The sequence below is a fragment of the Setaria italica genome, chromosome IV (genome assembly GCF_000263155.2).
Source record: "Setaria italica strain Yugu1 chromosome IV, Setaria_italica_v2.0, whole genome shotgun sequence".
Taxonomy (NCBI): Eukaryota; Viridiplantae; Streptophyta; class Magnoliopsida; order Poales; family Poaceae; genus Setaria; species Setaria italica.
The window spans coordinates 33793324-33923276 of NC_028453.1; the positions used below are offsets into that span (position 1 = coordinate 33793324).

General features: G+C 46.1%; 14 protein-coding genes and 1 pseudogene across 18 annotated transcripts in view; 6 read left to right on the forward strand and 9 right to left on the reverse strand.

Annotated features, from left to right (window-relative positions):
- Positions 1–170: 170 nt before the first annotated feature.
- LOC101779342 (SWI/SNF complex subunit SWI3D) lies at positions 171–8436 on the reverse strand. Of its 2 annotated transcripts, none has more exons than XM_004965840.3 (7): positions 7991–8436; positions 4514–5052; positions 2503–3213; positions 2252–2418; positions 1631–2172; positions 848–1017; positions 171–673 (listed from the first exon to the last, which is right to left on the reverse strand). In XM_004965840.3, the coding sequence occupies exons 1-7, from the start codon at positions 8376–8378 to the stop codon at positions 449–451; spliced, it is 2742 nt and encodes a 913-aa protein (XP_004965897.1). In that variant the 5' UTR covers positions 8379–8436; the 3' UTR covers positions 171–448. The 2 variants fall into 2 exon arrangements, with proteins under 2 accessions (XP_004965897.1, XP_022681573.1); XM_022825838.1 differs by having other exon boundaries at positions 4514–5035; positions 7991–8103.
- A 2660-nt stretch (positions 8437–11096) lies between these two features.
- LOC101778935 (30S ribosomal protein S31, chloroplastic) lies at positions 11097–13474 on the reverse strand. Of its 2 annotated transcripts, XM_012845619.3 has the most exons (4): positions 13218–13474; positions 12179–12243; positions 11969–12100; positions 11097–11391 (listed from the first exon to the last, which is right to left on the reverse strand). In XM_012845619.3, the coding sequence occupies exons 1-3, from the start codon at positions 13411–13413 to the stop codon at positions 11969–11971; spliced, it is 393 nt and encodes a 130-aa protein (XP_012701073.1). In that variant the 5' UTR covers positions 13414–13474; the 3' UTR covers positions 11097–11391. The 2 variants fall into 2 exon arrangements, with proteins under 2 accessions (XP_012701073.1, XP_004965896.1); XM_004965839.4 differs by lacking the exon at positions 11097–11391 and having other exon boundaries at positions 11865–12100.
- A 2130-nt stretch (positions 13475–15604) lies between these two features.
- LOC101779732 (exopolygalacturonase) lies at positions 15605–17191 on the reverse strand. The gene has a single exon (XM_004965841.3). The coding sequence runs from the start codon at positions 17189–17191 to the stop codon at positions 15938–15940; it is 1254 nt and encodes a 417-aa protein (XP_004965898.1). The 3' UTR covers positions 15605–15937.
- Positions 17192–20453: 3262 nt separating this feature from the next.
- LOC101754484 (exopolygalacturonase) lies at positions 20454–25414 on the forward strand. Its single transcript, XM_004967131.1, has 2 exons — positions 20454–20511; positions 24921–25414. The coding sequence occupies exons 1-2, from the start codon at positions 20454–20456 to the stop codon at positions 25412–25414; spliced, it is 552 nt and encodes a 183-aa protein (XP_004967188.1).
- A 2296-nt stretch (positions 25415–27710) lies between these two features.
- On the forward strand, positions 27711–28648 carry LOC101754881 (annotated as a pseudogene).
- A 7597-nt stretch (positions 28649–36245) lies between these two features.
- LOC101755286 (pentatricopeptide repeat-containing protein At1g03540) lies at positions 36246–38120 on the forward strand. The gene is made up of 2 exons (XM_022826139.1): positions 36246–36333; positions 36508–38120. Exons 1-2 carry the CDS (start codon positions 36246–36248, stop codon positions 38118–38120), a joined length of 1701 nt encoding a protein of 566 aa, XP_022681874.1.
- Positions 38121–41204: 3084 nt separating this feature from the next.
- LOC101780531 lies at positions 41205–43516 on the forward strand. The gene is made up of 6 exons (XM_004965843.4): positions 41205–41446; positions 41804–42118; positions 42212–42430; positions 42537–42650; positions 42757–43146; positions 43259–43516. The coding sequence occupies exons 1-6, from the start codon at positions 41366–41368 to the stop codon at positions 43355–43357; spliced, it is 1218 nt and encodes a 405-aa protein (XP_004965900.1). The 5' UTR covers positions 41205–41365; the 3' UTR covers positions 43358–43516.
- A 148-nt stretch (positions 43517–43664) lies between these two features.
- On the reverse strand, positions 43665–48862 carry LOC101780136 (65-kDa microtubule-associated protein 1). The gene is made up of 10 exons (XM_004965842.3): positions 48621–48862; positions 47203–47288; positions 46792–46995; positions 46216–46473; positions 45610–45825; positions 45347–45502; positions 44945–45256; positions 44602–44689; positions 44271–44419; positions 43665–44173 (listed from the first exon to the last, which is right to left on the reverse strand). The coding sequence occupies exons 2-10, from the start codon at positions 47272–47274 to the stop codon at positions 43868–43870; spliced, it is 1761 nt and encodes a 586-aa protein (XP_004965899.1). The 5' UTR covers positions 47275–47288; positions 48621–48862; the 3' UTR covers positions 43665–43867.
- Positions 48863–53955: 5093 nt separating this feature from the next.
- LOC101781341 lies at positions 53956–56103 on the reverse strand. The gene is made up of 8 exons (XM_004965845.4): positions 55963–56103; positions 55498–55655; positions 55228–55374; positions 54927–55097; positions 54776–54836; positions 54606–54691; positions 54410–54499; positions 53956–54283 (listed from the first exon to the last, which is right to left on the reverse strand). Exons 2-8 carry the CDS (start codon positions 55624–55626, stop codon positions 54221–54223), a joined length of 747 nt encoding a protein of 248 aa, XP_004965902.1. The 5' UTR covers positions 55627–55655; positions 55963–56103; the 3' UTR covers positions 53956–54220.
- On the reverse strand, positions 55978–58723 carry LOC101780935 (aspartyl protease family protein At5g10770). The gene is made up of 2 exons (XM_004965844.3): positions 58495–58723; positions 55978–57488 (listed from the first exon to the last, which is right to left on the reverse strand). Exons 1-2 carry the CDS (start codon positions 58655–58657, stop codon positions 56152–56154), a joined length of 1500 nt encoding a protein of 499 aa, XP_004965901.1. The 5' UTR covers positions 58658–58723; the 3' UTR covers positions 55978–56151.
- A 10065-nt stretch (positions 58724–68788) lies between these two features.
- Positions 68789–75848, forward strand: LOC101781741 (MLO-like protein 13). The gene is made up of 14 exons (XM_004965846.3): positions 68789–69200; positions 70002–70059; positions 70632–70789; positions 71253–71369; positions 71446–71500; positions 72569–72699; positions 73327–73401; positions 73504–73592; positions 73667–73716; positions 74021–74061; positions 74216–74428; positions 74509–74576; positions 74927–74987; positions 75121–75848. The coding sequence occupies exons 1-14, from the start codon at positions 69087–69089 to the stop codon at positions 75391–75393; spliced, it is 1503 nt and encodes a 500-aa protein (XP_004965903.1). The 5' UTR covers positions 68789–69086; the 3' UTR covers positions 75394–75848.
- Positions 75849–99711: 23863 nt separating this feature from the next.
- Positions 99712–105427, reverse strand: LOC101782142 (protein MONOCULM 1). Of its 3 annotated transcripts, XM_012845405.2 has the most exons (3): positions 105160–105426; positions 104414–104644; positions 99712–101463 (listed from the first exon to the last, which is right to left on the reverse strand). In XM_012845405.2, the coding sequence occupies exon 3, from the start codon at positions 101363–101365 to the stop codon at positions 99941–99943; it is 1425 nt and encodes a 474-aa protein (XP_012700859.1). In that variant the 5' UTR covers positions 101366–101463; positions 104414–104644; positions 105160–105426; the 3' UTR covers positions 99712–99940. The 3 variants fall into 3 exon arrangements, 2 of the variants coding, with proteins under 2 accessions (XP_012700859.1, XP_004965904.2); XM_004965847.3 differs by lacking the exon at positions 104414–104644 and having other exon boundaries at positions 105160–105427; XR_002677295.1 differs by lacking the exons at positions 99712–101463; positions 104414–104644 and adding an exon at positions 104651–104968 and having other exon boundaries at positions 105160–105427.
- Positions 105428–114474: 9047 nt separating this feature from the next.
- On the forward strand, positions 114475–116059 carry LOC101782548 (alpha carbonic anhydrase 7). Its single transcript, XM_004965848.2, has 4 exons — positions 114475–114653; positions 114827–115434; positions 115534–115587; positions 115702–116059. Exons 1-4 carry the CDS (start codon positions 114518–114520, stop codon positions 115801–115803), a joined length of 900 nt encoding a protein of 299 aa, XP_004965905.1. The 5' UTR covers positions 114475–114517; the 3' UTR covers positions 115804–116059.
- A 9197-nt stretch (positions 116060–125256) lies between these two features.
- Positions 125257–126538, reverse strand: LOC101782960 (chlorophyll a-b binding protein 8, chloroplastic). The gene is made up of 3 exons (XM_004965849.4): positions 126315–126538; positions 126160–126221; positions 125257–126071 (listed from the first exon to the last, which is right to left on the reverse strand). Exons 1-3 carry the CDS (start codon positions 126435–126437, stop codon positions 125456–125458), a joined length of 801 nt encoding a protein of 266 aa, XP_004965906.1. The 5' UTR covers positions 126438–126538; the 3' UTR covers positions 125257–125455.
- A 1006-nt stretch (positions 126539–127544) lies between these two features.
- LOC101783368 (serine/arginine repetitive matrix protein 2) overlaps positions 127545–129953 on the reverse strand; it is a 5977-nt gene continuing 3568 nt past the window's right edge. The window contains exons 5-8 of the mRNA XM_004965850.4: positions 128896–129000; positions 128662–128802; positions 128301–128588; positions 127545–128117 (exon numbers count right to left, since the gene is read on the reverse strand). Of these exons, the coding sequence (XP_004965907.1) occupies positions 127827–128117; positions 128301–128588; positions 128662–128802; positions 128896–129000 (825 nt within the window). The 3' untranslated portion in view covers positions 127545–127826. The remainder of the gene's footprint in view (positions 128118–128300; positions 128589–128661; positions 128803–128895; positions 129001–129953) is intronic.

Consider the following 129953-nt stretch of genomic DNA (forward strand, 5'->3'; position numbering starts at 1 on the left):
CATTAGGCTTAATAGATTCGTCTCGTGATTTAGCCTAGGGATTGTGTAATTAGTTTTGTAATTAGTTTAGGTTTAATACTCCTAATTAGTGTCCAAACATTCGATGTGACGGGGGCTAAAATTTAGCCCCCTCCTCCCAAACACCCCCGAAAGAGCACGCATGGGAAACCGAAAAGAAGAGGGTGCAGTCCACACGAGCATCAAAGCCTACATCCTAAACCAGTGTGATACTGATACACATTACGGGTGAGATTACATTCCTACATAAATTCAGTTAAGACATAGCATGGCAGCAAGCTGAGTACCCTAGCTTGACCCTGAAAGTTACCCTAGGCCCTAGGCGCAGTAACACTGGATTTTTACTAGGCGGAGGATTAGCACGACTACAAAGGCCAGACCTACATCATTTATATACTTGGATCAGTGGATCTGCCACAGCGTCTAGGCTTCAAGGGCGCCTCAGCTGCTGAACCAGGGCTACTGGCAGTGGCAGTCTAGTCCCAGGAGCCCCATGCTGGTTTGTTCTGGATGCCGCGGCAGCCATTCGAGAGGTGATTATCGCGCTCCGCTCCAGCATAAGCTTCTTCCGCATTTTCTCCGTCAATTCTCTCGATCGTAAGACCAGATTGTCAACTTCAGAGAGAAATGACATCTTAGCTTCCATCTTCTGAAACTGCATGAGAAAGTATGCCAGTGAACCAAAGCACTCAATGTTAAGAAAACAAAGAACAGGTATAAATATTTTCTGAAATTTTCTAGACAAACGCCTAATCGAAAAAAGGTGACATTGGAATCTGAAACTTTGTTGGAAACGTAAACAGCATAGAATCATTGCCACATGAGTTACCTGCTTTTCGATCACAAGTGCAGCTAGTTGCCGAATATGAACTTCCTCCTGCTCCGCGAGGAACTTAGCCTTCACTGCAGCTGCTGAAACGGCGGTACCTGCCGCTCTCTGTAGCCTTATTACGGGATCAGCAGCAGCAGCAGCAATGATGTTTTCGTTGCTGTTAGGTTCTGTGATCATATGTGAGCCAAATTATTCCTACGTCACATAAACTATTTTGCAAACAGTGAACCCTGGGGAAATGATATGAAAGCTAAGCTGCATTTAGCGATCACTTTCCATATAATATTTAATAACTGAAATGCCAATGACTCCCTATGCTACATGATATAGGCCCATCATGCAATACGAGAATTAAACTTCTTTAAGTAATAAGTATGGATGATCAGTCATCAGTTATGCAACTTTGATATGTTGATTTTTTTCACACGTACATAAGATACCATTACATCTGCGATTTAAATCAGTTACTTCCATATGACAATAAATTATAGTCACTAGTAATCTATCACAAAGTCATGAATAGTCAAAGTTTAATTTCTGGAGACTAGGAGCAAAAATTTAATCTTATTTTGGAATTATTGATTTTTCGTCCTACATTTTGGATAAACATAGCTTTCCATGAAACAATTGAAGCTGGCCAGTTTCTTAATCCTTGTTGGGGCCAGGAAATCTGATGACTGGTCCATAGCCCCACTTGCAGGAGTTCGAAACCCTGGGATTGAGGCACATTCCTCAATGGTGTGCAATGAAAACAATAATGTATAAGGTCGAATAAAGTACCTTTTGTGTTGCCATTTCCAGTTTGGTTGGACTCGTGTTGTTGCATGCTAGATGAGGCCACAGGTGCAAGTTCAATCTCTTCTGGATCTACCTTTCCATGTGAAGGTGAGCCATCATCTGGTAATTCCATAGAACTTGGTTTGTCCCCTTCTACTCGTTCAGGGTTGGTTGTCCCCTTTGTACTTGCTGCACTGGCTTCTTGGGAAGCTATGGAACTAGGTTCATTTGTATTAGTTGAAGTAGCAGAACATGGAATAGTATTACAACCATATCTCATCTTATCAGATGCAACACTACTCTCCATTATAGCAGTTCGATTATCAGAATCCTTTGTGCTGTTGGATATGACTTCCGCTTGGGGACCTTCAACAAACGATTCCTTTGTGTTAGATAATTCCATGTGCTCTTTCTGTGAGGTGAATGTAGCTTTCTCTTTTTCCAGAGCTAAAGCACTTTCTTCCCTTTCACTGCTATCTTTATCAGTAGCATTCACATTTTGAGTACCACCAACGCCTCCTTGGCACTCACCACCTGTGCAAGGGCTACACGTTTCAATTTTATCAGTAAATTTGGCAATTGCAGGTCCATACCAAACATGAGTCCTAGGACAAGCTACTCTACCTGAAATTGGAAGTAGGATCTTCGAGGTTACTCGGTGGATCCGGAAGTATAAAACAGTGCCCAGTTGCCAGTTGGAGAGCAGGAGATATTTCAGATATAGCTCTCAGTGAATTACAACATGAAGTAACAGCATCCTCACGTTCCACAACAGAAGCAAAAAATGCAGCCTGCAGGTTATTTTACCAAACATCAAAGAGCTCTCTTATTATGTAAGTAATAAAAGATTGATAAAAGCAGAAGTGTCTACTCACTAGTGCCATCACAGGGTTTCCTGCTTCAGCAAATGAACCCAAGTCTTCTTTATCCAAAAAGTGACCAATTACTTCAAAAGTAGATCTCAGGACATCAATAACAAAGTTGGATGCATGTTCCCCAGAAACATCAACATCAGCTAAATTTTTCTTATTTGCAGGATCCATCAATGAAGATTTGTTTGATTCATCAACAATGGAAGACGCGACTAGAACATTATCACCTGGATTCATGGTATCCTCTTTAGCAGAAACGCTTTGGTCAGCTAATTTTGTTCCTGTTTCTGAAGAATTAGCATCTGCTTTCTTGAAAGTTTTTTCATCAGTGCTCTCTTTTCCTTCTGCATTGTCATCTACATCCATTTCCTCAGGTACATCAAAAGTGCCAGTTTCTGCCAAATCCTGTGTAATCTTCTGAGGTGTTTCACTGAATTCTTTACCATCTAGAAAGTAATCGAAAATTGGCATTTGGAGGAAGTATAGCATGCACTGTTCTTTTGTTTTTGTAGCAACATGCTCAGCAATCTCATCCCATTCTTTTCCTTTAAAAATTTCTAACGCTTCCAAAAGAAGCAACGTCTCCTGGTCAGTCCAGTTAGAACCACCTGAGCCTGGAACCTCTGCATATTCCATAAGGATGAAATCAGCATTTGACATGCCTTCATCAAACTTTCCTACATTGTAGCAATCAGAACACAGATCAAAGTCTACCTGGAAAGGATTAAGATGAGATTATTCAGCATTAGACCCCAAATGAATAAGAAATTATCAGAGTTCAGGAATGATGATTAAATGATATTTTGTGACAGGGTAAAGGCACCACAGTAAGATGGGGATACCACTTAGCATGGCCAGAGCAATAAAAAATATGCATGGGTTGAAGCAAATAGGTGAACATACTGTGCAGTAATAATTGGAATGATCACACTACATATGAGGTTAAGCTGCCTCATGCAAAGCTAAGGTTGCCCCTTTTGGGTACAAAAGTAAAACGCACATAATGCACAAGGTAAGTATGATTGCCAGTTGCATAGAATTTATGTGAGACTATGAACACATCATTTTTAACCAAAACAATAAGTTGTTGAACTAAGGGCATGTTTGGTACCCTTGCTGGGTACTGTTTTGCCTAGCTTAGCAAGAACAGGTGCTGTGAAGCGTTGTTTGGTTAGCTAGCTAGCTGCCTCGGGGTTTGAGCTTTCAAGCTTTTTGCACATCAAGCTGAGCGAGCCAAAATCACTCTCCTGCACCGGCAAGCTTTGCCTTGCCGAGCTAGGCGAGGCGAGCTGGAGAGGCAAAGCTACCAAGCACGCCCTAACTGTCAGAAGTTACCCAGCTGCAGCTTTGCATAAGCATGACTGCTCAATAAAACATAATGGAATTAGAATCGCCCAATTATATACGCCGCATAAAATGATCGGAAAACCACCAGGTGTTAAACAGGCAATGGGGGTGGAACCTAGCTCTTAAACACCAGTTCGGCGTGCCAGGTGGCCATTAGGTAGAGTGTTGTTGTGGGTGTGAAGCGGGGCCCAGGGACAGCACAGCCCTCCCTCACTTGTAACGCAGGATATAGGATTAGTTAGTTAGCACGTGGCATCCAAGCCTGTTAGATAAGATAAGAGTTATTGCTAATTTGTTAGGCCTATTGTTAGGAAGAAGGTGGCTTTGTAAATATGAAACTGGCAGTCTGGCACCCAAATTCAACTCAAAAGCTCAATTTTTTTTAGAGTTAGGGACTCCTGAATATATATACACATGACGAGGTTATCGTCTATGAGGAAGCAAGAAACAAAAGTATGTATATCCCATTCAGCCCTAAATCCTGAGCTGCATTTCTCCCTGTTGTCCTGCACCCTCAAATATATAGTTCTCCTTTCTCCAAAGATCATAACATTGTAAACTAACATTTAATTTCTCAACAAAACAAATTCTGAAACATTTGTAGATAAAAGATAAAAAGAACAACACATAGTGATGCAAGTTCTTCTGTTGGAGCAGTGAAACTGACCTGAGTCCTACAATGATAGCGCTTTCTAGAACAATCAACTGAGCAGGAGTTGCAATGATACTCAACGGAAGACTCAGCTGTGGTTATCGCATCTTCAGCTAGGGTAGGCTCAGCAAGCAAACTAGTGAACTGAACTGGAGATATGACATCAGCTTTCTTCGGAACAGGTACCAGATACGAATGAACAGTTTTAAACTGAAATAGCTTCTCAACCAGAGAAATTTCCTCCGCTGTATCAGCACCAGTTTTGCTCTCAACTAGCTCGCATTTCTGCGTAACTGGTGGAAAAGGGTGGAAATTAACCAAGCCCCAGTGAGACAAGAACTCCAAAATTTCAAGACGAGCATCCATCTTCCCAATTGACAACTCAGACAAATCTTTGGCCTCCAAATGCACTTCAGGGTTAAAGTGAAACTTGCTCATGATTAAATTTCTAATTCCCAAGTATATCTTGGGTGTCCTCATCTCTGATTTCCCATCAAAAAATGTAGCCAACATTTGCTTCTCAATTGGGTGAATTCCCTTCCATGAAAACCATCCTTTAGGAAATAGCAACAAGTAAAGAGGACAAACAATAATACAGTACAGTATGCAAAATGCATGTACAATTTTATGTAGCTCCAGCATGCAAGGACATCAGCTGCATTTTAATGCTAAAAAGGGCTTGCATTTTATGCATTGTACCTACAGAACATTTCAGACACCATCGAATTATCACAGTTTAGCATAGATAGTAAGCTCAAACCCTCAGATTAAGGATCATATACTGCAATTAACAACAGACATTGCTCCATTGTCATGGCAACAACAGAACTATTACTTCTTTTAAGTTATAGAAATAACTCCTCCCATGAATTTGCATGGTAAACAACTAAAAGAATATATAACTGATACTGGCAACTCTGCTAGATTTTTAATAAAAATCCTTCAAAATGAACATTACATGCCTATTGTTGTTTTAGGCTTATAAAATGGAAAGATGGTTGTAGAAAATGGTGGGTGACAAATAACTTTCATTGACATTGTATTTCTATTGTGGAATTGTGGATATTATCTAGAATAGATATGGACGGTGCAATAAATATGTAGGCCCAAATAAACTTCGCTAGTGTTTGAATAGTAAAATTAAACAGAGGCAAATCTTGGCTTAACAGAAAGTGTTACCACTTTGCTACTGTTACTGGGCCCAAAAAGAAAACAAGAAAAACAAAGAACAAAATTCTTTTAGCTGACATGATCCTTGCAGGAAAAGAAACAGGCTTTCTTTCCTCAATGTACGCAACACAGCAACAGAACATGAATTACACTCTTAAGCAGTTTCTTAAGTCTTGAAATACGTTTCTGGCTAAAAAACATGTTTCCCCAAGGATAGTAGTTTAATAAACTTGATTGCAACTATTACAGGTTACTAAAATTTCAAAGCTAGAATACCAAATCATGGTTGGTAGCAGATGCAACTGAATTTTTGTAAATAAGAGCTGTGGTCGCTAACTAGGAGCCTACCCCAACTTGCTTGGGGCTCAAAGGCTTTGATGTTGTTGGTCACTAACTAGGCTACTACCTAATATGCCAATAATAGGGCTAGCACTGGTTTATGCTACTATAAACAAATATCTCACTAGGGAAAAACTGCAAAAGATGCCTTGTTTTCATTCTTTTTCTTTTGATGATTAATTTCATCAAGTCGGAAAGGTAGCTTGGGTAAGTCACTTAAACAATAAAACTAACTGCAAGCTAAAGGAAAAGGATGTGAAACCACTCTTGTTGTAAGCCGCCATAAAGACCCGATCTGTAAGGAGTTGGTGTGAGGATGTTTGGTGCAGGAGTTAATTCTTAACGACTTGAAATTGATAGCAGTGGCCAAGAAAGATAGGAAATTTCTCTACTTGTTGTAGTATCTGACAGTACTAGGAAAGGTAGTCATGAAGAGGTGATGTGCTTTCATATTATCCTATTTTCTAGGAAATCTATGATATAATATTTTTGATCTGACAGAGAATTGAATGCACCATTCATAGGGATAAAATGCTTAACAATTCCCATTGGCCTTTCCTAGGAGCACCAGGTAGGCAACAAAAAGATAAAAAAGAAGGGGGAAAAATTGTTGCAAAGTAATATGCAGCAAATAATTCAGGCTAAAAATGACAGTATGCAATTAATTCCAAAATAAATAATTTGAACATGACAATGCATTGGTGCATTACCACACAAACAGTATTCGCAGAACAGGTTTCAAAAGTTAAGTATGAACTACAATACATGTCTTTTAGTGTTTTTTTCTATATTGTACTTTCTGTAGGCTGGCAGTATGATGAAACACCTTGATCTACTGATAGTGCCGTCCATATGCAATATCATGTAAAAAATGTTTATTTGATATTAAATTTCAAAAGATCGATTTAGCCTAATTCAAATTATGGAAAAAGAGAATAAGCATTCAGAGAAAGGAGTGAATAAAAAATTGAATAATATGCTTGTTGATTATTGCATCTATACGCAAACTGCCATGGGGGTGTAGCTCCTATCACATTGACTACTATTTCCGAGGCAAGGCTTACCGGCAAAGGTGAGGATGATGTGTGCAAGGACCGAACTAATTTGGTAAACTTGATTGCAACTGATACATGTTAAAATTTAAAAGCTGGTGCTGGCTAATCATGGGTCAAGGCTCGGATTTGAAGCAACTGTATTCCTGTATATAAGTACTGTGATAGACAGCTAATTCATGTAATTAAAAGGATCACTAGACAATCAACAAGAACAAGAACAACTAAAAAAAAAAAGGAAAAAAGGCATAGATGTTGCAAAGTAATAAGCAGCAGATTTATTAGGCTAAAATTGCAATATGTTCCAAATAAAAATTTCAACATGGCATAGTATTGGTGCAGAAAAACCAGTATATTAGTAGGTATAGCACCACACAGATAGCCTATGGAAGTGGCAATATTCAAAAAACAGCTGTCAAAAGATAAGTATGACCTGCAGGATGTCTTGCAGTTAATACTTATCTTTTGGGAGCTGTTTTCATGAAGATGATGATTTCCGTAGGCTAGCTGTATGATGAAATACATGAATGTACTGATGGTGCTGGGCATATGCAATGTCATGTGAAAATCATTTTTTTGACATTAGATTGCGGAAGATTGATTTTTAGCCTAATTTAAATTTTTTAAAAAAAGGTATAAGTGAGAGTTCTGAGAAACCACAGCATGGTGACAAATTGAGATATAACCATATGCTTGTTGATTATTGCATCTATACGCAAACTAGCACGGAACGTAGCTGCTAGTAGTTGAATCCAAACTAAATGCTAGAACAGAGAGTGACTCCTTGCAAGCATTTAAACAAACAGGTCACCTTATAGTCGGGGCAAAAGCCCTAACTCAAATTGCTTACCAACAGACTCAAATTGACGAAACAGAGAAATAAAGGTATCCGTATCCTATTTCTAAGTAGTGTTGGGATGCGGGGGCTTACCGGCGAAGGTGGGGACGACGTGGACGCCGGCGCCGCGGGAAAGGACGGCCTCGATCTCCTGCTCCAACGACGGCCGTGGCGGCGGGGGAGGGGGCGGCACCTCCTCCTCCTTCTCCTCCTGCTCGCGAGGAGGATTCACGGAGCGGCGCGACGCTTTCTTCCGTGCGGGCTTCCGCCGCGACTTGCGGGCGGGCGGGCGGTTGCGCGGTGCAGGCGGCGGCGGCGGCGGCGGGAGGGGTGGCGGGTCGACGGGGGCGCGCTCCTTGGCCTGGCGCTTTGGCGGCGGGGACGTGGAGAGCGCCGCGGATGCGGCCCTCTCCTTGCGCTTGGTCGCTGCCCCCCGGCGGCGCGGTTTGGCCGCGGGCGGCGGCGAGGGTTTGGGCTCCATGTCGAATCGAAGAAGCTGGAGTGTGGAGACAGTGGAGCGGAGACTGGAGTGTGGCGTGAGCGTGCGCTATTGTTGACTGTTGAGTGTTGACCGGAGAGGTGCGCCGTTTGATGGGCACTTTTGGGGTAAGCGTGTTTGAGTTCCTTTAGCAGGCCAATGCCGTCTCTCTGAATAGTGGGGCCTGTGCTACAGTTCGCCTCATATTTTGATGGGCCACGAAAATCATGGATTTTTTTTTAAAAAAAATAGAAACACATGAACTGAGCAGCTTCAATGTATACACTAGAACATTGCGCGGCATTGCCGCGCTAAATGGCCTCCTACCAGATGGGCATCCAATTTTGTAAACAGTAATTGCAATTTGCAACAGTGAGGCGCATTGCCATTTTATTTCTAGATCTGATATTTCTTTATCAATATTGACTATACCAAAATAGTTTTCCACAATGGCAGTATATATTGTAGGGGAAAAAACCAAATCAACTTCATAAAAAGATACCAATATTGAGGTGTGTCAATAGTAAAGTTGAACCTAGCACTGCAATCCCCTTTTGGTGATATGATGATCAACTAAAAATATGTTTGCAGCTTAACATGTTAGGATTTTTGTAGCAAAAAATTAACTACTCCATATAAAGCCTGCTATGTTTATCTAAATGAACCGGCCTCTTAAACTTTGGATGTACACATATAATTATATATGATTGCAGGTTAAGTTACCCAAGCATTTCCATGATCAAGCTATAATCAAAATTAAAATACTTATTGTATCAAACTACATAATACAATCTTGTTAAAATCTTAGTGTGGAGCTGCCCCTACGCCTGTACCTGTAATTCCAACATTTGGTTACGCTTGACAGCTGGGCAGCTGGCTATGGACCTTATCAGTTGAAGTGAAGGTAACATGTGGTAGCCATTAAGAAATATTATGAGTGTGTTTGGTTGCAAGCACCACAAGATGTATGTATGGATGATGCTGGATGGTGGTGTTCAACCAATTTAGTTGTACCATAAGATTCACTCCTATTAGTAGGATAATATATTAAGTGGGATGGCTTCATTCTGAATGGATTGGTACAGTTCAACCAACATTATTATTTCGAACCATTTCATACATGAACCAAAGGATACAACCAATCAAACACACCCAAGAAAACAGATGCACAATTAGTAATCCCAACATTTTGTTCCTTTTGAGACAGTATAGGGCTGTCTATGGGCCTTTTCAGTTGAACTGATGGTAAAACAGTGGTAGCCATCACGAAAGGTATATAAGAAACACTATGGAAACAAACGCACAATTTTCTTTAGCTAGAATAATTTTAATTTATATTCTAGGAATCTACGTGTGGACTGATATCATATATTCTAAAGAAAACAAGCAAATTTTCGAAAATAATAAAAACATGCCACATAAAAAGAATGTTGGCGAATAGCTGCAAAATGGCTGAGAGTACATTGTTTAGATGGGGGCTCCAAATATATATAGCTGCAAAATGCTTTCGTGTTTTTTTTACATTAATTTGATTTGCAGATGAACAGCTTTCTGCCATGGGGCTCTTCCCTGATTTGGGTCACCAGCAATCACATGGGGTGCCATGAAATTGGATTGGATGCTGGCTAATTGTGGCTACGACCCAAAAATCTCCTGTAATCCAGGGGATTGGATGCTGCTCCGCCAGTAGCAACTTCCCCAGTTGATGGACGCCCACACGTTTGCATTTCTTAAAATTGCTAGAGTCCATGACTGATCAAACCTTAAAAAAAGAAGGTATTTGCGCTTAAAGCTTTATCTCGCGTGTAAGAGTCTAGATGATGCGGTACACTTTTGAGGCAATAAGCTTCCTTGATTGTACACTCATTTATCAACAAACAAATAGGAATATATTTTATGCTGCTATTACCTCCTGAGAATCCATGTCACAACTACCAGAATGGACCACATATACATAATACAGCATGGACTAGAATTGGCTGCAACCTTTGTATTTCCTGTCTTTATTTCTGTCCTAAGTAGTACAAAAAGGATGTTTTTTTGGGTACATTGAACACACTTAGGAAACAATGTCCAATCATTGGTACCTTCAGATGTTTTCTTCTGAAGTCGATGATTCTGCATTGTCATATAGGCTCTCTCAGAGTCTCAGGTACCACTTGAATGATATGCTTTTAGTCTCGAACAAAATGGGCCATAGCGGATTCCTCAGAACATTGTATGTAAAGGATTCTATGTTAATATAAGTATCTCAGAATGAAAGAACTTTCATTGTAAAACCTTGCCTTCTAATATGTGATCATGGAAATACTCATTTATTCCGCACAGCACATCTGGTCTTAAAAAATGAATGGAAACAGAAGCCAACACAGTATATGTAATCCTGCAAATGCAAAATCACAACTATGATGCGATCCTTGAAAACCTATAAAAAGTTCGGTCCAACATCTCAAGGGATCCATCTAATATGCAAACACTGCAGTATGTCCTATACATGTAGCCATGGTATACTGATGCCGTCGTATACTGGTATGGATGGTTAAACCGTCTTACAACAAATCTTAGTTGATATGAATTTTGAGAATAATGCTGGAAGTGCCTTGAAGAACACAATGTAATTCTCGCCACATTGTGTAGTTCAGTGAGGAACAAGACCAAGTTTCATTTTTATTAGTATTTTTTGTCCTTTTGCTCCAAATATTAATCAGGAACTCAGGATCATATTTTGAGGTCCAAATTCAACTAGTCAGGATCATATTTAGCTGTCTGATACAGTCCATAACTCTTGAGAGTACTGAGACATAGTGTAGAAATTAGGGCAACAGCAATGGATACAGAAGAGATAGAAGCAGTAGGCACCAGTGCTAAGCAATACACTGGTTATTTCATGAAAACTGCAATGCTATTGCTTATTTTCTTGGAGCGCGGCATTTAATGTATGGTTGAAAACAAATCTTGGACCAGTTACTCACTAGATGCTGATAGCACTGAATCTGCCAAGGCTGAGGGCGGTTTACTGCACAGCAACAACATACAGTCACCCACTACATCATGGCAAAACTTGCTCACAGAGTCAGACTAATTGGTTTGTTTTTTTCTTTATTTTTACTAAGGCAAGACTTGCCTGGATACATCAGCTGATTCAAGCATACAGCAAATCATGGCTGTTATTGTTACAACCTAATCCTTGAACTGAAAGACATACAGCAACAGTAACAGCAGCAGCTTATATATCTGCTATTTTTCAGGCATGCTTTCCCAGTTATCATAAACAATTTCCAAGCATGTTGATAAGGTGGCTAAAGCGGAGCTAAAACAAGTGGTTAAATCTAATCTCCCAGTTCTGATAGCTCAACTAACCAAAGTTTGATGGCCCTTTGTGTTGTGTGCACCCAGGGTTCCACCATGCACTGCAGCTGGTAGCGTGCGAGGAAGAACTCTATGCAGTATATTCATTACTACCCAAAGGAAAATGTGGAGGCAATTGCATTATGTAGGAGAGAGAAAATAATTACTTCAAAGAAATTGTATTTCATACAGGCTAGGCAAGTTAAGCTTAGGACAGTGAAAACACAAAGCAAAATTCAGACAACCTATTCCAGGATGTCTTCGTCTATCTCAATTGGAATGATCTCCCCATCATCAAACTGGTCCTTCCTAGGAGGCGCTGGAGGGGCAAAAAGGCGTGGTGGGCCAGTTCCCTTCTTCTTGTTGCGAGGCCTCGCCTGAAATGATCAGACAGATAAATAAGTAAGGATTGCAGCATAAAAACGAGAGAGGTTATGCTGGACTGGAGCACTCACATTGCCATATGAATGGTTGAACCTTTTGCCCCGTTTTGTCTTCTTGTCCCCTCTCCCACAGTAGACTAAGCAAGGGCAAAGAAAGTTTAAAAATCTTCAGTCCACAGGGCCATCAATATTGACCTACTCAGAAGCCAAAAAAGTTTGCACAACGGATGGCCTTTTGCAGTCACATAGATAACTTTGACACCATAATTTCAGAACTCAAATTAAATTTCCGATTTATTCTAGTATTTTCTTTGAAGTACATGCATCTTTGTATGACATCATAAAGAGTTTTTACACAGGTCCAAGGCAAGTGGCATCACCGCAGCAGACAGATTACTAAAACTTTAAAAGACGGAGATAAAAGAAAGTAAGCTAAATCTAACTGACTTGTTTACCACCCATTCCTTACACCACATCAAGAATTTTGTATCTATCAGTTAATAGGTACTGCATTTCTTTTTCTAAAGTGCACACACATTTCAAGATTCAACCATTGTAACCTTTGGCATGAACCTTGTAAAGTTCGGCCAACCAATAGTCTAATAACATGTAAATTTTGTAATGCAAATTTGATATAATTAGATTAGCATTTGAAAGTTGTTTCTTATGACTATGATTTTGTTGCTAACTTGCTATGAACAATATGATATGAGAGAAGCCAGCAGTCCAAGAGTTTAGCATCACGGACCCCATTGGGTCAGACCACGATTATATGTTGAAATGGAGGGAGTGAAATGTTTAGTTAACAGTACTGCTAGTAGTTTTATTTCATACAGATACTCCACACTCCACAGTCCCTTAAATTTCTCTTGTTGAACAATTATTAACCCAGCTGTACCGACGGTATCACAAATCCTACCTCCGCTGCGGAGCCCATTCCAACTGAACTTCCTACTTGACCAACTAAGAGTTTAAAGGAAATCTTCATCCCCAATTGAACTTGAGAATTTCCCAAATGTCATACAATAATACCACCCATTGCTCTTGAAATGTGCACACAGGAAACTACCTCAAACTAATAAGCAGTGAGGGGGATAGCTGCTTGATTTACCATCAAGAACTGGAGTGACGGTGGCCGACGTGAGGGCGCCGACGGCGAGGGTAGCGCGGGCGCGGGGGAAGGCGGCGGCGGTTGTGAGCGCGTAGGAGGAGGTGGAGACAAAGGAGGAGACTGCGCCGTGGTGGTGGGATGGGAGGGCGGTGGTCGCGGTGGACATGGCCATGCCCTGGATGGCGAGCAGCGCCATGGCACGAGAGGGAGCGAGCGCACAGGGAAGACGAGCGTGTTGGAATGGTGGGTGGGAGGATCAGGTTGGATAAAGATAAAAGAGAGGGCAGTGTTTGGGCTGGGCTGCCAGCTCGGCTCGGCTCGCCCCAGCCAGCTTCGTTCCTTTAGATTAACTGCTGCGTACGCGGCGAGCAAGACGATGACGTCGGCCTGGTTAAGATATCTCTTGCTCTCGGGCCTTGGGAGTCTTGGCCTGCTTGCACACGCTTGCACGTTGGGCTTGGCTTGCTGGGCTGCTGACACAGTGACATCACGGGTCCTTCGGCTCACGAGCAGGTCGAGCAAGCTCATTAAGTAAAGCGAGCTAAAATTCTTGTTTGGCTCGCTAATAAAAGGCAACGGGCTGAGCCGAGCGAGCTAACGAGTCACGAGCTCTTTGCCCAGCTCTAGAAACGGGAACCACAACGCCCATCTAGGATGGGCTGGGTTAGGCCCCACAAGTGATCGTATGAGCCATCACATGAAGTTTCTACTGCAACAATCTTTTTCGTCCGTGAAATTATTGCCGCGTTTTCAGTGTTCCTGGCTATCACTCGAGTAAAATTTGTTTTCTACTATCAATCGATTTTTTGTGTGGGCTCCTGCTTCCTGTTGAACCATGCTTTTTTTTTAAGGGTGCGTGGGCTGTTGTTTGCGACCCATTAGCAATGCTGACTTGCTATAGTTTTGCGCGTGGGTCGGGCCACGCGACTTGCAGGTTGGCCTGGTTGGCACAAAAGCGATCTGGCCGGGTTAGCCTGCTAGGCCTGCCTGCTGGTGAAGTTGGACTGGGTCAAGAAGGAGAGGTTGATCAGGCTGCAAGTTGGGCCTCGGCCTAATGATAGTAAAAACGGCCAGGCTGGGCTTACTTCATGGCTTCGACCAAGTAAGTAGTCAGGATGTAATGGCTCTATTCGCTTCAGCTAGCTGCACTTGCATTGTAGCTACTGCTAATTGGGACACTGGCTGTTGGTCAGCTGCTACTGCAGCGCAGCTGCAGCTAATGTGCCGAACACGCTGAATATGTATTAACAAACGGTGCAGTTGCGATTGTTGTTCCACTCCCTCTGGCAGCTGATGAGGCATGGGGAAGATGTAGAAGATCACCCGTATCCCTTCTCAATAGCACCTGAGATTAGCACGTAGGAGATAATATAGATGAAACTTGTTCTCTTTTGATCTATGATAAGTACTCTTTACTTTATATAGCCTCGACCTTCTAGGGTGTATTTGGCATGAGCCACCACAATAATCCCTTAGGTTTAGGGATTTCCCAACAATATATTTGTCTGTTTCATTTTTGTATTTGAAATATTGTTTTTTAAGTATTCTTTATCAATATTCTATGTTAAGTGTAATATCTTTTCATTTGTTGTATTTTTTTTAGGATGTATTAATTTTTGCTCAGATCAAATAAATTGAAGAAGTTGTATTGTTTTGTAAGTCCAATGTATGTGTGAGGTGAAGTTTAGTGGCAACATCTTATTGTTCTTGTTTTGTTTGTACTAGTAAAAGTGCCCGTGCGTTGCTATGTGCGAAAATCTCAAGGATGTATTTATCATATGCTATTACTATTACAGAACATCCCATGTACTTTTGTATAAAAAAATCCATCCTAATTAAAAGATGTAGATGTGTTGCTCCATTGAAACATGTAATAGTTGCATTATTTGGGCAACTAATATTATTAGTGCATAGCATTAATTTCATCCTCCACGTGCTACTTGATAGGTTTATCAACTTTTCAATGTTTGCTAATAGCTTACGTAAAAATATGATGAGATTCCTCGTGGTATTTTCTTTGAAAATCATATAGCCAGGCCGGTTTTGTCAAGGAGCCCGAGGGAGAACCATATTTGGAGTTTTTGTTTCACATATTTGTAATTTTTCATTTTATGCCATTTTTGTAATTTTTCATTTCCCGTTATATTTGTAATTTATGTTTCCCACAAGATTTTAAATAAACATTGCGCGCCAAATTTGAAATATATATTATCTTCATTATTATCAAAGTGTCATTTAAAAAAGGAATAGTAAACATAGATCACACTTCAAGTTTGAAATATATATTATCTTTTATTTTTTTTCAACATGTGCAAAAATATTCCAAGGAATATTTCTCAAGAGAACATGGAAATCATAGGCCAAAAACTTCTTGTAGAATGTGGCCGCAATTTCATCCATTCATTGATGACTCACAAGCAGTAGTTTTACATAGCATTATGTCTAGCCTACCAAAAAGAAAATAAAACGAAAAACACAGAAAAGAAAAGATCGGCATGACTGGATCATCAGTGCTTTACACATTGTTAGTGTGGCAAACATTGTTATTCCATGTCTCCTGACTCTTGCCTGAGGGAGGAATCAAGCAAGAAATAAAGCAGAAGAATATCTAGGCCGGATTTGCTCGATCTGCTATTTATAGTTTACTAGTTACCATGCATCCAGGGAATTGAATTGATTGAAATGGATGGCAATGGAGGATGGAGGGATCATATCGCTCATCATGCGCATGCAAGCTCCTTGAGGGATGCGGTGGTGGTGACCTTGGCGTTCTTGCAGACGGCCATGGTCTTGTTGTTGGTGCCGCTGTACTCGACCTTGACGTTGTCCATGGTGACGCCGCTGCAGGGGATCTTGTCGGAGCAGAGCAGGCTGACGGCCTCGGGGGTGGAGGAGGTGCCGGTGATGTTCTTGAAGGAGACATCCTTGACGGTGACCTTGGAGGCGCCGCTGCTGGTGCAGATCTTGTTGGGGCAGTACTTCATGTCGATGATGATGGGGTTCCCGGCGTCCTCCATCTTGATGTTCTCGTAGTGGATCTTGGAGGCGGTGAGCACGGACGCGGCGTCCTCGTACGCCTTGATCCGGAGGCCGTTGCTGGACTTCTTGAGCGTGCAGTCCTTGACGGTGATGTCCGTTACGTCCTTCTCGTCCTTGTACCGCCCCAGGCTGCCGATGCTGATGCCGTGCCCCGGGCCGCAGGTGACGCCGGTGATGTTGACCTTGGTGCTCCCCGGGCCGATGGAGATGCAGTCGTCGCCGACGCCGATGACCGTGTTGACGATGCTGATCCCGGATGAGTCGCCCATGTGGATGCCGTCCGTGTTGGGGCTGTCACCCGGCGCCGTCACCGTCACGTCCTTGATCACTAGGTCCTTGCACTGGTACACGTTCATGTGGAAGAACTTGGAGTTGAGCAGCGTGATGCCGGACACCTCGCCGTTGTTCACGTAGTCCAGCACCAGCGAGTTGGGCAGGATCTTGCAGTCATACTTCTTGGCGCAGGAGTTCTTGCTCCACACGGCGGAGCCCTGCCCGTCGAGCTTGCCCTTGCCGGTGATCACCAGGTTGTCCACACGCAGGATCTCGATCCAGTTCTTCTTGTACAGGCTCAGGTCCGTGGACGCCAACAGGTTGCCGTCCACCTGGATGGTCACGTCACCCTTGCACGGGCCCTTGAAGTTGAGCGGGCCAACCAGGTAGTCGCCCTTGGGGATCAGGATCGTGTTCTTCCCGGTGCCGCCGCACGCCGACGCCCATGCCTCCTCCAGCGCCTTGGTGCTGTCCGTCTTGCCATTGCCGGACGCGCCCAGCTTGGTGATGTCGCACGACCCGCTGGGACACGACCCTCCTCCCTTCGCCGCGCCATCATCCGCCGCCTTAGCGTCCTTCGACGCCGCCTTTCCGGCTTGCACAGCGCACACCAGCGCTAGGAGGAAGAGGGCTCTCATGGCATTTTTGGTGGTGAAGGCCATTTTGAATACCTTTAGTTTGTGTGTGTCTTGCTCGCTCATGGCTCCGCTTGCATATATATATACCTGTTGCTAACTGGCGTCTCGCAGCTATGTTTGTGGCATGGTCACCTGGCCGTTGCTATTTTTAGACTAGGCTTCGCCCTCGTCCTCAGGTTTTCGTTCCATTATTGCCTCGCTCTAAAAATGTAGAAGCCCCTAAGACCAAATTTTTCCAAACCAGACTAAAAAAGGTTTAGTCCCTGTGTTAACAAATAAATGGAGAGCTCACATCGAGTGTTATTTTTGTTCCAGTTCGCACTCGTTTTTACTCTTTATTTTCTATACATCCAAATCCAATGGTGCCTATTCTACAAGTCGACAACCTTTAGGACCATGCTTAGTGATGGCCTTGCAACGCCATGACTGCCTCTGTAGTCGTAGTACGAGGTGATATATAGGTGAAGCAACACTTGGTCTTCACCAGATTAGGATCCGGATGATCCTTCCTGATGAAAGACTTGAAGTAGATGAACTGCCTCAGAAGTGTAGTCGTACTTGTAACCCCTGCAATATTCTAATTGATTGGAGTTTAGGCTAACGATGAGATTAAAGTTTAGATTGCATGGAGCATCCCTTCAACTCATATATATATATATATATATATATATATATATATATATATATATATATACACACACACACACACACACATATATATACATATATACATATATATATATATACATATACATATATATATCCTTAGGGTGCCTTCCGATCACAACGATGCGAATAACTAACTCATCACTTATATTCGCTTTAAACTAATATTCACACTCAGAATAATAGTAAGACCGATATGTCATCAGTGGTCATTAATCACTACTTGAACGCCATTTACCACATTCACTGCAATTAATACCTTGATAGAACACTTATTAACTTATTTAGGAGTTACTCATACCACCGATATTCTCAGATTGAGACTAAAGTAGACCATCCACAAACCCATGCTAATTTCACGAAAATAGTGTAAATAGATAAACTTCAGCAAGTTGTTTTGCTAGTATTTTACTTAGTGCTCCTCAAGCATAATGACTTAATCCTGGGATTTTCTTTCACAATATAATATTTAATCATTAATTGTCTTGACACCATCAATTGCTATGTTGCTGCTTGCAAAAATACTGAAATTAAATCATATCATAGTAGTATTAAATTTGTTGTCTTCAATTATTCATACCGGAATGTAATTCTAAAAAACTCGACCTGTGGGGTAAGACAACCCTAGAGTTTTTCTAAGAGAAGGATCTTCTCATGCAGGTTGAGAAAAAACCCAAACCTCAGCCCCACCCTTATACAGGGCTCGTAACCCATTGTGAGACTACCACTGGGCTGGTGACCATTGCAACTACTCCAAGTAGGAGGGCTCAAACCAACCACAGCTGCAACATAGGCTAAGCATTGACCTGTGTTTTGGTGTGGTGACAGACGAGGGGATTTTTTAACCCCAGTTTAAAATTCGCTCCCATAGGGAGTCGAACCCAAGACCTAAATAGTACTATTATGACCATCTAACTAACTCAGCCGTCATTCACATATCAGAATATAATTCGTAAGCAACACGACGTGCCTAGTGAAAAACATGCCACGCACAAACTTAGCCTTTCATTACCCTAACTTTGTTTAGAGCTTTTCTATAAAACTTTTCTAGGAGGGTGTTTGCACTCATTACTGACACACTTTTACCCCTATTTATCTTCAATATTGAAATACAAATGACATCATTAACATTGATTATACCTAATAATCGAGTTATTTTCGTATATGCCTTGCATTTTAGAGGATGTTCTGTTTTCGCAGGAAATAGGACTATATTGGACCATAATTGGATGAGGCCCAGAACCAACAACAAGCCACATAAAGACAGAGAGGCCAGAGGCCTATGGAGCCCAAGCCGATCGGCCTAGGGTACTACGGCGCCCATTCATGCTCATCTTCAGCGAGCATTCCTACAGGAAGACTTAAGGGCTAAGTTTCAGAAGATAATTAAGGCAAGTTGATCTCGTGATCAAGATGAAGCAAACAACACTTTGGAAGGTTATCAAGATCCATTCTTATCCTGAGGTTATCATCAAGCCAGACCCACATGCAAGCGAAAATAAGATCTTAGAACATCAGAGAAGACTTGGAGACAAAGGAGGATGCAAGAGGACAAAAGGAAGGGCCAAGCTGATCGGCCTGGACGGCTGGACCCACCCAACCTGATCGGCTTGGGTCATTCCTTCGCCCATTCGACTTCCCATTTGGACTACGGCCTCTCCAAGGTATAAATACCATCGGCACCCCACGAATACATTTGTAGCAGAAGCCGAGAAACTTGAGGGAAAACCATCTGCAGAGAGCTGAGGGCCGTGCAGTTGTCCGGAGGCTAACTTAGGGTAGGCTTTGATCGGCGTGATCACCTTCGAGGAAGATCACGCTAGTATTCTAGAGGTAGGATTCACAAGTATGACCTCGGTGGAGATCTTGTGATGAACAATCATTCATGGTGAAGTAATAGATGAGTTCCGATTCAATAGCGATCCATATGCCTCCTTTTATGATTTCTACTGCTATGAGTTTGCTTATTCCAATCTATTAACATAGTAGATTGCATAGGGTGTTCTTGTAGTCATGGTGACTAGAATTGCATGCCTAATCTACATAACAGCTAGACATATGCTTTATGTTCATGCCCTTAGACTGCCTACGTTGATAGGTAGGATCATGACAGGGTCTGACACCGTGTAAGGTGGGGGTTTCCGGGAGTCAGACTGGAGGTGGTTGTTTAAAGATGCTTTGAATGAGAACCATGTTTTGCTTGCCATCTAGCTAGAACTACAACATATGCATAGTCTAGGCTTTGTTGTAGACGAGTTACCTCTTGTTCATATCTACTAATGCTTCTTGTCTATTCACAATCACGTTGCAACATGAATCATGTTTTCCAATGCATAGTTAATTTAGAGCTTGTGACCTTGTTTCCACGGATTGATAAACCTTGGGGAATACTCTGAGGGAAAAGTTACAACTGATCCGTGTGCTTGCGGTTCAAACTGGTGCTAATTGCCTCCAATAGAAGGTGAAGGATATAATCTATTTGTGCACTTTTACATCTACACACTTCCACAAAATCACCTGAATAATCCATAATAAATAAGCATGTTATTTTGGTGCCTTTAATTTCTTAGCACCTTTCCAGTGGATCTTTCCTGGATTAAACTAATACAAGCCTGCTCCAATGACCCTTTACATCAACTCCAACAACCTTGCCATCTTCCTCTCTAAGCTAAAATTTGGTAAGTCTGCTGGAAAATCACGATCCAACATAGTTGCTATCTTGATGGCCATCCTATCTAACTTGCCAAATACTTCCCCACACTTTCCAAACTTGGCAAGTGAGTTTAGCTTGCCAAATGTGCAAAATGGAGAGGCTATTGGAGTGAATGGAGAGTGTAGATTTTTAGAGCGGAAACTAGCTATTGGGATTTGGAGAGTGGGAAATGGATAGTTTGTTGGAATGAGCAACTCAGTAAGGAGAGGAATCTTTTTGCCAATTTGGATAGAGAGTCAAATGGAGCGTCAATAGTGGATATTCTATTGGAGTTGCTCTTAGGGCAAGTACATTGCTACACCTCAGCAGTCTTATAGGTCGTCTCATGCAATGCCACATAGGATTTTTGCTGATGTGGAGGAGAGAGGGTGAGGAGAGAGAAACATGTCATTGTTTCATGAAACATCCGCTTCATACGCTAGATTTTAGGACTATAAGATAATTACTCCACCATTGTACCAGGTCAGTTTGAAGATGGCACCGTTTGAAGCCTTATATGGCCGGAGATGTCGGACACCTCTGAATTGGTCACGAACTGGAGAAAGACAGATCTATGGTCCTAACTTAGTGGTAGAAGCCGAAGAGCAAGTAAGGGTATTTCAAGCAAATCTCAAGGCTGCCCAATCTCGACAGAAGAGTTATTCCGACAGGCGAAGAAGGCCCCTGCAGTTTGATATTGGTGATCATGTGTATCTTCGAGTCTCCCCGACCAAAGGAGTGCAACGGTTTGGAGTGAAAGGAAAGTTGGCTCCCCGCTACATTGGCCCTTATGAAATTGTGGAGATCTGTGGACCCGTTGCTTACCGGATGCAACTCCCAGAACAGCTGTCGGCCATACACAACGTCTTCCACGTGTCTCAACTGAAGAAATGTGTCCAATTCCCAACAGAGATCTTAGAGCAAGAGCAGCTTCAGATAGAACCAGACCTAACCTACGCCGAGTACCCAGACAGAGTTCTTGACCAAAAAGAGAGGCATACCCGGCGCCAAATGGTCAGAATGTACAAGATCCTCTGGAGGAACCACACGGAGGATGAAGCAACGTGAGAAACATAAGAGTATTTGAACAAGCACTTCCCAGGTTTTCTGTCTCGTCAGGGAGGTAAGGACTGTACACCCTACTCTTACACTTGAATCTCGGGACGAGATTCTTTTTAAGAGGGGTAGGCTGTGACGACCGACCCCCAAATCTCTCGAGTTCATCTTAATCCGAGCCCCTGATCACCTGTCTTAGCTTTCCAAGCCTAAGTGATCAACCTCCCGACCGGTCCCGACCCCTGAGACCCGACCCCTCTCCGCTGGCATCCAGTTCCAACCCCGTCGACCCCAACTCACCCGCCGGATCTTTCTGAATCATCCCCCAACACCTCCCTTCAGTCTGACTGGTGGACCCACGAGATCTTTTCCCTCAGATCTTCGGCGACAGGCGCACTCGAGTTGCATGCTCGCTTCAGAGTTCCCCCGCCGCGTGGCTCAACTTCTCCGACGTCCGCCGCTCCGCCTCGTCTTTGGCCCACGACCAAATGGATTCTCGCGCCCTCCTCCCCTATAGCAGCCGAAGCCCCTCTACAACCTTTCTGCAGCACCTCGCTGCCCGCGCCCATCATCACATCACCAGATCCCGGCCGTAGAGCCCGATGTCGCCCGTCTTTTCCGTCACCTCGCCACAGTCGCGCCGCCTGGTCTTCGCTACCCGATGATTCCTCCTTCGCCAACCCCGACCACGGCAGCGACAGCTCCTTTTCCCACCCTGTCAGAAGCCACCCGACAATCTGTTGCTCCGCGCTCGCCCGTGCGCCCGCGGTTGCCTGTCTTCTCACCTGTGCGCCCTCGTTCCTAGTGCCGTTATCCCGGTCACTTCCATCAGCTCCATCGCACGACGACGCCCACCTCCGCCAAATCTCAACCACCGGCAAACTCGCGCCTGCGCCGCCCTGACGCTAGAGCCCAATGACCGCTGGCGTCATCCCCGAAGTCCTGCTCCACCGCCCTCGTCGCTTAATCGCCGCCCGGGCAGAGCACTCCATTGCTTCTTCCCCGGCCTTCGCGCCGCTCCCCTTCTCACTTCCACGCCGCTATAAAAGGGAATGTGCGAGCCCCGCCGGAGTCCCCTTCACCAGCGCTGCCCTCCCGCCATTTCTCTTGCTCCCTGTTCGAGCTCCCAGCGCCACCACACTAAGTCCTTGAGGAACTTTCCTCTCCGCTCCACACCGTTTTCCCCAATCCACCCAGCCGCTTGCTCCTCCATGCTGCGTAAGAGCTTACTTGTGATCCACAAGAAGCCCCGCCGCAGCCGGAGCATTGCCGGACCTCACCGTTGTTCAACGCCTTAGTCCCTCCGCCTAAGTCCGCTTCTTCCCGACCCCAAGCTTTCCTTGTGAGACGAAGGTAAGCGGCCGACCCCTTGTCCGCCTCGTCCGACCCTTCTGACGTCCGACCTTTGTCCGTCTCACCTGACCCTTGTCCGCTTCGCCCGACCCCTCTTATCCGCCCGAACCCGGTTCCGTCTCGCCCGACCCTGTCTGTTCCGCCGACCCTTTACCGCCTCGCCCGAGGACTCGGCTGTATTTTTTTTCTTTGAACCGAGGGTGTATGTGTAAAACTTGGGGACCTTTCAGCGTTGAGTCTGAGGACCCCTAGCACACCAAATCCTCTAGTTTAAGGGTCAGATCATAAGTTCCTTTCCTCCGACCCTCACCTCTTGATCTCCATCAAGTCCATTGAACTTCCCACGCTCCTGTATCTTGTCGCAAGTTTCTGGGCTCATACTTGCAAGTGTTGCTGTTGAAATAACCGTCTATGCTAACTCTTGCATTGTATTCGTGTAGAGCTGCGTCTTGCCGACGGCTACTACGAGTTGCACCCGGCGCCAGAAGACGACGGTGTAGCTGCGCTCCTGCCCCCAGAAGCTGAAGCTGCCCCAGAAGTCGAGCAGTTCCCTTCCTCTTTGCTTGAAGGCAAGCCCCGGTTGCATGAAATCCCTATGTTTGCCAAACTTGCGCATGCCTTCTGCATCTTGCTTGTGCATTTACGTATAGGAGTTGCTTGGAACCCTAGATGCATAACTTAGCTCCCCTGATCTGAGCACTAGTTGTTGGACCGAGTAGCTGCTTTGCTTCAATAGGAAGCGGTAAAAGTTGAGTGATTTCCTGTCACTCGCGAGTTGTAGGAGTTGGTTGTCTTCCTCCTATCACAACTGTAAGGACGATGGACGGGGCAGGGTTTTGGGTGACTCTTTGGTGGTCGGTTGATCGCCCCGTCTGTCTACGAAACTTGCTAAGGCCCGACAGTGGTGGTGTTCGTGACCAAGTGTTTGAAAGTACTAACCTCATACTTAGTATGGGATGTGGAAGCCTAGTACTGGATTGAACCTAGACGTGAGTGGTCGCCCCATTGTTCTTGGAACGGAGTTTCCCCTGCTAGTTGTCGCACGTGGTGGCAAGCGTGGTCACAGAACGGCAGAGGCCGGGTCTGTGGAACCTTGCACCAAAGGAAATGGGCCCGACACAGGTTAGGGGATTGATGGGGAAGGCCGACACAGGAAGCGACCTCTGGGTGCGCGGATATCGTGAGGTTAGGTTCACCATGCATGGTCAAAGAACTCGAATCGATTCGTCTGCCTCTCACAGTTTGAGACTGCTTGATCGCTATGCTACCCTAAGTAAGAAAGAAACATGATGATGACATGGTCTTGATGATGTTCTATATATATACCTTTGGTTGGTTCTATGATTGCTTAGAATAGGTTGCAAAACTTAGACCGGATAATAAACTTAGAACCGGAGCTAAAACTTGAAAATAGGGTTTTACATAGTGCTTCTTGGCAAACAAACCCCTCAGCTAAAGAGCCTTGCATGTCTAGAAAAGGTGGAGTAGCTTTACTCCTGTCGGTTAAGTCTTGTTGAGCTTAGTAGCTCAGCCTTGTTGTGGCTTTCCTTTTTCAGGTGAAGTTGCTGCTCCCGAGCTTTCTTTCGTTGGCACTTGGCCACCCCAGCTCCCTCCGGGTTGGACGGTCGAGTGGGATCCCTCCTCGGACGGCGAGGAGAGGGATCAGTGATGTCTCGGTTGGCCTCACCAGGGATGTCCGACCCTGACGTTTTGCTTCCGCTAGTGGTTTACCCTCTGTTGTTTTTCTTTTGAAACCTTGTAAAACTCTGATGATTTGCTTTTCTGGGCGAACTAAATGGTTAAGTTGTTCAACTCGGTGGACTTGTTGTATTCTCTGGAACCACTCACCTTCGTGTGAGTTTGCTAACTCGATCCTGTTCATGTGGTTAATCGGATGAAATCCGACGGCACTTCGTGTTAACTTGGCTTAGGCACGGGTGTCGCATGTTAGGCGACTTAACCCTGTTTAATCAAGTCAATCCGAAGTGGATCCGCCACACTGCGGCCCGGGGCACGGCATCAGCATCGGCAGCCTGGGGCGGTACAAGGATCAGAAGGACGTGACGGACATCACCGTCAAGGATTGCACGCTCAAGAAGTCCAGCAACGGCCTCCGGATCAAGGCGTACGAGGACGCCGCGTCCGCGCTCACCGCCTCCAAGATCCACTACGAGAACATCAAGATGGAGGACGTCGGGAACCCCATCATCATCGACATGAAGTACTGCCCCAACAAGATCTGCACCAGCAGCGGCGCCTCCAAGGTCACCGTCAAGGATGTCTCCTTCAAGAACATCACCGGCACCTCCTCCACCCCCGAGGCCGTCAGCCTGCTCTGCTCCGACAAGATCCCCTGCAGCGGCGTCACCATGGACAACCTCAAGGTCGAGTACAGCGGCACCAACAACAAGACCATGGCCGTCTGCAAGAACGCCAAGGTCACCGCCACCGTATCCCTCAAGGAGCTTGCATGCGCATGATGAGCGATATGATCCCTCCATCCTCCATTGCCATTCATTTCAATCAATTCAATTCCCTGGATGCATGGTAACTAGTAAACTATAAATAGCAGATCGAGCAAATCCGGCCTAGATATTCTTCTGCTTTATTTCTTGCTTGATTCCTCCCTCAGGCAAGAGTCAGGAGACATGGAATAACAATGTTTGCCACACTAACAATGTGTAAAGCACTGATGATCCAGTCATGCCGATCTTTTCTTTTCTGTGTTTTTCGTTTTATTTTCTTTTTGGTAGGCTAGACATAACGCTATGTAAAACTACTGCTTGTGAGTCATCAATGAATGGATGAAATTGCGGCCACATTCTACAAGAAGTTTTTGGCCTATGATTTCCATGTTCTCTTGAGAAATATTCCTTGGAATATTTTTGCTCATGTTGAAAAAAAATCGAAGATAATATATATTTCAAACTTGAAGTGTGATCTATGTTTACTATTCCTTTTTTAAATGACACTTTGATAATAATGAAGATAATATATATTTCAAATTTGGGAAACGTAAATTACAAATATAACGGGAAATGAAAAATTACAAAAATGGCGTAAAATGAAAAATTACAAATATGTGAAACGAAAACTCCAAATATGGTTCTCCCTCGGGCTCCTTGACAAAACCGGCCTGGCTATATGATTTTCAGAGAAAATACCACGAGGAATCACATCATATTTTTACATAAGCCGTTAGCAAACATTGAAAAGTTGATAAACCTATCAAGTAGCACGTGGAGGATGAAATTAATGCTATGCACTAATAATATTAGTTGCCCAAATAATGCAACTATTACATGTTTCAATGGAGCAACACATCTACATCTTTTAATTAGGATGGACTTTTTATACAAAAGTACATGGGATGTTCTGTAATAGTAATAGCATATGATAAATACATCCTTGAGATTTTCGCACGTAGCAACGCACGGGCACTTTTACTAGTACAAACAAAACAAGAACAATAAGATCTTGCCAGTAAATTTCACCTCACACATACATTGGACTTACAAAACAATACAACTTCTTCAATTTATTTGATCTGAGCAAAAATTAATACATCCTAAAAAAAATACAACAAATGAAAAGATATTACACTTAACATAGAATATTGATAAAGAACACTTAAAAAAACAATATTTCAAATACAAAAATGAAACAGACAAATATATTGTTGGGAAATCCCTAAACCTAAGGGATTGTTGTGGTGGCTCATGCCAAATACCCTAAAAGGTCGAGGCTATATAAAGTAACGAGTACTTATCATAGATCAAAAGAGAACAAGTTTCATCTACATTATCTCCTATGTGCTAATCTCGGGTGCTATTGAGAAGGGATACGGGTGATCTTCTACGTCTTCCCCATGCCTCATCAGCTGCCAGAGGGAGTGGAACAACAATCACAACGGCACCGTTTGTTAATACATATTCAGCGTGTTCGGCACAGTTAGCTGCAGCTGCGTAGCTGTAGCAGCTGACCAACAGCCAGTGTCCCAATTAGCAGCAGCTACAATGCAAGTGCAGCCAGCTGAAGCGAATAGAGCCATTACATCTTGACTACTTACTTGGTCGAAAAAAAATCGAGTGTTATATATTGAGTTTTAAAGTTACACAGAAATGGTGATTGTAAAAGTTATATTTGTAAACAAACTATAATTCCAATATAAAAATGCATGTGCCAAGTGGATTTAAAACACATGATTTCTTTTACCTGCCTCACATTCTTATCATCATCCCTAGTGTTCCTCTCAAAAAGTTCCTCTAGAAAAAATAAACTATTAAAAAGTTATCTATGACTAATAGCTAATGATATTAATTTTAATATTACAAATAATGTAGTTATTGAACTATTCAAAAGTATTATAACTAATGACCAACAATAATAGTATTAATATTACAATGAAATTATTTAATGTACATTAATTTATTTATTTCGTGATAAATATTTATATATTTATTGAAATATTATTCATCTATAGTCTCTAATGATTTTTTAAATATATTTAATTATTGATGAGATATTTGTTCTAAATATGTTTTGAAGAGCTGTCTTTTTTATCTATGTTTTTATACCCTCATACTTTAATCCCTGCTTGTATAATGATTTAATGCTACCTTCCAAATGTATTTTATATTTGATAAACAAATGGTCATGCTATGTCTAAAATAAAGTAAATATCTTAATAAGAAAATGAATTCGAGCTATTCGTTTTGTATTCATATTAAAAAATGTTCATATTCGTATTCGAATTCAAGTTAAAATGTGGTAAAAATGGCTATCATAGACCTATTCCATGTGATTTCGTCCCTAGTTCCGGGGAAGCAAACTCTGTTTATGGAAATATGCACCAACCGAAGATTTGGAATTTGCTTTCACGAGGCCTGGATAAAGCCTGATAGGAACTACAGTGTTGGGGATCACGGAGACCGTTCATCACTTTTGAATGTCGTTGATGGGCGAGCCAAGAGGAGCGGATATCTAGCTAGACCGAAGCTCCAGTTCCTGGTGAGGCAGCAAAATAATCCTGGTAGTAATTACCTTCGGGTGGGTTGACAGCGGTGCTAGGACGTAAAAAATGCATATGAGTAGCTTAAAGAGTTTTCTAAAAAATTCTCCTCCAAAACTATGTGCTGGAATTATTCTAAAATTATTTTCCCTCAAAATCATATAATCCCACAACAGTTCCCTAATACTATCCTCCTCAATAGTTCAAAACAAACCACATCAGCAATGATGAGCCCATCATTTGGGCCGGCCTCCTTTCCCCCTCACGTTAACTCCCTCATCCTCACAGTGTCCTCCGGTTGCCCTCCAACACTATGAATATGAGTTGGGTCAAGAATTAGACTAGTTGCTGGGGTTCACGCTCGTTCCACTCGAGGTCATCGCCACCGGCCAGGGAGTTCCCGCTCACCATCAGTGACCTCTTCCCTCTTCCAGACGCCCTCGGGGTTCCTGCAGCTCGAGCTCTCCTGCATCGAAGTCATGCCGGAGGTCGTGCCCATCTCGCCGATGCCAAAGCTGACGCTGGCCGACCCGGAGGAGGAACTGGAGAATAACGCCGGCGCCGGCACCGGGAACGAGAAGAAGTACGAGAAGATCGAGTTCCTGACATGAATCTCGTCGAGGAGAACCAGATCACGGTGTCCGAGTACACCGGGTTGCCGTGTGTGGCCGTGCAGGTGCAGAGCTTCGAGAGCCTGCTGTAACATCAAAGTTTGAAAGTTGTACTATTTTTGACTTAACTGATGAAACTGAATAAGGAGCTTTTGGAACATTGACTGGCCTACCTTGGTTCAAGATTTAGAACATGTTTACATGTGGATGTTGGACAAGATCATGCAAAATGGGATGTATGATCTATGGTTAACAAATTCCAGTAGCTCTTGTACAAGGAAAAATAGGTTTAGATAATTAATTTGGAACTCAAAGATGGAAGTTTGTACTGCTTCAATGTTGGTTGTTTAACTAATGAAGGGATTCAAAAGTTTTAGTATAAGTTCGATTTTTGTCCAATGTTCAGAGACTTCTATCTCCAAATCTGTTGATTTTTGCAATAATAGCCCTATCTATGGTTTGTAGCTGATTGTACCAGCTTCACCTTTGTTTAAAGGCTAAAGATCATTTGGTATTTGGATTGGGAAGAAATCATCAAAGAACAGACCCCACTTGTCGGCCGAGCACAAGAGAAGGCGACGCCCAAGGCCCCGGCGCGGAGGTCGGCTCGTCCCGCACAGGAGAGCCCCACAGCGAACTCGCCCGGCACCATGTTGGAGGCCGCGGTGGACAAGCCTGATCAGCGCCAACATCGAGCAGGAGGTGAAGGTCTATGGGATCATGGGAACTAGATCATGGACATGTACATGAAGAGCATGCAGTAGTTCACCGACTCGTTGGCCAAAATGAAGCTCCCCGCCTTGGATTTGGACAACGACAGCAGCAAGAAGAGCTGCCATGCCACTGCTGCCGCTGCTGCCGCCAAGATGAAGCTCCCACGAACTAGCGCGCGCCAGAAAAATTGCGCGGGAAAGGATGCTCGGGGGCCAATTGGGGGAGGAGGCGACTGACGAAAATATTCGGGGCGTTGGGGTCTGGATTCGTGTCACCCAATCTGTAGGGAAGATTTAGGGAAGTTGCTGGAGTTCTTTTTTCCCCGTTTTGTCCCTAAAGAAGGTATTAGGGGTAAGATACATGTGCTTTTGGAGTTGCTCTGACCAAACAGCTCAGTGAGTTTATCGGAGATTATATGCAAGGATAACTACTGGAGGGGAGGACTTTACGGAGAAGGAGCTACGAACCCCTCCGCATCACCTCCCTTGAGGCAACGGGAGGAGCCTCCACACCAGCCACCAAACTACCTCCCACCCGTGCAAATCGACGGCCACTACCACCGGCCGGTGACATTCGCCCTCTCCCTCCCATCCGTTTCCTTTTGGCACAGCCGTGCCGGATGCTGTCCGGCAGCACTCATCCTCGGGTGGCTAGATCCGGGGTTCCGGTGTTTGGATCTGCTCGGTGGTAGCGTGGCTGGGCTGGTTTGTGCCGTGGCCGGCTGTGCAACCCCTTCTTCCTCCTCAGTCAAATCTGTGTGCCCATCCATGGAATTAGTGTCTGCTCAGCTCTATCTTGCTGTTGACAGCTATTACATGCCAAGTTGTAAATCGCAAGCACACAGATTAGTTGTAGCTCTTCCGACAGAGTATTCCCCCAAGGTTTACCAATCAGTGGAACTTATAGCATAGGATCTATTTTAACTAGCATTGTTAGTATGTACTTAATGTTGATGGCGATTCAGATCCAATCTACTAAGCATGTACAGGCAGATAACAGATAGAGTAGAGATAACCAATCTGTAGCAACCTAGACTATGCATATGTTGTAGTTCAAAGCATAGATAGCAAAGTAACACAGATATGATCCTTGTAAAAGCATCTTTAAATCTACACCTCCAGTTCGGATCCCGAAACCCCCCACCTTACACAAGAAAGATCCTATCACGACCACCTCTATCAGTGCAAGCAGCTTAAGGGCACGATCAAGAGAACATGTCATACTCATCGGTAGATCAGGCATGATAATCCGGTCACCATGACCGCAAGAATATCCTAAGCAATCTATCATTGATTCATAAATTTAAAAGCAAACAAACCCGATAAAGCATAAAACCATCAAAGGAGATATTTAGATCGCTAAGAAATGAACACATCTATTACCTCACCATGAATTATTGTATATTACAAGATTACTATCAGGATCCTACCTTGATCTTGATGACCCCTAGCTCCAGAACTCCAGCGTGATCTCCCTCGCAGGGGATCACGCCTGCAAAGGTTCGCCTATGCTAACCCTCAAAAACTGCACAGCCCTCGGCTCTCCAGAGAGGTGTCCCTCAAGCTCCTTCTGCTTCTCTACTGCTTCACATCGAGTACATCATCTTGGATATGGGGCTCAGTGGTTTTTAGGCTATTTATAGTCTAGAGAGCGCGTGGCAAAAATTAGAAGGCGAGGGGGCGAAGGCAATCCCCAGGCCGATCGGCCTGGGAGGTTCCAGGCTGATTGGTCTGGGCCTTCCTTTTAGCCCCTCATGTCCTGCTTCATCTCCAAGTCTTCTTAAATGCTCATGAGTCTTATTTTCACTTGCATGTAGGCCTGGCACGTCGGTAGCTTCGAGGTAAGATTGATCTTCAATAACTTTCCAAATCTCCGCTTGATTTTCTTTGATTCCTCCTTGATCCCGAAGACATCATTACCATATCTTCACAAACTTAGCCCTTAAGTCATCTCAGAGGATTGCTCGCCAAAGATGGGCGTCAGGGGGCACCAGAAGACCCTAGGCCGATCGGACTGGGCTCCTCTAGGTCGACCGTCCTAAGCCCTTCCTTGGCCCGTTGGCCTTCGTCTTCGTCTAGTTCGATGCTTGTTCAATGCTTTATCCAAAACATACGCTTTTAGGTCCAATTCCCTGCAAAAACAGAACATCCTCCAAAATACGTTGCATATGTGAAAATGACTGGTTTATTAGGTGTAATCAATAGTTTAGGTATTACATTCATGTCATTATTGAAGATAAACAAGGGTAAAAGTGTATCAATAACGAGTGTCAATAATCCCCTCATGCTTAAACCTTGCTCGTCCTCGAGTAAGTCTTCAATAGAAATCAGCATTGCCTTTCGGTGTTCAATCCTGCACTTGATCACACACAAGAAAACATAATGCTCTCGTAAGATTTTTCAATTAATATTCAAGTTGTAACCAGCCTTTTCTAATATGGAGGGTAGATATATCTTTTAAGCACATCCCACAATAAATTTATTCTTATGCTCTCAATTTTAAACAAACCTCAAAAGATTTTCAATAAAACTTTTTCAAAAAGAAACTGAACCGAGATCAACAATTTAAACTTCATTGCAATTGTTCATGTTCTCTTAGCTCATCAAGTCTATCAAGCCTATGCTAGAAAATCTGCAACCTATCATCACTCAAAAATATGTGTAAGGATTTATCTGGATATTTGGGAAAGTTAGTCCTAGCAAAAATATTATAATCAGGATATTATCAAAACAAGAAAGACTTCTGATGGATCTTACTGAGACTTGCCAAAAAGATCATGGAAAATAATTGCTTATGGAGAGGGAGAGAATGAACACACACATTTAGATAGTGGATATGTGCAAGGCAAAGAGTGATCGTGAGGCACAAATGAAATCCTCGTAATCGGATTGCACATGGTTGGCATAATGAGTATGGAATAATCTTTAATCTTGAAAGCACTTGAAATTTCTATGAAGCTCAAAGAATTGAGGAGTACTTTATTTCTCTTTTTCCTTTTCTCATTTTTTTCTTCTTTCTTTTTCCTTTTTCTTTCATTCTTTCTTTCTTTTTCCACAATATACTTTTTTCTTTTTCTCCTCAGAACTTTTTGCAACATATTACTTACTCAGTAGTAGTCAGAGATAATGTGATGACTCTCCAGCCATGCTTAGACGATGCTCGTCCTCGAGCATGAAAAGGAAGAAAGAAAACTGCTAATGTAAGTACCAAAATCTTTGTTATTTTATTCCTTTGGAGGGGCGCCCACGCCAAATTTCAAGGGCAATAGAGGGGGAAACACCCCAGGCCGATCGGCCTGGCCCCTTTTCACCCATGTTTCCTCCATTTTTTATTCCACACACGGGTGGGCAACGGATATGCTGGAGCAGGACCTTCGCATAAGTTCCAGGTCCGGTTGGCACAGGCTGACTGTGAGACGGTCAGAGACCCTGGGCAAAGGCCCTGTTTATTTGCTTTGTGCACACTTTCCCAAGATGATATCCGCATAGCGGATGATAATAACCCCTGTCTAGACCTCAGTGTATCCGTGGATGGACCTAAGGGATACTGTCTAGAGATAAACACTGGCGAGTACGAGTCTTGTAGGTCAGTACCGCCTAAAGCTAAGGTATGGGCTGATCGAACGTATGGGTAAAGTGTACAAACTCTGCAAAGTCATTAATCTATTTGGATAGCCGAAGCTCACAATCACGAGCTCACAAAGTTAAAGCTCGCGTTGATTAGCAAACATATAATTTGTGTGATGGTGACATAGGGTTGAGGCTCTAAGAGAGCTATTTCAGAATGAGGCGTAAGCCGGCTCAGGAGGACCCTGACGGTCTCCGGTGCTCCTTAAAATATGAGAACCGGTACGGGAGGTAACATTCCCCTCCAGGACCAACAACTTCATAAAAAGTGCTTTCTTTTTTTTTCCTTTTCCAAAATTCACCTCAACTTGCATAAAATGAGTTTCTCGATAAAATCGAACCTCGTATCCCTTTCCTTGATCATCCCTGCATTTTATATAATTTCAACGCTAGGATTTGTTGAGTAACAACTATAAGTGCACTCAGACTTGGTTTCAGTGTGCAGGGTTAGGACTACTGATGCTATAGGATGAGTGACTGCACCCCTATTCGCTACGTAAAGGTGAATTTTTTTTATGCATTGTTTAACTATTATGAGGACTATATCAGCTATAGGTAATCAGCGGGATCTCCGATCCCTACGCTTACTTTGCAAAAATAAGATTCTTGGAAGTTATTATTGAGCACAAAAAGGATGTGACTCGTGGAGTCGTGGTGATCAAAATTCTTTCTAGACATCAATATTTATCTCTAGTATAATTTAATATATCTAACATCAGTACACAACGTATCACATTTTATATGAAGTTTGTGAGAAAAAGAGACATTTCCAGCAAAATTTCAACGAATCTATAGCTATTATTAAAGCAAGCAACATCTCTGCCAGGATTTTTCGTACGTCGCCCTAATTTTTCAAAAAAAAACCTGATGTTTTGTGAAATGAACCCGCAGTCCAAATGCTGAACAGATGAGGGGCTCGGGTGGAAAAAAGGAGGGAAGGGAGAGGGTTAACCGAAACAACGCTTCTACCACCCATCGCTCGCTCGCTCGCCAAATCAGTCACCCCTCCGTCCGCCTCTATCGGATCCGCACCCCCGCCACCCGTGAACTCGTCAACGGCCACCGGAGGAGGAGGAGGAGGAGGAGAAGGACGGCGCGATGGCCGACGGCGCGGATCCTGACGCCAACGCGCTCGGGGGGTTCGCGCTGGGTGGATGGCAGCGAGGTCGACTCGTCTGAGTCCACGTTGTCAGCTGGGGTCCAGCGCAGGCCCACCCGCCGTGCTGGGGCTGGCGGCCCCATACCCCAGCCGGACCACGCCGCCGGGGTCGCAGCGGCCCACGCTCGGCCTGTGCAGCGCCGTGGCCCCCTCCCTCCGAGCCGCGCCCCGCGCCGGATCTGGATCTGGCAGGAGCGGGCGGCGGTGGCGGAGAGCAGGGAGGGGCAGCGGAAAGAAGGGAGGGGCGGAGCAGGGGAGCCTGGTTGCGGGGAGCGAGCGCACCTGGGGAACTCCTGGAGCGGCGGGTGAGGCTTCCAAGCGTGCCCGACGGGGTCCAGGACCTCGGCCACCACGCCGGTTACTTCCGCCTGCCACACACGCACGACGCTAGGTGAGCGAGGGCTCATTACCTCTTTGCTCTGAGAGATTAGTAGAATCCCGCGCTCTTAGGTTCTAAAGCTTCGATCTTTTGGTGGGCTTTTTTTCCATGTATGAAATTTAAATCTCCAACTTAATTAGTAATGGCAGTCCAATGCGCTCTTGGCTACCAATGCTTCAATCTTTGGTTGGGAATTCCGCATTGATTTCTGTGGAATTAAATGTGCCAAGATTTGTAACGGTTCTTCAGAGGAAAACAGTTTCGCCATCTGAAATACTAGCTGACTAGCTGTGGAAAGATACGACCTTGCCCATTTCCATGTCCTAGCTTTGCTTGTAGTTGATGTAAAGAATAAGCCTTATATGAGTTATATCTATGAGAAAACTTCGCAATGCAAACAATTGAGCGTTTGTGTGCTTGTGGTTGGTGCTGCAGGATGTTCTACTTCTTCTTTGAATCGAGAGGAAAGAAGGAGGACCAAGTGTTGATCTGGCTCAGGGGAGGGCTTGGTTGCAGTAGTGAGTTGGCCATCTTCTACAAGAACGGGCCCTTCGCTATTGCAAAATAACATGTCGCTTGCTTGGAACAAGTTTGGTTGGAACACGGTAAATAATGATATCGTACCCATGTTATGATCCCTGTTAGGTCAGGGGAAATTAGTCTAATCACATAACACCCAAAGTCTGAAACTGAGGTGTTCGAGACAAAAAAAAAGTCTGAAACTGAATGTTACAATTTTTTGATGGAACTAAATTTGATGAAGATGTTAAGACCTAGCTATTTCATCCTCTTCCTCGGTTTCTGATATGACTTGATTTCTGCAGATCTCCAATATCATATTTGTTGATCAACCCACTAGAAGTGGCTTTAGCTACAACTTTGATAATCGTGATACTCGTGATGATGAGACTGGTGTTAGCAATGACTTATATGACTTTCTCCATGTGCTACTTATGTATCAAATCCATGGAATGTGTGATTACACCATATGAGTTTGTTCAGTTCATTTTTGAAGAGTACTTGAGGATAGAAACACTGCTCTTAATCGTTTCAGAAAATAATAAACACACTCAAGATTTTTTTAACCTTTTTTACTAATAATAAACCTTAACCCACTATAGTTCCAAACTTAACCTCTTTGACCGGACCATGGGCCTTTACACGGTGTCTAAATGTGCTGCTGTAAACTTGACCTCTTTGATCGGGCCATGTGCCTTCACACGGTGTCTAAATGTGCTGCTGTAGCAAGGATTTGACCACACCACAGCCCATGCCTGGCTAAACGTGTTCTGATTGATTTTTTTTAGCCCAGCCCATGCCGGCTAAACGTGTTCGAATTGATTTTTTAACCCATCTATCCATAGCTACCATCTGTGTCCCAACATGGTTCACAGATTGCATCCTTTGGGTCTCATTTGGTTTTTTTATATGATTCTACATAACTAAGTATAAATTGACAATATTACTAATTGCACTGGCTTCACGACAACATGATAAAAAAATATGATGCGCTACAAAACACGATAAAAAATATCACGTGCTAAGCAACGTCGTTTTACGTAGCAATGCACGAGCATCTTGAAAGTGTTGAACCGTGGTGATCCTGCAAAAGTGTTCAACCGTGGAACTCAACCACCGGAGACACAGCAGGACATCCCAACCATGGGATTCCATATCGGACGGCTGCGAAGAGATCGCCTCGCGAAATAGCTCGTCAGCCGTCACGCGACACGCCACCGCGGAAGCGAGCACGACGCGGCGACCCCCGCCGCCGGCGAGCCGTGCTCTGGCCCCCGTCATCCCATGACGCGATGCCCTCGCTCCCCTCCCCCGCCTCACCGCCGGGCGTCGCCGCCGTCCTCCGCCTCCTCGAGTCCCGCGATCTCCCCGCCGCCGCACGCCTCGCCGCGGCCTCCACCTCCTCCTCCCCGCTCCCGCTCGCCGCGGTTTTCCTCCACCGCCCGCTGCCCCCGCGGGTCGGCTACTGCCTCCACGCCCGCGCCGCGCGCTCGGGCCTCCTTACGGACCGCTACCTCGCGAACGCGCTGCTCGCCTTCTACGTCCGCCTCCCAGGCCACCTGCCGCACGCGCTCAGGGCGTTCGACGACCTGCCGCGCCGCGACGTCGTCGCGCACTCCTCCGTCCTCGCCGCGTTCCTCCGCGCGGGCCTCCCGCGACGCGCGCTTCTCCACCTCAGGACCATGGCCGCCGGCGGCTGCGGCGCCGACGAGGACGTCGCCCCCAGCGCGCACGCGCTCTCCGCCGCCGCCAAGGCGTGCGCCGTGCTGCGCGACCTCCGCGCGGGCGCCTGCGTGCACGGGACAATCGTCGTGCGTGGGTTCGGCGACGACGGGGTCGTGCTGAGCGCGCTCGTGGACATGTACGGCCACGCGGGCGCGCCGGCCGACGCGCGGAAGGCGTTCGAGGAAATGCACGCCCCGGATGGGATATGCTACACGTCGCTGATATCGGCGTTCGTGCGGAACGACTGTTTCGAGGAGGCCCTGCGGTGGTTCCGCACCATGGTCGCGACAAAGGGGGTCTGGCCGGATGGCTGCACGTTCGGTTCCATGATGACGGCGCTGGGGAACTTGAAGAGGGCAAGGCAGGGCAAGGAGGCGCATGCGCAGGTCATTACACATGGCCTGTGTGGGAACGTGATCGTGGAGAGCAGCACCCTTGACATGTACGCCAAGTGTGGGATGATGGTAGATGCACGCAAGGTGTTCGATAGGATGAAGGTCAGGAATCCAGTTTCATGGTGCGCTCTGCTCGGGGGATATTGCCAAAGTGGGGAGCATGAGAAGGTTCTCTCATTGTTTCGGCAGATGGATATGGAGGATGATAACTGGTATAGCTTGGGGACTCTTCTGCGGTCTTGTGCTGGCCTGTCTGCAGTGAAGCTAGGAAAAGAAATCCATTGCCGTTTTATGAGGATGAGAGGCTGCAGAGACGTCATTGTGGAGTCCGCACTCGTCGACCTGTATGCGAAATGTGGTGCGGTAGAATACGCGCACAGGGTTTTTAAAAGGAGCAGTGTCCGCAACATGATTACTTGGAATGCCATGATTTGTGGTTTTGCTCAGAATGGCCATGGCGAGCAGGCTATCAGTCTGTTCAATAAGATGGTCAGAGAAGGGGTCAGGCCAGACTACATCAGTTTCATTGGTGTTCTTTTTGCCTGTAGTCATACTGGTATGGTTGAGGAAGGAAGGAACTACTTCAACTCGATGACCAAGGACTACGGCATTGCCCCTGGTATTGAACATTACAATTGCATGGTTGACCTCCTCAGTAGGGTAGAGCTTCTGGAAGAGGCTGAAGATCTGGTAAACAAGTCACCATTTAGGGATGACTCGTCACTGTGGGCAGCAATCCTTGGTGCCTGCGCCACACATACTAACCCAGATGTAGCAGTAAGGGTTGCCAAGTTAATGATGGAATTGGAGCCCCGATACCACTTGAGCTATGTTCTTCTTGAAAATGTATACAGAACCATTGGGCGATGGGAAGATGCTGTGGAGGTAAGGGAGCTGATGAAATCAAGAAAGGTGAAGAAAGAACCTGGAACAAGCTGGATTGATGCAAACAGAAGCAAACTGTACATGTGTAAGGCTAAGGAGGGAGCTTCACAACTTGTAGCCTCTGGGGACATGAGTGCAGATGAGGAAGTACAGTTCATATGATTGATTTGGCTTTGGTGGTCATTCGGATATGAAATAATGCTTATAAGTCATTTCTGAATTGTCCGGAAGAATTATAGCAGGTCTTGTTTTGAAAAGGCTGTACTTTTATGAATTGCTGCTGCAAATTGACACCAGCTGGACTCTTGCAAAATTGAGTCCATGAATTGATAAAAATCATGATCGGCCTGCTCTGCAAATATAATCGTATCTGCTTTACACTTACATCATAGATTATTGTCGGTGCAACCACAGAGGCTCTTAGTGTTTGCAGACTAGGGTTGGTTGGCCTTGGCCACTTTGGAGACAAAAGGGATCTGTCAAGCAAGCTGTCCACAGCTGTAGGCTTCCTTTTGTAAGGACGAGTACATGTAACTGTACCCGGTTTAGTAATAAGTAATCCAAATTTTCATGATTTCACCTGATCTTTGCTTCCAGCTGATAGCATAACTAGTTTCAGTCAAAAGTGTTCCTTCAGGATTCAAGATGAGGTACTCCTGTTATGTTACTCCAATTGCCAAGACCTTCTAGGATAGAATCTCAAACAGTCTCTCGTGTGTGTTTTTTATGTACAGTTTTATTTGTGCTAAAGATTTGAGTTAATTTTGCACCTCCCTGTCTACAAGTGACTGGATAAATAAATATATAAATCGGCAATTTTATCCTTTCGTAACTGTGCGATGAAGTAACTAGAGGAGTATCATGCATCCTTCGAGAATTTGCCCTTTGTTGAACAATCAATGCAATGATTGTGTTGTTCGATCTTGCAAACTTGTGATAGGATTCAAGCTACTCAGTGACAAGACTCCTTTATTTTACGAGTGCCTTTGATGTTGCTGCAGCCTCACATAGCTGAAATTTTGAATATTCTTATTTGTAACAGGCAGTACAATTTAGATTTTTTTCAGAACAATTAGGAGATTGCTCACAATATGATATGTTGATGGCTTGCTTGTTTTATGACATCTTCTCATCATTATTAGTGGTATTTATAAATTCAGATGTTTTGTGTGTGTGTGTGGCGGATTTTCCATCCCTGGGAGTGCTTTCTGAAATGTGGATCATCAAAGTAGATGCTGATCATTGACATTATCTAATGTCTTTATCTACAGGTCCTCTTGTATGACTCACTCTGATGAGCTTAACCCGGTGACATACAGTGGCAATGACTGATGAGTCTCTTATACTCCATTTATACAGCAGAAGAAGATGCTGCTCTTTCTATGCCAGAACACAAAATTCTGTGCGGTGGTCAACCTTGAAGTAGCATAATACTGCACTTCCTTGTTCTGTTTTTTTAGCATGCTCGCTTCCATTCACCCGTTTCCAATTTGAGGAGCTTGTTTTATGTGTTCCGTTCTACAAGATGCCATGGGCAACATTTCAGCTGTTGCACTTGATGAGCAGCTGTCAAATTGAAGAATGCTCTGCCCCGATACCTAGCCCCTCCATCCGTAAACTTGGAACAGAGAAAGCTCCTTCTCCAGCGAGTTTTGTGCTGCGGCCATGCGGATCTGGTCTGGTGCTGTTTGGAGTTTGGTTCTGATGCACCGACACCGTCAGGGGGAGAGGTAAGCAGTTTCATCCAACTCCTAACCCTCCTGAAATTTCATCTTTGCTGATAAACTCTTATAACACGTCGACAAGTGTCCGCATGAAGCGTGTGCGGTGATCCCAATCTCCATGATGGGAATCATGTGCACGAATCAGTAAAGTGGGGGAAAACGCATTTTAATCTGGGCCCTTTTGCGCAGATCAAATTCCTTGCTGAGCTAAGCACCAAATATAATACTGCACTTAACCTCCGCTTTCATCTACCATAATACGGAAAGCAGCAGCTGATCTGATCTCCTCTCCCAGGTACGGTACTCGGCCCTTCTTAATCTGTTGTGTCCCGGACGATTGCTGGTACTGTCGTACCGTGATTTCGCTATTGGTGAATGATCAGGCTTCCGTACGTGGTTACTGCTGCAGACATGGACGGGCCACCTCCCATGGCAGCCATGGGTTTGGGTTCAGTTCTGTTGAACTGGCTGCATCTGCTGCTGGGGAGACCGGCACAGCGCCTGCCTCGTCGGTTGCAGGATGGTCCGAACTCTGGAGCGAAGACCATGCTGCTAGAGACTCATAGCCTGGTGCCGGATCTAGCGTGGCTGGCTCCTGTGACTTTTGCGTCGAGGACCTGTAGCATGCTTGAGTGTGTTGTACGCTTGCGGTTGCAGATGAAAGAGAGAGGGAGGAGGGAGAAGGGGACCAGACCAGGCCGGCCAATATGCCTGCACCCAAGCGCAAGCAAGAACGGGATTAGGTCGGATGGATGAAGCAAGCCATGTGACAGTTCAGTGAAAAAATAAAAGGTGCGCGTCTAGAACCTTTATCTCTGGGCCCTTGCAGCATTCTTTTCCTGCTAAGTGGCCGGAATTGCTAGCTTGACAAGGGTCTTTCCACCTTGCCGACAGGTTTCAGTCTTCAGTATCACCGAGGTTTTTTCAGCAATCAGCACTAGTGTGCGTTCGCGCGTGCTGAAAACCTGAGTTCCAGGAGATCAAGAATGAGGCTTCTGCAGTTAAAAGGATTTACGTCCTCGTTGGTGACGGTAGCAGGTACGAACTGAACTGAACATATATTATTAAGTTTTTTTGATGAAGTTAATAGATTGTTACTCGTCGTACTATTTTTGAGCCCATCAGCTCAAGAAACTGGATGCAAGTGCAACTGGACAGTGGGTGTCACTGTGTGAGCATAGCACAAGGCTACGTTTCAACAGCTTACTTGGAACAGTAGTATAAAACAAGATGCTCATCTCCAGCTCTAAAGCCTCACGGCTCTGCCAGGCCAAAGAAAACTAACACATGGGGCCTCCTTTCTCTCTCTCATCATGGAAACAACCACGGTCTGTGCTGCACATTTTTCTGCACGGATCCACCAATGAGACGCGTGCACTTTTTACACCAAAGTTGCATTGCCCCCAAAGCACATCTCGCTGGGTGAGCTTTGCTCAAAGCATGCCGAGCCATCTTGGATTTAGCCATTCCCCCGTGGCAGTTGGCCTGTTGCTACCTTGCTATAAAGGGAAGCCAGTTCGCTGCAGGACGGCTGTACCGTATGGTACTGTGGAGTGAGGGAGGAACTGTGAGCCACGGAGGGCCTTATACAAGCAGCCGTGGTCATGGCGAGATCACTGGCTGGCTTGCTCGAGAACACCCCGCTCTAGTTTCGCAAGGTTTGGCAACCGGGCGCGAGGAGAGATGGGTCTCGCCGGCGGCATTGTCCGAAGGGTCTTCTCCAAGAGCCCGTGCTCGTCGGCCGGCAGCGGACGTGCCCACAGTGTGCGTGCCTTATCTCTCTTTATCCCTTTCGTTTGCCGCGATGTTAAGAGTTTAAGACATCAGATGTGTGTTCTTGCTGCTTCAGTGTTTCTGTGTGCCACTTTGTTCCGAGTACTAGAGTAGCCCTTATCTGTAGTTGAGTGCAAAAAAAACAGAGAGTGAAGAACTGAATATCACTCTTGTCTCTTGATGCATAATTAGTAGTTGTCCAGGAGGCTAACTTACTTTTTGCGTTGCATCTGTACTTGCCATATCGCCTCTGGAAATGGTACGGTTTTGGGATGGGCGTATGGTATCTGAAAAATGGAGCTTGATGTGTCGCTTAACTGACGGTGTGCGTGACGGACATGGTTGCAGGAGAAGGGCGCTGCAGATCACCGGAGAAGATGGAGCTCTCTCCGACTGTACCTATGCGGCGACGAGATGAATGCAGCCCCAGAAGATGACGACGACGAGACTCTCTCCGTCAAGAGCTTCGAGACCTGCGTGATGCCGCAGGAGGCGCACGTCCCAGTGGCTCAACCAAGCGACGTGCACAATGCCGATGACAACACTGGGGAGCCTGAAGATCAGAGGGTCCCCGGCGAGCATAGCCACATTGTTGCGCCAACAGAGCCGGCCGAGAAGGAAGGAGCGGCAACGCTGATCCAGTCTGCATTCAGAGGATTCATGGTGCCATCCTAGTCTCAGTGTTCAACTAATCCCATTTGGCAGAAAAGAAGAAGAACCATTGTTCACGCAGATACATTTGTTTCTGAACCGCAGGCGAGGAGGGACCTGCAGGAGCTGAGGAAACGCAAAGAAATGGACGGCGGCGCCGACGAGCCCAGGAGCCCCACTTCGGTGTCTGTTGCGACGTCGGTGGTAGTCCAGGTAGGCGAGTCGGTGAGCAACCTCCGGCTAAGCGGCGAGGACAGCGCGTCGGTGCAGCAGCGGGGGAGCCAGAAGTCGCGGCCGCCGCCGCTGCCAGCGTTCAGAGTGAAGGTAACGATACGTTTCACGCTGCGCAAGTAGACTGAAATGCAGAGTTGAATGGCATTTGCATCTCCCCATCGCCATTGTTGATGATGGATATTGCACCTGGTCTCAGGAGGAGTGGGACGACAGCACGGTGAGCTCCAACGTGTCGAGGATGAGGATCCAGAGCCGGATCGAGGCGACGACGCGGCGCGAGAGAGCCCTCGCCTACGCGTTCTCGCAGCAGGTAGGCACTACTGCGCATTGCTTCAAACCATTGTGCCAAGAGCCCGAGACTCGTGAGTCGTGACAGTGGGTGAGCTGATTTTGGAGTCCAATTCCATTGATGCCAGCTTCGGAGCTGCGGCGGCACGAAGAAGCGGTCGGCGCGGCCGGAGCAGGCGGAGTTCAACGTGGGGTGGAGCTGGCTGGAGCGGTGGATGGCGACGCGGCAGGCGGAGCCGGCGGCGGACGACTGCATGAGCCGGAACGCGGACACGGGCTCCGCCGTGGCCGGGCGGCGGGTGGTGATCGTCAGGCGGCGGAGCGACGTCGCCGTCGAGGAGAAGGAGAGCTGCGGGTCCAACGACGTGTCCGTCGTCAGCTTCGACGGCTCCAGCCTCGGCGGCCGGAGCGGGCTCAGCTGCCACAAGCCGGGCAGGAGCCGGCTCAAGGGCGCCCGGAGCCTGCCGCGCCGCAAGGTGGCGTCGTCGGACCACCGCCTCCAGGCAAGATCACACAAGGTAATTTCGCCCCCATTTCACTGCCGTAATTTTGACGCCGACCGACCTTGAACGATGCGGCGTGCTGACGCAACGATTTGCCGGCGACCTCTCTGTTGTTGACAATGCAAAGGTGAGCAAGAAAGGGCACAAGGAGCAGGCGCCGCCGCACAAGGACCAAGCCGAGGCCGACGGCTACGACGCCGCTTGCCAGCCGCCGACGGATTACTGAGGCGGACACCGGAGCTCTGCGACCATCTGCTGTGCATACACTACGATTTGGATTTGCAACCTCAAGTAGCTGACGATTTGTTTGGGTTTGCAACAGTCTGAAAGACTGCCACATGTAAAGTTCTTCGCTAAATGTTGCATCAGATGTCGCTGTCTCTAACTTTGCTCCTCCCAAACAAAATCTGCCGTGCAATGCCCTTGCTGCTTCACCGACATGACGCCGCCGCAGCCGACGAGTAAACGGCCCGGCGAAGGCTACACGGTAGGACAAAGGAGGAGCAACGAGAAACCATACAAACACACGGGGGTGATACTGTGAATCTGTTTCCATTCCATATCAACTGCATCCGATCTACACCGCACCAACATCGCCGGAGAAGAAGCACCGGCGGCCAAACCCAGCGCCGCCACCGTTCCACACCAATCCAATCCGGCGCAGCTATATCTCCTTACTACTGCACTGGTATATTTCTAGCTCCGTCACAATGGTTGCTACCTATACCAACCACGGTCAGGGGGTGGAGAGCCCCGTGTGGTTGCTGGACGCCTGCGAGGCCACGTCCTCCTTGGCGATGGCGACATAGTTCACCGGAGCAACCGGCCTGCTCGCATCCCTCCGCCCATCCCGGCTTGCGGTCCTGCCACCGCTCTGGAGGGCCGACAGCCTCCGGACCGGCGTGCCATTAACTGCACCACCACCACTGTTTGCCCGGGCGCCAGCAACCTTCCTTGAGGACTGGGGCCGCGCTGGGCTCGGCTTCGAACCAAACAGCTTCTCCTGTTCCGCGGCTAGCTGATCATTTATCTTTTTCTGGTCCTGAAAGGTTATGAGGGGGTGCAGAATATGGATTAGATAGTTGTTCAGGAACCATTCATACAAGCAACCAAGTACACAGTAAGAAATAAATAAATACCCTCATTCTTCGCTTCTCGTCTTCCTTGTCCTGCCTCAGAATTTTGTATTCGTCCAGCATTGCAAGGAGAGGAACGCCGTCATAGGTGAACGGCATGCCGTGCTCTTGTTCCCAAGCCTGGGTCTTCGCAACCAGCGTGTCAACAATAGCTAGCATAATGAAAACATCAAAGGTATTAATGAAAAGTTAGCTCAGGTTATGAAGGACATTGTATTACAAAATTCCAATGTCATGTAAGCGAGTATAACAGCAAGAGTAAAGAAGAGTTTACTCGCCTCTGTAACATGGTCTGATTTGCACACAAAGAATTATGTTCATGGTCGGAGCGTACCTGGAATTTTATTGACCAAAACACGAGCCTTTTCTGCACGTTTCAGATTCAGATGTGCACCCCTAGTTGCACTGTACCTGTTATCATCCTGCCATTAAAAAAGCATCAATGTCAGAATATTGTGATAGAACATGGAGAGAAGCTGGTGGAAATCACTACCTACAATGAAATAATTTGCTTGTCCTAAGCGTCATATATTTAAGGATGCAGCTATATAACAACAAAAAATCAGTTTCTAAGTATGGCAACATGTACAGGAGCCAAAACGCAGCTTGGTGTATCTTCCATGAGACAATTCACTAGACTGAATAAGCGGTATAAGTAGCAGAAAGAATTTAAATACCCGGCTATAGTCTTCAAGCCAGCTCTCTTCTTCACAAGCTGACATCCACCTATCAACCCTCTCCAATATGTCCTTTCTGCTTAACGCCTCTTCATTTGCTTGAAGTATCTGGTTCTCCATATTGGCCAGTAGTTCCGAAGGTTCAAAACTACTAGACTCGATAATAGACATTATTCTATCTCTGGCAGCACTAGTATCTATTGCAATATGAGCCCGGGCATATATATCTTCAAGTTCAGTCTGCTTCTTGAATGCGATATCCTTCATCCTACTAGCTTTCAGCTGATCGAGCCTTTCAACTTCAAGTTCAGCCTTGAAAGTGCAAAAATAATCAGTAGCAGGCAAACAACAGCACGCTATTTATAATGTCCAAGGAACACTGAAACGAAACCACTCTCTAACCTGCTCAATTACATCAAGAGCCAGAGCTCCTGGAACTGTCACTTCATCCAATGTTGAGGACATATTGCATGTGATGTGATGAAAAGGTTGGCGTTCCTCCACCCGGGCATCCATTAAGTTCCAAAGATCAGATAGCTGGGATGCTAGGGCTTGAATCTGAAAAAGCGTATCAATAACCGGGAATAGTATCCACAAAGTAAGCAATATATCAGAGACTGGAAAAGAATGGATAATCAAGATCAAGAACCCCATTGCAAATTTACCTTTGCAAACCTCTTTGATTTTTCTTCTTGAAGTCCAATCACCATTTTAGACAGCTTGGATAAAGTTTCATCACTGATGCTCTTGGATTGAACACCAACAGAGTCATCAAGGCTAGGATGAACTTCAGTAACTGTGCCCACGAAATTCATGCCGAGTACAGAACAGAGATCGTGCACTGAACTCACAGATTCGAGAATCTTGTGGAGCCTATTACTCTGCAATGCAGAAAAATATTTAGAAATAATATTCGAGTGCACTGATTTTTATTTGTCTAAAAAGATACTAGTAAGATGATCATCAGCTGTATCAGTATACTATCACATTCAGTATACTATTGACATTATGCCAGTGTTTAGAATACACCACCATGGTGGAATTGGACATGTCAAGTTGTTCTCTTTTTTATGCGGAGACATGTCAAGTTATTCAATTTGGCATATGAAGATAATTAGTTCAGCAGATAAAATTTGCAAAGTTGTGTTATGCCAAAAGTTATCATCCCTCTATCATGGTTGGGGTTTGAGGGTTGCAGCATAGGCGCTTTAACTAAAAACAGCAATTGCAGGATTGCACAAAGCAAAGCAAACTATGAAATTAGTAACAACCTTTTCCTTTTGTAGGGCTTGTAGTTCAAAAAGAAATTCATTTAACTTCTTTACTGAAAGATCATCCTCATTGACATGGGGTGTTTCCAAGAGTTCACCAGACTGTAAATTCCCAGTGATTTCACCACGTAGTGTCTGAATCTGAAGTTGTACGTCAGCAAACTCTTTTACCCTACTATCTCTTTTCCTGCAGAGTAGTTCCAAGGATGGTGATATAGCTGCTAGTTGCTCCTTGATTGTACCAGTTGTCTTGTCAGGCTGTAAATTAGGAGCAAAGAGCCATGGGCCCTATATTAATAAAACAATTTTTAATTGAAGATGAAGATAAAATCTACCAAAATATAAAACCAGCAATCTGTCAACCGACTATATAATTCTAAACTGGGGAATCTGGTAAAACAGGGATCAGTATAAATGAAAAGGAATATCTTTTAAGCAACCCAGTAATCTATTTCAGTTACACATTGTAGTCTATCATGCAACAATTTCATTTATAAGTTCTAACTTCTAAGGGCAATGTATTCTGTTTTCAAAGAAAAAGGTCACTGCAATCATATATTTTTCCCAGATACTTACAATGCCAGAAACAGACAGCTCTCCTAATGCAGAAAGGAGTCTGGTCAGCTCGGATTTGGAGTTGGCAAGCTGTTGAAGGAGACGTGCTCTGGAGCTAGAAGCATGATCGACCTTTCTCCTATAAACATCTAAGCACTCTTGCTCTAGCTGAAGTAACATCTTGTCGCGATCTTCATCGCTTTCACCAACCTCATCCCAAATAGCCTGAAATAACACATATCAGTCACTTGTCCAATGCTATGCTACCCAATCCTGTAGAAACAGAATCTAAATTCTTAGCTGATGTAGATTATGAGTTTGAATGGTTTCATGCTGCCACTGCTTTAAGCCTCAGCAAGCATAAATAAAAGGATAATTGCATTTAATGTTTGACTGTTTGAGCATTGAACTATTCCAAAAATAACAAAGCACCTGAAGTTGCTGAAGCAAAGACCCACATGTTGTTTCACCCAACAATGGATCATTGTGACCTGCCACTCCCATTTTAGCTCAATAATCTGCATGGCAATGACAGCGATTATGTATGTTAAAATTATTCAGCATAAATTTAAAGTATGTATATCATGACTCATGAAATGTGTATAAATCTGAAAGCAGCAGAACCCAATCAAATCCATCTACCAATTAAGTTACGAAAATTCATGGAAGACAATATGCTGCAATTTTTAAACCACTTCACCAAAAGAATCGTTAATTCATTATGGTTGCTGAAGAAACACTCGTAGTTTTTCTTAATACAGTAAGCACTACTAAAACTTGACTTCATTGATCCTATAAACTAAAAAAGGCACTCATACTATTTTAGAAATTCAGAATTCAACCTGAATCACTTAGGCGGCAATATCACACACAAAACAAAACAGAAAACATAAATTAGCAATAATATACCATGGCTATGACACACCAAAAATTCAACAATTAGTCTTGCGTACACCTTTATAAACAGTCAGGAAATGCTAAAAAAAACTAAATACATCGGCTGCCTTCCTCAGCAAAAAATTTCCTGAATAAATGCACAAACAGATGTCAACACCTAATAACATTCACTGTGCCCTCTTGACCTTATGGGGACACTGCCTGCTAAGTAATAATAGACTAATGGTACAGAAACAGTGCTGAATATATTCCCATAAGGACCCAAACTCCAACCTAACCAACAGAAAAGAACAAAAATGTACAGAGAACGCATCTTATCTTCTACGGAATCATCATTTAAGAGCCTGGTAGGATACTAGCGACATTCACCGACCTACCCTCAAAAGGCAAAAGAAAGGAAACGAAAAGATTGCCTCGCGTGACTACAAGCATATATTCCAATAACTTACCTACGCATGACCTGATAATGTTGAGGCATCCAGACATTGCCACATCAAGCTACAAGATTCACGATAAAAAAAAAACAAAAATGGCGTTTGGGGCATAACAATTTTGAAGCCAACAGAAGATTCACGGAACCAAAATGCCCAAACACGAAAGATCCAATCGAACCATCGGAGTCTGAAATTTGGAAAACCGCCAATCAGACTCGCGACAGACCGACCAAAAATCCAAGACACAACACAACCGCCGCGCTCGGGAACAGACCGAGAAACACGCCAGCAGCCCCAAAACCCGCGCAAACCCCACGGGAATCCGTCGCAGAACCAGGCAAGAAACACGCAAGAACCCCGAAACGAAGAGGAAGGCGTCTTCCTGCCCCCGCTCCCCCAAGAAACACCCCATTTCGCGACGAGATCGCGGAGCCGGAGCACGCACGAAGAACCGGGGTAGCGCCGCTACTAGACAGGCCAGGCGCATGGGGAGGAGGTAATGGCGGTGGGGGTGCTCACCTTGCTGGCCGCCGCTGCCACTGGGGCTTAGGGTTCTCGCCGCCGCCGACTCTTCCTCCTGTTCGGGCACGAGACCTCGTGAGGGGAGGGGATTCGCCGGAGACTCGGGGGCGGCGCTCTGTCTTGTTGTCTGCTTGTGCTGCGAGTGCCTGCGCGGAGCGGTGGTGACGGCCGCCGAGAAAGAGAAGGGGATGGATGGAGTGGAGCGGAGTCAGAGGAAGGTTGACGGGGAGCGCCGAAAAAGGCGGTGTGTGATGTGAAGAAATGGATGGGGTCCGGAAACTGGGACCAGTAATAACAGCCCAGCTAATGACACACCGGGCTGGGCTGGCCATAGGAGTATAAGACCGTTTGTTTCGGGCTGGGTTGGGCTGCCCACGCCAAGATAGTAGGGCTGGCTACTTTCGTGAGCACTAAACGCATAGTACTCAGAGCGGACCGCTCCGCTCCAATTTTTACAGTTCCGCTTAAGATTCATCTTTGCAAACACCTCCAGCTCCAACTATACCAACTTTAGGAAAAAAATATATCTGGGGGACAACTCCAAGATTTTTCTAGAGCTCCTTAAAGGGTATTCCTTAAAAACTAGTGTCATACCTTCTCTTGGAGTTTGGTGGAAATTACCCACCAATGCCGCTATTTACACGTACCGCTTTGAGGGAAAAAAACCAACACCTCCCTCATGATCTCCTGTTCCACCGCCGCCCCCTCCCTCGCGAGCTCTTGTTCCGCCGCCGCCCCGCCCCCTCCCTCACGATCTCCTGTTCCGCCGCCGCCGCCATCTCCCCTTCCTCCGATCGTTCCACCCGCCGGCATGCACCCCCCTGCCCGACGCTGATGAAGAATTGGAGCACGCCCTGGCCGGCGGGTGTGCGTCCAGCCACTGGGCGCCGAAGCTCCTCCAGAGCATGTCAAGGCCGGAGGGTTCCAGCTCCTGGACGGTGTTGACGAGGAGTGCGTCGGTCTTGCGGCAGAAGGCGATGACGCACTAGAAGAAGGCCGTCCAGGGGTCCGCCCCCGTCGCTGCGAGCATGTACCTCGGGATCTGTGTGCAATGGAGCATGACGTCGGGGAAATCCGGCAGCGGGAACTCGTCGGCCATCGTGTGAGCGTGCGGGAGGTGCTCCCCACGGAGAAGAACACGGTGTTGCCAAACGCGCCGCCCAGGAGGAACACGACGTGGGACGCACCCCGCGCGCGCGACGTCGACTGTCCACCTGAAGAAGGCGTCCGAGACGATGTAGACCAGGGAACGGGAAGCGATGCTCGAGATGAACTCCTCGAACGTGGGGCGGAGCGACTTGGAGGCCTGGAAGAAGGTGATGAACTGGCCGAACTGGATGTCGACGAGGGAGTAGGCGTCTGGCAGGCCGTGCTCGGCAGGCGAGAACGAAAGCGCGTGGAGGTGTAGGGGAGAGGGTGCCGACGGGATGGAGAGGGAGCCCAGGATGCGCGGGGTGGAGACGAGCGTGACGTCAAGCCCCAGGCGGCGCGTGTGGAGGAGGCTGGCCAGGTGGAGGAAGGCGGAGACATGGCCGTGCGCCAAGAGAGGAAAGAGGACGATGTGTGGGCTACCTTCTCTTCCGCCACCACCATGGTGAATGGATGGGGACGAGGAGCTGGTCAGTTGGATTGGACTGTGGACTCAACCGCGGAGGGCGTCGGCGAGACGACACTGTGACAACAGTGATCTACTATACTTTACTTGTATAAAGTTGCTAGCCTAGGCCAACGCGGAGGGGGTGAGGTACTGTAACAACATCTGGGCAGCCTTCCTTCTGTACGTGGGAAAAAAATTGTGACCATGGTGTGGCGGATCCACTTCGGATTAACTTGATTAAACAGGGTTAAATCGCCTAACATGTGACACCCATGCCTAAGCCAAGTTAACACGAAGTGCCGTCGGATTTCATCCGATTAACCACGTGAACAGGATCGAGTTAGTAAACTCACACGAAGGTGAGTGGTTCCAAAGAATACAACAAGTCCACCGAGTTAAACAACTTAACCATTTAGTTTGGTTAGCAAACTCACACGAAGGTGAGTGGTTCCAGAGAATACAACAAGTCCACCGAGTTAAACAACTTAACCATTTAGTTTGGTTAGCAAACTCACACGAAGGTGAGTGGTTCCAGAGAATACAACAAGTCCACCGAGTTAAACAACTTAACCATTTAGTTTTGCAAAACTGGTGGCAAAGCTACTGGCGAACCGACTGGCACCAGAGCTGGAGAAAATGGTTGATGTTAATCAGAGTGCTTTCATCAAGAAGCACTCCATTCATGACAACTTCAAATTCTTGGAGCTGGCGGCAAAGACGCTGCATAGAAAGAAGAAGCCGTCTCTTCTACTCAAGCTCGACATATCCAAGGCTTTTGACACGGTCGAATGGCCTTTCCTCATCCAAGTTCTGGAAGGATTTGGTTTCGGTACTCGTTGGCGGGACTGGATCTCAATGCTGGTTTCCTCGGCCTCCACACGGTTACTGTTGAATGGAGAGCCCGGTAAATTGATTCACAATGCGAGAGGGCCCGCTGCTGTTCATCCTCCTCATGGAAGTTCTGCGCCGGCTCTTCCAACAAGTAGCCCGCAGCGGCGTCCTGTCTCCACCTGCAAACCCAGCAATTCACCATCAGTGTTCCCTATATGCTGACGAAGTCGTGCTGTTCATCGCCCCCACGGTGCAAGATCTGATCACCACCAAAGAAATCATGACTTTCTTTGGTGACTGCTCGGGATTGAGAACAAACCTTCAGAAGAGCCTGGTTGCGCCTATCGCATGCGAAGAGGAGGACATTGACAGGGTCAGGGAGCTCTTCCCCGCGCAAATCTCTGACTTCCCTATCCAATACTTGGGCCTGCCACTCACTGTCGGCCGCCTAAGAAAGGTTGACAGAGTAAGCGCAAGCATCCCCACATGGAAGGCGCCATTGATGAACATGGCTGGGAGGCTGACGACCGTCAAAGCAGTAATGTCCTCCAAATGCATTCATACCATCATCTCCCTCAAAATACCTGACTGGGTGTTTCAAGAAATCGATAAGAGAAGGAGAGGTTTCTTGTGGGCTGGCAAGGAGAAGGCCAACGGTGGGCAATGCCTGGTGGCCTGGACATCTGTTTGCAGACCGCCAGAGTACGGTGGACTCGGCGTCCCTGACTTACGCCCTACGCCTCCGCTGGCTATGGTTAAAGTGAATGGATGAAACAAGACCATGGCGACACCTAGAGCTCGACTTTGGCGTTGATAAGCACGTCCAGGACATGTTCCAAGCATCAATGGACATAAGGGTGGGCGACGGGCGACTGGCCCTATCCTGGACTGACAGATGGATGGGTTCAGACTCGCCATGCGCCATTGCGCCGGACCTCTGTCAGCTCGTCAGGCCAAGGGTCCGGAAGCGACGGACGGTCTCTGAAGCCTCAATTGACAAGCAATGGGTTCTGGATATTACCGGATTACTAACAGTGCAAGCCATTGGGCAATACCTCCAGCTGTGGCCGCTAGTTGAATCGGTTCATCTGCAGCCAGGGACAGAAGATGTCATCAACTCGATTTGCAGGGGCAAAGCCAATTTGGAGAGCCTGGGTGCCACTGAAAGTCAAGTTCTTCGCCTGGCTTGCCGTCCGACGCCGTCTCTGGACAGCAGACCACCGCCACCGGCATGGTCTGCAGGATCCAGCTCTGTGTACGCTTTGTGACCAAGAACTGGAATCAGTGGACCACCTGTTTGTGCACTGCTCTTGTACAAGGCAAGTATGGTTCGCCATCCTGATCTTGATTGGGCTATCCTACCAGTCACCACCAGGAGAGGCAGCCTTGTTGGACTGGTGGTTGTCTTTCAGAGCAGGCCACGACTCACTGAAACAGAAAGGCCTGGACTCGATCGTCATGCTAGTCACTTGGAGTCTGTGGAAGGAAAGAAACAACCGAACCTTTGACAATTGCCCAAGTCAAGCTGCAGGACGGATGGTGGAGGCCGTTGTCGTGAGGGAAGGACACCTCTGGATAAATACATGGCGGCGGCAGGATGGCCAATGGCGGCAACTGTTGGTCCAGGACGGGGAGACCAAGCAAGTAGTCCTTAGTTTAGCTACCTAGCTAATTACCCCAGTCAACCGATTGAATCTTATGCCGTATAGTCCACTAGCAATGTAATATGCGTGTGTGCGGCGACCGCAAAGGACCGTGTTGTAACAATTCTATTCTTCTTAGATGCGCAGCTCTCCTGCGTATTCTCGAAAAAGAAAGAAAAAGTTATCCAATGCTTCTATGTTCTCATCGTCTCGTCCTATTCAACGCAATGACGTGAAGGGTAATAGAGATCACCGGGGACAAGAAACTAAAGCGGGAACAGCCTGAAGGATGTTTAATGTAATTCTTTCATTTTTCAGGTTTATTCATATAATCTGTGGATGTACCATGATTCATCTTTAGTATAGTCCTCTTTCTTTCAAAAATTAACAAATGAGCTGATGAAACTATCAATAAACACATGTAGGTGAGCAATATGACTTCGAAAAATGACATGACTTCAAACTGAAAATGCAACCATCGGTAACACACACAGAGATGGGCAAAATTGACTTGGTTACGGGATGCAAAAACCTGCCATTTTCCAACACTTGACAAGCATCAATGTAAAGCCAGCATGCATGCAGCATATACCAGGATCCCACACAATGACACAAGAAACAAAAAAGCTCCCGAAGCATGCTTTCCTGCTATTCTCAGGACGAAGCTGAGCAAATTGAAGGGGTGCTCTTACCTTGTGAGTAGATGGAATTGAGTCGTGGAGGGTAAATATGGTAAAAATTTGAACCTAATCAGGCTACCAGGCCATCACAGCAGAACCAGGGGATTTGGTAGAGCTTGGCAGGCAACCAGGCCGTGAAAACAAGAAGTCAATACCGATAGCATTGTTTCTCCAAAAAAAAAAGAATGAAAACAGATAGCATTGCAGCGTTCTGGTTGCTGTTCTCTGGCACTCAGAAGCATTGTTTGAGCTCCAACGTCAATTGTGCAAAATACTAATATGGGGTTACATATGGACCCCAAAACGCAATTTAAACATTTACTATGTGCCCTTCTCTTAATACTTAATACAAAGAAATAAAGATAACGCGAACTTTCCATATACTTAGTCGTGCCACAAGATTCGTACTTACAGCTAACTATAATCACTTCTTTAAACATTCTCAGCAAGAGATCGAATATAGAAATCGTTGTTCCACTATTATATTTAAGATATGAATTCAATAAAGAGGATCATTCTGATCTTGTATAGAAACATAAAAACACAAATTCAACAAATTATGTAATCCATCGGAAATAAAATTAACAAAAAAAGAGCTCAAACTTTGCATTATTTCTTGGTAGTACAGGTATAAGGTCTCACAATTTCTCTTTACCAGTTACACTAACGATGCTGATGATTTGAGCATATATGAAAGATCAACTAAATACAGCCAACACTAATTCAAGCTTCCACGTCCACAAGACATCCTTTGTAAATTACATGCTCATGGCATGTTTACAAAACTGTACTGCAAAGATAAGTAAATCCTGGAATTAATGCACCATTGACAAATACATACAAGATTTATACTGTTATATATTTCACGATCGATGATCGCACGTTCTCCATGAAAGCAACAGCCTCATCCTGCAAAGTAGACCAACGGAAATACAAAAGTTAGGACACAGGAGACCTGCAAGAGTAGATGAGCAAAGACCTGCAGTATTGCTATCTATCCCGTAAAATTCATAGAAAGCAAAGACACTGCAGCACCTGATTACTTGTCTTTGCACTTGCTATATTCTCATCAAGAAGTGTTAGTATGGAAATGTTCAGCTCATTCCGCTCAACCATTTCAAGCAACTGTGTCAGACCAGTTAATTAACAACAGTTACAAATTTATAGGTGCGTGAAATAAGTTACCAATGAAAAACAGCATAAGACTCTTCTAGCTTTTCATGGATCTTACTGTCGCTTTTCTGTCACTGGACTGCAGAATTTTCATTAGCCGTTCCTTTGCTGTCACAAGGTCATTCTGCAACTTGTCGTATGCCTCTGCAAGAGTTGTTTCAGTTAAACACAGTTATACGTATTCAGTCCACACTTGAGTAGGTAATGTTGCTGCAGGATTTAACGGACCAACTCCCTCAAGAAGAACCTTCTGCATTGCCTCCAACTCAATCAATCTGTCTTCCATCTCCTGTAGCATCGTACACAAACTGATGTCAGCAGAGATGGATCATCAACTAGCTAATCGATTTTGCAGGTTGCGAAAGCAAGGACACTATACCGCCGTTCTGGTGACTGCAAATTTGATCTGTGCTATCTCGCGCGAGACATGGTTGAAGAAGCCCTCGTTCAGCCTTGGTCGTAGCCTGCCGATCTCGACCTCGATCTCGCGCGCCTCCGTGTCGAGGAAGAACTCCACCAGGCCGGCGTCCGTGTCCGGGATCACCCGCGCCTATCCTAGCAGCAGGCGGAAACCACGCGCGCATTTAAGACAAGGAGTACAGTACGACCTCATGCCATCAGGAATCCATTCGAGGGAAAGCCCTGCAGCACGGGAGCACGGCTCGGGCTGCTGGGATTACCTCGCGCTCGCTGCGGCGGCGCTCCTTCTCCTCGCGCACCTGTCGCTCGAACGCCTCGCGCGCCTCGGAGTCCCTCTCGAGGCGGCGGCGGAACTCGAGGCGCGAGATGTGCCCGCCCGTCGGCGCGCCAAGGATGCCCTCCGGGTCCTGCCGCCGGCGACACCCGAGCCAACCAAGAACCAGTTAAGAGACGAGGGACAGGTGGTCGTCGGCGTGGGCTAGTCCAGCCGCGAGAAGGGGGGCAGGGTGAAGTAGACAGAGAGCACGTACCCATCCGATGCAGGAGATCTTGGCCGGGACGGCGCGGCGCCTGGCCGTGGGCGCGCGGCGGACAGCGAGGCGAGGCGCGAGGAGGGGGCCCTGGAGGATGGCGCCACGGAGGGAGGCGAAGGAAGCCATGGCCGGAGCAGAGTACGTTATCCGCTGCACTGACAGAGACAAAGGATCGGGCTATAATGCCTATATAGAGGGCCCGAATGGTCGGGCCCGGTATTCAGTTTCGGACCAGCACGGCTACATGGGCCGTTCGGGGCGAAAACGGCCCACCTCCACATGGCCCGTTCCCATCCGTTTCTTCTCCAGTGATTATATGTTTTTCTTTTTTTCCCCCCATTTTTTCTTTTTAAGCAAGGCCCCTCGCCGAGCCACATAAGCAAATTTGTTGATTATTGTGTCTTGTGGCACAAGGCGCATGTGTATTGAGGATGAATATTGAAAGATGGATAAGAATGACACCTTGTGCAATCCAGATTCCAGAGACGACTGCGTGTCAGTCAATTGAAGCATACCATCTGACAGTTACTGACAGGATAATCTTCCATCCGCAACGCTGATGGCCTACCGCTTAGCGGATGCAGGCGAATAATTAGTTATTCGAGAAATCACGGACGTACTAACACTCCACCGGCGAGCCGGACCACCGGATCAGCAAGCGCCGGGGGCGAAGCCGACGACCTTCTTGCCGAGGTCGTAGAGCACGCTGTACGTCTTCTGCTGCGTGTTCCCGATGATGGCCACGTCGGTGTCGTCGTCGTTGGCGGCGAACGCCAGGCACGCCTGCGACACGTCCACGTCGTACAGGATCCCCGACGCGTCGACGTCGAGGCACGCGCCGCCCTTGAACACCAGCGACACCGCCGGCAGCGGGATGCTCCCCTTGTACCCCGTCAGGTCGTAGCAGGTGTCGAGGATGGAGAACGCGGGGACCTTCTTGTACCCCAGCGCGTCCATGCCCTTGGCGAACGCCGACCGCATCGGCTCGTACGCCGAGGGCGGCAGCCGCGTGATCACCGTGCCGGAGTCCACGAGCGCGCCGCCGGCGGAGAAGACGGACCCCGGGATGGGCAGCAGGTGCCCGCCCACCTTGATGCCCGTCATCCCCACGTAGTAGAACGTCGGCACGCTGCCGGTCAGCATCGGCGTGAGCCGCGCGTTCGCCGCCGGCGCGCCCGGGCCGAAGTCCAGGAACCCCGTCGTCCCCGACGGCGTCGCCGGGAGGCAGTACGCGAACACGCCGCCGTACTTACCGTACGCCTGCACCGTCAGCGACGTCTTGCCGCGGCCGAGCCCCATCAGCCCCGCCGACCGCCCGAACAGCCCGCGGTTCTTCTCGCCGCACCCGAACCGGAACTCCTTGACGACGTCGTGGGCGAGCGTGAGGGTGTCCTGGGCGAAGAAGCCGATGGTGTAGGAGCCGTCGCCGTACTGGACGCCGTAGAGGCAGTGGCCGCCGTCGCAGCCGCTGGCGTCGAGGTCGTCGCAGTAGGAGGAGGAGCAGGAGATGTTGGCGTAGCTGGACGACTTGGCCGGGCTGAAGAGCGGCTCTTGCTGCCGGTAGCAGTAGGCCACGCACGGCCGGCACTGCACCCACGTCGTGTCGCTGCCGGTGTCGAACACCACCGTGAACCGCTCCGACGGCGTGCCGAGCCCGATGGTCACCACGTAGTTGCCCGCGCCCAGCGCTTGCCCGGACGATGCCGGGAGGTTCGCCGACGTCGCGTAGGACGACGCCGACGACGCCGGAGTGGTAGCCGACGGCGCGCCGGGCCGGAGCTGGACCGGTGCCGCGCCGCGCTTCGGCCTCGCCCCGCCGGTGGTCTCGGACACGCGGCGGTGGATGTACTCGACGCGGCGCTGGTCGGCGGCGAGGATCTCCGAGTGGGACGGCGCCTTCCCGCGCTTGTCGGCCAGAGGCGAGCACGGGCCGTGCTGGTGCACGATCGGCATCCTCGTGCCCGTCGAGGCGCCGCCATGTTGTTGCCCTGAATTTTCAGACAGACGTTCAGTTCGATTTGAGAATTCAGAATGAAGTTCAAAACTTTCAGTTGCAATTAGAGAATAATTTGCAAACCAGTACTCTTTTTTGAATAAAATCTTGAGTGAACAGCTTAAATAACTTGGCAATTTTATCCCGTGGAAAATTTGTGGATATCAGTTTTCATTTCCAGAGAACTTGTGTAACAAAAAAATGGAAAAGAAAAACACACACATCATTTTCAGATAATTAAAGGTGCTCTTGTATCTAGCGACAGGCTGTTTTCATTATTTTGTACGGGCTTAGCCATAGTTTTGGGCCTGTTCGCTTCAACTTATAAGCCAGCTGAAAAGCTGAAACGGCTGATTTGTTGTGAGAGGAAAATACTGTTTGGTGGCTGATAAGCCGGCTGAATAAGCTGAAGCGAACAGGCTCTTTCTAGTTGCCCATTTCGACGAAGGGGACTCTGTTTCAGCACAATATCTGTGAACCTTACAAGCCCTGAAGTAGACGACTCCCTGTTACGTCAATGGTCAAAACTAAGTACTACGAAAGTTACTGCTAGTGAACTTTTCACCTACATAGCAAAAAGGATGGCCTATTTTGTTTCTACTATGGCCATCACTTCTCACTCTGTCATTTTTAAATATTTGGGGGGACATGTGAGAGCTCAGAGGTTAAGGTATGTATGGCGTGCATGGCCCCGGATTCTTCATGTGGCCAAGCATGGTGAAGTTGCTGATGGAGTGTAACTTGAGCACAAGTTTCACATAGCGCATGCCTTCTCAAGTTTCACATGTAGAGGTTGCTACTTAAATGTTTGTAGCTTTGCCGTTTAATCAACTTCAGTAATTCGGATACATTTTCTTATCCATGTGGTATATACATAAACCATATATGAATCCAAGACTGAAGCATGGGATGCAGCAGAGCAGGGTACATGAACTCACTAACCAACAGCAGAAAAAGAATCAGCAGTAAATTAACCACTGTGATGAGCAAATCAAATTAACCTTGTGGCGTGGGGCAAGACGATGAGTCCGCAGCGAGCAGCAGGGACTCGGCGCTCAGCTGCACATGGGAGGAGCTCCCTGCCGCTCCAAGAACAGCAGCGGCAGCAAGGAGCAGCAGCACGAGGCAGAAGCTTCCATGGCTGGGGCGGCAAGAGGCGGCCATGGGGACGCCGCGGCAAGTGGCTGGGGCGAGAAGTGGAGGGAGCACATGCGCCTCCCGTCTCGTTACCACGATGTATATATAGGCCGGGGCTTTGGGATACGATATGGTCCTGTGGTTTCTGCGCACGGCAGCTGGTTGGTCTATTTTGGAGAGCTCCTGCTGCTTCTGCTTCTGCATTGTTCTTCAGTCAGGGGCGACGGCGAGTGCAGGGCAAATCGATCGGCTCTGCAGGTCGCGAGTTCAATCTGATCGACAGACAACGCTTCAACAATCGGGTTTGTTTTGTTCAGTGCCGTTTCCTGACAGATAGTTCTTAATTAGAGCGTGTTTGATCCTGGGTTAAAGTTTAGCCCTTGTCACATCGAATGTTCGGATGCTAATTAGAAGGACTAAACATGAGCTAATTATAAAACTAATTGCAGAAATCCTGTACTAATTGGCGAGACGAATCTATTAAGCCTAATTAATCCATCATTAATAAATAGCTACTGTAGCACCACATTGTCAAATTATGGAATAATTAGGCTTATTAGATTCGTCTCGCGAATTAGCCTCCATCTGTGCAATTAGTTTTGTAATTAGTTTATATTTAATACTCTTAATTAGTATCAAACATCCGATGTGACATAGGCTAAAGTTTAATCCGTGATATCAAGGGCATTAGTTGCTTCGATGATTGCTGCAGATCAGACGTCGTGTTGTCACGCATGCCCACTTGACATTTCTAATAAGTTGCAGCGCGGTCGCGATCGTTATTTAGTTTTTGTTAAATCGTTTAATTTAAATTAAACCACGGGGACACTGATGCTTGCCTATCACCTCTTCTGAGTGCAGACACTTCAAAGTTGGTTAAGCGTGTAGATTAGTGCAAAACTTCAGTGTCCACGGGCTCCAGCACGTCCCTGTCGCGCAAGGAGCGCCACATCGTCGTCTGGATAGAGGGCATCGTCATCATCTGTCCAATTGCTCCAAGAACCTGATGAGGTACATTTATGCCCATGCATTTTAGAGCCTGTGTATGGAAGCAGAACAATTTCATATGACAAAAAGAAAATCAATTTCAGTGGACATAGAAATGTCTACCAAAAAGGAAATTCACTTCTAGACGAATCCTGCGGGTGTTTCTTGATCTTTTTTCTACGTTCCAACAAAATCATGTTTTTTTTTCAGGTGCATATGAATCATTTGTAGGCTTGTAGAAGGAATGTCAAGATTTTCAGAGATGCTCCGTAGCGCAACTGGGTTCTCTCATCGAGGACAATTACCTAGATACGTATATGTCTTGCAAGGATATGCACCACTCAGTGGCGGAGCCAGGATTGATGTCAAGAGGTGCAGAGCTTCTTAAGGACTAGTTTGGGAGCTCAAAATCCCACCAGGATCCTGGCCTTTTTCCCGGACAGATGGCCCGCGTGGAAACTGAGGCACGGACCAAAACTCACCATTTGGAAGCCCACACCGCGGGGCTGGGCGACCGACTTCCCTAGGGTAGGTCCTCCCCACCTCAAAGATTCGGACACCACATCCTTGTGCGGCTCCCCGAGCGACGCGCCGATGCCGATCGGTCTCCTCGTCCAAGCGTCGCCGCCCCTCCGCCTCCCGTCCTAGCACCGCCGCCCCTCCGCCTCCCGTCCAAGCGACACCGTTGCTCCAAGCCTCGACTCCTCATCCAGGCATCGCCATCACTCTGCCTCTGCGTCCATGGGTCGCCGTGTCCCCTCCCTGTCATCTGCAACACCACCTCTACCCATGGACCTCTACCTTCGCTGCCTCCTCCGCATCCACCATGGCGCCTCAACCTCGTCTTCATCCTCGACACCCACTGTGATGTGAGTTCTTCCTCCTGCTTCCTCCTCGATCAGATTGCCTAGGGTTTGCATTTCTCATGCCTGCAATATGAGTTCTTGCAGTTAACATCTCAATTCCCAATTGTTCTATCTGAGATCCAATCCTAGGAACATCAACTAACCAGCACGAGCACTAGCACTGATTCAATTTTTTTAGTTAGATATATAGGTTCAAGTCCCAGATGAATTAGATATATACTCATCATATTTGTAAGATGAACACAAATATTGCTATAAGAATGTATAGTTATATGTTTCTTGCCTCTTTCATTTTGCTTATCACATTCTCCTTGTCAAAGCATCCATTTGTTTGTGTTGTCATTTCAGTAGGTTATTTGAATCGAAAAAAAATATTTACATTGATGCTGCACAATCCTATTAATTAATTAACTTTACTGCAACAAAAAATGCATGTCTTGTTTCTTAACTTAAACTGAATTTTAGTTAACTTTGACATCTTACTAGCTACTACTGAATAATTCTTCTTAGCACTATTGGTTATTAGTAACTTTTTGTGCTGCCTCTGTTTGTGGGATCATATTTAAGAATGGGACAGACAAGGAGGTAAGGAAGAGAAGCTAGGCTATCTCTGCTGGATAGGCAGCTTCAGAGGTACAAAACCCTTACCATTCCTCACCTGGATTGGGGAAATTATATTTGCCTTTCCATTCTATATTGCAATTTCGTGATATGTGCATACAATTTTGGTACTTTGCATAAACTGCAGCACTTTTTTTGTGGTGATATCAAGTCCTTGGTGAAAGATCTATAAACTTTGACAGTGCTATGAACAAACTTTCAGGCTACAAATTATATGAATATCAAGGGACCTTGCTCTGATCGCCCATCAAAGGTCCTGCAGTTTCTTTCTTTCCTAATATTCCAAGGTGTGTGCATCGTCAGCTGCAGCTTTAGTTCTTCTTATGCATTTGGTCACATAGTGCAAAGTTTGGGCTGCATGGCCAGTTCATGGTTATCAGTTTATAGCAGTGAGCAACTTGCTTTGCACCAGATTCGATGCTGATGTCTTATCAAACCATATTATCTTGTCCTGGGTATTGTAGCATAGGTACCTTATTTAGTTTGACTAGTAACTAGGTAGACTCTAGAGTAGCATAGGTACCGTATTCCTTCTGACTAGTAAATTATCCTGGGCAATGTTTAATTTTGGGAATAAGGACACACTTGCTCGAGTGGTTTGTTAACAAAATTACTTACCCATATTTACTTGAGTTGCTGACCTTTGCAGCTTCTAGATGTAAAAATATATATGCTTTCTTTGACTTACCTGGTCTTTAACATGGTCAGATATAACTTGCAAGCTTTACCTGATCATTTTTCTAGACCAAATTCAGCAGGGACTCCATTAGTATTGATCTAATTGCAGATGTCTTAGGGATTACACCAACCAGAGGCTTCTTGAGGAACTTGACTTGCTTTGTATCTATGTCTACCATCGTCAGAGTGTATAATATTTTAGCTGGCTTCTAAATTTGTAATGCACATAAAACTGTCCTTTTATGTCTCTTGTATCAGCTGAATGAATGTATTTTAGCTGGCTTCTAAATTTGTAACATACAGAAAACTATCCTTTTATGTCTCTTGCATCAGCTGAATGAATGTTGTTCTATCATTTGTATCGGCTGAAACTTGGTACTTTCTCATAGATTGATCTGTCTAAATTTCTAGAAAACATCATGTACCATGCTATGTGATGGCCTGCTGACTTGGTGATAGATTTTGCTTGTTTATCAGCATGTCATCCCAAATGTGCTGCTCATGAATATAATGATGAGCTGCTTGTGAATATAGTGATGACCTGCTCATGTACAAAATAAAGGTGATGCTATTAACTTAGGATTACTACTATATGTTGTATTCTTGGTTGGTATTTTTTTTAAAAAAGAGCATGCATGGTGGTGGCACAGTCAACCGGACTAATAAACATCATCGCAAGTTGCTCCCACAGAGCTGCCCCGCGTCAGGACCTCCAAACAGCAACAGGGGAGGGGGAAGCACTGCCCTGCCAGTGGAGGGGGATTTCAAAGTCCAAAATAATCCCCGTTGGATCATTTTTTCCTGAGGCTAATCAGCCACAAGCTGCCAAACTAGCCCTAATTGTCTTTCTCCCTTGTTGTCCCTTCCATGACTCCAAGTTTCTCCTCTGGGGGTTTAGGCTACACCATCTTGCTTTTAATTTCTCCCTGAATTTTCCGCATTTTACAAAATAAAATAAAATAAAAAAGCACGTCCATGCATGGGTCCATGAGAAAAAGGAAAAATGCCAGAGCGAGGAGTCTAGACTGTCCATGGAGTAGTGGTGCTGAACTGCTGATGGGCATGATGAAAATACATGATTAGTGCGTAGGAAGATAAGAGCTTACTTGCAACAGAAAGAAAGAAAAAAAAAGATATAAAATAGCGCAGGGATGAGTTGAGAAGTCTCAGATATTGCAGAAGTGGGCGCCGCGGCCTTCCTGGTGGTGGATGATGCACAAGCGTCCACGTCTCCGCGACCATGACATCGGCTGGTGACATAGCATGGAGGGCAAGCAACCAAGCAATGCCAATGGCCGATGATGCTGACGTGAGCTTTCAGCCAGCGCGCTGATTAATCTTTACGACCTTTGTGCGCGACTCCATCCAAGTCTTGCGCACTGGATCGGAGCACATGTGTAGAAGAATGCTACTCATATTAGGCTCCTAGCCGGTAAGCCGACACTACGTGCTAGCTAGGTCAACTCTTGGTCAAAAGGCATGCATGCACGCAGGCTGTGGTCACATTATCTTTCCATTTAGCTAGATTAGGTAACATATTAATATCTCTGTACGGAGAATCTTTTCTGCTTCCTTCGTTATCAAATTGTAGCTCGTTTCGATTTTTCTAGATTCATAAATATCATTATGCATCTAGACCTACACTATATCTGCATAGAAAAACTATTTTGGATGAGTGAAAACGACCTACAATTTTGGACGGATACATAACTTTATTTTCTACGTATTTGAGAGAGAGAAAAATCTCTGTGTGGAGAATATGAATTCGGATCGTAACGGGAGCGAGCCCATGGTGGTAGGCTGGAACTCTCAGATTCTAACTCATTTTAGGTATCGGTGGTCTCGAAAGCCCTCAGTGACCATTATATATACTAGGAGCAGTATACACACATGCCTATTGCCTTGTGTGGCCGCCGGTGGTGGTGGTGCCGGCTGGCCGGCCATACGGCTTGTTGTTGCGCCACTACAAACGGACCGATGATGAGTGCGTGGATACGCATGCACGTGATAGATGGATAATGGATGGTATGGTAAGTGTTAGGCAGGCGGTTTCGGAGCCATGTTGGGAGGAAACTAATAAAATCATATTACTAGTATCCATATCTTGCTGCTTTAGGAGAGCCTCTGTTACTGTTGTTACACCCGACTTTTTTTTTTTGTTTTTTAGCTTTGTTTTTTAGATTCTCACAAATAGATTCCTGGTAGAAACATTTCAAAATCTGGACCTTTAGTTTGGCGCCATCCATGCTGACGCCAAGCTTACACGTCTCGACGGCAGAGGGTTTGGTGCTAAGGTCGTTGTGCCGTCGGTGACGTTGGTGCTGACATGGCAGGGGGCTTGGCATCGTAGATCTTGCGCTGAGCTGTTACCCCATAGCTCTTGGTGTTTCAAATGAAATATGCATAATTATTCCGAGGAGCATGCAACAAATCACGCTAGGATTCAGCTAGTTAGTACGTGTGTATCTTATCCTAAATAAAGGTCTGAGTTTGAAATCTAGCATATTGAATCTTTTTTGCTACATTTTAATCTTTTTTTCTCCCTCCCACCGCGAGCGCGGCAACGAAAAGATCAGCTATATCAATCGATCAGTTAATTGGTTGGTTGGGAAGCTAACTAACAACGCGCTGTTAGTAGAAACTAGTCCTAATCGGTGTGAGCTCAACAATCATCTGAATCTTTCAATCCCGTACCGAACTAGTCGCGAATTAATAATCGATGCGTTGCATGCTGACTCTGAAGTGTCCATGCACAGAAGGGGACTGCGCTTATTAACTTGCATGAATATGGTCAGTTTCCGTAGACACGTGAAAAGAATTAACTGATCGATTGATATAGCTGATCTACTAACAGCGTGTTGTTAGTTAGCTTCCCAAATAGGATAACTGATCGCGTTGGTTGGTTGGAAGCTAACTGATCGATTGATATAGCTGATCTTTTCGTTGCCGCGCCCGCGGAGGGAGGGAGGAAAAAAAGATTAAAATGTAGCAAAAAAAAAAAGATTCAATGCTAGGTTTCAAACTTAGACTTTCAGGATAAGATACACACATCCTAACCAACTAAACCATAGCGTGATTTGTTGCATGCTCCTTGGAATAATGATACATGTTTCATTTGAAACGCTAAGAGCTATGGGTTAACAGCTCGGCGCTAAGATCTACGGCGCGAAGCTTGACGCCATCGACGCATGCGCCAAGCCCCTGCCATGTCAGCACCCACATCACCGACGACCTTGGCGCTAAATCCTCTAGCGCCGAGACGTGTAAACTTGATGCTAGTGTGGATAGTGTCAAGCTAAGGATCTAGATTTTGAAATGTTTCCGTCAGGAATCTATTCGTAAGAATCTTTAAAAAAAAGCTAAAAAAAGTCGTTGTTACGCTGTCATCGAACCAGCGCTCAACACGTGTTAGACAAGTCACGTAGGCTTCACGCGTGACAAAAGGACGACTCCTGCCCTCCAGGGCCTCTGCTACTGTTTGTTAACCGGCGCTCGACGCGTAGGCTTATCTACCACTCTGTTACCCGTTAGTCCTCCTCTGAACCACTGTATTATCTGCATTTCTCTTATATGGTCCTACGGTTGGACTTGACGTGATGCAAATGCCCTGAGAGCTCAATTGCATGCTTGATTGATTTAGCTACGCGATGATGTACTGAAAGTCTGAAATAAGAGATTTTGAGGCAGGATTTGTAACTGAACATGATTGAAATAGACACCTGTAACACTTGGTTGTTCTGATGCTCTAATTGGTACATTGGTGCTCTAATTGTGTTTGTTCTAGATCACCAAGGTAGCGAGTAATCTAATACTAATACAGTAGGACAGAGGTTTTGGAAGGATAGATTTCAGGTAAAAGAGATAATTCTAGATCTACTCCAGTGTACTTTCTTTTCCATGCTCTGTTTATAACTTGGGATCATAGGGCTGTGCAAGTACTTTGCTATAGCTCCATATGACAATTCTAGAACAGCTATTTTATTAGACTGCAAGCTACACTAATCAAGGGGGCTTCAGACTCATATATGATATATGACATTATCACATTAAGGTTCTTAGTACATGTACTGCCTTCTACTGAATGTAAACTGCTGCAGGTAGCATCTTATAGCCTAATTTGACTTAATTAGATAAAGACGAGAGGCTGTGTAACAGCTACAAAGAGAGAAGTGTCACTCTGCAATTCTAGGAGAAGGTGATGTACATTTTTCCACCCTTGCACTGTTACACCTTCTCCGACACAAGAAAAATATATACTGGAGAAATGCTGTGACTATGTGTCTATGACAAGTGCCCAGATCTATATTGTGGTGAACCTATATCATTTACAAACATACTTGGGGTTGCACCTGCAAAGGCTTACTGTTGTTTGTGAGTTTCAATCTGACCTACCATGCTGCCCCATTTTTCTCGGTCTAATATAATTGAATTAACATTTCACGTGTGCTTATTTGTAATTGATATAGGGATTAGTGGAAAAGCATAGGTATAGGTTTTCTTCTTCCATTATGAATTAGTGCAGTTTGAGTTCTAATTTAATTCCAGTTTCAAATGCAGCTATAACTTCCATTTTTTTTCGTTTTACTGCAGAGATTAGGCCCCGAGCAATGTGAATCTCCTTTTTCTGAAACATTATGATAATAGAAGAGTAGGGTCAACCTTCCTTTTTTTTGCAGATACAAAACATAGATCTTTTCCATTGAAATTTTTTTCTTTGATAGCTAATATGTGTGGCCCTCTGTTTCTGCAGATCTTGTGCTTCAGTTTGATTGGTCTCATACGTTAGTGTACAGCCATGATTGCTGAGCCACAAGGTAAAAATCTTTTTTTTTTCCTTGGAGCATAACAGTTGATGTGTGTGGTCCGTGCTGCTGCCTTCAGGTTTTATTTCCCTTATTTTCATACTGCGTATCCTCATTGTCCATATAAACCTAGGTGAGATGTCTATTTTGAAGCCAAGCTACACATGATTTTGGAGACGCAGGTTGTTTTCCAATGCTCTGCAATTTTTCCTTCCAAGTCAATCATCCAACTTTATGTTTTCTATTCCCCTTATTTCTGTATCCTCATTGTCGATGTCTATCCAGGTGACATGTATATTCTAAAGCCAAGGCAAATTCAGCTACATATAATTTTGGATATGCAGGTCTTATCACATATTCACATTATAGCTCAACCTTTTGATAAATCTGACTTTACTGCTTGCAACCTGTATCTTCACGAAATGAAAGAATACAAATAGTTCTAATTACAGTTTAACTTGCCAAAAATGTGCCTTCTTATGTGCTGTTAAAGAGACTGAGTGAAGATGATCCAAGGTTTTCCCAGCTCCCACTGTCACAGTCCCTTCTTTTGCACCCACCCAATTCACACTGCAATTCAGATGAATCTACAGTATTTTGTATTGCAACCTACTTTATTCGCCATGTACAAACGTCATAGCACGATTGAAATCAATAGTGCAAATATTTTAATATGTACTTCCGCATAATAGATTCAGCATTCCTGCTCTGTATAGTGATACTCATGGGACAGGTAAGAGAAAGACCAGAAGACATCTGAATCTTACTAATTCAGATGAACAACAATCCAGCCTACGTAAATAAATGGATAGTGAACCGCTACTCAGAATGGTCTACGAAAGTACGAATATGTTTAGTGATATATCCTCTGTTTGCAACATAATGGACCCTAGTTAGGATGCAGTACCTTTCTACTCTGCATTCTATCCACTGATGCTTCAGCTGCTAGATCACCGCATGAAAAAGGAACAGAGAGGCTCCAGCTTTGTCAAGGCTAAACATTGCAGCGCCGCCTCAATCGGCCAACCACCACTGACGACATCACCCGGAAAGCCCATTTCAAAACAGCTGAACAGAAACAGCCCGTTTTTCTCCTGCATGAGCCTCTGCGCAGCGTAGTGCGCCAATCTTCCTGGTATTCAATATTCGCTGCCGACTGTTTGGCCCAAGCATTTGGCCGTTAATTGCATGACGCCGGGGAGCATTACGGACGTGATGCGTACACGCCCAGCCGCCCAGCCCCACCACTCTTTGTTGTCTGTCGTGCATCGAGTGGTGGCCTGGTGCGTGGGTGGTTACTTGTTTGTTGTCGTAAAGCAGCTGAGCTTTCTTCCAGAGCGTATGGGAGCACTCCCTCGTGCTGTATACTTTATCCGTTTAAAAAAATTGTAAGTTATTTTATTTTTATAAATATAACAAAATTATGAATTTATAGAAGAAAAAAAAAATCTGCAGCGAGCACTCTAAGTGTGATTGGTCGTGGTGTGGAGAGATGCAGCCATTCCAGACCTTGGCCCCAGCCAAGGGGGCGTGGCATATCATCCATATAAATTATACTCCCTCCATTCTTAAATATACGATGTTTAGGACAAGCAAATTAGTTCATTTTTAAACTAACTAGTTTGTTCTAAACGTTATATATTTAAGGATAGAGGTGTATAAGTTAGATTATTTGTAATGGATACTATGGTAGAGGATTACTTTGAGTCGACAAGTAATCTGGATAATTCAGATCCCAAAATGATATTACGATGTTTTTTACCCACTACCCTTATAATCCAGTTTATATAATGAGGATAACGGCGCCTGTAGGACGGCGGGGGCGTGGGCCGTTGTGGACCTTCTGCGTTACTATGCAAATTGCGTCGAGCCCACTCTCTTGTGCGTCGGATATGGGCTGAGGAAATTGAGAACCAGGAGCGACCGAGTGGGCTGAGGGAAAATCTATACCAAGGAGGTTGCAGCTCATAGAAGAAGCCCAAACGCGAGAAAGCGGTCCAACGAGGCAACAACCTCTCACGAACCCAAATACACAAACCGAGCGAACCGCCAGCCCACCTCGCGTGGGCCTGCCGACGCAGCGAACCGCACGCACGTCACGCTCCGCCGCCAGCCCGCCACGGCGCCACCTCGTGATGACGACGATCGGGGCAGGAGGTAGCCGTTGCCGTGGCGTGGCATCGGGGAGGAGGACGGCGGCCGAAGCAAAGCAACTTCGCCTACCGCCCCCTACCCACTGCGCGAGCTCGGGGATGGAATCCAGCAGGTGGCCGCGCGCGGGAGGCAACCGTGGGAGGTTGATTCCTTCCTTGCCGCCGCGGCCGCCGCCCGGCGTCGCCGTGTGCCCCCCCCCCCCCCCCCCCCCCCCCCGCCCCTCCCCTTTAACAGCGCGCCTTTCGCTAGCCGACCAATGGTTGGGCTGCCGCGAGCGGGGGACAGGACGCGCCGGCAGCATCGGAAGCAGCGGCAGGCCGCGGCGGTGGAGGCGGCGGCGGAGGGCCCATGGGGGAGGAGGCGTCGCTCGAGCACACGCCCACCTGGGTGGTGGCCACCGTCTGCCTCGTCATCGTCTCCATCTCGCTCGCCGGCGAGCGCTTCCTCCACTACCTCGGAAAGGTACGTGCGTGCTCTGAAACTCGAGGAAATGTATTGCTAGAATAGAATGGCCGAATTTTTGGACTACACTTGACGGGAAATGTATTGCTCCTTTCTGCCATCGATTCACAAGCTCGCGACGCCTATGCCTGGCCTGCAGTGAGCTTGCTGGTTTGGTGAGCTTGAGATGCCATGGGCGTTGCATTTGAGTTGGTACTCCTCATCTGCCTTTGACAGTTTGACCTGTTTTAGACGGGTTTGAAATTGGGCAGAATGTGGGATTCAGCCTCACCCGTGAGGCTGCTTTAGATCTAAGGTTTTCCCCTGTTTCTAAAGGGAGTTTGAAACCTAGACAACTTTGCACGATAGGCTACATCACATATCTCTATAGTATCTTTGATCCGAATTACGTAGTAGGAGTTCAAATTTGTCCATTCACCCATCACACTGATTTCATTTTGGCAAGACAATGTCATTACCTTATAATTGTATTTGTCTCCCTAATTATCAACTGACTCAAATATCCAGTCACTTTTCTTTTTGTCTTAGTAAATTATTCTTCATTAGATGGAAAGTTATGACAATTACATCTTCCATAGTTGAGTGCCTGGCCGCTGTTTCAGGTTGGATGACTTAAGAGTTAAGATATATATATTTTTAAATCCATTTAAATGACAATAATGGCAGCGATCAACTTTGATCTCTGCACATTTAGAAAGAGTAGTAGTATATAAGTATATCAATCATGTTTCGACTATAATTTGAATATTGAACAAATTTGTTTGATTCCCTCCTTATGTCTTTTCCCTTTTACTCGTGCAGTATTTGAAACACAAGGAGCAGAAAGCACTGTTTTCAGCTCTACAGAGACTAAAAGAAGGTAGCATTCTGGAGAAATCTTCGATTCATGTGAACATTTATCAGTATGCCGTAGTCAATTCTGGATCATCTATCTTTTTGTGAAGATACTAAGGGTGCGTTTGGCAGAGCTTCCAGAGCTAATTCTCTGCTGAATCCAGCAGGAGCTCTGCCAAACAGTTTTCAGAGAGAAGTGATTGTCTGTTGATTCTGTTAAGTGATTCTCTGAAATGAACTAAGAGGTTGGGAGCTGAAAAAAGTAGCTTCTCCTAATTCTGTGAAGTGATTCTCCATCCTGATTGTAAGAGTTTATGCTAGAGAATCAAAGAGAATCACTTTTAGCCACAGAATCACTTCTCTTAGAGAATCAACTCTCATAGAAAATCAGAATCAGATGGAGCTTTACCAAACAGACCCTAAACTAGCATAGCTTGGAAACTGTTATTAGTTGGTTATATTAAAAAAAAAAACTGTAGGAAACAGTGCAAACTGTTGGAAAATGTTTTCATGACAAAAGCATGGTAGAATTTCTTCAGTTTGTGATGTTGCTCAGAATTTTTTTTGTCTAATGTGATTCTATGGTTATGCTTGCAGAGCTAATGCTTCTCGGATTCATTTCCTTCGTCCTAAGTCTCTCCCAAGGTTTTATTGTTAATATTTGCATTCCAGAAACTGCTACAGATTTCATGCTCCCATGCAAGAGGAAGAACCACAGTGTTGAAGAAGAAGGTGCCAAAATTTGCAAGAAAAAGGTTAGGGTATACCACAATTTCATATATTAAGATCCTGTAAGCGAGATTATGGCGCATAACAATAGTAGATTGATTGATGGCTGTAGGGTACAAGCACATGTATAGGCACAGAGAAGACCTAGGTAGGTTTATAGAAGTATCACCACCGTAGGATGTCCCTATGCCTATCCTCATCTACTGGTGCGCACGGCCAAGGGCCAAGTGCAGCACTGGGCCTAAGGCCCAGGCGAACAAGCCTGCTATGCTATTATATTAACCTCTCTAACAGATCCTTTTTCTTGGAATTGTATCTTTTTGTTTCTGGTAAGTGAACATAGGGTTGTTTGTTATGTTCATTTACAGCAAAATATGCTGACACGAGAGTTTTGTGCCACTTGTCACCTGAAGCAATGTTAAGTTGTGTTGTGAGAAAATGTTTTTCAAGAGTGACCATCAATGAATCAATAGGCTTGCTCTTTTTCAGGGTGATGTTCCCTTGCTATCATTGGAGGCATTACATCAGCTGCACATCTTCATATTTGTACTTGGTTTAGTCCACGTTGTGTTCTGTGCCACAACAATATTACTTGGTGGAGCAAAGGTATATCTGTGAAGATAGATTTCTGTTGTATGATAATGTTGTGGGCAATTAACTTATACTGGCTAAAACTTGATAGATGAGAAGGTGGAAGCACTGGGAGAAAGAAATTCACCGAGAAATACAGGAGAAATGTGCGCCATTGCCCTATCCTGTTGTTTACTTTATTTACTATTAAGAAGTACTTTGCAGGTTCCCTACATTATGTTACACAACGCTATAGTAGATTATTTTGAAGATAGATAGTTTTCCTGAATGCATGAAGTAGAGCACAAATATTGGATCTTTCATGCTATCTTTGTGGTATTTAAGATACACATTAAGACAGACATAGATTTCTATCTGGTCTTCATGTGATCGAAAACCTTTCAATTTCTTTGAAAATACACTCGCGCCAATTGAGTTATCATTTCATTCCCACTTTTCTAAAAAATCATTTCATTCCCAACTTTTCAGCGTATTGAATTATGCCTGTAGTCACATATGCTTTCTTTTCGTACTCTGAACCTTCTTTAGAACACTTTATCATCATTACATCCAGTTGTTAATTATTATGTGCTCAGGCATTAGATGTTTCCTCATGTCCAACAGAAATGGGATGTATGCCTGGCCAATACCTGTGATCTATATTAGTTTGCTCTTGATTATAGCCTTCTATTGGCTCAGATTGCATTCTTAAATTTTGTTTTCTTCTGAAGTAGGGTGTTTTCACTTCTGCGGAGTGGGGGTCCCAGGTCCCTCAATTCCACCACCCTAAACTCATCCAGGCCTGTTAACGCATTCCTTGTACAAATCGTTCATTTTTATCTCCCTTGCTCCTCATGTCATTTCTTCAAATCCTGCAATCATTATATGTTTTTTTATTGCTGTCTATTCTGTTAGTTCTGTTCTGGTGGATGCTCTACTTCATAATCCGCAGAACAAGCCAATGATGCATGAGCTTGTGATATCTTAGAACAAGCGGTATTTCATAGAATCTCAATGATATTGGGGCATTGCAGTCTGATTCTGCCAATGGCATTAATCATCTTTCTCTATCTCTTGATAATAGGGTTGTGTTTATTTGGACATGCTAGTTAGTAGTTTCTAGGGAGTTCTGTATCTAAGAACTGTTCTTGCCTCCAGGTTTTAGGTGAATCACTACCACTTCTATGTTCTTAGCTCACTGTTTTTGTTTCGCTATGGGTGAAAATTGCTTGCAGTACAGCGAGCAAAGATTGAAGGAAGAGAAGATGCACCATTGAGTGCTGTGCTACATCGAAATCATCAAGGTGAATTTGTCCGTGAGCGAACAAAGGGATTTTGGATGAAGCTGACTGTTGTAAGCTGGATAGTAAGTCAGCTGCTTATCCAATCATATTGCTCCTTTCAGTTAAATAAAATACATATGGGCTCACTGTTTATCTCAAAGCATGCAGTTGTGCATAATGCCTCTGACTAAATGCATGCCTTTTCATTACCATGGCAGAAGTCCCAAAGACAGAATTGTGAACTTCTATTAACTGGCAATGAAATAACAGATGGTTTGTATGTCATAGTACCTAAATCTGCATCATTCGTAACTGTCAAAAAAAAAATCTGCATAATTAGAGGATGGCAACCAACAATTTTTTATTATGTTTAGTATAAATTAGGGGAAACAAATATATCAGAAGCAGGGCCGTTGCCTGGTAAGATTTTGGCTCTAAAAAACACTTGTCCCTAAAAGTATGTAAACCATTCCTGTGTTGTAGTTGAATTACTCATATTTCATTGTTGTAAATATTCCATTTTAGTTTATTGTGATGAACTACCTCCTGTATTACTATCTTTGTAAGCATCTCATAGTATCTGTATGTGTATGTTTATGGCATGGTGCAGTAATTTTTGGGAGTTTCTGAAGCATCTTTAATGTTGATCTCTGTTGATTAGTGTGCTTCATGTACAACTTATGAAGAAATTTTTATACAACATGTTGCAGACTGCATTCTTGAAGCAATTTCATGATTCTGTGAGTAAATCAGATTATGAAGCTCTTAGATCAGCATTTGTCTTGGTATGATATACTTTTCAGTTTCGTTCGTTCTCATTAGTTTTGACACATCTGCCTGTATTTCTATTGAAGCTGATTGGGCACATATCTTCTCTTTCCATTCAGATACACTACCCCAAGAAACCAGACTTTGATTTCCACAAATACATGATGCGTGCTCTTGAACACGAGTTTAAGAGGGTTGTCGGTATCAGGTTGGTGTCTTCAGAGAAAAGGTCCAAGTTTGCTTAAATATACAAGTGATCTTACGTTAGTTACTTGCATGCAGCTGGTATTTGTGGCTTTTTGTCATCTTCTTCCTGTTGCTGAATATAAACGGTACTTCTACTAACATATAATTTTCTTCATGTCTTAAAATCATTAGATTTGTAGTGCAGAAGTACCCATTATAGCAAGTACCTCTTCTTATGGCTTCTACTTACATGCTGTAATTTGTATACCAACTCCTACATTTTTGGGTGACTTGAACCATTGACTTGTCTGTGGAATGAGTTATGCGGTTATGCCTGTAAAAACATATAATTATCATTACTCTTGCAACTGCATAGCATTATACACATCTAACTAGCTATCTGTTGTGATTCTGTTCACCCTTTATGTTTTGCTTCGTTGTGAAATGCAGGATGGCACACATACTTCTGGTTAGCTTTCTTGCCTCTATTTGTAAGTACGGAACATTTCCTTCTGCTTCGTGTTGGTTGAATTCAGATATTTGGCCTTTTACCTTTGAATTCTAAATGTATACCAAGAAGTTTAACTATAAGTACAATAATTATTTGAATGAGAGGAATTTCTAAAGAGAAGGGGTAAATTGCAGCTCCTGCTTATCGTTGGTGCCAAGCTAGAGCACATTATTACTCGATTGGCTCAAGAGGCAGCAGCATCATTATCAAATGAAACGGAGGAGGTTCCAAACATAAAACCATCCAAGGGTCATTTCTGGTTTCGCAATCCTGGACTTGTCCTTCATTTGATCCATTTCATCCTATTCCAGAACTCGTTTGAGATTGGTTTCTTCTTCTGGGTTCTGGTATTGTGCATTACACTCTCTACTTCTCACTTGAGAATTTCATGAATTGAACCTTGGAGCTAACAATGGTCACTTCATAGGTATCAGAGGGGTTCGGTTCGTGCATGATGGAACGGAAGCCTTATGCCATTTCCAGACTTGTTCTTGGGTCAGTGAAAGTTCAATTTTGCCTGCAAAATGCATGGCTTATTTGAAAGAGTGTCATTAGCACACAAATAACTACCCAATTAGTGTGCTCTCAGGTGTACTGAATTGATTGATAACAAACTATGAAATTGTTAGGAGCTCCTGTTTGGTTTTGATTTACATGGGCGTGATTCGGTACCCACATTTCCTTGCAGTTGATAAAGTTGAAAGTACTGTCATACTCTTTTTGAAGTGATTATGTGTTGTGCATTTCTGCTCTAACATGCCTATACATTATTTTTAGATAACGGAGGCAGCCTCCGGCCTCCGCCTTTACATCAGTCTAACAATGAACTGTGTGGTGTTTTGCAGAGTGATCATTCAAGTCATCTGCAGCTACATTACTCTGCCACTATACGCCATCGTCACTCACGTAAGCTCCAGACATATATCCCTTTATCATACCTCCTGAATCCTACGATTAGCATGACAAGAACCTTGTTAACTCCATCGATGTTATTCATAATCTGGAGTGTGTATTGACTCGCTATCTGTAATGGACTCAGATGGGCGGAGAGATCAAGCTCCACGGTTTTGGCTCGGACGTGCACGAGTCCGTCCACGGCTGGCTCACCCAGCGGAAGAAAACCTTCTGGAATAATAAGGCCGGCGGCGACCCCGACCCCGACCCCGACTCCGGCGGGGAGGTGAAGGTGATCCGTGCTTCACCCAGCGAGCGGATGGGGAGCTCGCGCCACATGCTGGCGGCGGCGCCGCCACCCGATCTCGACGAGATCGTCACCGTGGACGGCGACGTCCACGGCCGCGTCCGGAGGTGAAGGACGGAGAGGCGCCGGCCTTCCCAGGTGCCGTGCGCGTCTGGTGAATTGATGGGCGGGTGGATGGGACGCTGCGGAAATTCCTCGTGTCGGGGGGTGGCGGCCGAGCGCTGTAGCTCTGGGGCGCGCGGGGGCCACGCGCCTCTGATGATCCCACGCTGTAACGTCAACGTCCGTCTCGTGTAACGGTACGGACCGGACGGGACCGGACGGGACGCGACGCGTCCGTGGCTAGCTGGCTGGCCGGCCGGCCGGCCAGCGTTGTGGCATGTCATGTGCGACGTCGCAGCACGACGCTACAACGTTGTAACCGGCGCTGCCCTGCTGCCGCTGTCTGGTGCTGGCCGTACGTACCTAGCTTGTTCTTAGGAAGGAAGTTGATGATACAATCCGTGGCTGTACATGATTACCGTGGAGATCGAAGCCGAAGCTCCCCATATGGCTTTTGACATCAATGGAGGCATCGATCGTGTGCGTGATCGTAGTAGCTGCTACAGCTGGCGGCAGTCGGGCGGCATTGGCTGGTGGTGAGCATCTGAAGAGCGTGATGGATTGGATGGATGGAACCAGCTGGAGGACGACGCCGTTCGATCCATCGATCTGACCATGCGTGTCGTCGGCGCTCGCTGCCAGTACGTTGGCGGCTTCCTGTTGACGCGCCTCTGCCGTGTACGTGCGCGCGCCCGGCGTGCCCGTCGACGGACGACGCACGCCCGTGCGCACGCGCGGCGCGCCAATAATTGCCGACGACGCGACTGGCGCCGGCGTACGTGACGCAGGGAAGGTCAGGAGAGCTAGCCCCCGCGCCATCTGAATATCTGATGCCGCATCAGGGACACATTTCCCACACCCGCACGCGTGCATCGTCTGGGCCTGCGCTACGTACACGCATGGATGGATAGACGATGGATGCATCATCGATCGAACGATCTTGTCAGGGGCGCAGATGCCGCGCCTGGGCTACGAAAAGGGTAGGGGCTACACGCCTACACGGACTGGAGGCTATTGGACTATTGGTAACGTCGTTTCTAGATGCATGGTGTCGAACTGTGGATAATGTCGTAGCGTCCGGTACAAAGCCGTGCACAGAAATATGCTACGTGTCTCACTGTTTCTCGATCTCTCTCTGTAAATATGGTTTGTTATTCGTGACGGAAGGGAACGGTCTAATCCACCGTACCAGCTGTGGTGTGTTATACTTATACCGTTATACGACGTGCTACTTGTCATGGGCCATGCTAGACAGCTAGGGAGATGCACGAGCACGCGCGCGCCTGGTACGTACGTACTGGGCATATTCTTTTGCAGAATTGCAGTTTTATTGCTTCACACGTCTGCAAAAGCCGGCCGGCATCTTTTCGATCGCTCTCAGTGTACCTGCGACTGCGAGGGCTCGCAGAGGCGCAGAGCCGTGGGTCTCTGCTCATCCTCCTTCTAGCCCCTCACTGTCCTGTACGTGCGTGCGTGCGTGCGCCTTTCCCCTGGTCACGTACGGCCAGCGAGAGGCGGCATCACGCTTTCTGAGTTCTGACAGGCATGTACGCGTGCACCAGATCGAGAGCCAGCTGTTTACTAGAAGGTGCGAGAGCCTCGCAGAGTGATGAAAGGGTCATAGAGCATTTAGCTAGGTTTAGGCCATTGATAGACAGCCAAATATCTCTATTATGAAATTTCCGCTCTTTCTTTCGTTCTGTCCTGAGAGGCTTTCTCCTCTTTATAAGCCAGGTTACAAGGAGCTGATTGATCCACACTTTATAACAGTGTTCGGCTGAGATTGTTGCAGCTGCGGCTGCATCAGCTAGCCTACTAAAACTACAGGAACAATAAGTCGCATTTTCCTTATATATGAGGTTGCTCACTGAATATTATCCTCAATGCCCACGTCATGGGAGGATTTCCAAACCAAATCCTCAACGAATCATGCATTTCTTTCAATCTGGGTGCTCTAACATCTGCTTTATTTTTATTAGGAAAAAAAATAGTTCTAGCATCTGGCACCAGTCAAGGTCTTACATTATTTTTAGCACATGTGTTGATAATAAATTAAAGGAAAATAATTGCACAAATGATAGGAAAAATAAAAGCAAAATCTATTATTGTTTTTATCCGAAGGAGTGACCTCCGATGCTCTACTCACCTGGCGAACTGTTTCCTTTTTGTCCTCGTGATACAACAATGTCTAAAATCGCAACTGCTGGTTTAACTGTATCTATCCATCTTCACTGATGTAGCCTATAGCCCTCTACTAAAGAAGTTTGTAGTCATGAGATGCGATGCTTGTATCCATGCAAAACGTGCATGCTAACGTATATGCATGTTTTGACGCAGCTAGCGTTGTCGACCGTGCACGTCCGTACTTTCATGGATAGTCCAGGCCCTGAAGTACTTCCTGATCGTTTTAATTTTTCTAGCTAGATATACAATGCATAATAATATTAAAAAAAAGCTATGGAACGAAGGGACTAGACTACTTCGCCCGTACTGCATGCTTACGTCTGGTGGAACGTCAAACAAGTGACTTCGCGTGTGTGGACACTGTTTGTTAGCTTTTGTTTCCTTCCGCGTACGTGGTCATCAATGAATGCATGCCAGCATGCACTTAACATGCCTACGTCATGCGGGTGACGTGATACACCTAACAAGCAAATAAATGGATAATACCTTGTCCCATAGTGATTTTGGAGGATTTCTAACATGATGCATATTCTATTGGAAAATTTTCTTTGTCTTCATCTCTTGATCGATTCTTGTGTTAGAAATCAATTCGGTAATTATCCGACTAGTGACGAACAAAAAGTGTCATAAACATGTTTTTCATCATAAACCGTGATTTATGATGCGGGAGTGACGAAAATCCTTCGTCATTAGTCGAGCGTCATAAACTACGACTAGTGACGTTCTTTATTTCGGTGCGTCACTAAGATAATGACGAATGAAAATTCGTCCCACATATCGTCATAAACTGGCTCCTACATAGCATACCACGTCGGACCATAGTTTGATGTGGTATGACGGTTGTCTTTCGTCATAGATTGAATTAGGTCCAGTTCTTGTTGGACCAAAGCCAATAATTGTTGTTGTCATAGATTGATTTAGGCCCAACTTGTTGTGCCGAGCCTAATAATTACTGTCGTCATAGATTGATTTAGGCTTGGACTGAGCCCAATAATTGCTAACATCGTAACTTAGTTTAGGCCCAATTCTCTTTGGATCAGGCGCAACATATGCTGACATCATAACTTTGTTTATGCCCATGAAATAATGGGCTGATGGGGCGAGTCCATGAAATTTTGGACCCGGTTATTTTAAGGTGTAGCCCAGGTAGCGCTTAATTAAAATATAATCTAATTTAATATTACATACAAATCAATTCGGTAATTGACAGGACAATTAATCTTTACATGCCACACATACAAATAAATGTTTCTCATCACACTTCACACATTATTATTCATGACCAAAGAACAAGCGCAAGCATATTGTACATAAGAGATCACAAACCACTACACATGATATCTCTCTGACAAAGAACAAAGCTAGCCTAGAAACACATTGAGTGCAAACCACAATACCCACAAACCAGCACAAGTAGCTAGGATGACATGAGCAGGTTCCTAAGAAACACATTGACCTTATCCTCTGAAGTTTAGCAATTGACAAAGGAGGTCCTCAGTTTCTCTTACTGCTTTCTTCAAACTCTCAATCTCCTCAAACTGCATTTTCATTATTGCATTTGAAGCTTGTGCCTTCATCTTCAAGTCGCTCAACATTTGCTCCTATTCAACAACTTGTTATCTTAGTTCTGCAGCTTCTTGTAGCTCTCCCAAAGAAACTTCAGATCTTAAGCTTGTAGGTGAGACTGGCTGCATGGCCACATAATCAAGGAAGGGACTTGACTACAAATCATGAGGATCAGAATTTGGTATTGCAACCCCAAATATTGTTTTCAATATTTTAGCCTACAAATGAAAGGAGTAGAACTCAAACTTCAATATTAAACAAAGCATCTGAATAAAGTAAAGAATACATGAGCAGGATAATCACTTGTTAGTTACATACCATGAGATGTGATTAAATTTCAGCAATGTAGGAACGTGATACTAGGCCCTGCACAATAAGTATTTGGTCAGTTGTCTTAGATATAAGAAATGTACCATGACCATACAAAAGCAGATGCCAGCCTTGTAGATAGATCTAGAACGGCCAGGTAAGAGAAGGACCTCAAATCTAACACAATACACAGAGAAATTTACTTTTCTCTAAAGAAATACTCCAGCAGCATGGGGACCGTGGTCACATCTAGGCGTAACTAGGCTCCACTCCAAATAGAAATAAACTTGAGTAGAGTGCTCTCCGCTGAAGCATATGTAGATCCAGAAAATTGGAGGGGACTATAGAGAAAAGAAATGAGATTCTCACTTGTGGAGCTCAAAGATGTAGTGGCCCATGCTTGGACGGGGCAGCTAGTGCTTGCATGACATCCTTGCTCAACTGCTCAACTGCGCAAGCATGGGCACAGCCGCTGCAAGGACGCTGAGATGTTCCTCCAAGAGTACCGCCGACCATGCCGCACCTTGATGCCCGCCGCCCGTGGAGCTTGCCGCCGCCGCTGAGGTACCCCACGGCCGCCAAGGTCAGCCGCCACCACAGATCTAGTTGGACTTTAGAGCCAACAGAGAGGAAAGTGCTGATTTTGAAAATATAAGGTGGGAGTTTGGCGGGGCACTATGGTAGCCATGTTTTTATTATTTGGGGGAGGTGAGAGAATACAGAATTTGAAGATTCCGCTTTCAAGTTACTGGGCACGAAATGAAAATTTGGTAAGCAGCACTTGCTGTGGGGTCACTGACAATATTCTGCGCTCTTATCGGATCCATTTGTTTGCAAAGCTGGGTGCGTTTCATCTTGCATAAAACATAGGCAGGAGATGAATATCTAGTAGACGCCCATGCTTCAGTGAACCTGGGTGCATTTCCAGTCGCTGACCACAAAGGAGAACAGCTTCTTTCTCCAATTATAATGCCTACACGTCTATTTTTTTCACTCATGTGGATATCAGGATTTTCCTTCTTTTTATCTTGACCAAAGCGTACTCGTTTACCTGCCAAATATTTCGCATGCCTACCCATGAACGAAAGCCTGCATATTCCACCCTATACTTGTGGCAGGATTCCTGATCAGTGTAGGCCTACGTATTTCGAGCATCCCACGTATTTTCATGGTGAGGCATGAGCTGGGAGAAGGTGCACTGCGTTGTTGATCGGTCATGGTGCTTCAATAAATAGGCGTGCTCCCCAAAGCCTTTGCTCATCAGCTCTTCATCTTACACACATTGTTTAGTGGTTGTGCTAGGTGACCTACTTGGTTCTGCACCCTGTGAGAGGTGAGCTCATAGCTTCCGCATCTATTTATAGGTTACCATCATTGCTTGTGTCTGTAGGACGATGGTTGGTCAAGCGAATGGAGCAGACAACTTCGATGTTGTGCCACCTCTGCAGCAGCCAAGCTTTGTTGATCCATATGATCTGTATGACATGGAAGAAGCGGACGAGGATGAAACAGAGGAGCTGACGAAATTTGAGTTCGGTTGGTTGTAGGACCACGGTTACACTCGTGTGCTTTGCAATGCTCGCTTTGTGTGCCCTTACTGCTTTTTTGCCCACCGGATGTGGCGTATTCGTGACATCCTACAACATGCTTCTGGCATTGGTCGCTTGAGTCATGTTACCCTGGACTCGAGGGCTAAGCATCGTGCATTGGAGGACTATCTCCATGGCGAACCTCATTTTGCTGCATTCCATGCTGCCGCAGGTATGCTGGAATAAGCTTATGCCATATCTATCTCCATGACTATGTCCATTGTCTCTTCGTTGCCATGTCCATGTCCAATATATTGCATCTACGTATTGTGACACTTTCATGTAACATAGATGATTTTATTTGTATCATCTGGATCAGTGGTTTTAGCCTGTCGGTGCCTGGTGACAGTGCACCAGTTTAGTATTTAAAATTTGTATGGTTTCATTGTTGTTGTGTGTGTGCACCTGTGCCACCGTACAAGTGTGGATCTGTGTGGATGTATCATGTATGTGTACTTAAGAATGCGATCTAATCAGAACGGTCATGGTTTGTTCATCACTATTTCAGAATAGAGGAACTTACGTTGTGTATCTTCTTATATAAGTTGATAGTCCTCTATACTCTGCTCCCTATTTAAGGCCCAAAAGAAATTCCCTGTTGTTCGCTGCCTCTGCTCTCTTCCCTACATCTTTCCAATCTCCTCTGTCGCCCGACGAGCTGCTCATCCTCATGCCCAAATCCACCAGCATGGCTCAGAGCCAGACTAGCTTCTCAGAGCGCACGAACACACTCTTCTTCATGGCAAAAGACCTCTCCCAGGAGTTCGGCGCCCACATCGCCGTCGTCGCGTTCTCCCCCACCGGCGAGCCCAAAGCCTACGGAACACCCACCACTGACTCCATCCTCCGCACCTACCTCCCCGAGATCCTTAGCTCGCTGTCTCTAGCTTGTTCTGAAACGGCGGGGGAGGTCGCCACCAGGGTTGACGGAATGAAGTGGGAGGCGGAGGAGATCATTTTCCTGGCCAAGGTGAAAAGGGCGTGTTAGGCTGCCGCATGGTCGAAGATCTTGGCAGCTCAGACGAGCGCAGGAAAACAGAATTTGTGGGAGGTGGATGTGGAAGCTCTCGGACGGACGAGCTGCCGGTGTTCCTCAGGGCGTTGGAGGTGCTAAGGACCGACATCCAATGCCACCTCGACGCAACGGAATCATTCCAAAAGGAGAAGATGCAACCTTAATCCTTTTCTATTAGTGCTCTCACTACAAGATAACTTATGAAGATGTTATGTGAAGTTTTATTCTACCTTAATCCTTTTGTAATCCATGCGAGAAAGATTTGTATGTTCTTCTTATGCATTATATTAGCATCAACTAGACGTATGATCCGTTCTCGGAAAATTGAATAGGCCGTACTAACATTTGCGATCCTGTATTTGAAAAAAGATGCTTGGTCTGAATTTTGGCAAGGTGAGCAAGGATTTCCTTGCTTTTGAGAGAAAATCTAATAGAATCACATTATTTGTTAATAATCGTCCCATATTGATTTTTGATCTCTCAAAAAACGGATGCACTATTCCAACTATATTCTCATTAAATGAAACATAAAATTCGACCCATCTTGATTTCCAGGGGCATGCGAGTAGGAGAACGACCCATTGGGAATCAAATCAAGGAATAGCATAAATTGGTTTCAAGTAACCATGCCTACACGAGAACCAAGGAAGACCGGCTGCATGAATGTGGAGGGTGTGATATTACATGGCGCTGGAACGTGGACGGTTGCCACGTTAATCCTCATGTACAAATTAGAATTCTTTACAATTTTTGGGAAAAATATGTACAAACGTATGATCCGTTAGAGGAAAAGTGAATAGGACAAACTAAAATGTTCGATCCTTTGTTGGAAAAATGGTTTGTATTTTGGCAAAGTGAGCAAGGATTTCCTTGGTTTTGAGAGAGAGCCAGATAGGATTACATTATTTGTTAATGTTCCATATTGTTATCAACCTTCAAAAAAACCGATGCGCTATTCCAACTACAATCACATTAAATGAAACATAAAATTTGATCCATCTTGGCCTCTTGAGCTATATGAGTAAGAGAACAGCATAGCAAAGATAAACGATCTAATTAATCTCCCTAGGAAAAGCTTTGAACTCTTGGAAACAGCAAAATGAAATCATGCAATTCGATTGGTAAAGTTACAATACATCATCGGTACAATGATAAAAAATAGCGATTCTTGGTGAGATACACACGTATGATTCGTTGTTGGAAAAGTAAATAGGATGGAATAAACTTTTCATTACATATTGATTTTCAACCACTCAAAAAACCAATGAGGGAAGATAATCATTTGTTTCTAAATATACAGTACAAGATAACCGTTGTTTCTAGTCCGTTGTGGTGCGGTGGGATGAGAATAAATAATCACATGACAAGACATGGCATAACAGGCTATGAAGCAGCATCATGACCAGGGAAAACCAAAGGACCAAGGAAGATGAATAAATTGTTGCCGATGTCCCATCATAGAGCAAACAGAGCAGGAAAAAAGGGGATTCAGCTTCGGACTAGAAAACGGGGGATCGATCTTTCCATTGATCTTACAAACAAAAGATAACAACATAGCAAAGATGGCTAGGGTTCCAACAAAATCTAAAGTTAATAATTAACAGCATAGCAAAGATAACAACATTGATCTTCCACTGACGCGGCTCGCTCACTCCATCCACCCTTCATTTTGGGCCATGACGTGGGGGCGGCTCCACTTCTTCTTGTTCTCTCCCCTCAGGGGCGCGAACTTTGCCATCCCTAGGACGTGGTCCTTGACCTCATTTAGGATCCTCCACCGATGCCTCGTGCCAGGGCAGACGGAGCACGCAAAGGTGTTGTAAGCGTGGCAGAAGACGTGCAGAGTGTCACCCCGGGGGAAGGACGTGCGGTAGCCGCAGCGACAGTCATCAGATGAGTCCGTCTTAGTCTGGGAGTCGGAGTCGAAGTCGAACGCATCAGCTGGAAGGGTCACCGTCAAGGTCAACTTCTGAGGTGGCGACGAGGGCGCAGGAGAGGCTGGAAACGTGACGGGGAGTCCCTAGCGGCTCCGTGGCGACCATCCATGAGCAACGGCAGGTTGAGGTCGGCAGCGTCGGAGTGCGATCCCGACGAGGAGCGCAATGGTCACCCAGGGTCGCCGGTATCGAAGCGGGATCCTGACGCGAAAGCGCTGCCGTAGTGGGACGACCCCACCGCGTAGCACCATAGCGCTACCGTGAAGTTGCGGGTGGCGGCACGGTGGTAGCGCGGTGACAACCCACCCCGGGAGCGCGACGACGAGGAGGCGCTGGAGGATCGCTCGATGCACGGGGGGATCAGGTGGAGGAGAGGCGGCACGATGGGGAGCCGGAGGAGGTAGGGGATGAGGGGAAGACGGATCACTTCATGGTGTCGGCCAGTCTGCTATGGTGAGGCGCGCGCATCGGGGACGAGATGGTAGTGGAACTGGTGATGACGCCGATGATAGTGGAAATGATGATCAAAAAAGGAGTTCCTCACCTTCCATGGGAAGTTGCGCCAGCTTCTTTGGGAAGCTAGGCAACCATCACCTCTCGAGGATGGCAACCAACTCCTCAAAGAACGCATGGAAATAGGAACCGGTATGGCAACCGTCGCAGGCTGTGGTATCAAATATTCAATCTGAATGCAATTGGTTATGATTCTTGGCGAATCTAGAAGAAAATTCCATTGTTGGAAAAGTAAATAGGCTGGACTAAAACTTTTGATCCATGGTTTCATTTTTATTTGTTGATGTGGCTCTCTTGGAAATAACAAAATAAAATCATGCAATGCGATTGGCAAGATTGGCAGTACATCATCGGCACAATGTTCAGAAACATAAGGCAATATAACCAAAGTGACACTTGCTATTCTTGGCGAGATGTACAGACGTATGATCCATTATCAAAAAAGTAAATAGGAGGGAGTAAAATTTTGGATCCTTTGTCGGAAAGGGTGAGGGAGAGGAAACAGAGCAGGAAAATAGGGGATTGATCTTCCATCATAAAGGAAACGAACCAAAATGTTCGATCCTTTATAGGAAAATGGTATGAATTTTGGCAAGGTGAGCAAGATTCCTTGGTTTTGAGAGAGAGCCTAATGGGATTACATTATTTGTTAATATTCATCATATATTGATTTTCAACCTCTAATAAAAAGATGCACTATTCCAAATACAATCAAATTAAATGAAACATTAAACAGAACTGGAAAATAGGGGATTGATCTTCCATCCAAAGGAAACAGTCCATTGATCTTACAAACAATAGATAACAACATAGCAAAGCAACAAAATCTAAAGTTACTACTTAACAGCATAGCAAAGATAAATATAAGGCAATATAACCAAAGTGACACCTTCTTTTCTTGGTGAGGTGTATAAGATTATGGAGCCATCCAGTACGGTTCGTCGATGATCATGGGTGGCGCCAGCCCGTCGAGTAGGAACGGGTCCAGCAGGACCCCCTCGCTCACTAGGACAGTCAATGTGGCAAGCGTACTTAACATGAGTGGCTGAGCGGCTGACCACGAGACCCTTGCGCAGCCGGCCCAACCTCTAGGGTACTCCACCCACTGCACGCCAGCTTCAAGTGGCGATGGCGCCTGGTGGGAGACGGGGGTCGCGGTATTCTAGCAGCGGTGTCAAGGCTTCCCCCACCACTCCCCGGCTGATCAGCGATGACCCCCGCAGGTGCTGCAGAGCATGCAAGACCTCATCGAGCTGGTCCTCCACTGTGATGCCTTCATCGCGCTGCAATCGCTGCATCTCCCCACCATCACGGTGAGCGGTGGGGACAGTGGGAGGGGGAGCGTCAAGGATGGCCATTGTGTCGCTTTGGCTCGGGCGCGAGGGACGCGAGGAATGGCACCGTCCATTGGGGGAGATGTTGGCGGAGGCAACAAATAGGCAACGAGAGCCGCGTGACAACAAAGAAGGAATAATGAGGTTCAGAAGGCAATTAAATAAGGATTTCCTTGCCTTCCATGGGAAGTAGCACCGGCTTCCCTGGGAAGCTAGGCAACTGACGCCTCTCGATATGAATGCAATTGGTTATGATTCTTGGCAAAGCTAGACGTACATTTCGTTGTTAGAAAAGTGAATAGATTGGACTAAAATGTTATGAGTGTGGAGTTAGTCGAAAAAATTTGAGTAGCGCAGTGGTGGATAGCAACTACCGCACATCAAGGATTGCCTTGCCAAGTCTTGGCAAGCAAGGCTAGTGGGCAAGCTCAGGCAAGACAACCAAGCAGATCCAGAGTTTCATCCATGGTTTCATTATTATTTGTTGATGTCGCACTCTTGGAACAACAAAATGAAATCATGCAATGAGATTGGCAAAAGTGACAGTACATCATCGACACAATGTTTAGAAACATAAGGCAACATAACCAAAGTGACACTTGCAAAATACATCATTGGGAAAATGTTCAGAAACATAAGGCAATCCTATGGTACTTTCACTCTAAGTACCATTAGCTACCAAAATATAAGAGCACCATCCCACCTCTGAACCATCTATTTAATAGCCTTGCCACCAAGCATCAATCCTGCGACAACAACAAATAAAGCAAGCAGCACATGCGCGAGTTTGACATTGTGCCTATAATTCCTAATTGACTTCAGCTCGGCAGTAGCCTTTTGAAGTTGTTGCCGCACCGTCTTGAGTTCATTACTAATCTCCCTAAGCTCACACTTAGCTTTTCCCAATTCTTCCTCCCACTTCTTTGCATCCTCTTTAGCTTGCACCTTCTTCTTCATGAACTTCACCAGAACATCAAAGACCCTATCATCCCATTTTGGATCAACCCAGATCATGTAACCGTATTGCTTTTTTCTTCCTACAAATTAAACGTCCCTTTACAAATCGCCGTTGACAACAGTCACATGAAACCACAGAACCAAAATCTCTGTGAAGTAGGTAGCCATTACCTTTGGGCAGCAAGCAAACCGGCGGCCAGGATTGAGAAAGGTCCAAGAATACTTCACACAGCTCTCAACCCATGATCGCACTTGTTTTCAGGATGCCAATGGGTAGTGTTGCAGGAAGATGTCTCCGAGCAGTAGCTACCAACGGAAGAAGATAATGGAATACTCGGATGCTTCATAAAAGTCATTGTAACTTGAAATCAATATTTAGTTTTGCACTTCATAAACTATAGCCTATCAAATTCTAACACCAATCGGAATGCAAAATTAAGGGTAGGACGATACTGCCTTCAACCAAAATCCCCAATTACAGAAATCCCCTTCCCTCTGACAAAAGGGGAAACTAGTGGCACAAAATAGGGGACTGACTTGACCGTAGCTCCTACTCCTCCCTTCACTGCTAGGATGCGTCATTCCTGCCGCCCATTGCAGATCTGCGCACTGATGCCTCTAGGCTCAAGTCTTTGCCACAGCCAACAGGAGCGTGCCGGCGAGTCCCTTGCAGTGTACGCCATTGCAGATATACCCATTGCTCTAGCCTACAACTGGAAAGTGGACCACACTTATTAGAACTGTAATATAAAGAAGCTGCCTTATTCAAAAACAATAAAGTGCATTATGTCTCCGTGGTAGTGCTGACTCTTCAGAAATAAGAGGTTGTCGCAGGTTCGATCCCTATTATGGACACTATTACCTTTTCATTTTTCTTCCTTTTTTACCTTAGATTGAGTTGTGGGACCCTGCCAGATTTTATTATCTCAGCCACCAATTGTATTATCAAACAATGCATTTGTATACAAACTACCAATATCTATATTATTAGTGTTCTTCAATTATGCAGCGTATCTGGATTCTGAATGGTAAATATGCTGGAATCAAATTAAAAGTAGATTAAAACAAAGCGGCATAATCAGATTGCATGTCATAGCCATTATATTCATCACTAAAAAGTTCATAATCATCGCTCTTACTTATCCTAATCTACATCACAGCAGCAGCAATTGCTCAACCTTCTTCACCACATTTGTGGCATGTAACAGGTGTCCCTTCACCTTCTACGGCTCAGTGGCAGCCGCTTCAAGCTTCATGTTAGCCTTTGCGCATTCTTCCTTCCACAACCTTGCTTCCTCTTCATCTTTTGCCTTTCTTTTCATCAGCTTTATCAGAATACCTTTAGTCCTAGCATCCCTTTTAGGATCAACCCACATAAACGCCGCACATTTCAGCCCTTCACGCTGCAGACACCGATTATGTTCATATAATTCTCCATTTATAACACTAACATCAAGAGTACAACAAAGGTTTATTACAATTGAAATAAGTTATCACTGCAGGGTGCATACCAGCGCCCAGGGTTGTCAAATGTCCAATTATACCTCACAAGGAAAGCATACCCGTGCTCGCACTTGTTTACAGGATCTACAACGATAAGATCATCGTCAAGAGGTTCCGATCTGCCGCTACCAATTACTTAAGCACCTCTAGAAGCAAGTAAAATACAAGAACCTATCAATCCATAATACGATCCAAATTAAAAACTAACTACATCACGAATCCAGTATGTTCAACCTAGATCCTCAAATCCAAAAATCCCCTTCCCTAGGCCGATAGGGGATGACCTCATCGTGGCTCCTCATCCTCTCGTAGCCGGGAGGTGGGGCAATCATCCTCCCGTCACCACTAGGATGCACCATTCCCACCGCGGGCCGTTGTAGATCTACGCAGCGAAAGTCTTTGTGAAGCTAGTGAAGCGTGGTGCCGGCCATTCGATCGGTAAAGACTCACCTGAAACTTACATGTGGGACCCGGTCGCGGTAAAGACTTCCCATTCGATCGGTAACAAGTTCGACCCACGGGAGGAGCACATTTTCCTTTTTATTTTACCGCCTATTTATTATTAGCTTAAACTTACATGTGGGACCCTAGTTGGTTTATGATGTTTTCGCGGAGCTTATATCATCACAAAACCACCATGTAACAATCAGTGACGATTTCTTTTTGGCTATAGTGGCAACTTTAATGACGTTCCGTAACTTTGTCACTAAATTTGCTCGGATATGAAACTTTGTGATGTTTTCAGCCAGAAACATCATAGATCTATGATGAGAACAAATGTGTCATAAAATTTTCATCATAGATCAACACATTTCTTGTAGTGTGCACATATCATGTGTTTTTTTCAAATTATCCTCAAATATAACACATTCTAGGCACATTTAAGCATTTCTTCACTTAATTCTTCTCGGAGTTCGAAATATTAGTTTCTTCATTGGTGGATTAGGCAATCTTTTTGTAAAATTAATATAACAAATTATAAAGAATACGAAAAGGGGCCAGCTAATAAGCTTATTACTCCCCTGCAAGCCAGTGACTTTTTGAACATTGCCATGGGCTTCAAGGCGTACAGCACTATTTTCTATTTCAGTATATCAATAACAAAATTATTCACACCATTTTTAAATTTTCAGGCTACATATATAAAGAGATACCATGATGGCCAAAGTTTATACGCTTGAATGCAAACAACCCAAAATATCATTTCTTTTACATATGATGGCAAAATAGGCATTTCGGTCCCTAAACTTTGCACCAAGGGTCAACTTTGTCCCTCAACTTTCAGATTGGTCAATTTAGTCCCTCAACTTTTGTTTTAAGGTCAAACTTGTCCTTATGATGATATGTGGCTCCATATTAGCATGAAACCAAAATGAAAAGTCTTTTTTACCCTTGTCTCTTTTCTCTCTTCAATTTTTGCCTTTAGAATACAATAACGTATAATCCAAAATAAATATAAGGATACATATGTTTGCCGAAGGAGTATGAATACATACATGGAGCATGTATAGCGTATCACAAGTATGTGAGCACATGTTGATTTTAGAGCATGCGTACACACATTGAGTTGTATATATAACAAAAGATTATGAGTAAATACTTGTACATATATTTTGCCTATCAAATTTGTATGAGCACATGAATGACTTTAAAGAGTAGAAGTAGATACACCTTTTAGAAACCATATTTTGTGTTAGTTTAAAAACATATTGTTGTATGTATTACGGAGTATGAGTACATACATGTTTGACCTATATGAGCAAAGGGCAAAATAGACTTTTTGGATTAGTCTTATGCTAACATAGAGCACCACATCAGCATAAGGATGAATTTGATCCAAAAATGAAAGTTGGAGGATTAAATTGACCAATCTGAAAGTTGAGAAACGAACTTGATCCTCGGTGTGAAGTTCAAGAACCAAAGTGCATATTTTGCCATATATGATCAAATATAGTACTATAAACAAGTATCTTTAATTTCAACCTCGCTGTTGCCTTTGAGAACCAAGCAATAGTTCGGTTCGGTTCCATGGAAAAGTACTGTGGGCGGTAACTTTTCAAGCTCCGATGTGGATTCATCGGGTCTATCCTCGATGCAAACTTTTCTTGACACATCTTGGGCGGTTGCAACTCCATGAGTGTCATGGGACTATGGAGATGATCTCGGACAGCTGCTGGCCGGCATGGTACGTAGCTGCTGTGCTATATATAGCTGCAGTAGTGTGCTACCATGCGTGTCGATCTGTGTATCTTTTGTGCGAGGAGCGGTGCAAAGGCACATGCTCTCACTCATATACCACACAGGAGTGCAAGGTGGAGTGTCTGCCTTGCTAAAAGATGGGGTAGATGCTGCATGGCATGGTGACATGGTCTGGGCTGGCCGGCCCGCCGGCTGCTTGCGTGAAGCGCGCGCTAGCTGCCGCCGCCTGTGTCCTTACTGGGTTCCAGACCCAGTACGTGGCCCCCCAGCACGTCTGCGAGTGGGCCACTAAAGTCTCAAGCCAGCCCTCCTAATTCCTGAGCGTGCTGTCAGCTTCTCTGGGCTCCACAGTCCACACACAATCATCTGGCTGGATGGGTAAAACTTTTTGCATTGCTACATACTCCCCCCCCCCCCTACAAATGACTTTCTGGAAATTTTCAGACAGATTAGAGGTGAATAAAAAATATGCATGTACCCTTAGTTACATCAGTTTGTCTAAAAACATGAAGAAAATATGTTTCCATTTAATTATGCATGCATGAGATCAACACACGAAATCATGCATGCATAATGTTTAAATCCTAGAACGTCATTGTTTTTGGACAAATTTTGAATGCCAAAACATCATTCTTTTTGGGACGGAGAGAGTAGGTGTAAGTTAACAAATCTTATGGAGTATATATCGGGCTCCTTGTAAAGTAAATATTACTCCCTCCGTTTTTATTTGTAAGGCGCGTGCACATACCAAGATTCAAATCTTTACCATCTTTGATCAATAACTTAACTATCAATTTTTTATTTTTATAATATAAACTTTATATGGTTGGATTTGTAATCAAATATACTCTACAATGATAATAAGTTTGCAACTATAAACAATATAATATAAGATAAATAAACAGTCAAAGCGTAGTTTGGAAGATTATGCCAAATCATACCATTTTTTATAAATGTAGGTGCATGGAGTAAAGGATATTCCTTGGAGAAACGATGTAATAAAAGATACATAAATCTTGATTCCTAAATGAAATTGCAAGTGCTAGCTGTTTATTATGGAACCATGCAAGCACTTGTGCCCACACACCTCTGGCCTCTCTCCCCCACAGATATTTAGGGGTGGTAATGGATCATAGCTATTATAATCCAATTCATCCCTTAGTTATTTTTAGCTCAAAAAATATATAATATTTTATCCTAGTCTTTATTGAGTGTGATCCTTCAAATTGATCGAGCTTTTGCAAGTGGTTCACTGGTTGTTGCTTCGTACATCCAAGATTCCAATGTCAACACACACCATCACTACTACACAAATGCATATCACTGTCGGCCCCAAACCTTGCACCACCGCCAGTTTGGGATCCGGCGGATTCATATTGACGGTGATAGGGATTCCCTTCACCGACGGAGGTACAACAGGAGGTGATGCCCTTTATTAAAAAAACAAAAAAAATCCACGCCACCGACGCGACCCGCCACCAGTGGCCACCCGCCACCACACCACCTACGTGACCCACCGATCACCCCTCATCCCCGCCGCCGGCCGCACCCACCACCTCCCACGCGACCCGTCGGCCACGCCCCTCTGCCTCCATCACGCCCCTCCACCTCCATCCACCACGCATCTCCGCTGCACCCCTCCGCCACCGGAGGAGAGAGAGAGAGAGAGAGAGAGAGAGAGAGAGAGAGATGGACGTACCAGGGCTTCTCCCTCGCAGATCCGGATCCCCTATCGCCACTCTGCCTCCGCCGCGCATCCTGCACCCACGCTGTCGCTGCTCCTCCTCGCCCCGTTGGCCGCCACTGCGCCTCGCCTTGCCACCGCTCCTCACCACAAGCACGAGAAGAGGGGCGAGCGAAGGGGGAAGGAGGGGGGCGGCAAAGGCGGAGCGGCGACGGTCGGAGAGAGAGAAGAAGAGGGAAGAGAAGGGAAGAACAGGGAGAGAGATGGGATCTAGATGAGAGAGGGGTGCGGATAAGTGTGGGGAATGGGGAGGGGCAGACGAGAGAGGGCCAGAGGGGAGTGGCCAGGGGTGCCGGAAGCGAGTTCTATTTAAATCGCAATCTATAAAAATTTTGGGTCCGCGAACCTATCATCACCGGCTCATAATGCAAACTGGTGGTGGTAGGATATTATCACCGCCGGTTGTAGTTTTCACAGTCGGATCAGCTTAAAAACCAGCGGTGATAATTTATCACCACAGATCGCCGAAAACCAGTGGTGATGGAATTTTCTCTAGTAATGCATGCATGTTCACCTTCTCTTGCAAAATGGTCGTTCTCTCTTCTCTGCAAAGAAATACTGCTCCAACAATCTCGGAAGCAAGTACGGTTAGAGTAGAAGAGTTAGGTCCCATCCTATATACAATATGCACGAGTATATTTGTACAGGTAATGATGCAAAATGGTCGTTCTCTCTTCTCTGCAAAGAAATACTGCTCCAACAATCTCGGAAGCAAGTACGGTTAGAGTAGAAGAGTTAGGTCCCATCCTATATACAATATGCACGAGTATATTTGTACAGGTAATGATCGAGGGAAAAGAAAAGTTAGGGCTCGTTTGGCAGGGCTGTGACTGTGGCTGAAACGGCTCCGGCTGTAGCTCCTTTGGTGGAGCGGCTTCTCTGGTAGAGCTGAAACTGTTTTGGAAAGTGTTTGGCAAAACAGCTTCTCCTATAATTTTAGTAATGGATGTGAGAGATCAAATGTACTATATTCCCTTGGATATATATTCTTTTAATAGATGAATCGAATGTTTAGTATTAGTTTATAATTTAAGTCCATTTGAATTGAAAAAATAAATGAAAAAGGGGCTCCTCTCTTCTTTTCTTTTTTCTTTTGTCCTTCTCCTTTTCTTTTTTCTCCACGTTCTCCATCTGCCTTATCCAATGGACCGGTCCTCATTTTTCCCATCTCCTCTGGGCTTCCGCTGCCCTTCTCTAGCATACCGCGCGCGCCCTGCAGCCGCCCTTCTCCAACTGCCGCACGCGCCTCCGGCCAACTGCTCCTCGCCGCCCTTCTCCGGCCTGCTCCCCTACCGCCCAAGCACCACCCACATCCCGACTTTCTCTTCCTGGCACCAGCAGCCTCGGCGGAGGCATGGAGGCCAGCCGCTAGGCGCCGGCTCTGGCCAAATCAAAGACAGCCGGCGGCGCACCCGTGGCAGCCAAGAGGCGGCACGCCACTAGGTACGCGGAGGATTTAGGGGGAGCGGTGGCAATTTTGGTGTGATTCTTGCTAACTCGTTGGGCAATTTGGTAATAACACATGCAAAGACAGGGAGGGAGCCAGTTTTTTGGCTCCCACTCCACAGATTTACTCCAGAGAGCAGGTATTGCGGGGCTTCTTCGGTGGAGCTATTTTTCTGGTGACCTTTTGGCAGAGCTTCACATAAGCTGGTGGTGAAGCCGGTGAGGGAGCCCCGCCGAAGGGGCCTTAGTGATCAATATGGCCGGGATTGCCGCTGACCCCAGTGCATTTTGCTGTTCACACCGGCCAGCACGTCGGTACCACACGTACGCATAGAAGTTTCACATGTGACAATTCATTTCACGTACGAAATGTTGCACCACACCAACACATAACCATACCATCATGATGTGCCTATAGTAAACGAGACGCATGCTTGCCCGTGACACGCACAAGTTGAGAGAGAGAGAGAGAGAGAGAGAGAGAGAGAGAGAGAGAATGCAATGATAGGATCGGTAGCTTCTTGCAGCGGAGAGAGAGAGAGAGAGAGAGAGGATAAAAAAATTATATAGAGGGCAAGGCTGCAACGGGATCGCCGGAGGATCTGCCAAGTCAGGGCAGGTTTCCAGACGCCGAACGTGCTAGTGATTCTCCTTGTTTGCTTTTACCCCACCCCTTTCTAAATCACACGAACTTTTGCGACAGTTCTATCCTTGTTCATGTTTGTAATGTCAACTCAAAGAATGAGCTCATCACCGCTCACGAGAAGATCAGTGAGGAACTTGCTCCGGATATACATGATGGTTTCAATCTGACGGACCTGTTGCTCACCATGGATCAGATGTAAATCGATCTGTCCATTGTTTCTTATAATCTCTAAATTTTTAGATCAGGGTAAAAGTCAGTCCCAGAGACGACACTCCAAACTTCCAAAGTCGCAAGAGAAAACTAAGCAATTGCACAATCGCCCACACACGAAAGCACGTCGCCGCCGCCTATGTGATTCTTAGGGTATTTTTAAATCGTCTGATGGACGCCAAGATCTGATTTTGTTCCGGTACATACACGCACCGATTGACTTGCCCTTGACAAATATGGGGCCCAAAAACAAAGATGCAGCTAGCATAACATGGATGTCCAAATGCTCTCCTGCATCTGCATGCTGCATCTCATGATTCATGGAGATGGAACCACAGCTAATCAACACTCATCAGCAGCTCAACCAGCAGCAATGAATAGTCCATGCATGGAGTGCATGCAGATGAAGATGAAGATGAGCATGGCATTAAAGAGAGGAGCAGGAAGAAGATTCTACTACCGGCAGTACAGATGCCTCCCCAAAGATCCATGGAAACATGAATGTAAGCAGCTACCTAGCTCATCTAGAAATCTAGCAGAATCCAATCATCAGAGATCTGGCCGGCCGGTCTACAGCTTCACACACAGTTGCTCAATCAGCCTTCTCCATATGATGTGTGCTGATCCCTGTCCTCCTATCATTGCAGTGAATGCTGTGAGTACCACCCTGTTGGCTGAATGCAAGGTTGTTGCACTGCACACACCCATTCAGGGCAGGAAAGTCACACCTGCATTGCTTCCTTTCCTTGAACTCATTAATTAGCTTGTGCTGAAAGAGAGAAAATGGAAGCAGCCTACACACTATATCTATGGCGTAGATGCTGCTGCAGCTGACTGAAATCATAGTACCTGTACCATCCACATTATGTCATTACACATGTAATGTCCCATCATCAGACCCTTTGAAACCATATAAAACACCTGAATAAATTCTAGCTCACTTTTGGAAACCACTGTTTCATGATGTTTACCAGTAACACCAAGACATGCATATGCGCACAAACGAATAAGCATAAATACACCTGTTAACTGTCATATTGTAGAAATACTGTGAAGTTCTCCAGCTTCAAGGGTACTATACAGTATGTCAGTATCTGGTCTTGGTAGAAGAAGACACCATAGCTTTGGGAGAAGCAGAGATGCCCGGCCATGCTAGCTGATTCCACTGGTCTCACCCTGTGTGCAGCTGGTGTGGCATCTCATTCGGTTTTGAGGTAGAAATGTAGAACACACACAATCTTCTTTTCCATGCACTGTACGTCGTCACTGCTGCTGCTGCTGCCGTCATGCCCATAGGAGAGAATTAATGCATGGCCGACGATCAGGGGATTCAGGAAGATCGAGCATTAGCTTCTAGTACTCGCCTGCAAAAATTTATGGCTTGGCAGCCTTAAACAGCAGGACGGCGGCCTCTGTGGACTGCGTCTGTTGTTTCTTTGGTAAGGAAATGTCCAATATGCTCTCTATGTAAGTAGTTGCATATATCATCCTATTCTTTTTTTTTCTTTTCAGAAGCTAGCTTTTATGCTATCTAGCAATACATATCTTAAATAGTAAAAAGCAATATCAAAGAGCCAATATTTCCATAACACTCATGATTTTGTCGAGAAGATTTTGCTGACAGTTTCACGTCAGTAATAATTCTCTAGATGTTTAGCCTATTAATTTCTGACGGATTTGTGAGAACATGTTCTTGTGAAATGACACGAGATTCTTGTTCCTGGATACATCCTTCATGAATTTGTGAACAGTCCCTTTGAAATGATACTCCAGTCTATAGACAAGATAGCTTTAAGTTGTACTACTACAGTTGGGGTACGTGTAGCACAAACGTTTCTTCGCGAAGTACCAAGGAGTTAAAGGTCATGACCAATAGCTTTCTTTCGAAAGAACAGAAATAGAATAACAATTCTCCCTCAAAATATAACAGAAGAACAATTGCCCCCAGCATGAACTTAGAAGCTAGAGGCCAAATGTCCTCATGATGACGAACAATTCCCCCTATAGCTCCAAAGGATTTGATGCATGTGACACATTGCAGATGTTGAAGCTAGCTGCATAGCTGATGAGCCATCTTAGTCTCGATCGTGCTATCTCTCTACCTACTCCATTCCATCTAGCTCAGCTATAGCCAGTAAGAAGAATGGCAATCATTTAGGAAGCTTACAAAGGTATATGTTGATAAAGATTCATTGGACGTTGACGAAGCCGATGTCCCATAACATCCATCCCTCGTCTCCTCTCAAAAAAAGTTCAGTTGAAGATTCCCCCACAAACCCACAAAATCCAGGCGGTAATCGAAGCCTACGCGTATGATCGACCGATCGAGTGACAATTCTATGAAGCTTTTCGCTATGCGACGACAGCCGCATTGCTTCAGATCATCCAGTAGTCCTTACATCTTTTTTGTTCTTCTTTGTTTGTTACTTCTTTTCAAGAAGGATAAGAACAGGCATGTTTTTTTTTTGTTACAGCCACTCCTTTTTACGGTCGATGTGATTTTACATAGGAGCTCGCATGGGCTATGTGTATAGTTCTGGTATCCGTATCCCATTGGATGTATATAGCTAAGGCTACTAGAAATAAGAGAGATGCCTTTCTGTCTCTCGAAATAAAAAAAAAGATAGAATGAGATAGAGATATGAAGATACCGGTACCATGGACATGCAAAAACAAAAGCGAAATCAATAGAATATACTGTCCCTTGTCACTAGCAAAAAGATACGCGTAGACCTATAACTGCACAACATATATATGACTATGACCAGATATGAATATCTGCTGTAATTCTGAAATAATTTAAACCTTATAAAGTTCAAGATTTAAAAAAATATAGAATGGGTAAGGCCAGAGGCTCCGAGAGTACAAACATGCATGCATCCCAAAACTCTGCATTATCTCTCTCTATTAATTAATTTTTGAGAAACATGCTGGGCCACTAAAAATACAGAAAGAAGGCATTTGAATATATATTGTTGTTGATTCTCATATTAGGCTTATGCACGCATGATATAAATTTTAAAGTGGAGTGACAAAAATAATAATAATAATACAGTTTGAAGCTGTAGAAAGCAAGGAACACGATCTATATATTGAAAATATTTGGATATTTTCTATATGTTTTATTTCTTCCTACTTTCTACAATGAACCAGTGAAATAATGCTAATAATATGGCAAAAACAATGAGTTCAATGCTGCCAAAAAGTAGTGGTTACAATAATTTCGAAGTCAAAAGTGATTCTTGCAAACAATCAAATGTTATTCTCTTGTGAGAACCAACTAGATTTGCTTCTAAGATAGATAAGCTGAAAAGGATATGGTTGATACGTCTATCAGTCTGTGGTCTAAAAAGATATGATAATCCTCCGATCCGTTATCATTCTTGAAAGTCACACCAAAAGAAAGAGAAATATCATAAATGGAATTATATTATTTTTCAGCGAACTTAATGTAAATTGATAAACTGGTCTGATGCTTTTGAAACTCTTGCAATATTCATTGTACTGTGGTTTCTTTTCACACATTGTTTTTTATTACATTTTCTCTAATGCCTACATGCAAACAATTAACTATTGTGGGTATAAACTTTGAGGAGTGGTACCAATCTACATACTTATTATATAAACATGAGAGACAAGCATCCAAGGAATCAAATGCAAGTAGGGCATGCCATGGTTCTCTTTGAGGAACAAATATTAACAACGCATGCAGCATCAAAGATCCCAAGGTAATGGAGAGAGAGAAGGAGGAGGAGAGCATGGGCCCTTCCAAAAGGGAATGATCTCTTCTTTTCTCCGAGTGAGAAGAGAGGGGGAGGGGGACATTGCCAGGAGAGGGAGAGTGAGAGACAGACTGAGAGGAGGAAGGAGAGAGAAAGAAAGATTAAGGCTGGGGAGCAAGCTGGCCACCAAAAGGGGTGGCTTGGTTTTGAGAAATCCCATGATTTTGTTTGAGGGGACAGGGGGCAGGGATTAGGGTTGGCATTGATGCATGGGATCATGCCACTGCCATGCCCTCCCAAAGACAGCTTGCCAGCATATCTGGGGCATGACACAGAAAACAAGAACCCAAAACCCCTTCTCCCCGGGCAGGAGAGGAGACACTCCAATTTTCTTTCTACTAAGAGCACATTAGAAAAACACTAGGTGTCTTAGCTCTATACATACATCTATACTGTGGCTTGTTGCAAGTTGCAACACCACGGGAGTGATGATTACTCCCACACAAACAGCCTCCCAAAATGGCCATTAGTTTATGGCTAGTGCTGGCAAAAGCACGCATGATTAGTTATAATACAAACAACGGCATCAAGCGACAACAGGCAAGTGAAGTGCAGGAATATAAATTAAAATGAGGCCATGCAAGTGAGCTATAGGAGCTAGAAGATCCTCCTCCATGCCTCAGATATATATAAAAAAAAGATAATAAACATGAATAGAAAAAGGGAGTACGGTCAGAGGAGGACATTCTGCAAGATCACACGCCCAACTTAAACAAAACATCAAACATATGCATATATTATGCAATTGATAAGACAGGCAATAGTAACAGATGATCCTCTCACATCAAAATTAACAAATACTCTCTTCATCCCATCCTAAAATATAGCTACGTTTAGCTTTTTCAAAAGTTTTAACTTTGACCAATAATATCTCTAAAAATAATTTATTTCAAATAGAAAAGGTAACATATTATAATAGTTGGTTTCATGATAAATCAACTAACATTATTTTTATATTATTAGTCTCTATGATTATTTCTCTATTCGCAATCAAAGTTGAGAAGATTTGACTTTAAAAAAGTCTAAACATAGCTATATTCTGGACGGAGGGGAGTAACACTAGTGCAATAGGTCTCCAACATATAACATATAGACAAAAATCTCCCTAAACAAAGAAAAAAATGAGAGGGTAATTAAATTAGCAGAGCTGATTCTAGAACGTTTAAGTAGTTGCTAGCCTCACCAAGTTTAGAAGCCAAGCTCTTCATCACTAACTCGTTCCAATGCCACCCCATGCATGCAAAGCTATGAACTCCTCAAATTAACCAACTGTGGTCAACCAACCATCCGTGATCCATCCAAGCAGCTAAAGATTAACAGCAAGCAATTAAACCATGCAGCAAGCTAGGGTTAGGGTTTCCTCCTTGCAATTAACCCAACAAACTGATGATCATCCTCCAAAACCACCATGAGATAATCTTACTAAGTAGTAGGGTAACAAGAAACCAATATTATTGCAACAAAATGCAATGCTCATATATATACGCTAGCCCTATATATGCCGTAGTGATGACTGATGACTATGAGCGAGCAAACCCTAGGCCGTCTTCGTCGTCGTCGCCGCCGGCGGCATGAGTACATGCACGCAGCAGGTGAAGAAGGAGAGCCGGTGCGGCGGTGGGCTACTGCCACGACGACACGGACAGCAGCGGCCGCGTCTGCCAGCCGAGGAAGCACGCGCCGCGCGCCTCCTGCACGAGGTAGCCCTCCGACGGGTAGTGCAGCCGCAGCAGCAGCCGCGCCTGCGACACGGCAAAGGCGCTGAGCGGCCGCGCCGCGAACCCGGCGGCGCGCGCCGCGGCTCCCCACCGCTCTAGCCCGCGCCACCACCTCCCTCCGGCGGGCCCCAGCGAGGCCTCGATCTCCCTGCCGAGCACCTCCTGCTCCACCGCCAGCCGCTCCCGGCTCCCCGGTGGCACGGTCGCCTCGAGCGCCTCGAACACCGCCGAGTAGTGGTCCATGGCGACGGCGGCCCGCTGGGGCAGGTCGTCGATGCGGTCGTAGCCCCCGCCGATCATCTCCCTCTCCGCGACGGTCACCACGGCGGGGGCCATAGCCTTCACCCACTTCAAGAAGGCGGCGACCTCGTCCTGCCCGCCCAGCTTGTGCAGGAACATGACGCAGTTCACGGCGAGCGTCTCGTCCGGGTGGAGCTCCAGGCTCGTGGCCGCGCTGGAAGCCGTCGTGGCGCTCCCGCCGGCGACCTCGTGGTGGTGGGTGGCGGCGCAGGAGAGCAGGAGCGGCGTGAAGTGGAAGGGGAGCTGGATGGAGCGGGCGAAGGCGCGGAGGCGGCTGCCGGTGCGGAGGAGGGTGTCGCGGTCGGCGCCGGCGCCGGTGATGCGGACCTCCGGCGGGCCCGCCGCCGGGTCGGCGCGCTCGGCGATCGCCTGGAGGAGGGGCGGCCACTGCACGCCGTGCGCGGCGTCGAGGTCGAGGATGTGGATGCGGCGCGCGCCCTCGACGGCGTCGAGGATCGCCTGGTTCGCCGTCAGGTGCGCGAAGCGCAGGAACGGCGCGATCTGGTTGAAGGCCAGGTAGGCGCCCGACGACGCCGGCCGCGCGGCGGCGGACACCAGGCCCGGGGCGACGCGGCCGGCGGCGGCAGCGGCCCTGGCGTCCGCCCGGAGCGCGAGCGCGCGGGCGAAGTGGTAGGCGAGCCGGTCGGCGGCGTCGGCGCGCGGGGACGCCGCGGACAGAAGGACCCCCGCGGCGCGGCGCGCGGCGGGGAGGTCCCCGCGCTGGAGCAGGTCGGCACAGGCCAGCACGAGGTCCCGCGCGGACGGCGCCGCCGCGGCGAGGACGCCGCCGCTGCTGTTGCTGCCGTTCTTGTTGTCATTGTTGTTGTCGGTATCGGAGGAGGAGGAGGAGTGATGGTGGTGGTGGTGGTGGTGGAGTGAGCCGAGCATAGCTCCGACGGTTCCTCCCCGCTGCAGCTTCTTCTTCACCGGCGCGAGCCCGCGGATGAGCGGCGGCGGCGGCGGCCGGAGTCGGCGGTGGTGGCAGGCGAGGAGCATGAGGGGGTGCAGGAGGAGGAGGAGGGCGTGCATCTCCTGGCGGGTTTAATAGGGGCGCACGACGTCCAGCAGCAGCGGCAGCGGCAGCATCTGGGCTCGCAGCTGCAGCTTCCGTGACAGGACATCCTCATCTGCCAAAAATACAGAGGTGTGCTTGCGAGTGAGAGAGAGACTGCAGCAGCTCAGCTAGACACAGTAGCTTGCCACTACCTACTCAGCCATAGCCTAGCAAGCTAGTAGTAGCTACTAGCTACTAGATGCACTGTGCAAACTCTTGGGAGGGAGGGAGGGGGAGAGAGAGAGAGAGCTGGTAGAGAGAGAAGGCCAGGAGGAGGGGGTGTGTGCTTTCTCTCTCTAGGAATGGAAGGGGGGAGGGGAAAGGTGGCAGCAAGGGCGAGTGAGTGTGCTGGGAGTTGTCTTTTATCCGGTGGACTGTGGCGTGTATCATTTGGGGAGGCTAAGTGGAATCTAAAACATTCCAAGGATTGGTGTTGGTGAGATGGGCCTAAACAACCAAAGATTCATATATCAAGAGTTAATGGTCTCTCTCTCTCTCTCTAGAAAAATTCATATAAGCAAAGCAAAGCAAAGTCTCTCTCAAAAAAGAAAAAAAACTAGTTGCATGATGTGCCAAGATTAGTACTAGCCAGATGGACGGGTGGATGGGTTGCTGAGCAGTGCACATCTGTGTGCGTGTACGTTGGATCCAATGCCATATAGCCAGCTAGGAGAACCGAACGATGATGATTGGCATCCCTCTCGTGTGCTTGTGCGTGTACACAAATTAGTTCATGCGACGTTTCGTGTATATTGGTAGGCTACACAGGTGCGAAGTGCTATGAGGTGGTTATAATTTGTTTCCTGGGCGCCCAAGCACAATGGCCTCTAGTAAGGGTCAGCAGGGTACACGAAAAACGCATAAACTGTTATATTATGGCTATTAACGGGCCACGTGGGAAAAGTCATTCTACAAATTAACCTGAAATATCCACTCTGTATATATTACTCCCTCCGTTTCAAATTGTAAGTCGTTTTGACTTTTCAAGATACATAATCTTTGCTATGTATATAAACATAATATAAATTTAGATGCATATCGATTAATAGCTACGTATCTAGAAAACTCAAAACGGTGTACAATTTGGGACGGAGGAAGTAACTTTGTAGTGATTATGCATTCTTATTCCTTTATTAAAAATGACTAAATGGAAACAAGCATGCTGAGGAAAATCAAATTATAAATATAAATCTAAAGAATATTACGAGTTGATTTATGCATTCAACCTCGTCTTAGCCTTCATGGATTCTTAAGAATTGTGACATATACATTTTTTCCCAACTATAGATATCAAGTAAATCTTAAAAAAGGAACCTTTATGCCCAACAGATGTTTAGAATACACAATTAAGCTTATATTATTGCAAGTAGCCAAATCACTATGTTAAATTACAAACTATCTATTAGTGTGGATGGGGACATGGGTGAGAGAAAAAGGGTAGCTCCGGATGTTGAAGCTAGCTGATCTTTGTGTAACATGCTGACCAGTTGTAATTCATATAAACAAAAAGAACAAATTACATGGTCCTTAAAACTTGTGTTTTTTGTTCCATCTAGGTCTAAACTCTTGAAATGCTTTCTAAGTCACAAAACTTGTTAAGTGTGCCACTTTGAGATCCAAACCACCATAGCACAAACACGACTCCTGATATGCACAGCCATGAGCAAATATGCAGTAGAGTATGTAACATCTCAGGCTTCATGCAAGAGTCCCACATATCTAATAAGATAATTACTAGCTGATTAGGATAATTTGAACCTCAAGTGACCAATTAACAGGTCCTGTGATCTAGTATATGTGCATTTAAATTAAGATCAATGCATAATCTTGTGAAACAATTCGAAGGACCGCCTGTGCAATTTATTCTAATCAAACTACTGTTTGCTACAATGCAAAAGAACCAATACTGTGACCACAAAGTAGCTTGTGTCAACCACTTTGTGTTGACCACCTTTGTTTGACCAATTAAATTTGACAGCTGACCATATTTTCTGAACAATATTATTTTTGCAAGCCGGTTGGTTTTGTACATATTTAAAAATATACTCCCTCCATTCCACATTATAGGTCGTTTTGGCTTTTCTAGGTGTATGGTTTTTCTATGCACTTAGATATACACTATGTGTAGATGCATAATAATATCTATGAACCTAAAAAAATCAAAATGACTTACAATTTGGAACGGAGGGAGTACCTAGCTAAAATAATCCAGTTTGACATTCTAAAAAGAAAACGCACATCTGCATATTTTGTTACTAGACAGTTAAGAAACTACTCCAAGAAGGCTTGCTTTATCGATCTATTTTCACCTAATTAATGATCACACTGATCTTCCACGCTTTTATTGTTCTCGACGCTATCATCTAAAGGTTTAGCTTTAAGTTGGCAGCAGTAGTATAAGCATGATGAATGGCTTTTGACACCAGCAATTCTGCTTAGAGTTACCTTGCTTAGTGTGAGAACACTTGCTGATCTGGGTCGTAATAGCCAATTTGGAACTCTTTAATCATTACGGAGGCCTCAGGAGATTACACCCTTTCCAAAAAGATTTGCACACCAATATTATAGTTTCTGACGATTTGGACGGCTAGGCTACCATCTCTCTGTGTATGTGAGTGTGAGCACACACACGCAATGCTTTAAATGGGTGAATAGAGACTAGACAGAGCCGACTCTCCAACCATATCATGTTTTGTCCCATGGTAGGATCTCCATTGATGGCCCGGCCCTGAGGTAGGCAATCAAAACTTCCTTTGCGAGAAGAAGAGCACACCACACCGTCACCTGGCCCTCGCCGTGTCAGTGCTGCACATTGCACACACATGCATGCTCTCGCATGCGTTGTAACCACAAGTGACCTGCAGCTATACACTCCTCCCCGATCGATTGGCTACACGTTGTTGCAGGATCACATGCAATCCTAGCCCAAGCAACAGTGCAGGGTGTATGCTGTGTATTCATGGTGATGCATGAGAGAGAAAGAGGGAGGGAGAGAGAAGAGAGAGAGGGCAGTGAGGACTCACATCCAAGGCATCTTGACACAAGACATTAGCAAACAAATGGAATATTGCAGCGCAGCCAGGGGGCGATAGCTGTGAATGTGAGGCAGCATGACACTGGGCGGTCTTGGATGGAATATCTCAGTCCCCAGATGAGGCAATCTATCATCACATCCACCTGCACACCATCATTACCCACCAAAAGGGACATGTGCCTCTGTGTCAAGCAGCAGATATGATCCCTTGCTTCCAGCTCTGTACAAAATTTTTGATATACGCCCTCATCAGCATGTATACATGCATATGCATATATGCATATATCTAGAGAGAGAAAGGGAGGGAGGGAGGGAGGGAGAGAGAGAGGATACAGAGGCCAAAAGAAACCAAAGGTGAGAGAGGAGAGATCTTATCCCTTGTGGCAAGAGGGAAGAGATCTTTGCATGTGTGTGTGCAAGGCCTAGACTACCACTGGAACTTGGGATTGTGTTGTGAGCTCCCTTGTGTAACTTGTGTGCAGCAAAGGAATCTACTCTCTCCTCCGTCCTCCCTGCCGCGGCATGCTCTCATCACATACCACCTCTGCAAGGCATGCAGTAGCATCAAGAGAAGGGGAAACTTGGCATGAGGCCACTGTGGGCAGGAAAGTGAGTGAGAAATGCCCAAAGCGAGCAAGGCAACAAGCAGAAGCAGCTAGCTCACTTTCTCTCTCATGCGCCTCTCAACCAGTACCAGAAATAAAAAAAAAAGTGAAAACAAACTTGTGACTTTACCTTCTGGTGCATCAAATGCTGTGATTTGACATGTTCCAAAATCTAACCCCCCTCGTACAGCATCTCCCTCTCTGTCTCTTTGAGAACTCTCTATGGAGTATGCCTTTGTGTGAGTGAGTGAGTGAGAAAGAGGAAGCTGATCGAGGTTTGGAGAGGTCTTGTTGCTTGGGATCAAGATTAAGTAGCTCTAGGAGCACACTTGAGTGGAGTTGAAGGAAGGGAAAGCCAGGCTACGAGGGGGAGCACACTCAAGAACAAATGGGGACCAAAGGTCCATGCATGCCAAAAGGAGAGGGTAAATTAACAAAGGATTATATTAGCCCAAAGAGGACATGGCAATAGTTAACGCAAAGAAATCTACAAAGGTATATCGCCCCCACTTATTGTTTTTTGGCTGTTACCTTTTTGCATAGCCTTTTCTATATTCTCTCTCTCTCTCTCTCTCTCTCTCTCCTCCCCTAATCCTCAGTAGACAGCCAATGGTTGAACTTGCTATGAGGGCAAACTGTACCATGTGGTTCCTGTCAGAGACTTGACATCTGATGTAATGCAACAGACAGATGGATTGTTTCCCAAGTATATTGGGGTTCTTAACACCTGCAACACACTTGAAACCATTGGTAACTGCATAGCCTAGCCTTGCATCAATATATAGTCTGGTTTATTGATATTCTGCGCAGAGAGAGATTGAGAGAGAGAGAGAGAGAGAGAGAGAGAGAGAGAGGTATTCTAGCTTTCTGCTCTCTGCAAGATATAGATGCAGTGAAACCTAACACACTCCAGTTCAATCCCATCAGATCACGCCCAACAACTCCTTGCTCAGTTCCCAACAAGACACCACCACACATGAATGAGGCAAAAGTCAAACGAACAAACATCTTTCAGAATCTTCTCCAGGGCTCTAAAGTCAAGGGTCAGAGCATGCTCCAATGTGCGCATCAGGGGGTCACAGTCTCACAGAAACACATGAGAGAAGGACCAGGTCTTGTTGCAGTGTATGTGTATATGATGAGATATACCATGCAAGGCACATGGCATGAAAGAGGCGAACTTTGCAAAGAGTCTAAAACGAAGATAGATTTAAAAATTCAAGGCACGAAGAACATTATATTCTACTTTACAAGAACGTTATTTAGCTCTTGTAGAAGACAGCATCCTCAAGCATATGTCCAAAAGTGTGATTACCTATACGGCTAGCTAGCAGCATTCATCCACTAGAGCGTGGGGTTAGTAATGCATGGTAATTACTAATCTGGACAATCTTTAGGACATGCTTAGTAGAGAAAAAAGCATGCAATTTTTGGAGTCCAACGAATGCTCTTTAATTTAAACACATGGGAGATGATCAGCTAATAAAGGAAAATGCAACGAAACAAGATAATATAGACTAGATGGCTGAGGTGATATGCGATCACACTCAGAGTAGGACCAGTTAACAACAACCTAGGAAACCTCACTTAAGGGGCAAGAAACTAGCAAGAAACACCCAAAACACAATCTTCTAATGAATACCCCCACAATATTGATTAGCTAACAGTAAGTTAATATATACCAGAAGATAAGCTTAAATAAAGACTTCCTTTAAAACTCGATGTGCAGTTCAAAAATAAAATTTTGTTCCATGATAAATGTTGTGCACCAGTAGTTTATTTTTCTTCCTTTTTATTTAGACTTTTTGGAGACATGCCCAATCGAGTACTGTACTTGCTTTGAAGTGTAGAAGCATCGAAGCAGCGTGGTCATGAGATCAAGCCATCATCACCAGCGCGAATATCCACTAACTTTCAATATGAGTCGCAGGATAACTGATAAAGTAAAAAAGAGATGCTCTGCTGTTATTTCTGAAGTAAAAATATCATTGGCCGGCTGCTCAACGGTCCACGCTCACCTGATGAACATAATGCGGCTCATACATTCACATAGTTTCTTTTGCATAAAATATTGGTGGTGCATGACACGGCCTATCTTTTCGATGACCTTGTTAGATATAGGCAAAGGCATCCAAGGTACTCCATGCAGCACATCTAGGCATGCAACATGCAGGGCTCATGTTTTCCATGTACAAGCTTGCATACACTAGGTCACTAGCTTAGCTACAAGCCTATCTCATGCATGTACACAGTCAGACATAGAACTCTTGAATGTGCAAGTACAGGTAGCTCCATGCAGCACAAACAACGAGGCCGTCAGTATCGGTTATCAGCATGTACCATCATCATCTACCGAGCAACTCATGTACACGACAGTAGGTGTACAAAGGTACAGCTCCAAACTACGATGGATCTGACCAATCGGCCGGAACAGAATTGTCTGTCATATGCTGCTGCAGCTCCTGGCCTGGCCTCCTGCTCAAGCTCAAGAGGGAAATGGGAAAAAAGGAACAGAAGCTGCCCAGCAGGAACCTATGCCAGGCTCCCAGGCCAAGGCCAAGGGGGGTGGTGAGCTGGGAGAAACAGTAGTAGGGTGCTAATATAAAAATTCTCCAAGTGCAGGGTCATGTCAAATCTTTCTGAAAATTTTATACTATGGCCATTCAGCCCACGCTCTCTCCAGTACTTGCACGGTGTGGCCAGGTGAGATGAGGGGACAGCCAGCCTCACAGCCGATTGATCGTTGTCCCCTCCTGCTGTAATTATTAAAACCTGCCCTTGTCGTCGTACAACAGCAGGAGAAGGATCCCCTGCGGTTGTTTTGCTTTTAGGAGCTAGAAACTTGCATTGTGTGCCCTGCCCGTGTAGAGGCACCCAAGAAAGATCCACCAAGGAGATAAACAAGCAAAGGTAATGTGGTGTTGCTACCACTTACTGCTAGAGTGACTAGAGCCTAGAACTATGTTTCCCAATTTCCCCTGCTGGCTCAAATTGCCAGGGACCCCTAGCTAGAGAAGCTATATCAGGTATAGAAAATGGATTCCTATGGCATTTTAGCACTCGTCGATTTAGTTCATTTGTTTTCATATTGGAACAATTGGTGTCAGAGTTGAGTTGTTTCGACAGAACCATGGCGTAGCTGCTGAATAGTTCATTTGCTTTTATAATTTCTTGGAGCCAGAGGAAACATACCTCGTTGGTCTTTGCGGTGTTTGGGGAAAAAATCGATAGAGTTGACACGTCATGTCCGTGCAAGCTGTAACAAAGGCCCAACTTGGAATTAGAACTGGACTGAAAAGAATAAGAGATAAATAAAATCAGATGGCATCCATGCATGACATGTATAAAACCATTTTTTTTAAAGTCAACCGAGCAAGCAGTGAAATTTGTAAAACTATATATGCATTTCATCCATTTGATAGTATCAGCATTTAAGCCACGTCCTAGTCTTACTACAGAAATTTGCCTCATCCAGGAATTATAATATTTTAGAGAAACCTAACTCATTAGTTGTGTGGTCAAAAATTGCAATTGAACACAGCTGGAAGTATAGCAGGTAGTCAGCAATAGCTTGCACTACATTACTGTTTATGAGTAACGCTTCACAGAAGATCCCTGATGGGTACCTTGCACTTGCACTGTCCACTTGCATTGTCTATGAATATAAAGTCAACCAGCTTTTGGATTTTGAAGACAAGACTTAAGCACGGCGCAAAGCAACCCAAGATCTTGTTTCTCTCATCATAAACATATTCCTCCAAGGAGTAAGTTTCTCCTGAACTTGTCTGCCTATTTTCTGGAAAACAAAGACAAGGGTTAGTTTAAGACTTGAATATTCCCAAGTGGCCATACATTGTTAATTCTTTGCAAATAAATAAACTAGTCTTCGGAACCAAAGCTTCCCTGCAAAAATGTGATCCAGATTCTTTTTCGCAAAATATAAAGAAAAGCTAGCTAGCTAGCTATTTACCTGCCCTAAAATGCAATGTAGGCGTGGTGGCTAGTGGGCCCAACGGCCAGCTGTGGGACGGGACAGGAACTTGGAACAAGTGGTTCAAGCATTCAGATTTGTCCTTGCCTAAAAACAAGCATTCAAAATTGTTCTCTGATCCTTTCACAAAGAATTGATTTTTTTTCTACTAGTTTTCTATTCTTCTTTTTGTGCAGAGAAAAGACTATCCCCTTTCAGAGGAGAAATGCTACGCGAGCATCTAGCCCAATGAAGAGTTGATAAATGAAACGTACCATGGACGGATAGACTAAGCTAATGAGAAGGGGTAATATTGATTCATAGAAACGTCAAAAGGTAACAAAAGGATGAATGTGAGGCAGGGAACCCAAGGTAGGAGGTACTGCACTAAAAGTTTGGTTTAGCACCAACGAGAGAAATACAAGTTGTAACAAATTGCAGTCTTGGTCCCCATATAATCACTCAACCCTATGAAGGATATGCCACAGATATAATGGAGTCCATTCGGAAGGCACGAGGAGAAGCAAATTATGGATGAAATGGGCGGGAGCATTGTCAAATCAATCCTCAAATCTAGACTTAACCTAGCTACATATATATATGTAACATCATAAACAATACCGAACATGCATGGTCCCAAGAGGACAATTAACAGAACCAATGGGAGCATCAAGCTTAGAGGCATATCCTCCCTCTAACCCCACACCCCACAGGCAAATTAAAGTGCAGGCTGTGCATACATTGAACTTCCTGAATAGGCTTTATCGCTTCACATGATCTTTCCCCTACCACTAGTCACATGATCTATGGAACTTTGATGTGATAAGAATAGACTAAAGTCAAAAAAACCAATTTGCTCAACCTAGCAATCAATCTTTAATTGACAACCTACAAAGATTCCCTTATCCCAGGCCACTTTTATCGATTAGTTAATCTTTTCAGTCTTAATCGTAGAGACAACGATCATTCCTATACTATAAATCTTCTTTGGCCTTTCTTGATGCTCTAGTTGTGAGAATATATTTGCGTAAAAAGTGTTTTGGACTTTTAATGGCTATTATTTGAATGGAACAAGGCAGGGTCCAACAAAGGATGATCATGCTCAAGATGCTCTGGATCAAACTGATGGTGACATTTAGCTTTGTATGCTTAGTGGAAGAAGTAGAGAGCTGAACCAGCAGCACTTGCGGCATCTCGGAAGGCTGGGGTGCTCATGACCACCATCTATGGATATATTACAAGGCATATTGTGATTGTCTGTAAAAAAATAAAAGCACTCACCGAAGGCAGTTTTTGGTCAACTGATGGCACAAACATTAGCAATGATACTTTCATAAATTTAATGGCAGCACGATACCTAAACTACGGTACCATATAAGAATATCTCACAAAATCGACTTGTTTGGTCAAAGGAAAGATTGGACCAAATTGTGAATAGTATGTGTCTTGTGATCGATCAGAAGGAATTTTCAGGAAGGTTAGATATGCCATGAGGAGAATGATGAAGTCTTGCACCAAAATCTTTCAATACCCACTACTAATAATTAGTGGACTCTGTGCATGGTAGATGCCTCACGCTTGCAAGCTTTAATTGTCACTAGAAACGTAAAGGAACCATCCACTTGATCGTAAGCTCTGGAGATTATAATTAATTTAATATTTGTCATTAGGAAAGTTAAGAATCAAGACCTAAAGAAAATCATCATAAAGTAAAAGGTGGCAGGAGATCCTGAGACGGTAGGTCAGAAAGCAAACTCGTAACTGAGATTTCTGATATTATCGGATATGCACAAAAAAATGTGGTTTTAACTGAAAAAATGTGAATATAAAAAGCTAAATATCAGCAGAGAAATTTACCTTTTACTCCTATTATGATCTTGACAAATCTTTCTTTGGTATGATATAACCCTGAATTAGTATAGGCGTGGGAAGAAACAAAAACGGTCCAAGCTACTTTTATTTTGTTGCATGCTAACCCCCTTCCGGCCAGTACCATGGATCCTACTAAATGTACTTGAAGACGTTTGGTTTGTACATAAAAAAGCAAAGGTATATATCAGGGGAACAAATCTTTGTATGGTAAAGCGCAATAAGATTCCTACAAAACACCCACCAACCCAGTAATCAACTCCACATTGTAATACACATCTACTTTAACCTAAAAGAAAGCACAGCGCCACAACGTTACCAGTTTTAAGCAACAGTTCTATCTTGAATAGCTTGTTATAGTCTTTGTTCGATTCTTAAATGGCCTCCACCCTCCTGCACATGCTATAGGTTTCAAGAGTCAGTTTCTCTGCCCAAAATCTACAAATAATTTGTGTAATTTATGACTAGGTACATGGTAAATGTTCTTTTTTTCCTGAACAGCATGCCTATGAAAGAAACAAAAGGTTAGCAGCATGGGATTTCCATGCGCACATGTCACGGTCCATTTTCAGGTTCATGTCCCAGCCGCTATCACTTTCTCAAAGGAACATCAGCTAGGATACAAGGAACCTTTTTCCCCAAAAAGAAAAGGTGAAAGGAAACTAAAGCAAGATTGCTTTGACCCTAATAAGTTCATGGTCCCCTTTGACTACAAAGATGCAGAACAGAGTAATCTACAGAAGCCAGAGTCCAAAGGTATAGACGCCAATCTCTCTAAATTAACTTCCCTATTGGATCACATAAATCCTTAGATGCCATTCAAGAAACAATACCAAAGTAAACTCACCCATGCCTGGACGGCTGGACCATATTCCTGAAGTACTTGGTCCAAAGAGTGTCTAGCAGGCCACTTTTGACTGCAGTTGGAAGAAACCAAAACCATGCACAAGCGCAACCAATGCGAGTGAAAGGAATCGCGCACCGAGCATTAAATCTTTAATGACTTAGGGGTGTTTGGATACCCTGCTAAACTTTAGCACCTATCACATCGGATGTTTGGATACTAATTAGAAGTATTAAACATAGTCTAATTACAAAACTAATTGCATAGATGGAGTCTAATTCGCGAGACGAATCTATTAAGCCTAATTAGTCCATGATTTGATAATGTGGTGCTACAGTGACCATTTGCTAATGATGGATTAATTAGCCTTAATAGATTCATCTCGCGAATTAGACTCCATCTATGCAATTAGTTTTATAATTAGCTAATGTTTAGTCGTTCTAATTAGCACCTGAACATCCGATGTGACCCTGCTAAAGTTTAGCACCTCGTATCCAAACATACCAACTTGGTCGCACTCGAGGTCAGGAGGTTGTCACGTCGCCATAAAAGATCTCAACTGTCGGATCGAGCGTGGATGGCCCATATCGTCGAACAGAGGATGGCGAATTTTTAAAAAAAAACATCCCAAACTTTGTCGAAATCAATCCAGCCGTCCAAAGGCCCTAGAATTTTTTTAAAAAAAATCCGAACTTTGTCAAAATCCAACCTGCAGGCGCAGGTTGTCGAACATAGGCTTAACAATTTTTCAAAAAATATCCCAAACTTCATCAAAATCGAACCGGTAGTCCAAAGGCCTCACAGAAAAATTTTCAAAAAACCCCCGAACTTTGTCAAAATCCAACATGCAGTCTAGGTACAGATAACCCCAGTAACCTTTCAAAACCCCCCCGAATATTGTCGAAATCGAACCCGCCATCCAAGGCCTCTCACACAAAATTTTTTAAAAACCCCGTACTTTGTCGGAATACAACCTGCAGCCCACGAACCTCTTTCACACAATTTCCTAAGAAAACCCTCTACCTTTCACGAAATCACCTCACCATCCAACCCAGAAGTAATATAAATAAAGATGTAAAAAAATAATTTATTAACTAATAAATTGACTGGCACTTTGCAAAATAGAAACAAAAACATAGAAAAATGATAGAGGTACAAATTGATAATTTGTTAACTGATAAATTGAATGTCACTTTAGCTTATATGATGCACCCAGACACTTTGAAACATAGAAAAATAATAAAAAATATAAGTTAGCTTTCGTTGACTTCGCTACAACCAGAGGTATCCAATAAAAAAATTAAATCTAGCAAAAAACAACAAAATACAACATCTCGATATTTATTTACAAGATACTTTTCAATTGATATTGTATAAATATTGTGTGCTCCATTTAACTATAAAAATATAAATTCCAAACTAAATAGATGGAGGGCTATTTCTGCGCGGCAACGTCGCGCACTGTTCTAGTTCAATATTTGAAACTGCCATTCACTCCCTGATGAGGCCATAACCCGTTTTAGTTACAGCCTTGCCATGGAATCGTGCCAATTTCAGAAAAGGATCATGCACAATGCGACAGGCAACATAGAACAGGTTTGGCACAGGATCGAACAGGCTGAGCTGACAGGTTTTAGCATACAGGATATAATTTGGAAAGCAACCAGGAATGGCTCAGATTATGCCTGCAAACAGTTAGAGGTTAAAATACTACTGAAGTACTGAATTCAGACGTGGAGAAAAACTGACTATCCGTAGCATTTGTCTTGATAGCTGGTTGCCTTTCTTCAACACGAAGTAGATAACTGGTAACCATTCATGAACACAGGAAGTAAATCTTCGTTATTTGAAGTGGAAGCTGGGGCTTTTTTGTCTTTCGGATTGATTAGTTTGATCAGAAATTCAGAATAAGACCCAAAAGCATAAAAAGCTACTGCTATACAACATGTATGAATTCTCGAGGGCGTGGTTGGTCCGTACCAATGGCATCGCCGCGGGTAAAAACTCCTCGATTGCACCTGTTGCAGCGCCTCGCCGGAACAACGCCTGCCCAGCCATCAGATCGCGACTCGCAACCGGCAGCAGCGGCGGCGACGCTTCTCGGCGCTTCGAGGACGGCGCGGCGTGGTGGCCGACAGGTTGGGGGGAGGCCTTGGAGACGAACGGGTTTCTTTCCCCTTGGGCCTGGGAGGATACCTGCTGGGCTGAGCTTTACAGTCTGTTGGGCTGGGTTGTCTTTTACATTTGTTGTGTTTTGATCTTTTTCTATACGTGCCGCGTGTGTTTATTGTTTGCGTTCATGTCTTCCTTCGATCATCGAGATATCGATGACCGAACGATACGTGCGTGTTAATTTCTCCCAGAATTGTTTGTTTTCTTTTATAATCGTTTACTCCATTTCAATCGGTTGTGTTCATTTCCTCTTCATCAGGCGCGGCCCGACCAAAGTTCAGTTCAGTGCATGTTCTTGTTCATTTCACTTTTAAAAATTCAAAAAAAAAAGTTAATTCCCTTTTCTTTTGTTCGAAATTTTAAAAATTTTCCCCGTTCCAAAAGAAACCACCACTCGATCGATTATTGATTGTTCCCCTGCACCGCCGCGCACAAATCACCTGGATCCCTTGCGCGCGCGCGCGCGCGACGCGTGACGGCCGGCTTTACCGGCCGCCGGTCACGCGCTTTCTCCCGGCCCCGCCGCGCTCGCTCGCGCACGGCTACTTCACACCCGCCCGGCTCGTCGACGATCCTGGCGTGGGCAGACTCTCTCTCTCTCGTCGATCGATCCACGCTGTTCAAGCAGGTGGCATGGCGGTCTCCGCCATGTACGCGGCGGCGGCCCTGGGCAGGAGGAACCGTACGGTGACGGCCGCCGTCGCCGTCCTCGTCGTCTCCCTCTCGCTGCCGCTGCTCTTCCCCTTCGGCGCGGCGGCGCAGGAGCTCGGTAGGCGTTTCCGGTTCACGCACGCACGCACACAGCACCTGCATCACCACCGTGAGTGACCAGACAGAAAAAAAAAACTCTAATCATTACCATTAGCTGGGCGACCGGTGGCGAGCCGTTACACCATGCCTTCGACCCTTCCTTCTTGTGAGTTGCTGTGACACGTTTCGCAGACGAGGAGGGGGACTTCAGCTACCGGCGCGAGGACGGGAACGGGCCGACGCGGTGGGGCGCGGTGCGGCGGGAGTGGGCGGCGTGCTCGGTGGGGCGGCTGCAGTCGCCGATCGGGCTCTCGGACACGGTGGCGGCGCTGGTGGACAGCCCGGGTCGGCTGGGCCGGTCCTACCGCCCCGCCGCGGCGTCCCTCGTCAACCGGGGCCACGACATCATGGTGCGGTTCAACAGCAACCCCGGCGGCGTGGTCATCGACGGCGTGGCCTACCGGCTCCGGCAGATGCACTGGCACTCGCCCAGCGAGCACGCCGTCAACGGCCGCCGCTACGCCCTCGAGCTCCACATGCTGCACCAGAGCGAGGCCGGCAACAGGTACGCCGTCGTCGCGCAGCTCTACAAGGTCAGCCGGACGCGCCGCGATCGGACCATACGCAGGCTGGAGCGCTACATCAGGAGGATCGCGAGGAGGGAGAACCACGAGGAGCTCATCGACGAGGTGGTGGACCCGCGGCGGCCGGTGAGCCGGAGCACCGTGTACTACAGGTACACCGGCTCCTTCACCACGCCGCCGTGCACGGAGGGCGTCACCTGGGTGGTCGCCCACCAGGTAAAGTAAAATCCATGCCGTCGTCCATGCACGCGAGCGCGGTCTGAGTTGTCAACGGCGATGTGTGACGTGGCGCCACGCGCTTGCTTTTGCGTGCAGGTACGGCGCGTGACGCGGCGCCAGATCCGGCTCCTGCGGAACGCCGTCAATGACGTAAGCACCGTTCGTTCACCTCGCCGGCGGCCCGTGCATCCAGGCCGCCGCCGATGCAATTGCATTATTGCATAGAGAGTTCCAGAAATGTAGTGTGCGGCGTGACGTGTGCAGGGCGCGAGGAGGAACGCGCGGCCACTTCAGGAGGCGAACGGCAGGAGCGTCGCCTTCTACTACGCATCGCCGGCGCACGGCCGACGGGCGACGGGGGACTAGCGAGGAGACGGCCGGCCGGCGACATCTCGGAGTACGTCGTCCCTCGGCGTGCGCTGCTTCTTGCGTACACGTGGCCAAGCAGTTCATGCATGTCCCTATAACCGGTGTTCCCCCAAATCAATTCATTGCAACGTAGCACAATTGAATTGATGTAAAAAAAATGAAGGAAACATTTTGCCATAGAAATTGAGTATGAGTTTATTTGGAGGACTATTTCCTTGTTTCTATGAGGGAGATTACACAATCTGAAAAGAGAAACCCCTTCTACAAAGATGACGTCTGGCGCAGCTTATCATCATATGAGAGTGATTTTTTCACGCGTTCGCTGACCACGATGGTTACCTCCGCCGCTGGCCAAACTTCTTCTGTCTGGCTGGAGCCCGGCAAGTCCGTACTCGCCGCCGTCGCCGTCCTCGAACGAAAAAGGGCCCGCGGCGTCCGCGCCGGTGGCCTCAGGCCCCGCCTTATTAGCAGCTGGTTCTTCTTGAGGGCGTTGCCGTCCGAGGCTGGCGATGGAGTCGCGACTCTCCTCAAGCAGCCTGTTGGCCATCGCCATGTTCCGCTCGTACAGCTCCATGCTCCGCCCGTCCAGGCGTACAGCTCCATGTTCTGCTCGTAGAGGTCCATGAAATCCGCGTGCCTCCGGCACATGGCCTCGCCGTCCGCGGCGAGCGAGCCGTTCACCGCCGTCGCGGGGTCCTCGCGAGTGGTTTTTCCATGGCGGTAGCGGCCGATCGTCTCCGACGAGGAGGCGGCGACCTTACGCGTCGTGGGCTCGTGGCAGACTAGGCGGGCTTGCCTGGCGGATTGGATATCATACCCTGCCGTCTGGGCTCCTATTGGGCCAAAAAGGTAGGCCGAGCCCGGCTCGTATCCGAACAAACAAGAAGCCAGGTTTGATTTTGCGTTGCCCGCGAGGCTCTCTGGCCCGGGCCCGGCTCTGACAAACCGGACGGCATGCTAACAGCCCAATTAACCGCTTGACAAAATCTGTTTACTTTTTGAGTCAAAAATTTGGTATGTTTGTGATTTCTCAAACTTCAATGCATCTAGATGTCAAAACTGATCAAGTAAAAAACAGAGAAAATGTCAAATCTAGTGTGCTATGTGAAAACCGTATTTTTTTGGCGAATGGGATCTGCAAAGCATTTGGGACCAACGTACGTATAACTTACAAAATGGCGCACTATAGTGCATGAAGCTATCCCCTATCACGGAAATGTTGATGCCCTTGGGCAGCCCATAGGCAACAGGAGAGAAGTTCCAATGCCACGTACAAGTTATGTGCTACCGTTCTACTAATTACTGTAGCACCTGACTATACGGAAATTTTTTCATAAAAGTATTAATGGATAGAGCATGCAAGAAAATAAAATTTGAATTTGAAAAAAAGCTGCGCGAGAAAAAAAAGAAAAATCAAAATGTGAATAGTAGCATGTTGCAGGTTAAACACGGATAGTTGCAACCCGATATTATTGATTGCGTTCTCTTTCTTTATTATCCTTGTCGTCTACCTTTATTTTTTACCGAAGTTAGTAGGAAACTCCAACCTATTTTTAATTTTTTTTATTTCAAATCCACTTAATTCGCTTCCACGGGGAGTCGAACCCGGACTTGTTGGGTGCTACTCAGGTACTCTACCACTAGGCTAGAGACCCTTTCGCTACCTTCAAACTTTTATTCTTCAAGATCTCGAATGGTAGAGACTTAATGGACGTATTCTGTATCTATGGTGGAAATTCAACGTAGATTAGTGGTGACCAGACCTGAGCATTTTAAGCTAGCCCAGCTCGACCAGCGGGCCTGGCCCGAGCCTGATGGGTTTTGGCCCACCCGCGCTCGCTGCTGGGTCAGGCCAGGTGTGGTAGCGAAAACCAAGCTCGAAAAAATTTCGGGCCAGTAGAGCCCGTCCAAAAAATTAATTTCATTGATTATCCTACTTAAAAAAAAAGAATGGGCGGTCCAAGCTCGAGCCTAGCTCAACAACGCTCATGGGATGGTCGTGGGCATAAATTTTTAGCTCAAAATGAACCGGGCTTTTTTTCGACCCGGCCCGCAGAATGCTCAGGTCTAGTGGTGACCTTTGCCATCAATGCTACGGTATACGGGATAAATTGTCGAGCCAAATTTTGGCCTCCTTACTCTCCTCCATATTACATATAAGTTACCAATCTTGTCGCCGAGAAATTAGTTCATATCTTATAAATGATAGGTTCACAGTGCATGACTTTGATAGTCATGTAGTTCCACTAGTACCCTACCTTCACTATCAAAATTTAGGTTCGATGAGAAGCCATTTCACCATGCAAATTGACCATCTAGAAGAGAATTGCGATGTGTTGAACTAAAATAACCCAAACAGAAAAAAACACTTCTCAAATGTGATGCTCTATTCAACTAATCCCAATCCAATTAACTAAATCCAAATACTCTAAGCGTATTAGAATGCTATGCTAAAATCAACCCTGTATATTCCACTAACTATTTTATTTTCTAGGCATAGTTCCTTGTTTATCATCTAGGTCTTAAATTTATTTTCTTGTTTTGATGTGTTCCACCTTTAAATTTTTTGTTTCAAAAGGCAGCGCCTATGCACTAGGCAAGGCAGCACTGCCAAGTACCTAGACGTTTTTTTCTAGGCATTTATCCATTTAGAGTGATCTAGGACTTGATCTATGTGCCAAAATGGACACATCAAGAGGAAGATAAATTATGGTAATGGCATTTTTGTGTTGATATGCCATATTTCTTCTGCTTAACAAGGCATTACTCTGATCCAGTCATGCGGAAAAAAAGTACAACTGCCTAGGAACGCCTGGCCACTAGGCCGGCCTTTTGAAACGTTGCTTTTGAACCAATCCAAAGTTGGATAAAGATGAGATTTTCTAAGCAGATGGATAGCTGCACAGATCCCTTCATCTGGAACCACACACTCCTGGAGTCCTGGTGACACGTTGGCTGCGCTATGGTCGCTGTTGGGATTTGGTGGGAATGGGGGAACAGTAAGGGAGAATGAATATCCTTGAACTTTGTCGGTATTTGAAGTTTGCAAGAATCTTGAAGAAGGGCACCAAAATGCATGGTGGACATATCTTTTCAAAATCTAGACCACATGTTAAATGCCATTCTTCAGAAACTATTCATATTTTGACTAAATATTGTTGATCCAAATGGATCACTTTCTCATTCTTTTTTTTTTACCCAAATGGATCACTTTCTCATTCCACTCCCACGAAAGGGTCTTTGGGGTACGTATATGCCAACCATAGGCAGGTGGCTTAGAAGCTAAGTAAAGCATCTAAAGAGCATCTAAGTAGGTAAAGTGCACATAGGCACATAGGTAGATAAAAACACACGCCCAACACACACATGACTTATTCTATCAATCTTCCCCTAAGTCTTGCGTGTCTTGAGCCATCCTAATCCTAGAGCAGAGTTCTTGGAACTTGATCCTTCCAAGGGACTTGGTAAGAAGGTCGGCGAGTTGATCCTTGGTGTTGATGTAGTTCGCCCTGACACTCCCTTCCTTCAAGCAACCTCGGATGAAGTGGTACTCTGATGTGCTTGCTTCGCTCGTGGAAGATGGGATTCTTCGCCAGAGCCAGAGCGGACTTGCTGTCCACCCTGAGCTCCACTGCTTCAGCATCCTTGCCAAGGAGATCGTCGAGCAGCCGAGCAAGCTAGAGAGCCTGAGTCGAAGCGGAAGAAGCAGTAATGTACTCGGCCTCACAGCTAGATAGGGCCACCACCTGCTGCTTGACCGACTGCCAGCTGACGAGACACTTGCCAAGGAAGAAGAACATCCTGCTCGTGCTCTTGCTGGTGTCGATGTCGCCGGCGTGGTCACTATCACCGTAGCCGATGAAGTGTGCCACCCCGGGACACCTCGGGTAGTGGAGGCCATAGTCGAGAGTCCCTGCAACGTAGCGGAGGATCCTCTTGACAGCCTGCAGGTGCTCCGTCGTCAGTCGCTGCATGAACTGACTGACGTAGCTGATGGAGAACGCCAAGTCCAGCCGTGTGTGGGCGAGGTAGCGAAGGCTCCCCACAAGCCGTCGGTACTGTGTAGCATCCACCTCCTTAGCCGTGCTGTCGTGGCTCAGCTTCAGCCTATCTTCCATCGGAGTGAGAGCTGGGTTGCAGTCGGTGAGCCCACCTAGCTCAACGACGCGCTAGACGTAGGCGATCTGTCGAAGTGTGATGCCGAAGTCGTCCTGGTGCACCTCGATCCCCAGGTAGAAGGAGAGAGGCCCCAAGTCACTCATCTGGAAGGCGGCCTTCATCTCCTCCTTGAACACTTCCACCTCCTCATCCTCGGTGCCCGTGATCACCAGATCGTCAACGTAGACGCCCACCAACAAAGCATTGCCTCCGTTGCCCCGACGGTAGACGGCCGCCTCGTGCGGGCTTTGCTCGAAGCCCATAGTCTTCTGGGTGGAATCCAGCTTGGCATTTGAAGCTCGAGGTGCCTGCCGCAAGCCGTAGAGGGCCTTGCGCAGGCGCAGCACCTTGTCCTCCTTGCCGGGGATGACAAATCCCGACGGCCGGTGGACGTAGACTTGCTCCTTTAAGTCGCCGTTGAGAAATGCCGACTTGATGTCCATGTGGTGGACAAGCCAACCCTCCTAGGCTGCCAGCGTGAGGAGCAGATGCACGGACTCCATCCGTGCAACAGGAACGAAAGCGTCGTCGAAGTCAACTCCCTCCTACTGCACAAACCTGCATGCCACCAAGCGAGCCTTGTGCTTGACAATAGCACCAACTTCATCCTTCTTCAGCTTGTACACCCACTTAAGGGTGATCACACAGTGACCGGGAGGAAGATCAGCCAGCTCCCAAGTTCGGTTCTTCTCAACAGCTTCCATCTCCAGCTTCATTGCGGTGCGCCATGCCGCGTGTCCCTCACCCTCAGCGAAGGAGCGAGGCTCGTCGTCGTCGTACGCGAGGTTTAGCTCCGCCTCCATGTTGTGAGGCACCAGTCTCAGCACTGGCTGGTCGCCAATGATGTCCTCCACGGTACGATACCTCAAAGGCTCGCCATCATGGTACGCGTCAACGCGGTCCTTGTCGTGAGAGAGCGGAGTGGCGAACTCCACTGGGTTGTGCTCGTCGTGAGCCGGTGCTGGTGCAGGCATGCATGGAGAAGTAGCTACCGGTGCAGGGGCGTGTGACGTGGCCGGTTGTGGTGGTGGCGGTGGAGAGCTCGTCGCAGCCGGAGTGGTACTCACCGGAGTCGGTGGAGACCTGGGAACTAGAGTAGGCACGCTCGACGAAGAAGAGCTGCCCACTCCCCCAGCTCCCTCGGAGTGGACGTAGTCGATGGTGAAGTCGTCGTACATCGGAGTCGAGCCTTCATCCACCATCTTGCCCCACGCCCAATCTCGCCCTTCGTCGAACACAACATCGCGCGCTGTGCGCACATGCTGTCTCTGGGTCGAGGATGCGGTAGGCCTTCACCCCCATCTGCGTAGCCGATGCACACCCATGGGGTGCTCCTGTCGTCAAGCTTGCCAACGTGGCCCACCCTTGACGTACGCGAGGCAACCAAAGACACGGAGGTGGGCGACTACCGGCTTGCGCCCATGCCAAGCCTCGTATGGTGTCATGCCGTTGAGAGCCTTGGTGGGTGAGCGGTTGAGGATGTAGACGGCTGTCAGCACTGCCTCTCCCCAGAAGATGACTGGCATCCTCTTTTGCTTGAGGAGGGCTCGGGCCATGGCCTCCACCGTCTGGTTGCGCCGCTCGACGACGCTGTTCTGCTGCGGGGTGTACGGCGCAGAGTAGTGGCGCTGGATCCCCTCGTCAGCGTATTACGACGCGAAATCAGTTGCCGTGAACTCGCCGCCATTGTCGGTGCGCAGCACGCGCAGCTTGCGGCCACACTCATTCTCCATAGCAGCTTGAACATGCTTAATGGCGTCCGTAGTAGCTCCCTTGGTGTCGAGGAGGACCACCCACATGTACCGGGAGACGTCGTCGACAAGTAGTAGGAAGTAGCGTTGTCCTCTAGGTGTAGCTGGTGTCACTGGCCCGCAGAGGTCGCCGTGCATGAGCTCGAGCTGCTCCTTGGCTTGAAAGCTCGCATGGCAAGGGAAGGGGTGTCGCCTCTGCTTTGTCACGACGCAGGTGTCGCAGAGCTGCTCCACGTGGTTGATGCACGGCATGCCCCACACCATCTCCTCAGTGCTGAGCCATTTCAGGGCCTTGAAGTGGAGGTGCCCAAAGCACTTGTGCCACCGCCAAGCCTTGTCGTCGTGGCAAGCAGCAAGGCAGAGGGGTTGCGCCACCTCTGTGTAGAGGACGTAGATGCGGTTGCTCCCTCTCTCCACCTTGACGAGTAGGCACTGCCGTCGATTCCAGATCCAGAGCACTCCACCATCAATCTCCACGCGCGAGCCACTCTTATCCAGCTGTCCAAGCCTGATGATCAAGTTTCTCAGCGCGGGGATGTAGAAGACTCAAGTGAGGAGTCGATGCTCGCCAGTCTTGACGACGAGAACGACGAAGCCGATGCCCTTGATGTCCACGGCTGAAGAGTCGCCGAACTTGATGGAGCCGCATACATCAACGTTCAAGTCGGAGAAGTACTCCCTGCGCCCAGTCATGTGATGCATGGCACCACTATCGAGGAACCAGCCGTCAATCTTGTCATCGCCGGTACCATCGCTGAGGAAGACGTGTGCGCGTGGCTCGTCAAGGTGGAGGAGAGCCATCACGGCCGATGCCGTTGGAAGTAGCTCGATGCTCCCGCGAGCCAGGAACAGAGCCGGCTCCTCCTCCTCCGCACCCTGTGTGTGACGTGGGCTTAGCCACGCCTTGGCTGACGACACTCCCTAGCCCAGTGGCTAGTCCTACCACAGTTGTGGCACTTGTCATCTTGTGTCGGCTTGTGCTCACCGGCGGCACCGCCCTAGGCACCTCCTCGCGCCTTGGGCGCCTTGTACGGCTTGCCGCGCTTGCGGTCGCCTGTCGAGAAAGAAGGCTCCCCGTTCTTCTGCTCCCTTTGGCGGGCGATCCACTGCTCCTCAGTGAGGTGGAGCTTGCCACCGATGGTGATGGACCTACCAGATGGCATCTCCTCGCGGTCATCGAATGCCTTGAGTTGCCCCGTCAGTTCCTCGATCGACAACATCGAGAGGTCAAGCAGCATCTCGATGGAGATAGTGAGCTGTGAGTACTTCAGGACGACGCGCAGGAACTTCACACGTCTTTCTCCTCATTGATCTTATCATCACCGTACCGCTCCAGCCGCTGCATCAAGCTGGAGAGGCGGAGGGAGAAGTCGTCGACGTCCTCGCCCGGCTCGAAACCCAAACGATCCCACTCCTACCGAAGCTTCTGCAAAGTGGACTTGCGGGTGAGGTTGCTACCAACTCGAGCCGCAGCGATAGCGTCCCAAGCGGCCTTGGCAGCCTTCTTCCCTGAGAGGTTCGCCGCCATCTCCATCGGGACCGTGGCAAGCAACGCCTCGAGCGCTCACTGGTCCTCCTGGCTGTCAACGTTGCCGTACCGGACCGCGTGGAGCTTCACCTTCATCACCGAGGACCACTCCATGTAGTTGGTCTTCGTCAACATCGGCCACTGCGTGCTGCAGACGGACTCCTGGATGATGGTCTTCACGACCCTTGGGGGTTGGTGCCTGGAGTCAAGGTCAGAGTCGTAGTTGTAGCCGAGGTCGGACTCGTGGATAGAGCTCCTCCTGCTTCGAGGACGCCCGCTGTCCACGCCTCGACGCAGGTCCCGAACCCACCGGTCCACCCCCGCGTTCCGCCGGTCCGCCTCCTCCGACTCAGGACGGTCGCCGTGCGCCTCGGCACCGGCGTCCTACACCGCACACCTCAACTCCATCTCATCATGACATGCCATCTCGCGCGTCGCCTTTGCCACCTCGCACAGCCGGTCCGCCTCCAGACGCTGCTGGGTGGTGGCCGCCGCTGCGGCCTGTGCCTCCTCCATGGCTAGGCGGGCTGCCTCGGCTGCACGCGCCGCCACGTCCTCCTCCCGCCGCTGCTCCTCGACCGCCGCCTCCTCCTCGGCCGCCGCCCTACGACGCCGCCCACTAGTTGTGGTCGAGTGGTGGGAGGAAGAGGCCCGTGAGGCTCGCGAGCGAGCCGGGGAGCGAGCCGGGCACACTGGTAGCGCGTCGGCCGCACACACCGCACCAGCCGTACGCCCCGCGTCGTCCGCGGGCGCTGCACCGGTCACCGAAGCCGCGTTGGCCGCCTGACTAGCACCACCCACACCTCCTGCTGCCCGCCTGGAGCCTGCCATGTCAAGGAAGAAGTCAGGGAAGGGAAAGCTCACCTGGCCCCTGCTCGTCGCCTATACCTCCTCTGCAGCCGCGTCGCTACCCGCTACTGCCGCTCGTCCCCCCCCCCCGGGCCGCCTGCAGCCGCGCCGCCTGCTGCTACCGCTCGCCCCGCCGCCCGTTGCTGCTGCACGCCGCCGCCGGAATCGCGCCGCTCGCTCGAAGAAGCTGCCCGCCGCTCGGGTCAACGCCTCCCTACCGCGCTCGATCCACGGCCACCGCGTCCGATCCACCACCACCCGCACCAGATCCATGTGCGGGGAGGGTGGGGAAGGCTTCCGGCCGGTCGGATCTTGGCCGGGGATGAGCGGCGCCGGGGTGTGGGCCCGCCGGTTAGGGTTTGAGCTCGGGGTGGAGAGGAGCACAGGGCAAAGAGAGAGAGGAGGGCTGGTGGGGTGAGAAGTTGGGCTCTGAATACCAATTGTTAGCCCAAATGGATCATTTTCTTCCCCTAAGTCATGTGTGTGGTGGGTGTGTATTTTATCTATCTATCTGCTTATGTGCACTTTATCTACTTAGATGCCATTTTGATATTTTTTTTAGATGATTTACTTAGCTTCTAAGCCACCTACCCATGGTTAGCTTATATGTACCCCAAAAACCTTTTTGTGGGAGTAAAAAAGAATAAGAAAGTGATCCATTTCAACTAACAAATGAATGCTCAATATTTATTGCCCTATATAAAGGAAAAGAAACTGCATGCGAGTAAAAAAAAAGAATGAGAAAGTGATCCATTTCCTCTATTTCCTCGTGTTATAACAATATTTTATTTATTTCTGTAGAGTAAGGTTGGTAGCGCTATGGTCGTTGTTGGGATTTGGGTGGTTTCTGGAATTCTGGATGGGGATGGGGAACAATATGGGAGAATGAATATCCTTGAACTTTTTTTCTGTGTCTGAATTTTGCAAGAATCTTGAAGAAGGGCACCAAAATGCATGGTGGACGTATCTCTTCAAAATCTAGACCACATGTTAATGTCATTCTTCAGAAAACTATACATATTTTAACTGAATGTCTTTCCTTTACGTTGAGATTTTTCTTTTTCTTGATTTCTATTGAAGACTAAGGTAGGTTGTTCCTGCATCTTGAGAAGAAAAAAAATTCCTCTCAAAAGAATTTGTTCTTAAAACACAATGTACCCATGGTAAGATGAAATAACACGTTCGCTCACCATATATATAACACTAGAGTCGGTCGGAATTGTACAATGATTTACCATGTGTGATACAATTTCTGGTCTCAATTAACAGGATCGATTACTAATTTGTTATAAGCAGCGAGTAGGCCATGAATCATGCACACATCACGTCTCGCTTCCACTACAACACAACAGGCAGCAATGCTCTAGTGGAACTTGAGGCTGGTGAGGACGTTGTTGTTGACGGGGTCGGCGAGGTGGTCGAGCAGGTTCTGGAAGGGGCCGACGCCGGTGACGAGCCCCTGGATGAAGTACCCGAGGATGGCGAGCATGGCGAGCCTGCCGTTCTTGATCTCCTTGAGCTTGAGCTCCTTCATCTCCTTCTCGGTCTTTCCGAACCCGAGCGGGTTGAAGAGCGGGCCGCCGGGGTAGGACGGGTCGCCGGAGCCGGCGAGGAACTTCTCGAGGCCGAGGAAGTACTGCTTGCCCATGGAGCCCGGGTTGTACCAGTCCTGGAGGCGGCGGTGCTCGGCGAAGCCCATGAGCGCCATGTTGAAGACGAAGAGCGTGTAGGAGTCGGCCCAGTAGTTGTAGGTGCCCGCCGGCGGGATGACCCCCGTCTTGAACCACGGCAGCGCCGTCTCCGGCGGGATGAGGCCCAGCTTGCCGAAGACCTCCGGAGCGATGGCGCCCGCAGCGCCCAGCATGGCGAAGCGCCCGTTGATCACCTCCCCGTAGGCCAGCCACTTGGGCTCGATGAAGCCGCCGGTGCCCTCCGGGTCGGAGAGGCCCAGCGGGTCGAAACCGTAGTCGCCGGGCAGCCTGCGACGACGACGGCATCGTCCAAGATCGGATCAGTATATAGTAACTGCAAGAACATTCATGGAGGCATGGAGCTAGCAGTACGTACGTGCCATCGAGGTAGGAGAGGGATTGCTTGGACGCGAACCACAGCTGCCTGTCAGCGCCTTGCTGCAAGAAAGAAGATTCATCCATGATCAGTAGCTCGTTTTAGACGATGAGCTCGGCAAGTAAGAGGTGCAGCGAGAGCAGGTCCGCGCAGACCTTGGCCGGAGGGCTGGAGCTGGCCCTGACGACGAAGGGCGCCTTCCTCGCGGACGACCGGGAGACGGCTTGCACGGGGCGGCCGAGCAGCTGCCGGCCGGAGAGGAGAGCCTGAGCCGCCATGGATCCCTTGCTTGTTGCTTGTGTTCAGCTGCCGACTCTCTGTGGTATCTGCGGTTCGGGAGGAGAGGGGCGCAGAAGAAGAGGCGCCAAAAATATGTGACGGTACCGCGAGGGGGGCCCAGGGAAATCTAAACCGCGCGCGGTGGCCGCCGGGGAGATGAGGCGCATCCGCGGCGCCACTGGTGGCGCGCCGTGTGGCGGGTACGATGGGATAAGGGGCGAGCGAGGGCCCTGAGGACTTGTGGCGTGTGGCCGCGACGGAGTAACACTTGGCCAAGATTTTTTTCGCCCATGCACACGGCTAGTGGAAGCTTTAAGCCCATTAAATCCATATCAGAGATGTCGGTTCAACATTTCACAAGACTAAATCCAACATTTCTGAAAAATATATCAATATTTACAAATAGTTAGATTCAACATTTTTAGAAACAGATATCAGCACCCGCGGGAATCCTATTAATCTTTCCAAAGATTTTAGTTTACATGTCATCTAATATTTGAGATTAGCGCAATAGTAGTAGAAACATAGCGAAAATGAGGTGAAATAACAAACCAGCGATACATATACATGGCATAAACTGATAAACAACTTGATTGTAGGTGATAGGTGAGAGATAAATTATTTTGGATCTCAAACTTGAAGTGTATCTTCTCTCAAACTGTGAGTCCGTTTTCAAATTCCATTTTAAGGTGTTTAGAATAAATGCAACAAAATAATATGCCATTCGCGATGTACTGTTTCAACATACAATGTTAAATAGGTTCATTTGAAACATCAACCTAAGTTTTACATATTGTTATTCAAGTTTTTAGAAAATATTGAAGCATGTACAAATTTATAAGATCATAGCTCGATAAACATTAATACGTATACATTGGAATAAAAAAAACGAATAGAAAAATAAGCCTGCTAGAAACAGTGCAGTAGTCTTATAAGGTGAAACCAGTGTTCGTAGGCGGTTTTTCTACCCACCAGCCGAATTTGTATTTATCTGGGTACCAAACAGAGAAGTTTAAGGGTGACAAGAACCAATGACCCACAGCAGAACATAAGAACAATACATATAGGGTTTCTGATCTTGATCGGAAAAGATCCAGAGGCAATGCTTTTTGGGAAGGACAGAGCAATTTTGGTTGCTAACACGAATCTCTTGCAAGTTCATAGGGATGGAGCGATGAAGAAATTTACAGTCCCAAGGAAACATAATCTGTTCTGGTTGAAACATCGCCGACGTACAAAAATGGAAGTGTATGAAGTTATGAACTAACATGGCAACCAAATGTAAACCTGCACATTTATTGGCCTAACTCAAACCCATTGCCTACCAAATTAGGTACACTACTACACTCATCCTGCCAGGACCAGGCCGATAAATAATTGGCCATAATCTACAATATTGTCGGTCTACTGCACAGGAACAGGCCGCCAGACTCGATTCTTTGCTTCTGCCTCCACTTCTCAAAGAGGAGGTCCTCACTCTGCCGCAGATGCAGATAGTCGTCAATGTGAAATGACGAGGTTCCAGCAAAATGAGGGCAGCTGCTTTGGCGAATCCCGACCTCCTCAAACCTGGCCAGCAGTTTATCTTTAGAGGCAGTTGAAGTGGAGTAGTCTCCAGGGCTCCAGCTCCCACGGCTGCTCACAGTCTGATTGCTAGTGCTGCATGCCATGCTTTCTCCCTGAAAATGATCAATTCGCCATGCAATCAGAGAAAAGGTAACATGTTGGTGGCATTAATGTTGAAAATATTAGCTCAGCCATTTCACAAAACATCCTTTCCATTTAAGAGTAATGTGTAATATTCTACATTTTAAGAATAAGAAACATATTACTGCTTCTATAGAAAATGGTGTCATCGTTACCTCAGCCTTGGTTTTGCATGGGGAGGTTTGAAGATCATTGGCAGTTTCCCATTGCAGCCAAGGAAGGACAACGCCATCTGCCTCAGCAGGTGAAGCAACTTTCGGGAGAGCCACTGGAGTTTCCATCATAGCATGATGTAACACATCTTTCCTTGTTGAACTTGTGTCACTTCTTTCTCCATCAAAAGATGAAAAGTCGGTGTCTTCAACGTTTGATAGGAAATCTTCAAAGTATTGCTCGGCCTCTTCAGTAAGTCGTTTTGACACCTTTGATCTATCATTGCTCCTCTGGAAGAAAATTCACATCAAATTTTTAATCTGTGGGTAGTAACTGGAAACAACGGCAACCAAGCAAGCTTACCCTTCTGTGCCGCGGCTGCCTTTGGAGATTTGCAGTCTTCTTAGGAGTAGGTAGCAGTTCTCTAACTATTTTTGTGAGCTCATGACCATGTTGTTCTTCTGCGGCCAATTGAGCTAACAATTCCTGTTTCCGCTTCTCTGACTGAAAGATGCACAGAAAATGCAAAAATGCATGTTGAGTAAAGAATCAGAATTAACACAAATTAAAAAAAATTATGTTTCCATAGAAGCATACCTCTTCCAATTTACTAGTATAGCTCCTTCGGAGCTCAGTAATAACTTGAGTTGGTTGTGCATCACTACTTAATGCCTTTTCTGGAGGTTCTGATTTTGTCACGGCCTAGAGAATGCACAGATAAAAGAGAACGCAATCAGAGCTATTGGATAATAGCTTTACAGTTCTAGCGAACACTGGCAGCTGATGGGCTGATATGAGCTCTCAGTAGAAGACATGATGTTCACAATATAGATTTTAGAATTTAGCTCTAGAGCACACCTAGTAAGAAAATATTTTTGATCAAAGATATGCTTCTGCTGCATCACCATGCCAACAAGTTACTACCATAAACTCAACCTGACCGTTACATATCTAGGAATCAATGTTGTTTCAATTTAAGAAGAAATATTCTGCATATCCTTCTGTGATGATGTGAAATTACAGCTTTAGGATAAGCACTCCAGAAATTAAGACCATACTTCTTCATATAAATAGAAAGACTATATGATAGCATGGAACCCATTAAGTAAACACTCCAAATAAAAGCATGTAATATTGTGTCCATGACCATACCACACAGAAGCATATATCAGTACTAATTTCAACATATCAGCATGACAGCATAAAACAAGAAACGAAAGTAAAGTGCAAACTTTTCTGGGGTGTCTACTGTCTAAATCGGAACTGGAATCATTAGCTTAGAACTCTGCCCCCAGCATGTCTCGGCATGTGAAATCCTATCTCTCTGTAAATATAAAACGAATCTGAGGCCCCAGGACTAAAAACTTAAACTGTAGCATACTATCCAAGTAAGCTTTTTGGAACAGGGTACGTGACCAATGAAGACCTATACCCGTCCAGTGAAATACTTCTCATCCAGAAAAGTCCCTTGCATTTGCTGTTGAGACACACACTACTAGAAAAAACAGCTCTAGTACCGGGCCGAAACCCCCCTCTAGTACCAGTTGTGCAACCGGTACTAGCCATCCGGTACTAGAGAGGGGTCCCTTTAGTACGGGTTGAAATAACCAGTACTAAAGGGTGTTCAAATTTAAAAAATGAAAATCCGCCGCCAG

What these genes read in the sequence shown, in the direction of transcription:
- LOC101782960 (XM_004965849.4), bottom strand. Translation starts at nt 126,437, where the DNA reads ATGGCGGCTCAGGCTCTCCTCTCCGGCCGGCAGCTGCTCGGCCGCCCC. An exon ending in GCTCCAGCCCTCCGGCCAAG is followed by an intron (nt 126,222 to 126,314) that starts GTCTGCGCGGAC and finishes TCTTTCTTGCAG; the next exon opens with CAAGGCGCTGACAGGCAGCT. An exon ending in CTCTCCTACCTCGATGGCAC is followed by an intron (nt 126,072 to 126,159) that starts GTACGTACTGCT and finishes TCGTCGTCGCAG; the next exon opens with GCTGCCCGGCGACTACGGTT.
- LOC101780935 (XM_004965844.3), bottom strand. Translation starts at nt 58,657, where the DNA reads ATGGCCGCCTCTTGCCGCCCCAGCCATGGAAGCTTCTGCCTCGTGCTG. An exon ending in GTCTTGCCCCACGCCACAAG is followed by an intron (nt 57,489 to 58,494) that starts GTTAATTTGATT and finishes CTGAAAATTCAG; the next exon opens with GGCAACAACATGGCGGCGCC.
- LOC101781741 (XM_004965846.3), top strand. Translation starts at nt 69,087, where the DNA reads ATGGGGGAGGAGGCGTCGCTCGAGCACACGCCCACCTGGGTGGTGGCC. An exon ending in TCCTCCACTACCTCGGAAAG is followed by an intron (nt 69,201 to 70,001) that starts GTACGTGCGTGC and finishes TTACTCGTGCAG; the next exon opens with TATTTGAAACACAAGGAGCA. An exon ending in TTAGATCAGCATTTGTCTTG is followed by an intron (nt 73,402 to 73,503) that starts GTATGATATACT and finishes CTTTCCATTCAG; the next exon opens with ATACACTACCCCAAGAAACC.
- LOC101755286 (XM_022826139.1), top strand. Translation starts at nt 36,246, where the DNA reads ATGCCCTCGCTCCCCTCCCCCGCCTCACCGCCGGGCGTCGCCGCCGTC. An exon ending in CGATCTCCCCGCCGCCGCAC is followed by an intron (nt 36,334 to 36,507) that starts GCCTCGCCGCGG and finishes TCCGCCTCCCAG; the next exon opens with GCCACCTGCCGCACGCGCTC.
- LOC101780531 (XM_004965843.4), top strand. Translation starts at nt 41,366, where the DNA reads ATGGGTCTCGCCGGCGGCATTGTCCGAAGGGTCTTCTCCAAGAGCCCG. An exon ending in TGCCAGCGTTCAGAGTGAAG is followed by an intron (nt 42,431 to 42,536) that starts GTAACGATACGT and finishes ACCTGGTCTCAG; the next exon opens with GAGGAGTGGGACGACAGCAC. An exon ending in CCTACGCGTTCTCGCAGCAG is followed by an intron (nt 42,651 to 42,756) that starts GTAGGCACTACT and finishes CATTGATGCCAG; the next exon opens with CTTCGGAGCTGCGGCGGCAC.
- LOC101781341 (XM_004965845.4), bottom strand. Translation starts at nt 55,626, where the DNA reads ATGGCTTCCTTCGCCTCCCTCCGTGGCGCCATCCTCCAGGGCCCCCTC. An exon ending in GGTTCTTCTTGAGGGAGTTG is followed by an intron (nt 54,692 to 54,775) that starts GTCCGTTAAATC and finishes CAACTCTTGCAG; the next exon opens with AGGCATACGACAAGTTGCAG. An exon ending in GTGCAAAGACAAGTAATCAG is followed by an intron (nt 54,284 to 54,409) that starts GTGCTGCAGTGT and finishes TCTACTTTGCAG; the next exon opens with GATGAGGCTGTTGCTTTCAT.
- LOC101778935 (XM_012845619.3), bottom strand. Translation starts at nt 13,413, where the DNA reads ATGGCGCTGCTCGCCATCCAGGGCATGGCCATGTCCACCGCGACCACC. An exon ending in CGTCACTCCAGTTCTTGATG is followed by an intron (nt 12,244 to 13,217) that starts GTAAATCAAGCA and finishes GCCCTTGCTTAG; the next exon opens with TCTACTGTGGGAGAGGGGAC. An exon ending in TCAACCATTCATATGGCAAT is followed by an intron (nt 12,101 to 12,178) that starts GTGAGTGCTCCA and finishes TGATCATTTCAG; the next exon opens with GCGAGGCCTCGCAACAAGAA.
- LOC101754484 (XM_004967131.1), top strand. Translation starts at nt 20,454, where the DNA reads ATGACCCTTTACATCAACTCCAACAACCTTGCCATCTTCCTCTCTAAG. An exon ending in CCTCTCTAAGCTAAAATTTG is followed by an intron (nt 20,512 to 24,920) that starts GTAAGTCTGCTG and finishes GTCAATCCGAAG; the next exon opens with TGGATCCGCCACACTGCGGC.
- LOC101779342 (XM_004965840.3), bottom strand. Translation starts at nt 8,378, where the DNA reads ATGGAGCCCAAACCCTCGCCGCCGCCCGCGGCCAAACCGCGCCGCCGG. An exon ending in GCTATCATTGTAGGACTCAG is followed by an intron (nt 3,214 to 4,513) that starts GTCAGTTTCACT and finishes AATCCTTTCCAG; the next exon opens with GTAGACTTTGATCTGTGTTC. An exon ending in TGGAAATGGCAACACAAAAG is followed by an intron (nt 1,018 to 1,630) that starts GTACTTTATTCG and finishes ATATGATCACAG; the next exon opens with AACCTAACAGCAACGAAAAC.
- LOC101780136 (XM_004965842.3), bottom strand. Translation starts at nt 47,274, where the DNA reads ATGGGAGTGGCAGGTCACAATGATCCATTGTTGGGTGAAACAACATGT. An exon ending in AATCAAAGAGGTTTGCAAAG is followed by an intron (nt 45,503 to 45,609) that starts GTAAATTTGCAA and finishes ACGCTTTTTCAG; the next exon opens with ATTCAAGCCCTAGCATCCCA. An exon ending in CTCTTGATGTAATTGAGCAG is followed by an intron (nt 45,257 to 45,346) that starts GTTAGAGAGTGG and finishes TGCACTTTCAAG; the next exon opens with GCTGAACTTGAAGTTGAAAG.
- LOC101782548 (XM_004965848.2), top strand. Translation starts at nt 114,518, where the DNA reads ATGGCGGTCTCCGCCATGTACGCGGCGGCGGCCCTGGGCAGGAGGAAC. An exon ending in CGCGGCGGCGCAGGAGCTCG is followed by an intron (nt 114,654 to 114,826) that starts GTAGGCGTTTCC and finishes CACGTTTCGCAG; the next exon opens with ACGAGGAGGGGGACTTCAGC. An exon ending in TGCGGAACGCCGTCAATGAC is followed by an intron (nt 115,588 to 115,701) that starts GTAAGCACCGTT and finishes TGACGTGTGCAG; the next exon opens with GGCGCGAGGAGGAACGCGCG.
- LOC101779732 (XM_004965841.3), bottom strand. Translation starts at nt 17,191, where the DNA reads ATGGCCTTCACCACCAAAAATGCCATGAGAGCCCTCTTCCTCCTAGCG.
- LOC101782142 (XM_004965847.3), bottom strand. Translation starts at nt 101,365, where the DNA reads ATGCACGCCCTCCTCCTCCTCCTGCACCCCCTCATGCTCCTCGCCTGC.